Here is a 144,179-nt window from a genome sequence, read left to right as displayed (position 1 = left end):
TTGGTGCTCTTTGTTGTGCTTGCAGACATTTCATTGCCCAACTAGGGTAAGTGAATGTGGGGTTTGCTCCCTGTTTATATACAGTCATTTTGTAGTGGTGTGGTTAAGATGAGCAGGGATTAACACCAGACAAATCAACCAGAAAACAATTCCTAATCAAGGAACTACCAAGGGGAAAACCAAACACACCACACTCACAGACAAACCAACACTGGCAGGGCTCTATATAAACAGAGCTCAAATGCCACACCCACTGGCATTGATGATGTTGTCTATTAGGGTAATGAAAAGTCTGCCAGCAAACCATCAAACTAATAAGAGCACTAAGGAATCCACAGTTCAACCCTCAGCTACAGATATTCTCTTCTCTCGGTGTTTTCTTGCGACATTAAACAGATTAACAAAAGAACAAGTATAAATACCCACAACAGCTTTAAAGTGTCAATGCATCAACTTTCTAAGGATTTGCATTCTAAACATGTTAAAAATGCCTGCGAAACATGACTTCTGGAATTCTTCCTAAACGTTTTAGGAAGAACTGTGTACGGTTGTGTAGAAGTGTGTACTGCGAAGCACCAGATGAGCTGCCTGTGCTCTTTGGCCCGGGGGGGGGGGGGGGACTGGCAAAAGGAAAGGCCAAATTTTTTTAAAAATGGACCCAGCTCTGCCAGAGAAAGCTGGGTGGCTCAGAAAGCACCCCCAATTACTCCATTCTAATCACCCAAAGTCGTGTATGCAGCCAACATGCACCATAAGGAGAAAGCAAATTGCGCACACAGGCAGACATAGGAAAAAGCTATCCCTGCCCGCTGTGCCTGCTGGTGGCAAAGAAGTTGGAAGAAGCCCAAAAGCCATGCTCTGCCGCCTTTCTCTCCCTGGTCCTTCTTCCCGTCAGGTATGCTCAGCCTTTTATGTTTTTTCCCCTTCCTTTCATCTTGTCCTTCAGGCTTCCTGTCTCAGTTGGTCTACGAGCGGCCGTTGACAGAGTGTATCCGGGCCGGGCACTACGCTGCCAGTGTGATCGTCAAGCGTTCCGGTTGCACCTTCCCGGAGAAACCTGACTTCAAATGATACTGACAAGCTGACGGCTCAACAGGAAATGCTGCCTACTTCCTGCCCCCCAGTGACCCTGCACTGGCGTTTCTGTACTTCTGTTCATTTGGACCTTGGCCACATCTCTTAGATGCTCCATCATCATCATGTCGGACTGCAAGATCATCCAGGGTGCAGTTTCTGGTGCCCTGCACATCACACTCACACACACACACACACACACACACGCACAGAGTTCTCAAAGGAATGCCCAAATCCTTCTGGTATCTAGAAGTTTGGCCAACGCTGCTCACCTCGGCCAAAAAATAATTCAATTGGGAAATAAGTAGACTAACAATGTAAAAGCCTAAAAAAAGGGTTGGGCCTTGATCCCTGGTGTGGTTTACTTACCTTCCCAGCTGAATCCTGGTTCTCTTGCAGTAATGAGGAATACAATCATGATTTCTGGGGTGACTCAAGATTGTATGATTTGGTGTAGGAAATTGGATGCAGATTCCTCAGATGAGAGGTAGGACTTTCATTCTTCATGTTAACTTGGATTTTGGCTAGGAATCTCATTTTCCCAGAACAGGATCTGGTTGTTTTGATAACTAAAGGCCATAATAGGTATGGGCCACTTACGAACCCATGGCTGCATCTCAAAAAGTATAGACGTATTATGCGTAAACAGAGTACAGAAAATTCATGCAGGCTGTTTCTTTGGGACATGCCAAAATGTTTTATTTCAACGCACAGTTTTAAGACAATAAGGGGTACGTCAAATAATGGAAAGATCTTTTATTTGTATGACAGTATTCAAGAAACGCATTCTCCAAAGTAATTTACTATGTAATTTGATACTGATAAATAAAGGAATTGTGATACAGGCGTTCTCTGGGTTTTTAATGCTGCGATGAGGTTCTGTTGCAGTAAATAGACTCTTTATCAGAGCGAGTGAGAAGAATAACTGCACTGCAATTCATCAGTGATGCTGATAAAAATGCATAATTTAGAAAGGAGGAAAAATTATTTAATTAAGTAACCCAAACCTATAACTTTGCCACTATTAGTTTAATAGTTGGGGCATAAAAAATACTGGTGATACTGATCCAGTAATGAAAATCTAGTGGCTGTTCACAGGATATTGAAATAAAATTGACTTCATTTGGAAACCAGCAGAATTTCAGAATTTTCTATCTCCAAGACAGAACCTTAGAGAAACTGGATATGGATCATTAGGTAAAGCTAAAGGTTCCCCTTGCACATATTTGTTAGTCATTCCCAATTCTAGGGGGCGGTTTCAAAGCTGAAGAGCCAGAATTGTCCGAAGACATCCCTGTGGACATGTAGTCGGCATGACTCAATGCTGAAGGTGCATGAAATGCTGTTACCTTCCCACCAAAGGTGGTCCCTGTTTTTCTACTTGTATTTTTACATGCTTTCGAACTGCTAGGTTGGCAGAAACTGAGACGAGTAACGGGAGCTCACTCTGTTATGCGGCACTAAAAATTCGAACCACTGAACTGCTGACCTTTCTGATCGACAAGCTCAGCGTCTTAGCCACTGAGCCACCACGTCCCGTTACATTTATAGGTCATTATTTTGTGGCAAAAATTTTCCCATTGGCCAAGCTAGATAGCTCCATGTAGGCAAAAGCTGGTTATTTGAAATAAAATGTAAACCAGGGGTGGTTAATGTTAATAAAATGTATTTTCATAGCTTTGGACAGCCAAGCATCAGTGAGCCTGTCACACACATACACAAACACACCATTACATCTGTTCTCCTTTTTGTTCACCCAACCAGTTGAGTTCATCTCTCTTGTGCCGTGTGTAAAAAATACCCTCAGGATTTCAGTTTTGAAATGGAAAAATAATACTGCCTAACAGAGGTGTGTAACAGTTCACTGTGCAGGGAGAGCAATTAATGTAAGCACTCTCAGAAAGAAGCCAAAATAAAAGTTTGGCCTTGATTATTCACATGTCACTGACCTGACACAAAGGACAAGACGTCAGTTGTGGCAACGGAGATGGCCAATTTCTCAAGCTAAATGAAAAGTTGAGAAATCAGAATACCAATTGAGGGGGAGGGTCCTTCCAGCCCCTGGATCCCAAGTGGAAGGGCAGCTTCTCCAAACTCTGCAAATATTTAATGTCGCTCTTTCCCCCGGTTACTGGAGTGAGACGGTTAATAGCCATCGGCTGCCAATGCTGCTGAACAATCAAATTTCTCAGAGAGAAAATGAATAGGAAAAACAAAGCCATCTAAAGGTAAAGGTTCCCCTCGCACATATGTGCTAATGGTTCCCGACTCTAGGGGACGGTGCTCATCTCCGTTTCAAAGCCGAAGAGCCAGCACTCTCTAAATACGTCTCCGTGGTCATGTGGCCGGCATGATTAAACGCCGAAGGTGCACCGAATGCTGTAACCTTCCCACCATAGGTGGTCCCTATTTTTTTACTTGCATTTTTACATGCTTTCGAGCCGGTCAGGATCAAATTGCTGGCAGCGGCAGAATTAGCCTGCAATGCTGCATTTTAACCATTGGGAGGGAGGGAGGGAAGGAAGGAAGGAAAATAGTAATAGCACTTCAATTTTTATACTGCTTCTCAGTGCTTTACAGCCCTCTCTAAGAGGTTTACAGGTTCAGCCTCTTGCACACAACAATCTTGGTCCTCATTTTACTGACCTTGGAAAGATGGACAGCTAAGTCAACCTTGAGCCTGATGAGATTAGAACTTCCAAATTGCAGGCAGCCAGCAGTCAGCAGCAGTAGCCTTCAGTACTGCACTCTAACCACTACGCCACCATGGCTCATTGATTTCCTTCCCATCATTTAGCAGCTGTCTGTTTCCTCACGTCGGCATCTTTACCCTGAGGTAAAATATGTGCCATTTTTTTCCATTATTGGAGTAGAATAGCCACAAGACTAAGCGGAACGTGCCAAATTGGTGCGGGTTAAGAATTGCATTATCTTCCTGGAAAGTTGAAACCGGGACTTAGGATCATTGGACAGCAGTGGGTCTCCAGGTGCTGGACTTCAACTCTCGTAATCCTCATTTATTGCTCACCCTATCTGGGGAAGAAGGGAATATGGTCCAGTAACTACTGGGGGTTCAATGTAAGGAACCAGTGGTTTAGAAAATAGGATTAAATAAAGCAAAGAAAGATTAGTCCACCCGTGGCTAATAGTGATGACAACTATCTGTCTGCTCCAGAATCCTGCACTGAGGAGTAATTAGTAGCGAGCAGCAACAGAAAATAGCTGTTGCCTTTTTATCTCCCCGGCTGGGGACTCTGGGACGAGAAAGACGGATTAAATGAACCTTAGCCTGATCCTTCAGGGATCTTCTTTTATATGCATGGGTTTGTGGATTTTAGTCCTGAGGAAAGCTTTGAAATAAATTTGGGATGGGGCCATGCTGGCTTGCAGCAGTCAAAGTTCAGCCCTTGCCTTTTTCCTAACAAAACAAGACATTTTTCTCTTTCACCTAGACTTTCTGACCTTCAGAAGTCCTGAAAGGTTTTCAGCAGAGATCCACAAATTGCTACTAATTTTATTAAGACGGGTTAGGAAATGCACTCATTCCTAGTTATATGTAGCTGTAGATCTCCTTGGCAAGGATTCTTCCAATCCTTCGGTACTGCAGGACAAAAGCAGAAGATGCACCAACTTGTGGTCCGCCAGTGGCCAGCAGAGCTGGCAGCAGATTCGGAGAAGTGAGGTGGTTGGGGAGGAAGATGGACCAGTCCTGGAGTCTGGGGAAGGCTCTGATGAGGGCTCTACGTTAGAGGCAGAGATGGGGCCGGGGCTAACTGACAGCTATCAGCTGCCTTTGGAGTCAGACATCAGTGATGCAGATGAACAGCTGGAGCCTGTTTCCAGTGTGCACATGTGCAGAGTTGCCAGACAAATGGAACAGCTAAAGAACAGGGATCGGCTTGGGAGTGAGGCCATAGGTGGATGATGAATGGCCCCTCCCAGAGGAAATAAAAGAGGAGCGAAAGGGGAGTGGAGTTTGCAGGAGACAATTAGTTTGCTTAATTGCTGAGGCTCCTTGCCAAATTTTGTAGATATCAGCCTGGCAGCTCTCCAAGCCAGATACGGTCTGTGACTGTAAATCCTCCTTTGAAAGCTGGCTGTGAATGAGCAGAATTCACAGTAAATTAATAAAAGGTTTTTTTTGCAGGGGACAAGGAGTTTGCTTCATGCTCTTGGGAAGCCTCGGTCAGAACACAACCAACAAAGTTCAGGAAAAGCAGAATTCAAGAAATGGGGTGAGATGTTGAATCAGTGGCTATTCACTTGTTATTCAGAACTTCAGATATGAACATGGAAGGATGTCCGATCCTTCTGATCTTTTGCTTGGACGACATCATCCAGAAGTCTCATGTCAGGACTTCTCTACATTTTGATTCTGGGATGGAAGAACAGGGAGGGCAGGATAAAGCTCCAAAAATGATGGCATCGTACAAGATTTGTTTCGGTTTTAAACATAGAACCATAGGGCTGGAAGACACCTCAGAGGTCTTCTAGTCCAACCCTCCACACAAGGCAAGAGATCTTATACCATTCTGGTCAAATGGTTCTCTTTTGGAAAAAACCCTACTGATGGAACACCCACAATGCCAGGAGACAAGTGATTCCATTGATTAATTGCTTTCACTGTCAGAAAATTGCTCTCAGTGTGAGGAAAGTCACTATGCCATTCTATATCTTCCCCACATTACATTATATATCGGACGGGAGGGAGAAAGAGAGAAAAGAGTGCTGAAACCATAAAGGTGGTGATAGCAACAAGGCAATCAGATCCTTTAGAGATTCCTGGGTTAATGGGATTATGATTTAATCTTGAGAACAACAAAAAGTAGGACGGGCATGCATGCAACCAGAAGGATATGCAACAGTCATCTCTGCTCAAAATCTGGGGAGCATGGTAGCCTCAGAGCTACAGTCTGGTAGAGGTGCCACAATAATACTGTCCATCACATTCTTTAGTTGTTGTTTCCAGGGTTTTTTTTTTAATTGAGACGTACAGAAGCTCAGAAAAGCTTACATTTCAATCCCCTGCGGACCTGCCTGTCAGTTACTAAGCTTTTGATGTCTTTATCTGGAAACCTAAATGTATGTATGGTTCATTCCAGACAGCTGCTATCTGCTTTTGACCAGTCAAGGTCTCTGCTCCTTGTTTCTCTAACAGTAGGCTAAGAAATTGGGAAGGATCAGTCGCCTTACTGCCAAGAAAGAACCTTTTCAAACTGCTTTTTTCCTTGATAAAAGCATAAAATAGGGAGCTGGAGTCGAAAAGGTCAAGATGGCAGCCATAGTCCAGCTGAAGCCCCACCCCTTTTCCACATTCATGGCCTGGTCGGCCCATAAAAAGTGGGTGGGACTTTGATGGCACAGCCCCGCCCAACAAGGTGGTTTTGGGGAACTCTGCTTGATGTCTCTGAATAAAACTCTGTTCTAAACCAGGGGTGTCAAAGTGGCGGCCTGTGGGCTGGATGCCTCATGCACAGACCACACAAACCCCAGCTCTGCAAAGCAAAAAAATGTGATACGTCGTGATATGTCGCGTGACGCAATCGAGTTTTACAATCGTGTTCTAAACTGTCTTGGATCCATGTTATTTTAAGTTACTGATCTATTCTTTTTTCCTTGGTAAAAGAATAATTGTGAACTACAATTAAAAACATACTTCAGATTAATATTTAATAATTGCTGGGCATAAAGCCATTGTTAAGCAATCAATAATTTATTTTGATTCGTCCTTTAACAGTGTTTCATCCTAGTATATTCTACCTTAAAGATTTTAAAAAAGGATGATTTCATGTGCTTTATCCGAAACCTATTGAAGAAATACTGAGAAAGAAAGATCTAAGGTTATTAATCATTTGGGCCTTGCAAATATACCCTATAATATTCCTCATTATATTTTAGGTTGCAATGCTGCTCCTGGATACAGGTGATATGAAAAAGGGATAGGAAGAAAAAAGACAATATAAAATTTCCACACAGAGTTGTCCCATGCCAACTCATATATATACATATACATACATACATACATACATACATACATACATACATACATACATACACAATTTAAATCACATATATATGTGTGTGTGTGTGTGTGTGTGTGTGTATGTATGTATGTATGTATGTATGTATGTATGTAAAGGTAAAAGTTCCCCTCGTACATATGTGATAGTCCAATGATGTCTAACCTAACAGGTGCCCCACCCACATGCACGTGCACGTGTGGGACACCTCCACATGGGGGGGGGGAGTTTTTGCCCTCCCTTTCCTGAAGCCTGGAGAGGGCAAAAAACAGGCCCAACAGGTTAACCGGAAATTCTCTAGGCTCCAGAGACTTTTCTGAAGCCTGGGGAGAGCGAAAACGGCCTTTTCCGGCCCTCCGGAAGCTGAAAATCAGCTGGCTGCCGTACACAGGCCTGCTGGACCTAAGGGCTATTATGCCAGCAAATATGGTTTTGCACACTGAAGAGCCAGCGCTGTCCGAAGACATTGCCATGGTCATTTGGCCAGCATGACTAAGCATGATCAAAATTTGGACCCTTGGCAATCAGCATGTATTTATAATGGTTGCAGCATCCCTTGGCTGATGTGATCGCCATTGGTCACCTTCCCAGTCGGTTTCCAGCAAGCAAAGTCCAGGGGAGGGGGGGACAAAATTCGCTGAACAAATCCAAGGTTTCAAAACAACTGCAGTGATTCACTTAATGATTATGGAGAAAGAAGAAGCAAAAAGATAGTAAAACTGAGCGCGACTCATTAAACGATAGGCATCCCGCTCCCAATTGTGTTCGTTAAGTCAAGTGCCACCTGTACTGAATTTCTAATTATCCCATAAAAGTATAAATCTTGTTTTTTCGGCCCTCCCCTCTCAATGCCATGGTTGATTCAAACATTTGTCAATTTAAAAATAATTGAACATTCCCCAAAGGCAGAATCCTAGGAGGGGTAATTTGATGGACTTTCTCATTTTCCGCCAGGTAGCCACTGTTCCATTTAATCACTTGCCATCAGATGATTTCCCCTTCCAAATTGCTCCGTAAAAGCTCTGACGTTTTAGAGCTAAATAGGAAGCTGAAAGAGAGGGGGAAACCCCCAAGCAAACCGTGCCTTATTCCTAATGAAGATGCTTTGTAGATTTCCTTGTTAGACAATAAAAAGAAGAGCGAGTGAATAATTGGTTCAACAGGAGCTTCATTAGAGTCCAAGGGAGAAAAACAGGATCTTCCGTGTGAATAATTTGCGATGATTGGGGAAAGATTGAAGCATTTATTACAGGCTTGCCTTCTGTTCCATAGCTGGGAAAGTCAAGCTCGGCTGCTCTGAGGTGTGAAAAGACAGCAGAAGCAGTTCTTGGTGTCTCCAAAGGATCAACCAGCAAAGAAAGCTGCTTAGGAAAGTGAGTTTGAACCACAATGCTTTTCAGATTTAAAGTATTGAAGTATTGTTCTTTTCCCTGGCCATGGAAGTCCCCAAGGGGAGCCCGCGGGTTGTGACTGGGGCTTTGTCTGACAGCCCATTGTGGAAATGTTATACTTAGGATGATCTGAGCCTTTGAATGACCTACCCTGTGAAAGCTTCAATCCCGCCATTCCTCGTAAAATCAACAGAGTTTTTTTTATGAAGAACAGTCTGCTCACGCCTTGACAGCCTGTCAAAGGCTCCATTGGTGACACAGATGGCGGATTCCTCTCGGTGTCCTGCTGGCAGCTGGCTGGCCAGATTGACACTAAACCCAGATTGCAGCCCTTAGGGGTCATCATTCCAGCGAGGTGGATGATCCTCCGACTCTGAGTAGCGTTAGAATAGAATTGAGATGGAAGGGACCTTGGAGGTCTTCTAGTCCAGCCCCCTGTTGAAGCAGGAGAACCTATACCAGCGATGGCGAACCTTTTTTGGCTCGCGTACCATGTGGAGGGAGTGCAGGGGGGGGTCGTGTGCGGGCATTCTGTACCTATAATGCAATGTGTGACACCCCCCAGTGCGCATGTATGCACTATAGGTGCTCCCCCCCCCATTTTTGCATGCTTTTTTCACCCTCCCCAGGCTCCAGAGGCTTTATATGAGCTTGGAGAGGGCAAAAACAGCCTCCCCGCCCCCCCAACACCCTCCGGAGGCTTCAGGGACCTTCAGGAGGCTTCCCTGAAGCCTCTGGAGCAGTCAAAATGACCCTCTGAGCAAACCGGAAGTCCATTCCCGAACTTCCGGTTTGCCTGTAGGGCCATTTTTTTGTACTCTGGAGCCTTCAGGGAAGCTCATGAAGCCTTCAGAGGGCCTCCGGGGGGTGGGGAAGGCTCTTTTTGCCCTCCCGAGGCTCGTATAAAGCCTCTGGAGCCTGGAGAAGGCGAAAAATGGCTTTAAAAAAGAGTGAACTCAGCTGGGCAGCTTACAGGGCAGCGCCTTGCATGTCCTGACAAATGGCTCCACATGCCACCTGTGGCACACGTGCCATAGGTTCGCCATCACTGACCTATACCATTCCAGACAAGTGGCGGACCAGTCTCTTCTTAAAAACTTCCGGTGATGGAGCGTCCACGATTTCTGAAGTCAAGCCGTTCCACTGGTTAATTGTCCTCATTGTTAGGAAGTTTCTCCTTAATTCCAGGTTGCTTCTCTCTTTGATTAGTTTCCATCCATTGTTTCTTTTCTTACCCTCTGCTGCTTTGGAGAATAATTTGATCCAGCGGTGGGATTCAAAAATTTTAGCAACCAGTTCTTTGCCTGGTTGCTAGGTGGGTGTGGCCATGGTGGGCATGGCCTACTTGGCTTCCTGCAGCACAGTAGGGGGTGTGAGGGTGGCATTTTCACTCTCCCCGGGCTCCGGAGGCTTTCCTCAAGCCTCTGGGTGGGTGAAAACAGCCTTCCCCGGTCTCTGGAGGCACTCCAGAGTCCTGAAATGGGCCCATTTCCAGACTTCCAAAACTTCTGGGAGGTTTTTCGCCCTCCCAGAGCCTCCATGGCATCCAAAATGGGCCATGTGGAGACTCCTGGGAGGGGAGAGGAGGGGAGGGGAGGGGAAGGGTGGACAGGGCCAGCCAGTCCTTGCAACTTCCTGTTCAGTGAACCAGATGTAAAATTAGCATCCAGTTCACCCAAACCAGTCCAAACCGGCTGAATCCCACCCCTAATTTGACCTCCTCTTCTTTGTGGCAGCCCCTCAAATACTGGAAGACTGCTATCATGTCTCCCCTAGTCCTTCTTTTCTCTAGACTAGCCAAACCCAAATCCTTCAGCCGTTCTTCATATGGTTCCATCACCAGGCCTTTGATCATCATAGTTGGTCTTCTCTGCATTTTTTCCAAAGTCTCAACACCTTTTTTGTAGTACGGTGACCAAAATTGGATGCAGTACTCCAGGTGTGGTCTTAATAGGGTTTTATGATGCGGTACTAATACGTCATGTGATCTTGGTTCTATGCCTCTGTTTATACAACCCAGGATTGTATTAGCTTTTTTGGCGGCTGCTGCACTCGGGTGCATTAAAGTCTCCCAGAAGGAGTCAGTAAAGTTAGCCCTTGATTTTACGATCTCAACCGCAATTGGAATTTCTGTCCATAAGCAATGCAGTCCTTTAAGTGAGCTGCACCCCATTTTACGACTATTTTAAGCAAATCGCCATGGTCCTTAAGTGAAACATGTGGTCACTGAACAAATCCGGCTTTCCCCGTTAACTTTGCTTGTTGGAGGCAGCCTCCGGGAAGGTCACCAATGGTGTGTGACATGTCCTCGAAGATTCTGCAACCAATGTAAATACATCCCAGTTTCTAAATGCCCGAATGTCAAACACATGACCCTGGGGAGGCAGTGGCAGTCACTATGTTTGAGGACCAGCACCGCTGTAACTTTGAACTGTTGCAAAATGAATGGTTATAAGTCGAGGGCGAGCTGTATGCACCTGGGGACTGCTTCTCCACAGGATCTCTCTTTGATTTCCCAATTGAGGCAACAGAGATACCAATGCAGTATCATAACATTGTGGAGCAAGCCCCGCCCCTTTTCTCTGAGAAACCACACCCCAAAGAGGCGGAGCTTTTGGCAATTTGTCATTATTTTGATACCGCCAGCTCAGAAGTGGGTTGCTGCCAGTTTGGCCAAACCATTAGTGGAATTCAGGCCTGGGTCACAGAACCGGCCATTTTGGATTTTGGTTTACGTTTACGTTTATTAGGACTTGTATGCCGCCCACTCTCGAGAGACTCATGGCAGCTTACAGATAAAGTAGGGACTGGTAACATATAAAAATTAAAAAGTACAGACATTAAAATCGCACAACATTCATAACATAAAATGGGGCTGGATAAATCAACAGCCCCAGGCCTGCTGGAAGAGCCAGGTCTTAATCGCTTTGCGGAAGGCCGGGAGAGTAGTAAGGGTCCAGATCTCCACGGGGAGATCATTCCATAGGGCCGGAGCAGCTACAGAGAAGGCCCTCCCCCGGGGAGTCGCCAGCCAACATTGACCGGCAGATGGAATCCGGAGGAGGCCAAATCTGTGCGATTTTATAGGTCTCTGGGAGGTAAATGACAGGAGGCGGTCTCTCAGGTAACCAGGTCCTAAACCATGAAGGGCTTTAAAAGTAATGACTAGCACCTTGAAACGTGTCCGGAGACCAATAGGAAGCCAGTGCAGCTCGCGGAGGACAGGTGTAACGTGGGTGTACCTAGGTACACCCACAATCGCTCACGTGGCTGCATTCTGGACTAACTGAAGTCTTCGAACACTCTTCAAGGGCAGCCCCATGTAGAGCATGCGCAGTTCACTCTAATTGTTCATGTGTGCAGAACAATTTACATTGAAGAGCGCATGTACACGCATGAAGTGTGCGCGTAAACATTGTGCACGGGTTATGAACCAGCAGTAATGCCGGCAGCATCCCACCCCTGCTCCAGCTCCACTTAGGAGAGGGGTGTCAAACTCAAGGCCAGGAGCCTGGATCCGCCTTGCAGGTTGCTTAGATCTGGCCCACGGGGTTGCCCTAGAAACAGCAAAGGACTGGCCCGCGGTGCCTCTGCCAGTGAAAATGGAGCTCGGGAGAACTGCGGGTGGCCCTCCTCAGCTCCGTTTTTGCTGGAAGAGAGTTGCAGGAGCCCGTCACAGCTGAAAACAGAACTCAAGAGCCCATTTTCGCTGGCAGAGCACTTGGGCCCCCAACACAAGTGACGTTGAGCTGGCCACGCCCACTCCCCCCCCTGGTAAAGTCAAATACAACCCTGATGCAGCCCTCAATGAAATCGAGTTTGACACCCCTGACTTACGATAATGGAATCTACATGGAATGGTGCTCGGCTCTTACCTGGATACCTCAGTTGGTACAAAAGACAGTTTTAGAAAGCACCGTATCCAGTGGTGGGATTCAGCCAGTTCGCACCTATTCGGGAGAACCGGTTCTTAACTTTCTAAACAGTTCAGAGAACTGGTTGTTGGAAGAAATCTCATTTTGTTTTTTTCCCACCACTTTACAGAACTAATCCTGTAAAGAAGGCAGGAAGGAAACATTCTGGTGTTTCTAGTCTAATCTTTATTACCCTGCTTACAGAAACTGCCTCTCCAGTTGACCCTTGTTACATTGTAACAGCTAAGGCGAAGCGCCCATCGACCTGAGTGATGTTGAGTTGGCCACGCCCACCCAGTCACATGACCACTGATCCCCGCCTAGCCAGCTGGTCATCAGGGCAGAGAATCAGTTGTTAAATTATTTGAATCCCACCACTGACTGTATCACATCTCTGCTTAAAACCCCATCTTGGCTTCCAGCAGCAGGACAAAATGTCCTTATATCCATATTATCTTCAACCCCTACATAGCTTAGGTCCATCTTCTACATGACAACTTGAGGGTCTCCTTTGACCATCGGTAGCCCAATTCTCTCAAAATGCACCTTCTTGTATTTTCACTCTTACTTATACACAGGATTTTAACTTGGGGGCGTGTGTGTTAATTTTCGTTATTAATTCTATTTGTTTCATTGGCTTTAACGGCTACTTGAAACAGATTTTAATGCCCTAATTTTAAATCTGCTTTTATTGTAGAATACTGAAAGGCTTGAGGTTCAATGGCAGGCCAAGTGAGAAAATAAAACTGAGGGTAAAAGAAATAATATGCTAGAATTTACTGGAATGTCCCTGAAACGGCCTATACTTTAATCACCCAACCTGCAGAATTGCATAAATTTGGGACAGATCTTTTGCAAAATGGCTGAGATAACAGTTTTACATCTATCCTTCAGAGGCCTTTTTTTTTTACTGTAAACATGGCCTATTTTCAACAGATCACTATACATTTTTAAAAAAATCAGGTTAGTTAAGGCATACAGTACATGCTTATGTTCCTTTAATCTTTTTCATATTTCCTAACATATTGACAGCTTTTTTTATTTCCATAGAGATAATAACATGTATACAAATATTATACAATCTCTCAGGTTGCAATTAAAGCATCAGGGGCCTTCCTTTCTAGAGGTGGCACATTGAGAAGGAAGCAGATTACAGGAGCATAGAATCTAGAATAACAGGACTGGAAGGGACCTTGGAGGTCTTAAAGTCCAACCCCCTGCACAAGCAGGAGACCTTATGCCATTCCAGACAAATGGCTGTCCAGTCTCTTCTTGAAACATTAGCCTGCAGAGCCCCCCGCCCTCCAAAAAAAGTGGGGATTATACTGCAGGGCTCCATCCAAGCATCTTGCTGCTTGTGGCTGACTTAAAGCGGAGAGATGTGAAAAGGCAGGTGGGTTTTGAAAATGAGACAAATGGATTTTGAAATGGAAATCAGTGGAACTGAATCCCTGCATACCTCAAGCAGACCAACTCCGTTTGCCAACTGACGTCCTCCCATTTGTTTCCTTGTCATTTTTCTTGCTTCAAAACGTCTATATTTCGCTTTAGGGGAAAATGATTGTCATTCAGTTGATGGAACTGGTTAACTACTGAACGGGAATGTAATAGTAAAAAAAGAATAGAAGCTATTCTTCAAAGACTGTTTTTTTTTTAAAAAAACATTCTAAACATGATCTACTTTGAACAACTCTCTGTGAGGGAGATGGGCAGTTTCCTCATGAGATAATGATGGTGGTGGTGGTGGTGGTGATGGTGTGTGTGTATGTATGTGTGTGTGTGTGTGTGTGTGAGAGAGAGAGAGATGATAGAGAGAGAATGATAGATGGTAGAGAGAGAGAGAGTTATGATAAAAGATAGATAGATAGATAGATAGATAGATAGATAGATAGATAGATAGATAGATAGATAGATAGGATAAATGATGGATGGATGGACGGACGGACGGACAGCGCTTATGTCCCAACTGAAAATCAAGTCACGTGGTTCCTAATCAAGATTGGCTAAGAAGAGATATAGAGGGGCGGTGCTTTGGGGGCTAACTTAAATCATGGCTTACCAACCTGCTCAATGGGGATCATTTCCTGCTTCAGAACCCTGGAAATGGCTTGTCCTTCTCGTTGGCGACCTTGCGTGTCCCGTGTGCTTTTTTTTGAACAATGATTAGAAGCCCAGCCCCTTGGATGAAGGAACTTGCATCCTTCTCATCGATGCTCCTCTGACTACCTTGGGAATCCAAAGGAAGCCATCCATTCTTAGGATCGAGCAGAGGTGGTATTCTGCAGGTTCAGACCGGTTCTGGAGAACCAGTAGCAGAAATTTTGAGCAGTTCAGAGAACCAGTAAATAGCACCTCTGACTGGCCCTGCTCCCATCTATTCTCTGCCTCCCGAGTCCCACCTGATCAGGAGGAAATGGGGATTTTGCAGTATCCTTCCCCTGGAGTGGGGAGGGAATGGAGATTTTGCAGTATCCTTCCCCTGGAGTGGGGAGGGAATGGAGATTTTGCAGTATCCTTCCCCTGGAGTGGGGAGGGAATGGAGATTTTGCAGTATCCTTCCCCTGGAGTGGGGAGGGAATGGAGATTTTGCAGTATCCTTCCCCTGGAGTGGGGAGGGAATGGAGATTTTGCAGTATCCTTCCCCTGGAGTGGGGAGGGAATGGAGATTTTGCAGTATCCTTCCCCTGGAGTGGGGAGGGAATGGAGATTTTGCAGTATCCTTCCCCTGGAGTGGGGAGGGAATGGAGATTTTGCAGTATCCTTCCCCTGGAGTGGGGAGGGAATGGAGATTTTGCAGTATCCTTCCCCTGGAGTGGGGAGGGAATGGAGATTTTGCAGTATCCTTCTCCTGGAGTTGGGAGGGAATGGAGATTTTGCAGTATCCTTCCCCTGGAGTGGGGAGGGAATGGAGATTTTGCAGTATCCTTCCCCTGGAGTGGGGAGGGAATGGAGATTTTGCAGTATCCTTCCCCTGGAGTGGGGAGGGAATGGAGATTTTGCAGTATCCTTCCCCTGGAGTGGGGAGGGAATGGAGATTTTGCAGTATCCTTCTCCTGGAGTGGGGAGGGAATGGAGATTTTGCAGTATCCTTCCCCTGGAGTGGGGAGGGAATGGAGATTTTGCAGTATCCTTCCCCTGGAGTGGGGAGGAAATGGAGATTTTGCAGTATCCTTCCCCTGGAGTGGGGAGGGAATGGAGATTTTGCAGTATCCTTCCCCTGGAGTGGGGAGGGAATGGAGATTTTGCAGTATCCTTCCCCTGGAGTGGGGAGGGAATGGTGATTTTGCAGTATCCTTCCCCTGGAGTTGGGAGGGAATGGAGATTTTGCAGTATCCTTCTCCTGGAGTTGGGAGGGAATGGAGATTTTGCAGTATCCTTCCCCTGCCATGCCCATCAAGCCATGCCATGCCCACCAAGCCACACCCTCAGAACCGATCGTAAAAAATGTTGAATCCGACCACTGGGATCAAGGGCGCCTGAAGGAAAGTTGGCACATGGTGTTTGGGAATGGTTGCCATTGCTTTGCTTTTCCCTGGGTGGCCCAAGATGAAACGATGGCTGGCGCAGCACAAGAAGGAGCCCAGCCCTGAACGCCCAGGAGAATGGGAATGGGGGAGATTGGAGGCCAGGAGGGACAGGAGGGCTGTCTTCCCCTCTCACTTAATTAATGGAAAGAACTCTGTGCATCTGTCAGTGGGTCCATTGCCAGGCGATCTTTTTTTTTCTCCATAAAAGGCCCCCATTCATCAGTTGCCAGGAGATTCATGGCCTATTCTTCAATTCACACCAAATTCAAAAGAAAAAACAACAACCACCGGCCGGCTAATTGAGTAGCGTGTGGGGTGCAGCTGGTGCTACTGTTGGACGAGATGAGGCTTCCTCCATCTCTTCTCCCCCCTCCCTTCCCCTGAGATAATGGCCAACTTGGATGGAAGGGGGATTTGGGGAGGGGGGAGGGGGGTGAAGCATCATTGTCCTGCTGGCTCAGCTTTGGTCAGGAGAAAGATTAATCCCATCTTTATGAAGGAGGGAGAATATAAAAATGCCATTCATGCTAATCTAGTCTTAAAGGGTCTGGGGGGCGGGGGGGGGGAGGTTGTTATGGGGAATCAGCTCCCGGCTAAGCAAGGTGGGGTGAAACCAAGCCCAGATATCAGCCAGGATCTCAGAATGCTCCTTGTTCAGTGAACTCAGCAAATGGGTTTCCTGAATCCGGCTGTAAAATTTGGGGTGTGCCACTCCAGAAACTGTGATTAGATATCTCAAGGGCTTCTCATTGTTATTTGTCCAGTGGAAGATTATAAAGAGAAGAAAATATGTATGCAAAATCCAATCCTTGGGCTGTTCCATAAAGTACAGGTTTGTTGTTGTTAGTTGTGAAGTCGTGTCCAACCCATCGTGACCCCATGGACAACGTTCCTCCAGGCCTTCCTGTCCTCTATCATCCCCTGCAGTCCATTGAAACTTATGCCTACTGCTTCAGTGACTCCATCCAGCCACTCATTCTCTGTTGTCCCCTTCTTCTTTTGCCCTCAATCGATCCCAGCATGAGGCTCTTCTCCAGAGAATTCTTCCTTCTCATTAGGTGGCCAAACTCTCTGAGTTTCCTCTTCAGGACCTGGCCTACTAAAGAGCAGTCAGGGTTGATCTCCTCCAGGACTGACCACTTGGATTGCCTTGCAGCCTTAACAGGCCCAGAATTGAGCCAAGGGAAGATTACTGCAAAATCCCTATTCCTTCCCGATCAGCTGGGACTTGGGAGGCAGAAAACCACTCAAAATTTCTGCTAACAGTTCTTCAAAACTGATCCGAACCTGCTGAATCCCACCTCTGGTCTTGACACTTTTTATGTATCTTGGTGACCAGAATTGGACGAATTGGATACTGCACTGGATGTTTGTCTGCATTTCTTCATGGGGGTGGGGGGTGGGAGGAGTTGTCTTAAATTAGGACACACACACACACACACACACACACACGGTGTCCCACAGAAAGCAGAGCTGATGTTTCTGGCTGTACTTCCTTCCTTATGTTCTGTTGAAGAAGTGTGCAACCTGATGCCTTCCAGAGGTTTTACACTTTTATTCCCTTAAGTCCCGACAGCCAACAGCAGCCAGATGTTGGAAGTTGATCATCTGGAAGTAATGTGAAGTTTGCCCAGTCTGGCACCGGGCTAATTCAGAAGTATGTTAAGGCATACCTATTCTGTGGCTAGCTTTAATATGCTGATTATGGCAGCATGAGATTGTCTCAACTGGAATGTGGTTTTAAGTAGCCAAACAAAAACGTTGTGAGCCTCCTAAGTACAATGAAGCCATGTAAAAACTGAAAGACTCAGCACTATTTGTTCAGCAAAATTAATTTGGACCCGTTTCCCACAGAAAAGAAAACACCGGGAGCCACAAAACCTGGGTGGGTGTGGCCAACTCAACATCACTCCCACCCAGTCACATGACACACCCAGCCACGCCTACCCAGGTTTTCTGTTGGAAAGGGATCTCTCTCTCTCTCCCTCTCATTTCTGTTTTTCTTTTTTTTACTCTCCTTCTTTCTTTCTTTCTTTCTTTCTTTTCCTTCCTTCCTTCCTTCCTTCCTTTCTTTCATGTAATATAATAATTATTAAAAGCTGTGGTGGCACAATGGTAAGAATGCAGTACTGCAGGCTACTTCTGCTGACTGCCAGCTGCCTGCAATTTGGCAGTTCAAATCTTACCAGGCTCAAAGATGACTCATCCTTCCATCCTTCCGAGGGGGGTCAAATGAAGACCCAGATTGTTGGGGGCAAGAGGCTGACTCTGTAAATGGCTTAGAGGGGGCTGTAAAAAGCACTGTGTATATAAGTCTAAGTGCTATTGATATTGCTATATTATCATTATCATTACGTTGTTTTATTGTATTTTAGGACTACTTTGGCAAATATCTGTAATTGTGGGTGAATGCATTTCTATGTTGGGCTTTTTTGCTTAACAGCCATAATAAAAGTTTACTGTGTTATTGTCATTCTTTGGGAATAAGTTGCTTGCAGGAAAATTGCTGGGTCACTTGATTCTGACATGCAGCATCAATGTCACAGCTTCAGTGCGCAGCCATTCCCTCTGCTAACAATTAAAGCAAGTTCATCTGGGAAGTATATAAATGGAGCATTATCTGTAGGATTTCTGGCTTGACCCTGTGGCTCCCAAGATCCCACAATCCACAGCTTGGCCTTTAAGCCACAGCCTCCTATAGATGCCCCCTGCAGCCTCTTGGCACCTTCCCACAAGGCTCTTGCCAACCCAATGCCTTTAGACCAGGGATGTCAAACTCAATTTCATTGAGGGCCACATTAGGGTTGTTTGACCTGGGGGAAGGGGGGCATGGCCAAGTTGGGTGTGGCCAGCTTGACATTACTCCTGTCTGGAGCATGCAGCCCTCCTGAGCTCCATTTTCACTGGCAAAGGGTTGCAGGAGACTGAGGCAGGTGAAAACAGAGCTTGTGAGCCCGCTTTCACTGACAGAGCATTCAGGCCGCCACAGGCGCCCCCGACAGGAGTAATGTCAGGCTGGCCACACCCACCCTGGCCAGACCCACCCCGGCCCTCCAAGGTCAAACACAACCCTGATGCGGCTCTCAATTAAATTGAGTTTGACAACCCTGGTGTAGAAGTTAAGACAGAGAAGCCAGGAGACCCCGAGAACAGATTGGACAGCTATTCGTTTGGGATGGAATAAGGTCGTCTTCTGCCTTGGGTAGAAGGGTGGACTAGAAAACCCTGCAAGGGGCCTTCCAGCCCTAGGGTTCTATGACTCCAAACCAGAAGGGCTAACGTCTTTGTAGCCAGCTGGGTGACTTGGGCCAGTCAGTTTCTCTCAGCTCTCGGAAGGAGGCAATGGCAAGACACTTCTGAAAAAGCTTGCCAAGAAATCTGCAGGGACTTGATTAGGAAATTTCCAAGAATAGGACATGGTTGAATTGAAGTCTCTCCCTCCCCCCCCTCTCTCTCTCCACATACACACACACAAACATACATATATAATATACACATATATATACACCCACCCACATATATACACACACACATACACACACATATATACATACATACACAAACAGACACAGACATACACACACCTATAAATATATAAAATAGGCTCCAAAAAGTCTTTTCCTTGACCCACAGAGAATTTCTACTGTAGAATAAGATACACATGTAATAGATCGTTGGCAAACTTTTAAAATGAGAGTTTTGTCTCTTTCAAAAAGCTTGTGTCTTATAATGTCCCCGAGAAACTGAACAGAAGAGGATCGATTTAAGTATGTATTTTTTCATAACATTTTGTTTCATACCAATGTTGTAACAGCTCAGTCTTAACAACATTTGGCAAAATTGTGTCTGGTACTTCCCATCTTCACCTTCTCTTTCATCATACAGCCTCCATTTGGATGGTAGAAGATGGAAGAACAGTTGCAGGAACTGGGCATGGCTAGTCCAGGGAAGAGAAGTATCAGGGGAGACATGATAGCTCTCTTCTAGTATTTGAGGAGCTGCCACTGAGAAGAAGGGGGTCAAGCTGTTTTCCAAAGCACCTGAAGAGCAGACAAGGAACAATGGATGGAAACTGACCAAGGAGAGATTCAACTAGAAATAAGGAGGAACTTTCTGACAGTGGGAACAATTAACCCATGGAACAGAAGTTGCCTTCCGAAGTTGTGGGAGCTTCATCACTTGAGACTTTCAAGAAGAGATTGGACTGGCATTTGTCAGAAAGATTATAGGGTCTCCTGCTTGGGGGTGGGGTGGGCTAGATGATCTACAAAGTCTCTTCCAACTCTTTTAATCTAATCTGATCTGATCTAATCTAATCTATTTGGGAATTCATGTTGTAATTACGGTTTCCTCCTCCTCCTCCTCCTCCACCTCCTCCTCCTCCTCCTCCTCCTCATCATCATCATCCTAGCCATTGTCTGTCCATCCTCTTTCTCATGTTTCCAACCCATACAGTCCTTTCTTTTGCCAGCTGGGCCGGCCATACTTGCTGATGTTGTCACTCCATCTTTATTTTAGGTCTCTTTCATGGACACTTTGGATCAAGTGGGATCAATTCTATGATTGCCTTGGTCCACCTGCCCTCACTTCTTCTTGCTACATGACCAATCCATTTCCATTCTTTTACTCTCTTGATGATTTAAAGGGTTTGATTTTGAATATGAAGATCAGTCAATGCTGTCAGCTTCAGAACATAGAAGCAGTCAGCAATGGGGGTTGGGAAGGTCACCTCTGGTCCACAATCTGACTGGTGGGACGAGGATTCTTGGAGGGCTTTAAAAATCCCTTGCTGGCCAAGAGAATAGAGAGCAGCGTTATAAAAGCTGGAGATGACCCCAAAGCAAGATGAAGAACTAATAGAAAGCAGAGAATGGTGAGCATCATCTTGATAGATTAGAATTGCTGCGCCCCAATCAAAACCAGACCTGTCTGATTGAGATATCCTGTCAGCATGTTGATTGCTTCATTCACCAAGCCTACAACTCATGTTCTCTATGGCTTGAATGGCTGACATGCTTTCCTGTGAAAAGTTTGATTCCTCCCATCCTCCCTGACTATTTTTGATGACAGCCCTTCAAGCTTCCCACTTGCAGCTGAATGTTTCTGTTCTGACCGAGGCTTCACCAAATCCCGAAGCAGACTCCTTGTCCCAACAAAACCCCTTTTTATTAACGTGAATTCCTCTCATTCACATCCAGCAAAGTCCAGGCAAGCAGTCTTTCAACGGTGAATTTACCACCACAGACTTTATCAGGCTTGGAGAGCTGCCAGGACAAAAGTACTTGGCAAGGAGTTTCTGAGAGTCACGAACAAATCTTCACACTAATGTAGCGAACTAATTGTCTCCTGCAAATTCCACTCCTCTTTCGCTCCACTTTATTCCCTATGGGAGGGGCCGTTCACCATCCACCTGTGCCTTTACTCCCGAGTCTGCCCTTGTTCCTTAACTGTTCCCTTCTCCTGGCAGCTCTGTGCATCCGCACATTGGGAATAGGCTCCAGCTGTTCTTCTGTCACACTGATCTCCGACTCCGAAGGCAGCTGATAACTGTCAGATGGCCCTGGCCCCCTATTTGCCTCCAACACAGAGCCCTCATCAGAGCCTTCCCCAGACTCCAGGACTGGCCCAGGTTCCTCCCCAACCTCCTCATTGTATGTCACCAGTTCTGCTGGCGGGTCACAACAGTTACGCCGGGCGCTGACTGAAGCATCAGGCCTGACTTGAAAGGGCTCACGCTCAGTTCACGGGGTTCACCTGACTGTTTGTTAGGGAGCAGAGGAAGGACAGATGGGAGAGGGTCCCCTGATGTCCCTTTCTTCCTGGGAATTGGAATTATATTTGTTTTCATTCAAATCAGTTCAGAGTACCTCCGTACACCACACAGGACTCTTTGTGGCCCAAATCTGACAGATCCTTGGTCCACGTTGACAAAACTTGTGCGATTGTGAAGCATCACCATCTGGGGAAGCTCTGCTGTTTCCTTTGTGTTGCCCCCATCCACGCACCAGTGAACCAAACCCCCAACAAAATTCAGAAGAAACAACAATTACATTCTACTCCTGCCTCTCTGCATTGTACTTTGTCCTACAAAATTCTCCATTGAGCTCTCGTTCTCATAACAGAAATAAAATAAAACAATACAATGCATGCCATGGAAGAGTTAAGGGACAGATGCCCAACTTGGAGGTGTCCTCTCCATCTTGGCAAACATTTAAAATGTATTTCTCATATTCTTTAAAGAACGTCTTTACTGTTGTGGCCCGCCTGGTGTCTGGGGAAGGCTCTGATGAGAGCTCTGTGTCGGAGGCAGAGATGAGGCCAGGGCCATCTGACAGTTATCAGCTGCTTTCGGAGTCAGACATCATTGGGACAGAAGAACAGCTGGAGCCTGTTCCTAGTGTGCGCATGCGCAGAGTTGCCAGATGAAGGGAATAGCTAAAGAACAAGGGTTGACTTGGCAGTGAGGCCACAGGTAGACAGTGAATGACCCCTCCCAGAGGAAATAAAAGAGGAGCGAAAGGGGAGTGGAGTTTGCAGGAGACAATTAGTTTGCTTAATTGATTCGTGACTCTCCGAGATTCCTTGCCAAGTTTTGCAGATATCGGCCAGGCAGCTCTCCAAGCCAGATAAGGTCTGTGACTGTAAATCCCCCCCTTGAAAGATTTTGCTGGATGTAAATGAGCAGAATTCACAGTCAATTAATAAAAAGGTTTTTTGTCAGACCAGGAGTTTGCTTCATGCTCTTGGGAAGCCTCAGTCAGAACATTTCCAAAAAAAGAAGCACAAAAGACAATGGTTGGGAAACAGTCTAGTTGCTATGGACGTATCTAGTCAAAGTATATCAGTTGGCTTTAAACCAGAGGGGTGAAAGAGTGTAGCCCCATGGCACGTGGAGCCATTTGTTAGGGCACACTAGGCACTGCCTTGTCAGCTGGCCAGCGCGCATGCCGAATGCTGGGAACGATGGATTGCAAAAGAAGAAGGGGATGACAGAGAATGAGGTGGCTAGATGGAGTCACCGAAGCAGTAGGCATGAGCTACTGGGGGAATGGTAGAGGACAGGAAGGCCTGAAGGAACGTTGTCCATGGAGTCATGATGGGTCGGACATGACTTCGCAACTAACAACAATAACAATAAAAAGTGAATTGATTTTTTTTGCAGGATTGATGCACATTGTCCAGCAAAATTTAGCCTGCCATCCTCCTCCTCCTCCTCCTCCTCAAAATTAAATATGAAGACGTGTGATGTTAATCTTCCTCTTGGCAGTGGAAATCACAAGTAAAGGAGGAATCAGCAATTGCAGAAAAGGGCATTAACAGAAGCTCCGAGATCTCTGAACAGAAGTGTTAACTTCACTCTTGTCCATCTCCTTCCCCATCCTCCCAGTGGTGGGATTCAAATAATTTAACATGTTCTGGCACAGCAAAAGGCAGTTGAGCCCCGCCATGTCCACAAATAAATCCCCCCAAGATAACCCTTCAGCCTAGGGTGGTGGGCCCGGAGCGGATTTCCCTCCCTTGCCATTGGCCTTACCTTCCAGTTGCATCCCACTGGGCTCGCATCGCTCTGCTCACCGTGGCTGTCAGTAAAAGTAAAGCCTGCACTGGGCTGAAGGGCGGGGCGCGGCAGGTGGGCAGGTTCATGTGGTGGGGCAGCCTCATGGTGCCACGTGGGTCAGATTAATTGCTTCGGCAGGCTTTGAGGATCCCTGCTCTAAGGCACCAGCCAAGGCATGTGAGGCCCATAAATAGTGGCGGGGCGAGGCCAGCCAGAAATTTAACAACCGGTTCGGCCAAAGTGGTGTGAACCGGTTGAATCCCACCACTGCCCATAACCCCAAAATCTGAACTGCTGTTTCTGTGCCGATCATAGAGCATTAGGGAAAAAGCAATCCTGATCAGAATTGCTGAAAGGCAGGAAAGAGGATTTAATGTCACTTTTCACAGCAGGATTCTTATGGGGCAAAATGGACGTTTTCATCAAGGGAAGTAGAAATCAGCTTGTTCCTGTAGCTGCCAAAGCACATTTGACATTTTCTTGATCTCCACTCCTTTCCTCTCCATGGATGGCTCTACAGTTGTTGGGATCTAATGATTGCCAGTGATCTTTTTACTGCCAGGAGTGGGGAGGCACAGGGACTGATCTGAGGAGGTAGGATGGGAAGGAAACTATACCTTGACTCAGGGATGAAATTACTTAACTTCTCCACCGGTTCGCAAATGTGAGCACTCATACATGCACTCTCTCCACTCATACGCACCACCTCCTTGAATACCCAGGACCTTCCGTGTATGCGCAGAACGTCAAAAACGGACATGATGATGGCTGGGCAGGTGGGCGGAGCCTGCTACTGAGCACGCCTGCAAAGGTACATAGAACAACGAGGGGGGGAATCCGCTGTGCCACGCGATTTAGATTAGCTAAAGTAGGAAATCCTACTTTCTAGCTAATATAAATCGCACGTCACAGCTGATCGTCGGAAATACCGGTTCGCCCGAACCAGTAGCTTTGTTTTACTACCAGTTTGGGTGAAACAGTAGCTTTTTTTTTTACTACCATTTCAGGAGAACTGGTCTGAACTGGTAGCATTTCACCCTTGCCTTGGCTCCATTTAGTGCTTTTGATCACGGCTGCTTCGGGATCTTCTTCCTTGTATTTGACGGTCCCAGTACAATTGCAGCTTCTTCAATCAGGGCTCTCCAAACTTGGCAACTTTTAAGACTTGTGGACTTCAACTCCACAACCGACTGGGGAATTCTAGGAGTTGAAGTCCACAAGTCTTAAAAGTCGCCAAGTTTGGGGAATCCTGTCCTAAAGGATTGTTTGGTGGGCTGTCAAAAGCAGAATCCTGTGGCGGAAAAAGAGTTGCAAAGCCAATAATCCCTACAGTTTGTTTTCCCTTACATGGCAGCTTCAGTGCGCAGGGATGTTTTATAGGTGGAGCTGAGCAGGTTGCATTGTGATGCTTCATGCCATCTATAAGGTAGACAACATGGGAACAGCCTGGAGGAACCAGAAAACAGGAATCCAAGAGGAAACATTGCAAATATGGGGTAAGTTCTCCCACCAAGGGTTGACTGCTTTTACTGTAAGACTATGGTGGCTGGGAATTATGGGAAATGCATTCCCAATGGATCTAGAAAGCTCCAGGTGGGAAGACTAGTTCAAATCGAAGAGGACAAGATAAGAAGGGGCTGCAATCTAAAAGCATTATTTAGCCACATGAATGTCACGTCACATGAACTTTTTAGTCTCTGCTGCTTCAGAAGGCACAATTACATCTGACGGCTTAAGATGCAGGAATGAAGTTATGTTTTAAGAGAAATGTCTGGAATCATTTCTGTCATGCCTGGAAGCCATATTTTGCACTGGGGCCTTCTGGCCTGCCCTATTTAATGCTGTGGGGAAATGGGATAAGGGCAGTGGTGAAATCTAATTTTTTTTGCTACCGGTTCTGTGGACGTGGCTTGGTGGGCATGACAGGGGAAGAATACTGCAAAATCTCCATTCCCTTCCCACTCTGGGGCCAGCCAGAGGTGGCATTTGCCGGTTCTCTGAACTACTCAAAATTTCCACTACCTGTTCTCCAGAACCTGCTGGATTTCACCCGTGGATAAGGGGTTATATGGAGTATGAGAGATATATAGACTAAATAATATTCCTTTCCCAGAGAGTCAAGGACATCTTGCCCTGCACTTGGAGGGATGTGACTGGGAGCCATCTCCAGTTGGGACAGTGCCCGATTGGACCATGTGATGGACATGTGGGTACTGGACAGGGACTTGGAATTCTAGTTTGGGTGGGGAAAACCTGGAAGCTTTCTGATTTGGGTTCTCACAGATGTGCCAATATGACATCTCTAATAAAATGGAACTTTGAGGAACTTCAAGCCTCGGAGTCTTCTTTCGTTGGGGTGTTACTTGGAATCCTGAAAGTTTCACAATGAGTCCTTTACTTGAAGAGAACTTTCCTGAAAAGGAGCTTTTCAGGGTGACAGGATGCCCATCGGCTGGGCTGTTCTTCTGGATTGCTTGGGTGGTTGAATTAGATAGTCATTAAGGGCCAATGGACAACAAGATCATCATCATGAAGAGCTTTTCTGGTAGGGAAGGAGAAGGTGCATTAGAGCAGGGATCCCCAACCTTTTGGACTTCAGGGACCACTAAATTCATAATTTTAAATCCCATGGACCACTAATATGATCTGCCTAATGACTGGGTGGGTGGGCGTGGCTAGCTGGTCATGTGACTGGGTAGGCATGGCCAATTTGATGTTACTCACGTCGAGGGGTGCCTCGCCAACCTCTACTCCCCACCTCCCCTCCCAGCCTCTCCTTGCCTCCCTGCCTGGGCTCCTTAGGACCCCAACAGGAAGCAGTTTCTGGAGTTAAGCAGCCATCAGGAGAAAGAGTTGGCAAAACAGCCGGCTCAGTTCAAATTGGATCTGACCGAGAAGGAGGCTCAGCAGAAGCACCTCACTGAGGACTACGAGCATGGGCTTTCCAAGCAGAGGGAAGACCTGTGGGAGTGCAAGGCTAGATACCAGCACCTGGAGGCTCAGCGGGCTGAGATGAACAGCCACTTCCACATCATGATGCAGACCCACTGGAACAAGGCCCTCCGACTCTTCGCCACCAATGGTACTTTCCTTCAGCCTTCGCCCAAAGCCCCACACTCCTGAAGCAAACCCCAAGTTGGAATTTCTTCCCCCCTCCAACCTGAACAAAAAGACCCTGAAGGGGGAGACTCTCTGCAGCAACACAAGCGTTCATTACATGTATTCAGTCGAGGGGCTGCAGTTTGAAGACCCCTGATTTAGTGCAATATAAAAAATGCCAATAATTTTTCTGCGGACCATCAACATTTTCTCATGGATCACCAGTTGGATCGCTGCACTAGAGCAGCTGATATTCCTTGATCAACAGACTTGATCAGACTCTGATGCTTTCTATGACATTCTTCCTGAGAGTCAATGGTCTCTTATGTGCCCCTTTGTCTTGTAGCAAAGGCCAGACTGTGTTCTCCTTCATCCTGGAGGCTCAGGGTCTCCCTCAGTGACATTTAGGTATTATTATTATTATTATTATTATTATTATTATTATTATTATTATTATACTACAATTGTATCACAGCGGCCAGTTGTTTCGCCGGATTTGGCATTGGTTACTAGTCGGGCCCCACCCAGGGGCCTAGGACGTCGTAACGTATTTTCGTAATATGCGTGCAGATCCAAGCAGTGCGGCTTTTTGCATTTGACTGATGGTGATTTTGTCAATTTTTAACTGTTTTAAATGTAATTCCAGTGCTTTTGGAATAGCACCCAGTGTGCCAATTAGCACTGGAATTATCACTGCTGGTTTGTGCCATAGTCGTTGAATTTCAATTTTTAAGTCCTGGTATCTTGCGATTTTTTCATGTTCCTTCTCGGCGACCCTGCTATCACCTGGTATTGCGATGTCTATGATTGTGACCTTATTTTTCTCAACCAGTGTGATGTCTGGTGTATTATGCGCCAGTATTTTGTCGGTTTGTATACGGAAATCCCACAAGATCTTGACCATCTGATTTTCGGTGACTTTTTCAGGCTGATGTTCCCACCAGTTTGTTGCTGTTTTAATATTATAATTTTTGCACAAATTCCAATGGATCATTTGTGCTACTGAATTGTGCCGCAATTTATAATCAGTCTGCGCGATTTTTTTACAGCAGCTGAGTATGTGATCAACAGTTTCATCAGCTTCTTTGCAAAGTCTGCATTTGGCATCATCAGAGGATTTTTCGATTTTGGCCTTAATGGCATTTGTGCGGATAGCTTGTTCTTGCGCAGCCAGGATTAGTGACTCTGTTTCTTTCTTTAATGTACCTGTTGTTAACCATAACCAAGTTTGTTCACTGTCCACTTTATCTTTTATTTTTTCCAGAAATTGACCATGCAGTGCTTTGTTCTGCCAACTCTCCATTCTTGATTTTATCACATCTTTTCTGTATTCTTGTTTCGTCTGTTGGGCCTTCAGTAGTTTTTTGTTCTTTACTTCGATTAATAGATGTTCTTGATTTTCTTTTAAATAATCAGCCAGTGCATGTTTTTCTTCTTCAACCATTTGCTTCACTTGTAATAATCCTCTGCCACCTGATTTTCGGGGCAGGTAAAGTCTATCAGTATCACCACGTGGATGTAAACTGTAGTGCATTGTCATTAGTTTCCTGGTTTTTCGGTCCAAAATGTCCAAATCAGCTTGTGTCCAGTTAACTATATCAGCTGTGTATCTTATAACTGGTATTGCCCAGGTATTTATGGCCTTGATTGTATTTCCACCATTCAATTTAGATTTCAAAATTTTCCTAACTCTGTTGGTGTACTCTCGCCTGACAATAGTTTTTACTTCTCCATGCTTGATGTTATCCAACTGCAGAATGCCTAAGTATTTATAGGCTTAATTTTCTTTGCATTTAATTAATTGGCCATTGGGCATTTCAATTCCCTCACATGCAGTGATTTTGCCCCTTTTTATGGATACAGTGGCGCATTTTTCCATGCCAAACTGCATTGAAACATCGGTGCTGAATATTCGGACTGTGTTTGTCAATGATTGGATTTCTATTTCTGACTTTCCATAGAGTTTCAAATCATCCATATATAGTAAATGAGAAATTTTTTCAGCTTCTTTGGCTGTTTGGTAGCCTAATTTCATTTTTTTTAAGATTACTGATAGTGGGATTATTGCGATGATGAAGAGAAGAGGTGAAAGTGAATCACCCTGGAAAATTCCTCGTTTGATATTAAACATTCCGTAGATCTCATTCCCTACTGCCAACTCAGTTCTCCATTGTTTCATCACCTTTTCAGTAAAGGATGTAATATTTTTGCTAATGCCAGTTGTTTCTAAGCATTTTATGATCCAACTATGTGGCAGTGAGTCAAATGCCTTTTTGTAATCAATCCAGACCATATTCAAGTTCGTTTTTCTGTTCTTACAATTTTCTAATATCATTTTATCAATTAGGAGCTGATCTTTTGTGCCCCTGCTCCTTCTTTTGTTGCCTTTTTGTTCTACTGGCAAGATGTTGTTTGTTTCCAAATAATCCATCATGTTCTCTGCAATAATGCCTGTGAGTAATTTGAAGGTTATTGGCAAGCATGTTATTGGTCTGTAGTTTTCAGGTGTTGTTCCTTTAGTTGCATCTTTCTGAATCAAGTATGTTTTTCCAGTTGTCAACCATTCATCAATTTGGCCCTTTTGTAAAATTTCATTTAGTTGCCTGGCCAATATTGCATGTAAACTGGTCAGATATTTGAGCCAGAAACCATGTAATTGGTCCTTTCCAGGTGATGTCCAATTCTTTACCTTTTTTACTCGATTTTTGACCATCTCAGTTGTTATTTCTAATACTTGCATTTGTTTGTTGCCAATGCTTTTCTCAAAGTCATGTATCCACTTTGCTTCCTTGTTGTAGTCCTTTGCATTTTCCCACAATTCTTTCCAGAATTCAACTGTGGCCTGTTTTTCTGGTTTTTCACTTTTGGTGTCACCAAATTATTATTATTATTATTATTATTATTATTATTATTATTATTATTATTGTTGTTGTTGTTGTTGTTGTTGTACAATTGTATCACAGCGGCCAGTTGTTTCGCCGGATTTGGCATTGGTTACTAGTCGGGCCCCACCCAGGGGCCTAGGACGTCGTAACGTATTTTCGTAATATGCGTGCAGATCCAAGCAGTGCGGCTTTTTGCATTTGACTGATGGTGATTTTGTCAATTTTTAACTGTTTTAAATGTAATTCCAGTGCTTTTGGAATAGCACCCAGTGTGCCAATTACCACTGGAATTACCACTGCTGGTTTGTGCCATAGTCGTTGAATTTCAATTTTTAAGTCCTGGTATCTTGCGATTTTTTGATGTTCCTTCTCGGCGACCCTGCTATCACCTGGTATTGCGATGTCTATGATTGTGACCTTATTTTTCTCAACCAGTGTGATGTCTGGTGTATTATGCGCCAGTATTTTGTCGGTTTGTATACGGAAATCCCACAAGATCTTGACCATCTGATTTTCGGTGACTTTTTCAGGCTGATGTTCCCACCAGTTTGTTGCTGTTTTAATATTATAATTTTTGCACAAATTCCAATGGATCATTTGTGCTACTGAATTGTGCCGCAATTTATAATCAGTCTGCGCGATTTTTTTACAGCAGCTGAGTATGTGATCAACAGTTTCATCAGCTTCTTTGCAAAGTCTGCAATTGGCATCATCAGAGGATTTTTCAATTTTGGCCTTAATGGCATTTGTGCGGATAGCTTGTTCTTGCGCAGCCAGGATTAGTGACTCTGTTTCTTTCTTTAATGTACCTGTTTTTAACCATAACCAAGTTTGTTCACTGTCCACTTTATCTTTTCTTTTTTCCAGAAATTGGCCATGCAGTGCTTTGTTCTGCCAACTCTCCATTCTTGATTTTATCACATCTTTTCTGTATTCTTGTTTTGTCTGTTGGGCCTTCAGTAGATTTTTGTTCTTTACTTCGATTAATAGATGTTCTTGACTTTCTTTTAAATAATCAGCCAGTGCATGTTTTTCTTCTTCAACTGTTTGCTTCACTTGTAATAATCCTCTGCCACCTGATTTTCGGGGCAGGTAAAGTCTATCAGTATCACCACGTGGATGTAAACTGTAGTGCATTGTCATTAGTTTCCTGGTTTTTCGGTCCAAAAGGTCCAAATCAGCTTGTGTCCAGTTAACTATACCAGCTGTGTATCTTATAACTGGTATTGCCCAGGTATTTATGGCCTTGATTGTATTTCCACCATTCAATTTAGATTTCAAAATCTAAATAATTTAGATTATTATTATTATTATTATTGTTGTACAATTGTATCACAGCGGCCAGTTGTTTCGCCGGATTTGATTATTAGATTATAATAATTAGATTATTATTATTATTATTATTATTATTATTATTATTATTTTGTTAGTTATAGAAGAAGGTCTCTCCTATTGCTTTTTCACAGACCAGTGGAAGTGGCTGGTTTGGTTTTCCTGGGAATTAAGAAAACAAATCAGGTGGCACACAGAGCCCTCTCTACAGGCACGCCAGCCGTTGCCCCAGCCCAGCTCCACCACGCATCCCAGTGACCAGCTGGTCTTTGGGTCTCTGCCGCGCATGCACGGGAGGAGGGGCGCATGCGTGGGGTGGTGGTGCTTGCATTGCATTTTGGGGGCCCGTGCAGCCTGTGCCCCATTTTGGGCCTGGAATGCCTCCTGCACCAACCTAGAAGCAAAAAATGGGCAAAGGGGGGGGGCAGGGCAAATGTAGCAGGTGGCGCACATAGGGGTGGTGGGTATGGGCACTTGGATGTCCGCTTCCTGCAAGACAAAAAGATGAGCCATCCCTGTTCTAGGAATTGAAGTTCACACATGGTCAGGTAGCCAAGGCTGAGAAACACTAGCCAAGAGAAGGTCAGGAAGGACCAGGAAGAAGAACCTTGAGATGCCACCAAGAGGGAAGCCCAAGACCCAGGGCTGCTTCTCTGCTGAACTCGCGATACGAATTCAGCTGATCGCGCTGGCGGGATCGGAGGGGAAAAAAAACCAACGAAAAGGGTTTTCCTTGCGTGGAAAGTCTTGCGCCAAAACTGCGCCCCGAAAAGTTGGGAAGACCCCCTCCCCACCCCCTAAAGCCAAGCGGTCCCTGCGGGTTGGATGCCCGAAAAGACATCCACCCACCCCCGCCCAGTGGCTTCCAGGTTGCCCCGCCAGAAAGGACTCGGGTTCCACGCGGGACAGATCCACGGGGCGCTTTTATTTTTCCTTTGGGGAGGGCAAAGAAGGCAAGAAAGTGGCCGTGGCTCGCCACAAGCGAGTTTTCTGGTCTTGGGAACGCCGGGACGAAGCAAGGCATACTCGGGAGTTAAGAGGAGGGGTGAATGGGGAAGAGGACGGAGGCTGGATTTCCCCCTCGGGCATCCTCGCAGGCGCCGAATCGAGGCCGCCCTTCACCCAGACTGCAGGGGCGCCTATTGCAAACCCCTTCCTCCTCTTCCTCTGGCTTCTGATCCTCGGGGATCGCCCGGCCAGTCCGACGCCCGGGGGAAATCTCGGGCATCCCGGCACCGTCGTGGCTGCCTTCCCCTTCTTTCTCCCCCCTTTCCCCCAAAGCCCCTACGCCGCCCGAGCGTTTAACCCGGCTGGTGGGCTCTTCATCGGAGCAGCATCGCCCCCCGCTCGCCGCCCCCCTCTCCCCCCTTAAGCCGCTCCGTTTCCCGCTTGCCAATAGCAGATTATGAAAAAAGAGAGCGAGGGAGAGCGAGAGAAGGAGAGAGAGAAAGCCGGAACGGGGAGGGACCTCGGCTGTCAGCGCCCATGCAGATTAACCTTTCAATTAGCTCCTCTTATCAAGTCCCGTCTCGGAGCGCCGGTCCTGGCGGGTTGAGGCCGTTTTTAGCATCCGACAAACACACACACAATACGAAAAGGTTTGCCGGGGGGCGAGGTGGGGTTTTTTGGGGGGGACGCGGGCAGCGGGCAGGAGGGGAGGGCGAGACCCCCGTCCGTCCGTCCATCCATCCCTCCGTCCCTCCTTTCCCCTGGCAGCCCCAGAGATGAGCGAAAGGGAGAACCCCCCCCCTGTCTTCCTCTTCTTCTTCCTCCGGAGGGCTGCGGGGGGCTCCTCGCCACCCACGGGGGGCTCCTTCCCGCGCGGGGAAGCGGCGGGACGGCTTTGTGTGGAGCCGAGCGGGCGGGGAAACAAGGCATGCTGCCTTCCAGTCCTGGGAGGGAGAGAAGGCTTGCCAAATCCGTTCTTCGGGGCTCCGGGGCTCCCCTTTTGCTTCCCTCCCCGCTTGCTTGCCAGGGTCCCCCCACCCGGTTGCAGATCGCCTGTTCTGCGGCCCGGAGGAGACCCGTGTTTTTTTCCCCCTCCCCAGTGGGCTCCCCTCAGCGGGGGCGGGTGGGAGGAGAAACCGCAACAGAGGTCAGGGTGGCCGGAGCCGCTTCCACGCGTGGAAGGTGGGCGCGTGTGGACGGAGTGGAGGGCGTCGCTGGGTCGGGAGCTGCCTTGCAAAAGCCCCCCCCCGCGTGCGTGGGGTGGAAAGGTTGGAGTTGAGGCTCCACGCGTGGAGTGGGTGGGTGGGTGGGGACGCGGGTGGTCTGATTCTGCAACCTGAGGCCCCTTTGCACGTGTGTCTCCCCCCCCCCCCAGCCCGGCGGGGCTTTTGCATGGCGGGGACTGGGGGGGGGTCTCTTTGCATGCACTTTGCATGCACCCTGCTGCACGCGCGCTCACGCATACACACACACACACACGTGCAGCGGGCACGCCCGGGAGAGCGCTCCCCCCCCCCGCCTTTCCGCTTGCAAAGCGGGCAGAGGGAGACGCTTTCTCGTCAATCTCGCCCGACCGGACGGGGTTAGGAAGAGCGCCCCGGCACGTGGCGTGTAAAACTCAACGACTTATGAGTATGTGTCGCGCGCCCGCCCGCCCGCGGAAACAAACTTCCTCGGCGGGAGGGCGAGGAAAGGGGAACGAAAAGAAAAGGGTGGTGGTGGTGGTGATGAATAATGTTCGATTGACGCTTCGGGAGCCTATCCGGAGGCTCGGCTCGTCCCTTTACCCCCTTCTATTGTTTGCCAGATGTAATCGCCCGCCAATGAGGGGTCGAGGGCGGTGACGCTGGGCTGTCACAGCTTTGCCAGGAGAGGGTGAGGGAGAGGAGAGTAATTGACGTCTCTCGGCCTCCAATAGGCGGGTCGTGGTGTGCGTGTGGCAGAACGGAATGGCTGGTGGCGAGGGGACGGACAGGTCGTTGGGCCTATCGCTGTAGCTTGCCTAATCGGGAGGCGGGATGAAAGCGCCCGGATTGGGCTTTCGTCCAATGTCGCGTCTAGAGAGGAAGAAAGAAAATGGCGGCGTGGGTTGCCGAGGTGGGCTGGGTCGCGCAGTACCTGGCGCCGCTGCTGCTGCTGCTGCCGGAGAGGAATGGGCCGTGAGCGCCCCCCGCCGTTGAAGCCATGGTGCGGGAGCTCGCCATCAGCGCTTGCTCCGGGGAGCGTGGCTCTTCCGTCACCTGCGGTGCCAGGTGTGGCGCTGCCGTGATTTGCAGCAACCTTTCTCCACCTTGGCACTTTAAAATGGGCGGACTTCAACTCCCAGAATTCCCCAGGCAGCTTGGCTAGCTGGGGGAATTCTGGGAGTTAAAGTTCACCCATCTTATAGCTGTCAAAGATGCTTTAGAGATCTCGGAGGGCAGCCTGGGTTTAATGTAATTTTAAAAGCCAAAAATTGCAAGAGCTTTCTGTGTTTCTCAGTAGGTCCTCCCCTTGGTCATTAACCACTTCCAGAATTTTCTTTTCTTTTTCTTTTTGCAACCTCTTGGGCTACACTATGTGAATGGGTATTTCCTGGTGAACTCCCAGGTGAAGGCTTGCCTGGTCTATGGCCGCCTTAGCTTTTTGAGGTGGGCAAAATGCTGAGTTCCTCTTCCTCAAATGAAGCTGACTCCTGTCTTGGCCACAATATGGAAGAACTTACTTTCTGTGATCTCCTGGTGGTCTCTTGCCCAAAGTCTAAATCTTCCCGCTGAGACTTTCTAGAGCAAACAAATTTTGACTTGGTGCAACCGCTGGGCCTGGATTAATAAAATCCAAAATGCGAGGTTTGAGCTTCATGTCTTGTGGGTCCAAGGAGGTGTCTTCTCCCAGCTAGGAGCGCTTGAACCATCTGTAAAATAAACGCAAAGAAGGAGGGAAAAAAGTCACAAATGAAAAGCAAGCTAGTTTTCAAGTTGAAGCCTACTCCGGAGCTCATAAATAGGTCCCCTAGTTTCTAACTTACTTTCTGATCCATGAAAGTCTACAAATGTGAACAGAAAAAAAATGGGAGCCTTCCACTGACATCTCTGCCTCTCTTCCATAACTGAACTGTGACTTAGGATCAGGGAGCACTTACAGTGCTTGTTTAGTGACTGCTTTGTACAGTGACCATTCACAGTTGTAACAGTGATGAAAAAGTGATTTTGTGACCGACCACTCCTTGCCTTTGTGATCTTCACAGGTCTGTAAAGCAAAGGGAAGCTGCAGTAAATGTAAGCACAGTTGACTTAGCGATTGCTTTGCTTAATGACTAAGATGCTGGTCCCAGTTTTGTTCGCTAAACAAGGACTTATTTGTATTTTGTTTGAGCTAAAACTTCTCTCGGTCTTTCAGTGCATTGGTATGGACTGTCATAACTTTGGGATGAGCTTTTTGTGGTCTTCAGACTTAAAAGAGTTCTCCTTAGTATTGTTTTCAATCCTATCAGTTGTGATTTAGTCGTAGACCATGCTTAAGCCAACTCTGGTTTATTCATCATCAGAATAATAATAGAATGGCAGAAGAAGCTAAGCCCATCGCATATTTATTAATTATCAAATTTATCTCATCTCATGAGAATTGACTCTGCTCAGTGTATATGAATACAACAATAATGTGAAAGCCACAGCTTTGTGGCTTGTGTTTTAGCATGATCTGTAATATAATGCATCCGTTCTGCTAATGTAGTTTAGGCGACAACTTGAGATTAAGCAAACAGTGTTTTTTATATGTGAATCTAGCTCATTGAAATAGAAGAGTCCATGATCAGATGCTGGAAGTGAGAATGTTGTAGTTGCTTGGAGGTGAGATGGGAGGTAAATAAATTTAATTATTACTAAAATAATAATTAATTGGGAAACTTCACTGGAAATGCTATAGAAGTTTTACCATAGTGTCAAAATACTTGCAATTTATTTCTTGATGCTATTGCTATGTGCAGCAAGTCACTAGCAAATGTTTTTCATCTTCTTTTCTTTTGAAGTAATTTGAAATGTAAAGAGATATTTTGGGATGGTTTGGAAGCAAGGTTAAAACAACACACAAGAATCTGTTGTATGTGTCTTTTTTATAAAGTTCATAAAGAAGTGGAATGCAAAGTTTAAAAAAATGTTTTAAAATTGGAGTGTTATTATTTTAAACAAAAACTATTAATAAATTAGGTAGTGCAAATAATGGTTATGATTTTCCCTACAGTTAATGTGAAACAATCGATGCCAGTGAAAGAAGAGTGGGAACGGATGGTGCGTATCTAATGCTGTCCTTATTCTTGGTTTTTCTCTCACGATGAAGTCATGCACAGAAGAGAGAAAGTGGCTAGGAAGAACTTCTTGCTGCGCCCTCGGAAAAGTAATTATTTCTTTTCACAGCACGTATTAAATTACAGAATGTTCTACTATAAGTTGCATGATTTATAGAGCATTAAAAGGTGATTTAATAAATTAATGGAGGACATAACCGTATTATCCATATTATCTCCAGAAGAGAAACGCAACACCCCTTGATTTCTCTTGCTGGAGGATCCTGATGGGAGCATATAATTGTTCCTACGTCCTCTGAAAAGACATAGGCCCCGGGGAACAAAGTGCCCGATTTTAGAAGCCTTTTACCTGGTGGAGCTGGGTTTTCCTTTCTTACTGCTCCAATTTTTCACAAACTGTCTCAGAAGATTTCTTCCTTAAAGATTTCTTCATTAAAGAGAGATAGAATCATGATCATGTGAAGTGTTAATACCAATTTATAATGCCTTGGTAAGGCCACCCTTGGAATATCGCATCCAGTTTTGGTCGCCACGATGTAAAAATGATGATGAGACTCTAGAAAGAGTGCAGAGAAGAGCAACAAAGGGGATTAGGGGACTGGAGACTAAAACGTACGAAGAGAACGGTTGCAGGAACTGGGTATGTCTAGTGTGATGAAAAGAAGGACTAAGGGTGACATGATAGCAGTGTTCCTATAGTTCAGGGGTTGCCATAAAGAAGAGGCAGTCAAGCAATTCTCCAAAGCACCTGAGGGTAGAACAAGAAGCAATGGGTGGAAACTAATCAAGGAGAGAAGCAACTTAGAACTGAGGAGGAATTTCCTGACAGTGAGAACAATTAATCAGTGGAACAAGTTTCCTCCAGAAGTTGTAAATGCTCCAACACTGGAAGTTTTTAAGAAGATGTTGGATATCTATTTGTCTGAAGTGGTGTAGGGTTTCTTGCATAAGCAGGGGTTGGACTAGAAGACCTCCAAGGTCCCTTCCAATTCTGTTATTCTATTCTATTGTATTCTATTCTATTTGAGTCACATCTTGCAGCTGAAGGAAACTTACATCAGAAGGATTCAATCAGGTGCCACCAGAAGTATTCCTCTGTACATTGTGGTACAGGCCACAATGGAGTCCCAAATTTCTCTTGTTAAATGAGACATTTGTTAAGTGAGTTTTGCCACATTTAATGACATTTCTTGCCACGGTTATTAAGTGGATCACTTGATAAGTGAAGAACCTAGTGGTTAAGTGAATCTGGGTTTCCTCCATTGACTGCTTGTTGGAAGGTTGCAAAAGGGGATCACATGAACTTGTGACGCTGCAACGGTCATAAGTATGAACCCGTTGTCAAGCACCTGAATTTTGATCACATGATCATGAGGACGCCACAAAGGTGGTAGCTGTGAAAAAACGATCATAAGTCACTTTTTTCAGTGCCGTCATAACTTTGAACAGTCCCTAAATGAACTGTTATAAGTTGAGGACTACCTGTATTGCAATGCATCTTATCTTTTGTGATATAGATAGTCCTTGATTTACAGCCATTTGTTTAACGACTGTTCGAAGTTTCAAGAGCACCGAAAAAAGTGATGGCCACTTTTCATACTTAAACTTTGTTGCAGCGTCTCCATGGTTAAAATCCAGATGCTTGACATCTGGTTCATATTTAAGGATGATTGCAACCTTTTGCAACCTTCGGACAAGCAAATTTCATTTAACACCCAGGTTGCTAACTTAACAATTGGGAGTGATTCATTTAACAACTGGGGCAAAACCGTCTTGCTTAGCAAACATAATTTTAGGGCTCGCTCAGTTGCGGTGGTAAGTCAAGGACTACCTGTACAGTTTGATGTGAAGAGAAAATGAATGCTTGTGGACTGTAGATGTGGTTCTGAGTGTCCCTTTCAAGTTATGGAGTTTTTGAGAAGAAGAAAAATAGTAGTCAAAGTTGCTTAAAAGTTGCCATGAGTAACAACCTTTCCTGCTTGGTAGTCCAACATAGGGATTATTGACAAGGGATGCCACTTCTTTTAAATCTCTTGTCTTTTCCATCTGAATTTTATCAGAGGGCTCTCTGGATCCCTTTGCAAAATTCAAAGTGTTTCCAATCAAATAGCAAATTGCTCTCCTAGACTGAGATGATGAACACATTTTGGCATTAATCTCCCTCCCTCCCTTGATGCATTTGAAGCATACTGACATACGTGATGATGAGTTTAGTAATTATTGTGTTTATCATCGATAACCTTTAGACAAGGAGATTTTGCTTTTATGGCTGGTTATGTGGTCTAGCATCTTCCAGCTTCATGACATCTCCATGTCCAATAAGACTGCAGAGGCAGAGTGCTTAGAACATGGCGGGATTTAAAAATTACTACATTTAGATTACTAGTAATCTAGTAATTCTAATTACTAGAATTACTAGATTTGGGGATGTTGAGAAACTGGTAGCTTTCTTCTTCTTCTTGTGCCATATCCGTCATTGGCGATCATGTTGGCGATCCTATTTTTATCAACAGCCACATGAAAAAGTGCTGTTGAGTTTTATTCAAACCAATCCCTTAGGTTTTGAAGCCACGTTCTACTTTTGCCTAGATCTCTTTGCCTTCAATCTTTCCCTGGTGGATTGTGAAGTGTGCTTTATTTTTCCAGGTGTCGCCTCACATATCCAAAATATTCTAACTTTTGTTTTTTAATGGTTTTGATGATTTCCCTTGGTTTTCCTAGGTGGTTTATCATCTCATTTCTGATTTTGTCAACCCAACTTATACGTAACAGCTGTCTGTAAATCCACATTTCAAATGCTTTTACTGGTAGTTTTGTGTATCCAATTACTGTATGCTTTATTTCAGTTTGGGGTTTGAAAGGTAGCAGATATACTGTAATATTGGCTGGTAGTCTATCTTCTGAAAGACTGAACTATCATCCAATATGAATTTTGGAGTTTAATCCTATGAAGCCAGTAGGGTAACCTTTCCCCCCAGTCCAACTGGTGCTTCTAAATATTAGTTAATAATGAATGCATTTGCCAATTGAGGTGTAGCTTTTTAAATAAAACACTATATATTTACATTCTTAAATGATGATCTGAGTTTTGCTGCGAATGAAACTTAACCTGATTTGTATAAATATTCTTTAGAATTGATGAAGATCTGGAAAGATTTGTGCCGGTCAGAGAGAAAAGCCATCAAGTTGTAGAGATGTATGTTCCATCTGGTGTAAGAAGATGACTCCACTTTCCTATGTTGGTTGATGAAGGCATCTCCTTTAGAAGACCATGCCTGAGATCCCTCACCATCTTTGAACCTAAGGGATGCCTTCTTTAGATGGTTGTACCAGAAGGTAAAATGTGAAAGCGTAGGAGAAGAGTCATTGTTGGAAGAGAAAGGAACTCTATGGGTAACTCTTGTGGGTGGAAGATTATTGGTCAACCATGGTAAAGCTCGCCAATCCACTTTACACAGAGTGGATTCTTGAAGCCATCCACAAAGTGAAAAGGCAGAAGCAGAGGCCCTCAGAAGAGAGGATTTGCCATGCCGTTTGCGCATCCCACGGCTTAGATAAGAAGATCGTTTCCGAACAGTTGGAGCTAAGTGTCCAAGATGGCTCCGTTCTCAAAGTTACCAACAAAGGCCTTGCATCCTACAAGGACCCAGATAACCCTGGGCGTTTTTCCTCCCTTAAAATGGACGACGTTCCTAAACCCTCGAAAGGATCTAAGGGAACCTGTCACGAGCTTCGAAATGTGGATTGGAATAAGCTCCTACGCAGAGCCATTGAAGGGCTCCAAGAACCAAACGGATCTTCCCTCAGAAACATTGAGAAATACCTGAGGAGCCAACATGACCTGGCAGGCGTCTTCAACAACCCCATCTTTCAGCGGAGATTGCGCCTAGGGGCCAAACGGGCCGTCAATAATGGGAGGCTGTTGAAAGAAGGACCCCAGTACAGGGTGAACCAAGTTAGCTTGGAAAGCCGAGGGACATATAAATACAGTTCATTTCCAGCCTCCCTCCCACCCGTCAGCCTTTTGCCTCACGAAAAGGACCAGGTGAGTGTGTCTGGTTGTTTCCAAACAGTTGTTAGGATGCCTGTTGTGTTGGGATATTTGTTTTTGTTTTCTTTTTCAATACATAGCCGCACTGAGAGGAATTTTTACATACAACGGTTAAGGAGTTTCTCTAAGCGTCTAGTGCCATGATGGCAAACCTATGGCACACCTGCCAGGTGGCATGCAAAGCCCTCTCTGTGGGCACGTGTGCCATCGCCAGCTGCTCTTCTGGTTTCCGGTGTGCAAATGCGCGCCAGGCAGCTGGTCTTCACAGCCTCCAGAAGGCCAGAAAATGGCCTGAAAAATGCCCCCCAAACAGGTCATTTTTCGGGTTGTTTTCATACCGTTTTTGGGGCCATTTTGGGGACTTTGGGGGGCTGGGTTTTGGGCCATTTTCTGGCTGTTTTCAGCCTGAAAAACAGCCAAAAAAAACCAGTCCTGAAAAATGGCCTGTGTGTCGGCTGGGTAGCCTTCGGGTTTTCAGTGCTCCCGTGTGCATGAAGACCAGCTGGCTGGCGTTCACATGTGCGTGCACACATGTTTCGGTTTGGGCACTCAGTGCCGAAAAAGTTTGCCATCACTGGCCTAGTGGTTTCAAGATATATTAAAAACTCATGTCCTTGGGGAGCTTAAAAATATTTTAATATTTATTCTCCTTTTCCGAAATGAAACATGTGGATTTGAGGATTATGCATCCAAACTAATGCAACTGAAAGAGAGAAGAAGCTTATAAATGTAAAAAATATATGTGGTGTCATTTCTCCTTGCAGAGTCAGATATGGTGGACTGAGATATTTGGAGCTCAGATTCAGTCTGGGAAGATTTGATGATTTTTTTTTTTTTTTAAAGGATAATGCATTTTAACTTCAGATTATTGGTATTAAGAAATCTAAGAATAAATAATACAATTTTTATCTTTTGAAATGTTGAGGAATATACGATCAATCGGTCTAGAACACCTCTTTCTGTTTTCTCCACTATGAAACATGTTTCCCGCTGTGAAATTTAATGGGATTCTGAATCTCTTTATTATCAGTCAAATTTGCTATTTTGGTTGCTGTGGATAAGTATGCACTTGGGTAAAGCTGCAGTGCATGAAGAGACGCTTAATGGAAATTATTATTGGACCTCTTCCATGGTCTTTTGTGTTGCTTGCCAGTTGTTACCATCAACGGAATCATGGTTTTTTTATTCCATTTCTTCGCAGGGTAGATGGCTTTTCTCCATTCGCCTCAAATTGACTACTCAAGTCTGACTCATTAATTGAAATCTGCACTTGCCTCCCTATTGGTATTATCCCCCCATCCAATCCTTCAGCATCCTTAACGACATTCTATACTTTCATGACTAACACCCCCCCTCTAAAAAAAATACATGTTATCTCCAAATTTGGGGAGGGGTGGGTTCCACCACAAATGTAGACTCTGAGCCCCACATGTACCATATATTTTTCAATTATAAGAGGCACCTAAATTTAGAAGAGGGAAAGAATTAAAAAAAAGATTTTTGACCTCTGCGCTCTGCCCTTTTGGGAGGCCTTTTTCTACCCTTTTTCAGCCTTTTTTCTACCCTTTTCCAGCTTTTTTCTACCCTTTTTTGATGATTTTTTGGCCCATTTGGGGGGTGTTTTGGGACCATTTTTTAGGCTTTTCTTAGCCCCCTTTCAAGGCTTTTTTGGCCCATTCCCCCCCCCTCAAAAAAAGGCCTCCCAAAGCCTTAAAAAAGCCAAAAATAGGCCTGAAAACAGGGCATGCAGAGGCCAAAAAATGACTGGTGGGTGGGCAGGACTTTGGCAATATTTGCTCTATAAGACACACAGACATTTTCACCCTCTTTTGGGAGACAAAAAAGTGCATCTTATAGTCCGAAAAATATGGTAGTTGTTCGTGCCAGTTGTTCAATCACAAGGTTTTTAAAAAATTGTTCATCAAGCGTGATTTTACCTAGTTTTGATTATTTTTTAATACGTTCCCCAAATGCAGATAAGGATGAAAAATGAATGGTTTTCATCCTGCGCCAGCAGGCTTCTGAAAACAGAACGGGGAATGTTAGGGATATAAGAATATTTATTCCCTTATTGAAGTAGAAATGCTTTAAATTAATAAAAAGGGAGAGGGAGGAGGTCAGTGCAGCATTCACACTTTTGACACTGACTGCTTGGGAACTATATTTGAGAGTGAAATTTCATGGCTCAAAATCCTCTTGGCTTCTCTTCCCCAAGATCAAACAATTGTAGCGCCGCCTTTGATCTTCAGAACGTCGGCAAAATTCTTGGGCCAATTCAACATTTGGATTTATTGGTTTGTCGTGAGAGCCTGTGTGCGTTTACTGGCAATGCCTGCAAATTCTAAATGAGAACGGGGATCGCTTTGCCTTCTGAAGGGCTCCTTATAAGGCCCTGACCATACTTCACTAGATTCCTTAATATCACACCTTACATTTAAACGATGATCTAAAAACGAGCCATCTCAGCTTCTTCAAATGATTTTACTGCACATATATTTACAGAAAAGGAAGGATTTAGGATTCTCACTCACTTGTGTGATTACAATAGAGATGCTAGTATTATTTGTTGTAGAAATAGAAGTTAATTATCATATAAGAAATGTTGCAGTAGTACAGGTAGTCCTCAACTTAGATAAAGGTAACGGTTCCGCTCGCACATATCTGCTAGTCGTTCCCAACTCTAGGGGACGGTGCTCATTTCCGTTTCAAAGCCAAACAGCCAGCGCTATCCGAAGATGTCTCCATGGTCATGTGGCTGGCATCACTAAATGCCGAAGGTGCATGGAGCGTTGTTACCTTCGCACCAGAGGTGGTCTCTATTTTTCTACTTGCATTTTTACATTATTTTGAACTGCTAGGTTGGGAGAAGCTGGGACAAGTAACGGGAACTCACTCTGTTATGTGGCACTAGGGATTCGAACCGCTGAACTGCTGACCTTTCCGATCCCCAAGCTCAGCATCTTAGCTACTGAGCCACCGCATTCCTTACAGTCCTCGACTGATGAACACATGTTGTTAAGTGAGAAATTCTTTAAACGGATTTTGCCCCATTTTACAATTTTTCTTGCCATCTTTGTGAAGCAAATCGCTGCCGCTGTTGAATTGGTAACATGGTCGTGAAGGTTTCCCGCATTGACTTTGCTTGTCAGAAGGTCGCAAAAGGGGAATCACATGACTCCCGGGAACGCTGCGACCATCATAAATGTGAGACGGTTGTCAGGCATCCAAATGCAAATCCCACGACCCTGGGGAGGCTGCCATGGTTGTAAGTGTGAAAAACGATCATAAGTCACTTTTTCCAGTGCCGTTGTAACTTCCAATGGTCATTAGGCGGACTGTTGTAAGTCGAGGACTACCTGTAATGTATTAAAACTTAGATTGCATTGTTTATACTGGAGTATCAGACAGCTTGCTTCCATCACAAATGCGTGAACGACAAAAGTGCGCCTCACTAAACCGCGGTGAAAAAACGGCGCCGAAAAAACGGCGTGACAAAGGAGCAACGGATGAGCCCTGAAGCGCGCCGACAACAGCGCGCCGACAGAAGTGCGCTGTAACCTAACCCAAAACCTAACCCTAAACCTAACCCTAAACCTAACCCTAAACCTAACCCTAAACCTAACCCTAAACCTTACCTTAACTTAAATCGCGCTTCTGTCGGCGCGCTGTTGTCGACACGCTTTTGACATTGCGGTTTTAGCGCCGCGGTTTTGTTGGCGCGCTTATGACGTTCGCGCTTTTGTCGGGTCACGGACAGCCTACGTAGTTCTTACCTCTCTTCATATTTTTTCATGACAACAAAAGGGAGGATCTGATCCAAAATTGCCAACTGGGTTTCTGGGACTGAGGATATCTCCAGGGTTAGTCTAGCACAGGGGTCCAGCTGAGGAATTCTGGGAGTTGAAGTCCACAGGTGTTAAAGTTGCTAAGGTTGGAGACCTCTGGTCTAGCATCTTCTAAATCACACTGGCTTTGTGACATACAAACATTGAGACTTTTGGCTGAAGCGCTGGTGATTCTAGCGTCCAGTGTCTGTGTAGCACACAAACACAGCCCTGGGTATGTTTGAGTAATGACTTACCGTATTTTTCGGAGTATAAGACGCAACTTTTTCCTCAAAAAAGAGGCTGAAAATCTGTGTGCGTCTTATACACTGAATACAGCATTTTTTGCCTCCCAAAACTTTGTCCCCTTCACCAAAATGGCCGTGCATAGCCTTTAGGAGGCTTCCAGAGTGCTCCTGAAGGCCGGGGAGGGCAGAAATGAGCGAAAAACAGCCTGTTTTTTTGCCCTCCAGTCCCCAGCAGCACTCTATAAGCTTCATAAAGGCTAGCCATGCCCCTTTTTTTGGACAAAAACCGGGCTTGTTTTTCGTGAAAAACGGGCCGTTTTTTTGCTCGTTTTTGCGCCTCCCCAGGAGCACTCTACAAGCCTTCTAAGGGCTATTCATGCCCTTTTTTTGAAGAAAAAAAAGACGGGCCCATCATCACGAAAAACAGGCTGTTTTGGGGAGGTTTGCAAAGTGCAAAAACTTTTTAAAAATATTTTCTCTTCAAACCTTGCTGCGTCTTATACTCCAGTGCGTCTTTTACTCCCAAAATTACGGTATTCGTTTTTTCAAGGACTTTTCTGTGTTTTAGGTTGTGGGTTTGAGCGCCGAGCTTGGCAATTTTGGTCGCAAACGTTTCGTCCTCATTCGAGGAGGCATCATCAGTGCGCTTTGGATTGTGCTTGCCTGGGGGAGCCCCGGCCTTTAAATCCCTCGCTGAGTCCGGGTTTGATTTCGGGTTGTGTGATTGGCTGGCTCTCATTGCCGAGTTATAGTCCTTGAGTTTAAGTACTGTTTAAGTACCTTTTTTGTTAACAGAATGTTATATTACTGTCACAGACCAGAGACCAGAACAAATAAAAACACTCAATAAATATGCAGTTAAAAATTCTAGAATAACATAATTAATAACAGATAAAATCTATGAATAAAACCCAGTCTGTTTTTATCACACATGGCCTAACTATACTAAAATCATAATCCATAAACTGTGGGGCCAGTAGTCAGTTTAATACTAAAAGGGAAAGGAATAAGCAGTGCAAAGGGTTAGCCACATTTGTTGTTTAAAATAGCTATGGTGTGTTGGAAGAAATGTCCTTCTGGGTGCAGCTCCAAATGGGGAAAAAGACACTGGAAACATGGAGTCTGCTTGGAAAGATGGCTTAATGGTGGTCAGGACCACATGGTTTGAGGTCCTGAACACAAAAGGGGGATCACATGCTTCAAGATGTTGGGTGAAGAAGAAAAAAGAGAGAAGGAGGGGCTTGCTGCATTTTTTTATATTCTCTGTTCAACCCCACCTCTCTGTTTCCTGCTCCTGTGTAAGAAATGTATTCTGATTGGTTGTCAGACTCCCATGGGGCCATGCAGGGGCAACTCTCTAGGCTGTGTTTTGAGTCCAAGTTTGGTTGAGTTCCCAGATGCCATGTGGTGAGTTTCTGTAGGTTAATCCTATCTTTGTTATGTAGAGTAGACTAGCTCAGGGCCCTTAATGGCCCATTGAGAAAAGTGGGGACTATTAAGAGTGGGTCTGTTTCCTGCCTAAAAACATGTTTTCTCCATTTCTGATCCAGGGAAATATAATATTCTGTCTTTTCAATATTTCCCAGGATATTTCATTTTTCTAGGAGAGGGGTGGGTGCTAACTTCCTAAAGGTGGATTACACACGTGTGTAGAAAGCTAGCACCCACCCCTCTTCTGGAAGAATGAAATATTTTGGGAAACATTATAAAAAGCAGAATATTATATTTCCCTAAAGGAGCAACGTGCTCTTGGAAAGCAGCCCCCACCTTTCTTAATAACCCCAGCAGGACTGGGCCAGCCTATCTACAAAAGGACTTCAGCTCCAGGATGATGGGATTAGCCTTCAGGGCAGTCCCACAAAAGGGACTGCATTGCATCAGCCCAAATTTCAACCAAGCTTGACTCAGAAAACCTACAAAGTTAGCTATGACCCCTGCATAGCCCCATGGGAGTCTGACAGCAATGAATAGAATTGCCATAGGAACAGGAAGCTCAAGGACAAGGACCAAAAGAGGGTATAAATAACACACTTCTCTCCATGTGGTCAGCTGCCCAGGACTTCAAACCCATGTAATCCTGTTCCCCAACAAACCATATTTCCAATCAGCCTCCATGAATAAGGTGACCAGACGTCCCGATTTTGGTGGGACAGTCACGATTTATAACAATTTGTCCCGTGTCCCGGGGCGTTTTTAAAAAGTCCCGATTTTCTGGCTTCATGTTGAAAGCCCAGTGGATTTTCTTAAGAAATCCTAACCGGGGCAAGACAAAAGACACTCTGTCTAATCCCTCTCTATGTCTCAGTACCTTCATTGAAGATAAAATGTTAAAGCAAGAACCCCCCCCCCAGCCGCACATTTTACTTAGATGACCCAGTACCATAGAGCTGGGACTATTTCATCATTTTAATTTGCTCAGTTCTTTGTATTAACATCTACATCATTCTGGATTGACTTGGAGTGCCTGCCTATTGGTAAGTGAGCTGGGTTTTTTTCTTTTATTTTTTCTTTTATTTTTTCTTTTATTTTTTTAATGTATTTTAAAATACATTTAAAATACAATGTATTTTAAAATAATATTTTATTTATTGTGCATAGGATTTTTTAAAATAATTTTATTCTGTGTGGATTCTTTTTTTAAATTGTCTTAGACTATTTAAAAAAAGATTCTATCCAAAATAAATTGAAGTGAAACCATTTTTAAAAATTCTATGCACAATACTTTAGCACAATACTCCCCACTTGGAACTGAACGAGATGGATATTGTGCATAGAATTTTTAAAAATAGTTTTACTTCAATTTATTCTGTGTGGAATAGTTTGAAATGTTTTACTTCAATTTATTCTGTGTGGATTCTTTTTTTAAATGTCTTAGACTATTTAAAAAAGATTCTATCCAAAATACAAAATACCAACTGCAGTTATTCACTTAAGAACTGTGGCAAGAAAGGTGGTATAGTGACCAAAGTAACAATGGCATTGAAAAAGTGACTGACGAACATTTTTCACACTTAGCGACCATTTTCACACTTAGCGACTGTTGCAGCATCCTCATGCAGCATCCTCATGGTCACGTGATCAAAATGTTGACGTTTGGCAACAGTTACAATTTATGTTTGTAAATTGTAGTTATGTTGAAATAAAAAAATATTACAATACTATTTTTGCGTTGTATGAAAATTTTTGTTGCTCCGTATAAAATTTTTAATCAAGCCCCCCCCCCCACCCCTGGTCAAAGGTGTCCCTCTTTACCAATCTGAAAATCTGGTCACTTTATCCATGCAGTGTCTTTCTCCCCACTTGGAACTGAACGAGATGGACATTTTTCCAACGTGTGTTTCAGTGGTGGGATTCAAATAATTTAACAACCGGTCCTCTGCCCTAATGACCAGCTGGGTAGGCATGGCTTGGTGGTCTTGTGACTGGGTGGGTGCAGCCAACTCAATGTCACTCAGGTCAATGGGTGCTTTGCCTTAGCTGTTACAATGTAATAAGGGTTAACCGAAGAAGCAGTTTCTGTAAGCAGGGCAATAAAGATTAGGCTAGAAACAACATCAGAATGTTTCCTTCCTGCCTTCCTTACTGTAAGTGGAAAAAAAACAAAATGAGATTTCTTCCAACAACCGGTTCTCCGAACTGCTTAGAAAGTTAACAACTGGTTCTTCCGAATAGGTGCGAACTGGCTGAATCCCACCACTGGTGTGTTTCCAACGAATCAATGTTGCCGTGCAGAATCTAGCCACCAATTTTGATGCTTTATCAGAATCACAATTGTCTTCAGGCATGGAAAACCAAGGGTGCTTTTGAAGCCTTTCAAAAACTTCATGTTGAATTTTTAAGGATTTTTAAAAAGTTGAAGGATTTTTAAGAAGCTAGCAGGTGGGGAAAAATTACATGCCCAGCCAGTGGGGAAAAATTGTATGAACACTGTGCCTGTTTTAATCCACTCTTTGAGCAGATAAAATAATTGAGGGGAATTAAAGTTTAAAATAGCACTCGAGAGTTAGGCTCTTCTAATAAAAAATAATCACAAATTAAAAATGTAAAACCAATTAAACACAACCTGCAAATAATTAATTCTAATAACTGCTGAAGTTTACACATTGATTTCCATACATTTCCTAATGCAGTGGTGGAAAAATATCTTTAAAGGTAAAGGTTCCCATCTCACACATGTGCTAGTTGTTCCCGACTCTAGGGGTTGGTGCTCATCTCTGTTTCAAAGCCAAAGAGTCAGCACTGTCCGAAGATGTCTCTGTGGTCATGTGTCTGGTATGACTAAATGCCAAAGGCGCATGTAACGTTGTTACAGTCTCAACAAAGGTAGTTCCTATTTTTCTACTTGCACTTTTTACATGCTTTCGAAATGCTAGGTTGGCAGAAGCTGGGACAAGTAATGGGAGCTCACTCCGTTATGTGGCGCTAGGGATTCGAACCGCCGAACTGCCAACCTTTCTGATCGACAAGCTCAGCGTCTTAGCCACTGAGCCCCTCGCGTCCCATAAAATATCTTTAGCTGTTGATAAAAGGGAAACGCTTCCTCTGAGCCAGGTATAACTTTTACCCAGTGGAGCAGGCCAAGTGTGAGTTGATCATGTGCGCTTACAAGTCACTCTTACTCCATCCAAGGCATACCCTGCTTTTGAATGTTTGGATGTCATAATAAATAGCCTGGATTGCATATCTGTATGTTTTGTTTTTTTCCAAGGATTTAAGTCTTTTCTTCAGTTGTCCCTCCCAAAGCCCATTCCAACTGTGTTAAGGTCAGAGATATGATTCAATTTCCACTTAACACTTTCCCTTTTCCTCTTTCACTGTATTCATTTTTCGGGGGGGGGTCTTCCTACATTTGGAACCAAGCTGACCTTTTTACACCAGTCCTCCAAACCCTCTACCTCCTCCTGTAAGCACCCTGGTTGTCATCCTGAATAAGGCCCACAGTTGTATCATCTGCATACTTCAGGGTAGAAAACCATGCACAACAGTCATGGGTCAACAGGGACCCATGTAGACTTGGGACACAGCCCTGAGGAGAACCTGTGCTCATGAAAATGGTATTGAAATATTAGTCCCACCTCATACATATTGGCACCCTTCTTCTTCTTCTTCTTCTTCTTTCTTCTTCTTTCTTCTTCTTCTTCTTCTTCTCTTCTTCTTCTTCTCCTCCTCCTCCTCCCCCCCCCCTCCTCCTCCACCTTCTTCTCTTCCCCCTCTACCCCCTTCCCAGTTGGGGTGGGGGAAAACAAACCACCTTTGAGATGCTGTCCTTCTTTGAGTTAAGCTTGATTCCCGGTGATTTCACAACATGAAGTCTGATTGGCCACAATATCGGAATGTCTTCCCCTCTTCCAGAGGATGTTTACATTTCCTAGCCTCCTGTCCCTTCTTCATTAGTTGTTTTCTCCTTTTTTCTTCTTAATTTGCCCTCTCTCTTCGTACCAGTATTGGTTTTTTTTCTTGCCTGTTTTTTTAGCAATTATTTATTTGGACTTAAATCTTTAAAATGTACCTTCCCCCACCCCCCTTCTAGCATCCACTTTTTTGCCCCTTTTCCTTCCTACATGACAAATTTGTGGCCAGACATGATCTATTTCTTCTGAACATAATTTTACAACACGCTGGTTTTTTAAAATTTATTTTAAAAAGTGGTGGGATTCAGCCACCTTGCACCTATTTGGGAGAACCGGTTGTTAACTTTCTAAGCAGTTCGGAGAACTGGTTGTTGGAAGAAATCTCCTTTTGTTTTTACCCCACTTTACAGGGCTAATCCTGTAAGGAAGGCAGGAAGGAGACATTCTGGTGTTATTTCTAGCCCAATCTTTATTGCCCTGCTTACAGAAACTGCCTCTCGCGTTAACCCTTATTATATTGTAACAGCTAAGGCGAAGCACCCATCGACCTGAGTGATGTTGAGTTGGCCATGCCCACCCAGTTCCATGACCACTGAGCCCCGCCTACCCAGCTGGTCATTACGGCAGAGAACTAGTAGTTATATTATTTGAATCCCACCACTGGATGGATGCATTGTAAAACATTCATTGTTCTATGCTATGAAGGAGTCATAATTTTGATTCATGCTTTTAGAACATAAAGTATCTCTCTGTGTGTATTAAATTAGGATAATTTAATTCTTGCAAGAATGTATTGAGAAAATCTCTTGTATCAGTTAGTGATGGCAATTAGTTGTCATTGGCAGAAAAGCCGAATTGATGCATCTGTTCATATAGATTGTTATCACAAGGGCTAAGTGTATTAATTTCTGATCCTGGAAGGTAAATAGTGCTTTTCCTCCAAAGCTATTGCTGGAAGATCTCTTTACCACTCAGTGTGTTGCTTTCAGTAATTTTGCCACTCAAATCCAATTACTGTGCAGTGTTTTTGAAATCCAGCTTGTCTTGGCTGCGGGGCGAAACATTTTAAGGTTTATCAAGGCTCACTTATACTCAATGATGTAGATTATGTAGATCGTTTTAAAACTGATTACTGTGATTCTAGGATTCTTGGTGTATTATTTATTTTAAAGAACAACGGAATGGAGTGGATTGCTTTGAGAGCAGTGGTGGGATATGACTGATACACTCCGGTGCCTGCTGGGAGCACCAGGTACCGTTCTGGTACAGTGCTCCGGAGGCCCCACCCGCCCACCCGCTCTCCTTATTGCTATTTGAGCCGATTGGGGCATTTGCGTACGCACATGGGGCATATGGCGCCTGCACAATGCTCCGCTGAGCAGCTGGAGCGTCATAAGCGGTGGGTATGCATGCATGCACTGTGCATGTAGTGGACTCCCAGCCCTGTTGCAGCGTACCGGTTGCAACGGGAGCCGGACCCACCACTGTTTGAGCGGCAAGAATATTCTCTCATTAGCTGAATAGAAGAACAACATTTCATTATTCTGTGATATCACTAAAGATATCTGCAGAGCCATCTGCATAATATAGAAAGATAAATGCCTAAAAAACGATCAGAAGAAAGTGAAGGTGTGACATTCTCCCATTTATTATAAAATCTTCTCACCTCTTTCTCTTTCCCTAATATTTTTAAAAGACATGCACCAAATAAAACAAATAAGCATGCAGGTGAATGAATACAGAGAACGAGGACCTCATTTTAAATCTGTGAAAAGAAAATATCTAGGTTCAGAATTGGGAATGTCTTCCAGAAATCGATTCTGATCAGAGTAAGAACTACATTCTAAGTTCAAAAGCAGATAGCATTGTCCAGAATAAACTTTGGCTAATGGTTTCATGTGTCTAATTTTACTTAGCATTACTTAGATTTGTGGTAATATTCCATAAAAAAAAATCTGGTGCTATAATTAAGCACATATTTTAGGTTTCTGGGGGTTATCATAAAAGATTACCTGGGGCCACTCACATTGTAGCCCTGGTCAAAAGGGCCCAGCAGAGATTATACTACCCGAGACTTCTCAGGAAACAACTGAATGAAAAACTCCTGGTGACCTTCTACTGCTGCACCATAGAGAGTATTTTAACTTATTGCATCTGTGTATGGTTTGCCAGTTGCACAGTGGCAGATAGGAGAGCACTCCAGAGGGTCAACATCATTGCCCAGAGGATCATTGGTTGCCCTCTCCCCTCTTTGGAAGAGATTTATAGCTCCCGCTGCCTTAAGAATGTTCAAAATGTTCTTAAAGATCCATCTCATCCTAGGCAGCTTTTTTTGAACTATTGCCATCTGGCAGACAGTACAGGGCAATAAAAATAAGAATAAGGTTGAAAAAACAGCTTCTATCCCTGGGCAGTAACTATATTGAATTCTAATGTATGGTGCAATATTAATGCAATATCAGGGGTTTTCAGTTCAATTGTATAGAATGTGAAGGATGTGCATTTGTGTTTTATTTATTTTTATAGTTTTCTTATGCATGATGTACATTGAAGAGGGCATTTAATTTCATTATACGAGGTGCAATGACGGTAAAGTAAACATACACTTAAAAACTTAAATATTGGCACCAGTTCTTCTGATGTTCTTTTTGCATCAAAAGAAGCACATCTGCCTTTCTGGGCAGGTGGCTCTTCAGCTTGGAAAGACAACGTTCATTCCTCTGCATTAACCTTATAAAGTCCAGTAAGCTTGACAGGATTGTTAGAGAAAGGAAAGCAAGGAATGTAATGGTGTTTGTGGTTTCTTGGCTATTATCCATGAAACATGGACTGATGTTCCCGTGGAGGAAGCGACACCAATTGCTTTCTTTCTGGCAGGCCAGTCCCTTGGTCCACCTGACACAGGTACGCTCAGCTCAGAAATCAGTTGCTTGGCTTCTTGGTACAGAGAACTATTAGGAGAACGTGGAGAAATCAGATCAGGACTTTGCTTGAGTTGTTGTAGATTTATCTGTTCCTATCTTCGATAGGCCTTTGGGTATTACAGCATTAATCAATCAATCAACAGAATAGAGCTGGAACGATCCTTAGAAGCCTTCTGCTCAAGCAGGAGATCCTATACCAGGGGTCGGCAAACTTAAACACTCAAAGAACCACAAAGATCCTCCAATTCTGGAGATGTCTTTCCCTCACCATAGAGGCAGCGTCCTTTTTCCTCTACCCGTCCTAACTGAAAGCCCTATCAATTGTGGAGCCAAACGGCGAAAAGGAGCCACAGCAGAGGGATGAAAAGAGCCATATGCGGCTCCAGATCCGCAGGTTGCCAACCCCTGTCCTATACCATTTGAGACAAGTGGCTGTCCAGTCTCTTCTTAAAAACCTCCAGTGATGGAGCACCGACAAGTTCTGAAAGCAAACCCTTCCACTGGTTAATTGTCCTCACTGTTAAGAAGTTTCTCCTTAATTCCAGGTTGCTGTCAGGTTTCCTAAAAATGCCCTAGTTGATTCATGAGTCTCGAGCCAAGTTTCAAAACAAAACTAGCCATTTATTAGGAGCACCTTTAGGCAGGACTTTTTTGCAGTCAGGTCTGAGCTTCGTTTGAATTATAGCTGAACTTTAGCCCTGTTCCTTCCCTCCCCTCAGTCTGGGTCATAAATCACATTCCCCAGTGAGGTGCACCCCTCCCAAGCTTGTTACAGTAATCTGAGATCCAACTCTAGCCAAAAGTATGCGTGGCATGCTCTCCCCCCCCCCCCCCCCCCGCTTTAGGAGTTGACAGTTGCTTCTCTCCTTCGGTTAGTTTCCTTCAATTATTTCTTGTTCTGCCTTCTGGTGCTTTGGAAACAAGCCCCCCCCTCTTCTTGAAGCAACCCCTCAAATACTGGAAGACTGCTATCATGTCCTGCCCAGTCCTTCTTTTTTCTAGACTAGACATACCTAATTCCTGCAACCATTCTTCATATGTTTTAGTCTCCAGGCCTTTAATCATCCTAGTTGCTCTTCTTCGCACCTTTTCCAAAGTTTCAACACCTTTTTTGTAAAGTGGCGACAAAACCATTTGGAGAGGAATATTTACATAACTACACATAATTACGTGGAGAGGAATTTATGTCCAGATTGTATTGCTTGATGGATAGATGGATTGATTTAAATGTAGTATTGCGGGTTCCACTTTTCTCACCTGCTAACGCTTGTGCCCTTTGCACAAAAAAGAACAGACATTTCTGACAGTGATTGAATTAATCATTGGAAGGAAGATGCATAAAAACTTAACAGCTAAATAGGCAGTAGTTTGGGGAATATAATTCAGGGAAGAAGACAGGTAGATGTAAATGTGATTTGATGAGCACAACGATCAGTGGATCCCTGAACGGGTTTAGGAAAAATGGTCTAGAAATGAATTACTACTATATAAATATTTATGTTGTTCCAATTTGAATGGAGAATGGTGCAGGAGTAATGTTGCTCCTAGTATGCAACAACAATACCAAACATGCATTGGACAATTGTGTAGATAATATTTCTAATGTCAGAGAGGGTAGTAAAATCATTACATAAAGGATTTTATTTAGGATACTTGTTTGTTTTGGAATAAACTTTGAGATGTGCTTAAACAAGAAAGGTAGTGATAACATCTACATTCAACTTTCTTGCAATGTCCAAGCCAGTGATATAACACATACTTTAATTCATTGTCTTGATGCTATTTTTTAAAAGTATATTATTTGTTAGATCTCTTTTATGATGACTTTTGGGTTGATGAGTTCAATAATAGTTGGATTGTGTATATTCTAATTTAACGCTCCTAACGTACCTTCAAAGCTGTAAAGCAGGGGTCCTCAAACTGCGGCCCACGGGCCAGATATGACCACCCGAAGCCATTAATCCTGCCCAGTGGGACCACAAGGCTGCCCTGCTCACATTGCCCCTCCCATCCAATGCCCCCCACCCTTTGGCCGAACACAAGACTGATCTTCGCGAGCCCCGAGGGCTGAAACTGGAAGGTAAAGGTGCTAGTACATTACTTATAAAGCCCTGCATGGCATCGGACCTGGGTACCTGAGAGACCGCCTCCTGCCAATTACCTCCCAAAGACCGATTCGATCGCACAGGCTTGGCCTTCTCCGGATTCCATCTGCCAGCCAATGTTGGCTGGCGACCCCCCGGGGGAGGGCCTTCTCTGTTGCTGCTCCGGCCCTCTGGAATGAGCTCCCCGTGGAGATCCGGACCCTTACTACCCTCCCGGCCTTCCGTAAAGCTACTAAGTCCTGGCTGTTCCGGCAGGCTGGGGGCTGTTGAAGTATCAGGCCCCACTTCAATTGTGAATGTTGCTGTATTTTTAAATTGTTGTATTGTCTTATTTATCCCCTCTCCCTGTTTTATTGTAAGCCGCCTGGAGTCCTTCGGGAGTGGGCAGCATACAAAACCAATAAAACTCTAACTCTAAAGGCCAATGTTTTGGCTGCAGTGTGCTTCTGGAGGCAGGGGAGGCCTCCCGGGGCATCTACACGGCCAGCAAAGTGTTGCAGGAGGATTGGATTGGAGGAGGAGGGCCACCCACCACCCAGACTAGTCTTCAGGTTTCAAGCGACAAGAGATGCGTTACTTTCGGAGAGACCGCGGGATTGCCCTGCCTCCCCGCCAGTCATCTGGTCTTCGGCGCACCACTCGTCAACCTCCAGACGTCAGATTCCCACCACCCAGCACCAGTTCATGTGTTCTCCCCACCAGGGACAGAGGAAAGACACACAGACAGACAGACAGAGAGAGAAGGAGATACAGAGACACCAAACAGAGAAAGACAGAGAGACAGAGAGAGAAAGAGAGAGAGGGAAAGAGAAAGAAAGACAGAGAGAGAAAGGAGGCAGGGAGGGAGGGTGAGAGAGAGCGAGAGAGACAGACAGAGAGAGAGAGGAAAAAAGGACATAAGAGACACATAGAAGAGAAAGAAATACAGTGAGAGAAGAGAGGGAGGCAGGGAGAAGGAGAGAGAGAGAGAGAGAGAGAGACTTGTTTATTGTAAGCTCCTCGGGGCCTGAGAAGGATTTACTGCAAAAACTGAGTTTCCTGAAGTGGACCACTAGACTCCTAAACAACGTAAAAAACGATCTAGTAAAAAGAAAAGTCAAAAAGAGCAACATGCAAAGAAAAGCAAATAAAACACCCCCAGGAGCAAAACAAATTAAAGTTTAATTTGTGTGTATTATTTAATGGACTGCTAAATTGGCCACACCCACTCAGACACATGAGCACCCAGCCACGCCTACCCAGCCGATCTGCCCCCCCCCCCAACAGTCTGAGGGACCGTGAATTGGTCCCCTGTTTAAAAGGTTTGAGGGCCCCTGCTGTAAAGCAACATTTTCTCTCCCTGTTGACCCGACTGGTAGAAAAGAAATTGTACTTGGGAATTCTGTGATTTATCCTCCAGGGATGAGGATGATTGATAACCAACCTATTCTTATTAAATTTTCAAGGAACTTCTGTGCAGCTGTGTAACGCAAATTATAATGCACCTACAATGTTTGAAGGGCTTCTTCTGGTTTTCTCGCAATTATATACTATGCTGTCAAGGCATTGTCAGGGTTCCAAGTAACACCCCCAACGCTTGAGTTTCCTCAAAGTTCCATTTTATTAGAGATGTCATATTGGTACCTCTGGGAAAACCCGAATCTGAAAGTTTCCAGGCTTTCCCCACCCAAGTGAAAGTCCAAGTCCCTGCCCAACACCCACAGATCCATCACATGGCCCAATCAGGCACCATCCAAAACTGGAGATGCCTCCCAGTCACGTCACTCCAGGTGTAGGGCAAGATGTCCTTGACTCTCTCGAGAAAGGAATGCTTTTTAGACTATATATCTCTATTTTTTTTAACTACTGGTTCTGTGGGCATGGCTTGGTGGGCGTGGTGTGGCTTGGTGGGCATAGCTTGGTGGACGTGGCAGGGAAAATACTGCAAAATCTCCATTCCCTGGAGCCAGCCAGAGGTGGCATTTGCCGGTTCTCTGAACTACTCAAAATTTCCGCTACCAGTTCTCCAAAACCTATCAGAACCTGCTGTATTTCACCCTTCTCCCATTTTCCCACAGCAGAAAATGTGGCAGGCTTGAAGGCCCAATGTAAAAGATGGCTTCCAGGCCTCACAGGCTGCCCCCCTTTCAGCAGAAGATCGTGTCCTGTAACCAGAGTAACACAGGGGGTTAAAATCATACACCTAACCACCAGGTGTGGGATTGTTTGTATCATTGGGCATTCTGACATGAATTCAGCTTCATACTATGTATTTGTGTATAACATTTCATAATGTCATAAACACACAGTGGATATTCAATGCTTTAATTAACAAATAAATAGCAAGCAAGAAGTCTCTGCGAATGTATGGGGACATTGCAGTTCCTAATAGTCTCCCATTGAGGTCTTAATGAGGTTTGATCCCGCTTAGTTTATTATTTAACAATAAACTGATTGCCTGCTGACGTATACAGTACTTGGACCGTATACTCCCAAATTGGTTTATTATTTTTCTTATTTTTATTTTATTATATCTCCGATGCTTTGATTGTGAGTGGTAATACCGTATTAAGAATAAAAACTAAAGTAGCTTTATGCAAATGTTATCATTATTATTTATACTATGTTTCCTTTCCAGTTGTATAGTTTTGCCTTCTCATTAATGCGATGAGAGAATCATTAAAATGCCTGGTGTTCAAATATTTGATCAAACTTCAATTAAAAACCATGTATTTCAAGTTAAAGGAGAAAAACTCTACAGATTTGTAATTGAACATGACAGCTGTTCAGTTTAATTAAGAGCGGATAACATTTTTTGGGGGGGGAGGACACTTGTTATCAAGTGAGCCACCTAAAGAGATGAGATGAATGCTGCTATAGGCTGATATCAAAATAATTGGTTATTTTCATTTAAAGTTCCATTCTTTCAGCTCAGATTAAATAAGGGTTGATTATTTCATGAGTCGATAAAGGAAAGAAGTATGCATGTCTAGCTGTGCTGTTTAGATCTTATGACGGATGCTTCTGAAATTATTGGCATTCCTATAACCTCTGAAAGATGTGGAGGGGATATTAATGAGCTGCTTCAAATGATGTACAATAACTTGGATGAAAACAGATGTGAGTGACTCTGGTTTAAATATTAAACGATTCCAGGCCTCTCTGCTGGCTTGTTTTAAGGTGACCTAACAGTATTATATTAAAAAAAAAAACTTAACAGATTAAATGCTGAGTGCTAGTCCTTGTTTAAATAATTGTAATTGATTACGGTTAAAGTGTTAGTGAAAGTACTACTGGTAGCAACTACCTGTCTTCCTGAGGCATGTTCATTGACCTGGACAAGGAATTTACACACCTTTTTATAATGCATAAACCAAGCGATAGTGTAAAATAAAAATGGTTTAAGAGTTGGATAAGCATGATAAAATGGCAAGGCAGCTAAATGCTATATTAAGAATATTCCAGGGGTGGTATCAGCAGGGTTAGTGAAAGATCATAGAATGTAAGAGACATTAGAGATCATCTAGACAACCCCCACCCTTCCCAGTGTTGGAATCTGCAATACTGCTGCATCCCCGCCTAAATACTTTCAGCAGACTTCCGAAGGTGTCTGTTCCATTTTGTAGAGCTCTTACCATTAGGAAATTCCTCCTGATATCAATAATTTGATTCCTATAAAAACTGTTGTTTTATTTCTTTTGTCTTTCCTTTCGCCTTAGCACTGCAAACCGTGACCAAATCCAGCCCATCACCCGTATTATAAAACTCTTTAGATAGGAAACACTCTATTGTGTTCCTCCCCATCTTTGTCATCTGCAAATTTGATAATTATATTTTCAAATCCCCATTCAAGTCAAGCTACTCTCAGACTTGTGAGGGAGCTTAGAGATCTTCTAGTCCAACCCTCTGCTATACCATTCCAGACAAGTGGCTGTCTAGTCTCTTCTTAAAGCCTCCAGTGATGAATCACTCACAACCTCTGAAGGCATGCCGTAGCAAGGATGAATTGTTTTCATTGTCAGAAAATTGTTCTTTGTTCCAAGTTGCTTCTTTCCTTGTTTAGTCTCCATCCATTGCTTCTTGACTTGTCTTCAGGTGCTTTGGGAATAGGTTGCTCCCCTCTTCTTTGCGGCACCCTTCAAATATTGGAAGACTGATATCTTGTCTCCCTTATTCCTTCGTTTCACTAGACTAGACAAACCCATTCCTGCAACTGTTCTTCATATGTTTTGGTCTCCTTTCCCTTAATTATATTTGTCGGTCTTCTCTGCACTCTTGATAGCCTCCTCAGAATCTCTGAACAGGTCGACATAACAGAACAGATAACAGAGTTGGAAGGGACCTTGGAGGGTCTTCTAGTCCAGCCCTCTGCTCAAGCAGGAGACCCTCTATCATTCCAGACAATGGTTTACAGTCTCTCTCTCTCTCTCTCTCGGAACAGCCACAACTGTCGCACAACATGAAATTGTGCAAAGACCGTCCTACCCAGGGCTGCTGTATTGATTTTTTGCTTCTCTTTGTTCTAACCTTTCTCAGCAGCACGAAGCCTCGTCCTCGTCCCAATAAACCCCTTTTATTTAATTTACAGTGAATTCCTCCCCAGCAAAGTCTTGCCCCACAGTCTTTCAGATAGTTCACAATTACCGACCTTTATCAGGCTTGGAGAGTGGCCAGGCCGATATCTTTCAGATGCCGCAATACTTGGCAAGAATGCAGGAATGAACTAATTGTCTCCTGAAAACACCCCTCTCCTTTCACTCCTCTTTTTCCCTGTGGGAGGACCAAGAAAGTCTTTCGAGGGAGGATTTACAGTCACAGACCTTATCTGGTTTGGAGAGCTGACAGGCCGATATCTGCAAAACTTGGCAAAGAGTCTCGAAACATCGAACCAATGAAGTGAACTAATTGTCTCCTTCAAACTCCACTCCCCTTTCACTCCTCTTTTATTTCCTCTGGGAGGGGCCATTCATGGTCTACCTGTGGCTTTACTCCCAAAGTCGACCCCTGTTTTTTTAGCTGTTTCCTTTCGTCTGGCAACTCTGTTCATGCGCACACTGAGAACAGGCTCTAGCTGTTCATCTGCCTCACTGATGTCTGATTCCGAAGGCAGCTGATAACTGTTAGACAGCCCTGTCCCCATCTCTGCCTCCAACACAGAGCCCTCATCAGAGCCTTCTCTATACTCCAAGAGTGGCCCATGTTGCTCCCCAACCTCCTCACTATCCGAATCTGCTATCATCTGTGCTGGCTGCTGTCGGACCACAACACTCTTCCTTTTAGTACTTAACCTGTCAGGGAAGGAAAATGATGCAAATTATATAAATAATGTCAAGATGTAGATGACATCCTCATGGCTTGTACCAGATGCCTCTATTCCCTATTTTTGATAGTATCTTTTGGTGAAGATTTATACCTGGAATAAATTGCTATCCGTGGCAGAGGCTTGAAATAAATCTGTAAAATTAGGTAGTAATAGTTAATACCTAATGTTCATGAATAATTATCGTAAGCTATCAAAGCATTTTCTTTGTGTCATCTGTTTAATATATGTGGCTGCATATTAAAGTTTTTAATCCAATCTAGTTATTCTAGAGAATTTTCCAACGGTAACTGTGAGTCTTCTTGAAATCTTCTTAGAACCTAGTGTTCCATAAATTACTTTTAATAGTTTCAATGGATTCAATTGAAATAATACATTAATAAATGGTGAATAAGGGACTTTTAAGAAGTTCTTTGAGATATACAGTAATTTCCTGATTGCTGTGTTTTAAGGTAGCACTGCAATTGCAGTATTATTTGAACTGTATGGTTTTGTGAGATGCTGTGAACCTAATAATGTTGTCTGTATTTTCATTTCTTATTAATTATGATCCAAAATAAGATGATTGCCTGTATCATAGTACTGGTATTTTTTTTAACTCTAACTTTTACGGATTTTTGGACAGCTATTAAAGTTAGTAAGAGGTCCTACTAAATATTAGGATAATAACATATCTTGAAAACAGGAAAATTCAGAACTTCTTAGAACATGTGTAAAAAAGAGCAACTTTTAACTCACATGATCCAAAGTTTAAAAATCCAGTTTGGCTTTGGCAGCCCATAATGATTATATTTTATTACTGAATTGTGACATTTTAATTCCACTATAAATTAGACTTCCTAGTGGACTATAGCGTACTGTCTATATAGACATACTGGAGCTAGTTATGAAACTATGCAAAAGTTATTTTCAAAACTGTCAGCCCTTTGAGTTAGGCTTGGAACAAGAAACAGGACCAAAGCCTATCAGAATTTCTTAGGCAATTTATATCAAACAAGATAAAGGCAGGATTATTTTGAGGCTCTCTCTCTCCCTTCCCCTTCCCTCCCTCCCCCCCCTTTGCTCCCTCTCTCCCCCTCCCCCCTCTCATTTCTTTCTCCCTCCCTCTCTCTTCCCCACACTCTCTCTCTCCTTCCCTTCCCTCCTCTCCCTCTCCTCTTCACTCCCTCTCTCACCCTCCCCTCCCCCCTCTCATTCTCTCCCTCCCTCCCCTTCCCTCCCCCTCATTCTCTCACTCCCCTCCCTCTCCCCCCTCTCATCTCCCTCCCTCTCCCTCTCTCTCCCCCTCTCTCCCCCTTTCATCTCTCTCTTCTTCTCTTTCTCCCCTCTCTCTCTCTTGCTCCCCACTCTGCCTCTACTTCCCTGTTCCCTTCCCCCTCCCTCTCCCTCTCTCAGTTTCTCATTCTCTTATTCTTTCCTTGTTTTCGGGACTAAGTAATCTATTCTCTCTTAACAGTTCCTTGTCTCTTTTCTCTTCCCAGAGCCAGGTCTACATTTGTTCCACGGATAACGTTCTTTATTTATAACTCAGAGTTTACATCAGGGGTGTCCAACCTTGGCATCTTTTAAGACTTGTGGACTTCCTTTAGAGGCGAGGAGTTCTGTATATGAAAAATTGAACTGAAAAATTAAATGTATCCGCACAATTTGAATGTAGATTATTTCATACAATTCAGGCTTTGGCAAAGTTCAAATGTTTCAAATTCTTCTTGTTCCCAAATTCAACTTTGAACAAATTTCAAGAGTGTCAACTCCAGTGATTCAAATAAGATTCACTCCCAGGTAAATGTATGTTGAATTGTGACCTATGCATACTCCAGCATTAATACATGTACCTGTTCTAGTGAGTCTGGATATGATAGAAATTGAGCGTTTCATCCGTAGCTCTTGATAACCATGAAGTTTTCTTATTCATTGATTTTCTGTTTTAGTTGCGGAAGAGTGGAGTTGGTTTTTCATGCATCTAAGATACTCCCTTTCATAAGCTGGAAATACCTAATCCTGTTTCCTAAGACCCATGAGGTCTAGATCATACAAAAGATAATTCTAAATTTTGGCAAATTTATTTCTAGTTGTTAGGAATGAATAATGTTCTGGAAACAAGAATTAAAGTATTTAAACTTACAAAATTATCGTGTTTCTTTTAACCCCGAATTAAGCACTTGGCCTTATTTCGGGGAGGTCTTATTATTTTTGAGGTGCAGGAGGCAGCAAGCGTGATCACCTCATGGCTGCTGCTGCATTGGAATATTTTCGGGGAGAGCTTATTTTCGGGGGAGGGCTTATTTGAGCGCATGCGCTCAAAAGCCGATTGGGCTTATTATCCAGGGAGGTCTTATTTCAGGGAAACAAGGTATAAAAGGGAAAATGTTTGTTTTCTGCTAATAAAACGGCATCCAGACCAACATCTTAATACACTGAGGCCAAGAAAAAGGAAAAATTTCTTTGAAAGAGAACTAACTATTAATTTGACCATTCTTTCCATAGCCCCGGGCTGATCCCATTCCCATATGTAGCTTCTGTTTGGGGACAAAAGAATCAAACCGTGAGAAAAAGCCAGAAGAACTTCTCTCCTGCGCAGACTGCGGGAGCAGCGGTAAGTCATTCAGTCTGGTCAAATGAGAATCGTCAAGGTATGTTTTATATTTGCAAACTGAGGTGCTCCGTCAATGGATGGAGAACTCCATTCCCAGGAGGGTGTAGGTTAGAAAGCTTTCTTCCAGGAGTGTAATTCTCTCTGAAGTTCTTTTCATCCACAGAACAAAAAAGGTAGCATTTTGGAATGTCTGCTTTCATTTCAATCTTTTAAAATAAAAAGTTGACTGTGGCAGCTACCCACTGTTCTGATCAAGGCTTCCTAAGATCATAATGCAAAATCCTTGTCCCAACAAAACCCCTTTTATTAATTTACTGTGAATTCTTCTCATTCACATCCAGCAAAGTCTTTCAAGGGGGATTTATAGTCACAGACCTTATCTGGCTTGGAGAGCTGACAGCCAATTCCTGCAAAACTTGGCAAGGAATCTCAGAGAATCACAAACCAATTAAGCGAATTAATTGTCTCCTGCAAACTCCACTTCCCCTTCCCTCTTTTATTTTCTCTGGGAGGGGCCATTCAACATCCACCTGTGGCCTCACTCCCAAATCAACCCCTGTTCTTTAGCTGTTCCCTTCATCTGGGAACTCTGTGCATGCGCACACTGGGAGCAGGCTCCAGCTGTTTGTCTGCCTCATTGATGTCTGACTCCGAAGGCAGCTGATAACTGTCAGATGGCCCTGGCCTCCTCTCCGTCTCCAACACAGAGCCCTCATCAGAGCCCTCATCAGAGCCCTCATCAGAGCCTTCCCCAGACTCCAAGAGTGGCCCATGTTCCTCCCCAACCTCCTCACTGTCCGAATCTGCTGCTAGCTCCGTTGGCCGCTAGCAGGCCACAACACCCATCTAAACTGATACAAGTAGTGGAGTAGCCGTGTGAGTTGAATGTGATGAAAAGTTTGTGGCGCATTCAAGGCTAAGAAATGGGTTATTGTAGTGTTGGCGAACCTTTTTGGCATCGAGTGCCAAAAGGGAGCGCGCACAAACATTTTTGGCCCCACGTGCCAATATGGGTGCACGTATGCGCACACACTAAAAACTAGGTGATCATCTGGTTTTTGGTGTGTGCATGCGCACCAGCCATGTAGTCTGCCGATTTCTGGCCCGCATGCGCACACAAAGAATAGCTGCCTGGTGCGCATGCAGCAGTTCCAGATTTTGGGGGTCCTTGTGCTTCCCTACCCACCCACTTGATCCCCGTCGGGGTGGCGGGACATCCCCACTGATGATCCGGTTCTGCAGCCCTAGACAGGGAGAGAAAGTTGGGTGGGAAATGCCATCTCCCTCCACTGGAAAGCCAGAATCCCTTCCTGGCCTTGGAACAAGCCAGCACAGCCCCCCCTCTTCTGCCACTTCATCCAACGGAGTGCGACCGCTTCCCAGATGGCACGTCTCCATGTGTGAGGAGCTGCAGAGATGGGGGCTGGTGGATTGGGTTTGATGGTCCCAATGGACTAAGGACCCAGCAGGACCAGCCTTTGGGAGGAATTTGCAGGGGAACTGCCCTGCTGTATAAGGAAAGGGTTATAAGTTGAGGACTTCTTGTCCTAGAGTTTCTGTCGTAACAGAATGCTAAAATAAATGTTTTAATTCTTGGTTATTTCATAGGGCATCCATCCTGTCTTAAATTTTGTTTGGAGTTAACAACAAACGTAAAGGCCTTAAGATGGCAGTGTATCGAGTGCAAGACATGCAGTGCCTGCAGAATCCAAGGCAAAAATGCAGTAAGTAATACGGTGGCGCAGTGGTTAGAGTGCAGTACTGCAGGCTACTTCTGCTGACTGCCGGCTGCCAGCAGTTCAGCAGTTCAGCAGTTTGATTCTCACTTCTCAAGGTTGACTCAGCCTTCCATCCTTTTGAGGTCGATAAAATGAGGACCCAGATTGTTGGGGACAATAGGCTGACTCTATAAACTGCTTAGAGAGAGCTGTAAAGCATTGTGAAGTGGTATATCAGTCTAAGCTCTATTGCTGTTGCTATTTTATAGCACACAACCAGAAGTGGGTTTTACATAATTTTACCACCAGTTCGCCGCACACCGAAACTGTGAGAACATGCAGGCTCACTTTGTGAGTGTGTGCACATATGCTTTGCTCGCGCGCGTGGCAGAGGTGGTATTCAACAGGTTCTGACCAGTTCTAGAGAACTGGTAGCGAACATTTTGAGTGGTTCGGAGAACCGGCAAATACCACCTCTGACTGGCCCTGTCCCCATCTAGTCTCTGCCTCCAGAGTCCCAGCTGATTGGGAGGAAATAAGGATTTTGCAGTAACATTTCCCTGTAGTAGGGAGGGAATGGAGATTTTACAGTATCCTTCCCCTGCCATGCCCACTAAACCATACCCATTAAGCCACTCCCACAGAACCAGTAGTAAAAAAATTTGAATCCCACCACTGGCACGCAGCTTGCATGCATGCGCCCGGTTTAGAAAATGTGGCTAAATAGGACGGCATAGCGCCTGGGTCGACACTAGCAGAACTGGTCCGAAACGGCTGAATACCACCACTGCCCACAACACACATTTGGTGTGTATAGGACTAATTAAAATACTAATTATTAGTATTTTCTACTAATATTAGAATATATACTAATTGTATTTCAGATATTTATCTATCACCCTTCCTATAACTATTATCAGGATTTCCCCCTGTATTAATTTATCATAAAACTGTGACATCATTAAATCTTTATCTAAATATTCTGTGCATCGGAGACAAATTCCTTGCATGTCCCATCATGCTTGACCAATGAAGAATACCCTATATTGTATTCTAAAATATTTACATGAAGAGAATGATAGGAATGAGCGCTAGCCAGGTAGCCCAACTGATAATTTAATAAGAGCCTTTCGTCATGAAAATACCAACTTTTTTTTTTGAGATTCCTTTATTATTTTTTCTCCCCTCCCCCCTTTCTCTCTTTCAGGATAATATGCTTTTCTGTGACTCTTGTGACAGAGGTTTCCACATGGAGTGCTGTGACCCTCCACTTTCTCGAATGCCAAAAGGTGAGCTTTGCCCCTGTACACCGCATAGTTTACTTCACTTATGCCAGTGGTTCCCAAACTTGGCAACTTTAAGACTTGTGGACTTCAACTCCCAGAATTCTCCAGCCAGCAGAACCACTGACTTATGCCATCACTAAGTGATTCTGTGAGCTCTTCATGGAAAACCCAATAGGGTAGAATCCAATGCCTGCTTATGGTTGAGCATTCTGGACATATGAAGTAGCTTATTTTACTAATTGCATTCATAACACTTTTAACATTTAAGTGTCACAAGAAAACTTCCTTTTTAAGGGTCTTGTTAATGTTTTGATGATATGCTAAATAATGCTCAATGAGACATGAATGAGGCTAACCCTCCTCAGCTTTGCTGCACGATTCTTTCTTCCTTATTCTGCCTGGAATCAAAAATTGGGCTTCAAAAATTGCAGCAACAGGCTTCGCTGCATCATTGCTGGGTGGGCGTGGCCATGGTAGGCGTAGTTTAGTCAGCCTCCTGCACCACAGCCGGGGGTGGGGGTGGGGGTGTTTTTTGCCCTCTCCAGGCTCCGTAGGCTTTTCTTGAGCCTCCGGGAGGGTGCAAACTGCTTCCCGAGGGCTCCAGAGGTCAGAAACAGATCCATTTCCAGTACTTCCGGTAAGCCTGTTTTTCACCCTCCCCGGGCTCTGGAGGATTTCTTCGATCTTCCGGGAGGGTGAAAACTGCTTCTCCTGGACTCTGGAGGCCTTTTGGAGGCCAGAAACAGGCCCATTTCTGGACTTCCGGAATCTCTGGTAGGCCTGTTTTCCCTCCTCCCCGAGCCTCCGTGTGGGCTCTGCATTTACCTGCTGAACGGGCCACGTGGAGACACCTGGGAGGGGTGGGCGCAGGGGTGGGTTTCAACCGGTTTGCGGCGGTCCCTGCGAACTGGTTGGTCAGCAAACCCGGAAGTAAGTAACTTCTGGGAATGGCGAAGGGCCCACCTGCCCGCCCACGTTCCTTACCCGGTTTTGACGAGTTCTGCACTTCCACGCATGCGCAGGACGCATACAGCGCCTGCGCGATCCTCCAGGAGCAGCTGGAGCATCGCACAGACGCTAGTACGCATGCGTGCGCTGAGCGCGTGCACGAGGACGCCGCCGGCCCCGTTCCAACCGAACCGGTTGGAACGGGGCGAGAAACCCACCCCTGGGTGGGCGGTAGGGGCATGGCCAGCCAGGGGTGGTATTTGGGGTTTCACCGAACTGGGCAGAATCCTAGCTAGAGGCTCGCTCAAATCCGTGCAAACCCGCACCCGCCCACCCTGCCTGGAATACAATCTGGAAACTTTTGCTTCCTGTCTGTTTCTAGAATTATGATGAATCTTCAGTATGGTTAATTAAGGAAATATCCATTGCACCACCCAGAACTGACCTGCTAAAGATAAGCTTGATTAATTATAGTTGAAGAATTGCTTGCCTGATGAAGGAGGGAGGCTCTTTGCCACAGTTTCTATTCTCTACTTGTTTTATAAAATAAACGGTACTCGGAATAAGTTTGCAAAGAATACTTTCCATTTCACAAAAGAAGAAAAATGTGTTATAATTTGCTCATTCTACCTTTAAACTTAACATGATAATCAATAATCTACTCAGCCTTTTACTGCTGACAGAGTGGGTTATACTTTGATTTCATGCTGTTTATTTCTGCACTGGGAATGACTTTTTTTAATGCCAAAGTCTCCTTTGCTGCTCCTTTTATAATACTTCCAGCTGAATAATTAATCAAAAGCTTAGAATAAAAGTAGCTTTTAAAAATGAACCGCTATTCCTGCCCAGGAGGATTTATTGCACGTATAAACATCTGATTAAAGATTTCTCTATCACACAGACCATGAGTGGTATGTATCATCTTTATATGAGCTCTCCAACTAGGGCTGTTATGCCATATTTTCAAACTACACTGTACATTAAATAAATATATTTAGCTTTTTTCTCATTCACAAGAGCTAACCTTATTTGTTATGCTGTTTTATTCTGCTTTCTATCCAGTTCTTGACATGTTGATTGAGTTGGGTAGCTATAAAAATACAACAAATAAATAAATAAATAAAAGCTATTAGTTTATTTTTCTATAGTCTACACTCGTGATGGCGAACCTATGGCACACGTGCCCAAAGTGGCATGCGGAGCCATGTCGCCTGGCACGCATGGCGTCTCCCGTTCCTCTTCCGGGTTTCTGGCACACACAGGCATGCAATGATCAGCTGGCCTTTGTGGTTGTGGTGGTGGCAGAAACCGGAAGAGCCGGACTTCCATTTTCTGGCGGGAGCACACACGCCAGCAGCTGATCGGCGCATGCGAATGCACAGCAGTAACCAGAAGACTTGCTGGCCAGTGTTCATGTGCACACCGGAAACCAGGAGTTCATTTTCCAGTGCATGCATGCCTCCTGGGCAGCTCCTCTTCCTGGGTGTTGCCCAGACAAGCGCATGCGCGCAAAGCGCTCCCTTTTTGGCACTTGGTGTCAAAAAGTTTCTTCGTCACTGGTCTACACTCTGGGTCTATATTCAACTACAGTGTACTCTCATCTTATCACTTATGTCACTATAGGTAGTTCTGAACCTACGACTGCAACTGAGTCCAAAATTTACGTTGCTAAGCAAGACAATTGTTAAGTGAGCTGTGTCCCATTTGTGACCTTTTCCCCCCACAATTGTTAGACAAGTCACTGCCGTTGTGTGCAGTGAATCATGAGTGTTAGGTTTCGCTCCCCGTAGGGAGAGTGAGTACATTCAGCGAAGCGTTGTGAGAGTTGTGTTGGAGAACACACAAACCAGCATACAGAGACACTGCAGTTTAAATAGGCTTTTACTTTCATGGAAATAGAGGTATCAGAGTCCATCAAACAGTCCAAGTCATATACGGATAAGACAGTCAGTCATCAATGTCTTTCAGTTAAGGGATAATCCAAATAACATAGTCCAGTATCATATAATCAGTTCAGTACTCAAAGTTTGCTAGCAGTTCAAAACTTACAATAGCTCACGGCACTTTCTAACAGCCAGCTTCCAAAACACTCAGATCAGATCAGCCCAGCATCTAACCAACAGAGAGCTAACAGTCATTCTGGCTCCCTCTTATGGCCGATTGAGGAAAACAGCAACCAATCACATTTTACAGTATGATTTAAAGAAACAGGTATAGCATTGCTATATGATTTATATATTGCCAACCCAACCATTAGATTATATTCCTAACAATGAGGGTGTTAAGCGAATTTGGCTTTTCCTGTTGAAGCCAGCTGGGAAGATTATAAAGGGCGATGATATGACTTTGGGGTAGTCATGAGTTAGGGCACTTGTCATAAATACGAACCAGTTGCCCAGCGCCTGAATTTTGATCATGTCACCATGGGGAAGCTGCAACGGTCATAAGTGTGAGAAACAGTCATAAGTCACTTTTTTCAGAGCCATTGTAACTTTGAATGGTCACTAAATGAGTGGTTGTAAGTTGAGCAGTACCTGCAAATAACGTTTTCTCTTTTAAAAGTATCTAAGCTTGTTCTAATTTTCTTACTGAAGCTCGAGATTTGGAAAAGGAAAACTGAAATGAAAATAAGAAAATGCGTAGAATGGGAGAGCTTGATTAGAAGCAATCAGGCTAAGCTTTAAGATGAGAGAACAAAAGTTGTTCTAGACAAAACAACTACTCGAAAAGAAGGATAAAAGACACTTTAAAATTGGGCATCAAGCATATCAGCCCAAAGAGTAACAGCTGGTATTTAAAGAATATTTCTTAGCTGAGGGACAAACTTATCGTCAACAAAATTCCCATCAATGTTACCAGTATATTACATAATTATATCCAAAACATCCTAAGTAAACTGAAAAAACCAGCAGCCCCAGAAGGAAAATAACAAACAGGAGTCTTCTACAGAATACCATGCATGGATTGTACCAGCCACCCTGTAGGACAAAACAGGCAGAAGACATGATGAAGACATCTTAATTCTCCATAGTTGGTGGAGATAGCATCCAGGAATGGGTTACTCTGTCCAGCATCCAATCAGACTGAGTCTACAATCTGTGATGTCATGTCTCCTTTGGTAGCTCTTCCCAGCTTTTAGACCCTGTCTTTCCTAGGACTGGAATCCAAATTCTTGGAAGTTGGGCACTCCATACAAATCAGACATTCCCCTTCCCCTTTTTAGCGCTGTGATGTTACCTAATTTGGGTAATGAAACATCTCTTAAGAAAACAACCAATTTCAGAGAGCACCAAGGACCCCACAGTTCAGCCCCAAGCTACAAATATTGAAATCTGTAAACAGAACTTTAAAAAAGTTTTTCTTTTGAGAAAAAAGTCATCTCTGCTGTCTTTTTTCATTTCTGAAAAGAAATCTAGATACCTGCCAGCATATCTTTGTATACGGAGATTGAAACACACAGATAACCCATTGACTTGCATGGTATGAATAGGCGAACTAGTACATTGCTGTCCAATGTTCATCTTTATGTCAAGACAATGGCATGACATTTGGGACATATTTCCCTGAAAATAAGACCTCCCTGGATAATAAGCCTAATAGGGCTTTTGAGCGCATGTGCTAAAAATAAGTCCTCCCCCCAAAATAAGCCCTCCCCAAAAATATTGTAACACAGCAGTAGCCATGGGGTGACCATGCTCACTGCCTCCTGCACCTCAAAAATAATAAGACCTCCCCAAAAATAAGGCCAAGCACTTATTTCGTGGGGATCAAAAGAAAACAAGACCCTGTCTTATTTTCGTGGAAACATGGTACTTGATACAAGAGGCTCATGGAACTGTCTATTGTCTCTCAACAATCAGTGGACTTGGAAGCCTGTGATATAGGCAAAGGGGTAGCAAAATTAATCAGCTCTGTTTCATATTGAATACAGGTATGTGGGTTTGTCAAGTCTGCACACCAAAGAAAAAGGGAGGGAAGTTGCTTCAGGAGCGAGCTTCCCAGATAAGGCGACGCTACACAAAACCTATTGGACGGCCAAAAAACAAACTAAAGCAACAAATGTTGTAAGTATTCTGCCTCATTCTTCTCTCCATTAAGGAAATCTCTTCCTTATGATCCTTTTAAAATGAGATTAATAATAATTTTACCCGTTCTGCTATAAGCTGATTGATGGATGACATTCCTCCCATTAAACCTCATGGTATTTGTTTATTGTTTGCTTTTTATGGATAGCGATGTGCAGACCTATGAGTTGATTAAAACCAAGTTATTTTAAGAAGTGCACTGGAATAGTATTTGTTTTATTTGGGTGTTTTTCCCCTCTTTGCTTTTTATGTACAGAACTAGAGATTAAAATCAATGTATTTTAAAATGTGCATTGGAATGTCTTGATGCATGTCTTGTTTGGCAGAACAGTTTGCATAGTTACTCAAGCAGCTTACCTGGTCTCCACTCCGACCTCTAGAGCAAGAGCAAATGAGTACAGTATGCCCCAGTGCAACGGGCATCATAGTTTCTTACCTGTGAGGCAGAGGTGAGTTCTTATCAGTTTGGACAGGTTTGGCTGAATAGGTAGTAACTTGGCCGGCCACGCCCCCAAATCAGTTCTCTTGGTGGCGCCTATCTTGTTTTTGGCTTCTGCATATGCGCAAAAGCATTTTTGTAACTACTGCGCATGAGCACATAATGCGTATTGAGTGTGTGTGCACAGAGCATCTCTGAACAAATTGGCAGTAGCAGCAGTCGGAACCCACCCCTGCTGTGGGGGGGGGGAGCGTATTTTTCAGAGTATAAGACGCACCTTTTTCCCTCAAAAAAGAGGCTGAAAATCTGGGTGCGTCTTATACACTTAATACAGCATTTTTTTGGCCCCTGGAAACCCGCCCCTTCACCAAAATGGCCATGCATAGAGCTTGTAGGAGGCTTTCAGAGAGCTCTTTGGGGCTGGGGAGGGCAGAAATGCGCAAAAAAATGGACCGTTCTTTGCTCAATTTTGCCCCCCCCCCCAGCCCCCAGGAGTACTCTATAAGCTTCCTAATGCTGATTTTTGACAAAAAATATGCCTGTTTTGGCAAAAAATTGGCCTTTTTAAAACTCATTTTTGCCCCATCCCCCGGAACACTCTACAAGCCTCCTAAGGGTTATTCATGCCCCCCTTTTTGGTGGGGGGAAACGGGTCTGTTTTTGCAAAAAACTTTGCGGATTTTTGCAGAGTGCAAAACCTTTTTTTTATTAATTTGCCTCTTCAAAACTTTGGTGCGTCTTATACTCTGAAAAATACGGCAATTGCTTTTCATCCTAAAGAAGTCGGTGTTCTGTATGAAAATTCTCAGTCATCCAGGTTATAGTTGTCCCAAAGGTGCTTTTTCAAGAGGCAGCAGGACTTTCTGGTGTGTTGTTGTTTTAAAAGTTGTTTCACTTCTCATCTAGGAAACTTCTTCAGCTCTGGCTGGATGGCGGGGAATGGAAAGATTTATACCCAGATTTATGGTCTGTATGCTTGTGCTTTGAATGCCCAGCTTCCAAGAATTACCTAGCAATTCTCTGAGTTTGGTTGTTTTCTTACAGATGTTTCATTACCCAAATTAAGTAACATCACAGTGCTAAAAAGGAGAAGCGCTCTCTGCTCTCCACTCACCTGGGTGTTGCTTGTGAGGAAGCCTTTTGGTTTCCTTTTTGACTCTTTGGAATGATATCTAGATGTTGTTTATCTTATGTTCTCGCTGATGTCTGATTTGTATTGAGTGCCCAACTTCCAAGAATTCCCTAGCAATTTTGGACTTGGTTTGGTCTAGGATGCTCACAATTTCCCAGTTGAAATTATGTGTAAACTATGGTCTGTTCATGTGTTGTGCACCGTGTAACGGAGAGAGCTACCATTACTTGTGCCAGCTTCTGCCAATCTAGCAGTTCGAAAGCATGTAAAACCCTGTTAGACGGAAAGATACTGGCAAGTCAACCAGACATTGTGGTAATAGATAAGGGCCAGAAGTCAGTGGTGGTGATGGACAGCACTGCCAAGTGACAACAAAATCAAGAAATAAGGGGGGAAAAATGAGAAAAGTATCAGGGTCTGAAGGAAGTGGATAGGATGAGGAAGGCCAAAGTGGTCCCAGTGCAGTAGTATTCTGCAGGTTCTGACCAGTTCTGGAGAACGGGTAGTGGAAATTTTAAATAGTTTGGAGAATCGTTAAATACCACCTCTGACTGGCCTTGCTCCCATCTATTTTCTGCCTCCTGTGTCCCAGCTGATTGGGAAGGAACAGGGATTTTGCAGTATCCTTCCTCTGACACGCCCACCAAGCCAGCCACGGCCTACAGAACTGGTAGTATAAGCTAGTGCTGCGTAATAGAGTGAGCTCCCATTACTTGTCCCAGCTTCTGCCAATCTAGCAGTTTGAAAGCATGTAAAAATGCAAGTAGAAAAATAGGAACCACTTTTGGTGGGAAGGTAACAGTGTTCCATACACCTTTGGCATTTAGTCATGCCAGCCACATGATCATGGAGATGTCTTCGGACAGCGCTGGCTCTTCGGCTTTGAAACGGAGATGAGCACCGCCCCCTAGAGCCGGGAACAACTAGCACATATGTGCTAGGGGAACCTTTATCTATAGTGTTAAAAGAGACAAGATTTAGCAGATGAGGCAAAAATAGCTTGCGAGCTTTAGCCTTCGCTATTTTTTTTTAAAGCGATATCTAATGCAAATTGTATTCAAGTACTGTATGTACGGTATATTTTTCTCATACATTAATACCACTATCATATTTAGAAACCTACTCTATTCTATTCCTGTTTAAATGAGTTCCAGATTTCAATACACTTGCTGATGCAAAGTTTATATCTGTAGGCAGTTTGCTTGTAAATGACCAGCACAGTCTGATTTTTGATCTATTTAAGTTTCCTCTGCTTCAACCTCCTTCTTTCAGCCATAGGAAGGGCATGGAGTATCTATTCACATTGTCCAGTTGTCAAAATCCATGAACTACTTTCTTCTAACACTTAGTAGGCATAGGACATTGTAGAAACATTTGTTTTATAAAAGCACAATCCTTATTACATCTCCCATAAAATGCTGTTTTTGAATTGTAGCTTTTTATTGTGACAATGACATGTCATACTATGGTTTTATCTTTGTCGTATTTTTTTGTACTTTTCTTAAAACACTATTTTATGCGGGGGGGGGGCGGGTTTCTTTTCTTTTTGACGACCTATCTGTCTCCATCATTATTTTTGTGATTTGCTTTTCTTTCTCCTTTTTATTATTAATAGGGAAACATCATAAAAACTATATATAGATAAATTAAATTGACCCACATCATTGAGGGAATAATACAGAAATGATACTGCTTAATTTACCTTTGTGGCTTGAACAATAATATGAAAATATATGGCTTCTGGTGTCTGTTAGCATCTACTACTTATACTTATTAGCTAGTTTTGTGTAGCGGTGAAACCACCAGACTAGAAACCAGGAGATGGTGTTCTGCCTATGGATAAAAACCAGCTGGGTGACTTTGGACCTTCTTCTCTCAACCCAACCCAATCTAACCCAACCCAACAGAGTTGATATTATTGTTGGGAAAAGAGGAGTAAGCGATATTAGTTATGTTCACTACCTTGAGTTATTTATAAAAATAATAAAGACAGAGTTTTTAAAAAAATCTAAAGGAGAGAGAAATCAATCACAACTGTAGCTTCATAGCTAATGCCAGGGTTTGAAATATTCAAATGGCTACGTGGAAAGATTAGAGGAGTAATCACATTGCCAATGGCCAGTAGCTAATAAACTTAGCAGTACATGAGAATGAACACTCAATGATGGACCGAATGGAATGATGTCACTTTCTTTAAACGAAATGGCTACCTTAGGTTGACCTTTCTTTTCATGTTAATGTTACTTATAGTTCTTCCATTAAGTGTGTGTGTGCAGTGGGGGAGATGCCTTCTATAGAATATTTAATATTCAGTGAGTTGTAGGAAGGGATTAAATTGATTTGAAGTCACTACACTATTTTCTGTTGACTTTCACTTGGATAACTCTTCCTGTCTGTGGATAGTCACTTTCTCATTCATTCTCGTAAAATGAACGAGAAAGTGAAATATCCTCATTTTAATCTCTAATACCATTGAGATGGGCCTGACATTTACTATTTTAAAAAGTGCTTTCTTCAATCTTTCAGTGCTTCCTTAAGCGAACTGTATGTTCTTTCTCACTAAATTTCAGTACTACTCACTCATTCCTTCCCCAGTGTGTTTTCCTTTTAATTTTATTTACGCCTCTGTAACTTTTTGCTAGGCTTGCACACTTTTTTTTTGCAGTTAAAGAAAAATAAATTACTGTGTTTGCATTTTGTTTCTTAATGGTATGCAGAACCACATTCTTCTTTAGAAACTAATTTACTTTAAGTGGCATTTTATGGCCGATATAAAAGTGGTGTTTTTATAAGTAATCATCTATGTATGTGTTATATGAGCGCATGCCACATTTGGGGGATCGCCTTCCTCTATATTGTCTGAATTTTGTTTTTATTGTTGTTGCCTTAATAGAATAAATTGCCTTGAAGCTTATCTGTGGTGACCCACTGGATGTGTATTGTAGTTGTAACTATGCTCCTGAGGCAAGCATTTTATTTGCCAGATGCCACCTCACATACAATCAATGAAACAAACCATTCTTATAAGTAGGGTTAAACTGTCCTAATTGTATATTATGCTGGGTGAAGTGTATTAACTTTATATTGCATTAGGTCTTTAAATTGCTACCATGGTTATCAGATCAGCCTGTAGCCTCAGGGTTCCATTCCCGCAAGGTTCTTTAATTCAGAATTTGGCAATATACGCTGTGACCTTCTTCAAGGAAGAACATGTTTTACTGGAAGCGATTGACTTCTTGTCACATAGGTTTGACATCTGTGCAGAATTTATTAGAGAACATACCGTCACTCTGTTAAGAAGAACTGACTTCTGGCTATCTAAGCTTTCACAGGACTGGCTGAAAATCAATGGGCTCAGCTTTTTACATAAATGGCTATAGCAGACAAGGCAGGTTTTTTTTTTCTTATTTTCAAGGAAGTTTCTCTTTACAAAACATTAGGCGTTGGACCTATTAATCACTTTTAAAATTGTTTCTTATTAGTTTTCTTGCTATGAAATGGCTCGGGTGCAGAGGTGGGACACTGCCGGTTCAGACAGGTTTGGGCGTACCGGTTGTTACACCCACCTCTACTCGAGTGCAATTCTAGGACTGTTTCAGAAACCTCCATTGGAGGGGTATGGTTAATGTTAAAGTGTAGTCTGAATTTAATGTAATTAACTATGATTAATGCCTATTCCTAAGGGGACGTGGTGGCTCAGTGGCTAAGATGCTGAGCTTGTCAATCAGAAAGGTCAACGGTTCGAATCCCTAGTGCCGCATAACGGAGTGAGCTTCCGTTACTTGTCCCAGCTTCTGCCAAACTAGCAGTTTGAAAGCACGTAACAGTGCAAATAGAAAAATAGGGACCACTTTGGTAGGAAGGTAACAACGTTCTGTGTGCCAGCCACATGACCACGGAGGCAGCTTTGGATAGCGCTGGCTCTTCGGCTTTGAAACAGAGATGAGTGCCGCCTCCTAGAGTTGGGAACGACTAGCACATATCTGAGATGGGAATCTTTACCTTTAATGTCTATTCTGGGAAAGTGCTTAACCGTTTTTAAGAAGCGTGGAAAATATGGGAATGGAAGGGATCTTGTGTTTGTGTGAGTGACTCTCAATTTATGCTTAGTAAAAGTGCATTATGCTTCTTTGCAGATTTACAACACCCTTAATGCACAGAATGCTTCACAATCATTGCATTTTCTATTTCAGGTGGCTAACAATATTTCCTTCCAAGGTTGAAAATTATTACATATTATCATCATCAGAATAAATAAAAATCAAGCAGCTTTAAAAATAAAGTTAGAGCTATGAAGGTTCCTATTCTGAAATAGAATGGGAACTATCTTAATAAGGTTTTACCAGGACATTTATTGAAACAGAGTATGTAAATGAAGTACCTCAGTTTTTTCTCAAGCATGGCAACTTTAAGATGGATGGACTTCACCTTCCAGAATTCCTCAGCCAACAAAGCAAAGCTGACTGGGGAATTCTGGGAGTTGAAGTCCACCCATCGAAAAGTTGCCAAGGTTGAAAAACACGGAAGTGCATGATTTAAGTCTACATGCAGGTGGCACCTGTAAAACGATGAAAACTATATTTATACAAGTAGTCCTCGCCTTAAGACCACAATTGAGCCCAACTTTCTGTTGGTAAGTAAGCCAGTTGTTAAGTCAGTTTTGCCCCATTTTATCATCTTTCTTCTACAGTTTGTAAGCGAATTGCTTCAGTTGTTAAGTTAGTAACACGATCTTAAGAGTATCTGACTTTCCTCATTGACTTTGCTTGTCAGAAGGTCGCAAAAGGGGATTGCATGACCCCGGGACACAGCGACCGTCATACATACACGCCAACTGACAAGCATCCAAATTTTGATCATGTGCCTGTGAAGACGCTGCAACAGTCATTAAGTGTGAGAAACTGTCTCCAGTCACTTTTTACAGTGCTGTTTTAACTTTGAACGGTCACTAAATGAATGTTTATTAAGTCGAGGACTACCTGTGCTTGGCAGTACAAGCTGCTCCCCTTAAATAGGTCTGCTGTGAACACCCAAAAGGAGTGAGCTTATACCCTAGGCCTGTTTTCTTGTTGTGAGGAAAGCAGGTTGAGGTTGTGACCCATCGGTTTCCAGCAGACCTAGCAGCAGAGGAGGAGGAGGAGGAGGAGGGGGGGGGGAGTCTGGGCTGGCTTCTGAGCCTTTGGAAGGCTCTGAGTGAGGAAGCAGAATCAAAGGCAGATGCAGAGCCAGGGCCTTCTGTTCGCCCCAGGTGGAAACGCAGCTGTCTTTGGGATGCACGTATGGGTAGAGAGGAGAGGAGAGCAACAGAAAACAATAAGCCGGCTCTCAGGGAAAATAACTCATAGACGCTAGCCAGCTTCACCCTGGCTGGGAAATAAATAGTAGGGGTTTGGGAGTGGCTTGTTGTCGCAGACAACCATTTATTTTCTAGTGTACATCAATCAACTTGAATAACCAGGTTTGTTGGAACTAATTGCTCTATATTTGAAGTGCCATCTGAGTCTCTTGCTAGGAAATACCCTGTTTCCCCGAAAATAAGATTTCCCTGGATAATAAGCCCAATTGGGCTTTTGAGCGCGCACACTAAAATAAGCCCTCCCAGAAAATATTGCAACACAGCAGCAGCCGTGAGTTGACCACGCTGGCTGCCTCCTGCACCTCAAAAATAATAAGACCTCCCCAAAAATAAGGCCTCACGCTTATTTTCAGGGTCAAAAGAAAATAAGACCCTGTCTTATTTTCAGGGAAACACGGTAATAGGTAGTGAATTTGCCCAAGCCAATGTAAACAGGGGCTGTTTCTACTTGGCTCAATCATTGAAGGACATTTTTAATCTGGAGTATTCATGTGAACAGAGACTGTTCGTGCCCTGTTTTACAAGGGGAAAAGACGCTCCTTTGTGACTAATTCTTTTTGGTTCTGTCTATCCAATGTGCATAATAAAGTCTGTTTCTGCCCTGTTTTAAAATGGGGGTTGTTTTAGTTGTGAGTAAGCAGTTTCTCATTGCTTGCAAAGGCTGGGTCAGAACAGTTGATTCTCTGGGCACCCAGATACGGCATGTTGTTTCTCTCCTCTGACCGTTCTCCTTTTCCTTCACTTTTCTCTGCTAGGTCTGTTCCCAGTGCGGAAGGATCCAAGAATGCATTCCCAGGAAGGGGGTCACCTGGTAGGGGTCAAAAGACTAAAGTCTGTACCACACCTTCATCTGGTCATGCTGCATCTGTGAAGGATTCAAGCAGCAGATTGGCTGTTACAGACCTCACCTGGCCTGGTGCCACCGCCACCAAAATCACCACCATCACCTCCACCTACATACCTGCCGCTACACTTAACGTTAACAAGAAAACCCAGGGGCTCATTGATGGCCTCACTAAGTTTTTCACACCATCACCCGATGGTCGCAGATCACGAGGTGAAATAATTGACTTTTCAAAGCATTATCGTCCAAGGAAAATGGCCTCCCAGAAACCCTCCTGTACTTCTCATGTGTTGGCTACAGGTACCACACAAAAGCTAAAACCTTCTTCACTTCCGCCCCCGGCCCCCACCTCTGCTCACAGCCCCAGTTCACAAAAATCCGGCACTTCCATCTCTTCTGGTTCTCCCCAGAGTTCCTCCGGTCAGCCGTTCGCGCTCTCCTTTAGCGGCCTTCCTAATCACAGCCAGCTTTTTGATGGACTTTCTCATATTTACGCTGCTCAGGGACAGTCGCGCCCGAAGGGGCAGCCATGTTATGCCCCTCCCAAGCGTTGGCATCGTAAAGCAGCATTCTCGCCCGCGCCCGCGCCCAATCCTGCTTTCTGTGAAAAGGAAGAGATTAGCGATAGGTTGGTTTCTCCTCCCACCACCACCACTGGGTGGGCTGTGTCTAGAGGACATGCTTTCAAAGCAGTTGCTGGCTTCGAGCAGACAACCTTCCTTAAAAAGCACGTGGTTCTAGGCAGATTAAAGTATAAAGTGACCCCTCAGATGGGGACCCCCTCGCCACCAGGGAAGGGGAGCTTGGCAGCCGGAAGAATTAAGCCTGATCAGGATGATGGTAAGCAACAGGTCCAAGCGCCCAATTAAACCTGCATCCCTCCCAGACCCAAATTCTTATTTTGTCACCCAGGTTGTTCTTACTTCACTCTTATATCGGAAGCAGTGAGCATATTGACCTTGTAACTAATGCTGACTAACCCTGCCAAAGCGCTTTCCCAACTAATGCTGCCTCATCTCATTTGTCGTCATGTGCCTGCTGTGGCTTTCACATTCTCATCTCTCCATGGTTTTGCTGGCGCTTTTTTCTGGTTGCATATCGGTAGCCACTTCATCGCGTTCGACGCCCTTTCTGTGCTTACGGTCCTATTTTGGCATATGGTTAGGATCCCCCATTTCGGCATTTCATCTTCCTTCTCCTCCATTTGCTTTTCTTCCATGAAAAACGCCATCCTGCTACACAACGCTGAATCTGTACGATTGTGAAATTTATTTCTTCTGGTTTGTTTTTTTTAAAACATATCTTTATGAAGTAAAAATACCCATATATTCCTCTATTTCTAATCTGCTTTTGATATTCTTTTTAAGATTAGGTTAATGCAACTGTATGATACATTTTTATATGTAGGATTTCACAGCAGTAGAAGCATGAAAAGTGTAATAAGCATTTTAACAGATGTAAAATATTTAAACATCTTTTAAATATTTGCCCAGAGTTTTTTTAATGGTCAAGGTACTTAAAATTGATAGATGTATTATCTCAATGGAAAATTCAAGGGTTTGAAAGCAGGAAAACTGTCCAGAAAGAGAAACAGAAGTTCCATTTTGTTAGTTTAAGATACTTTTTGCCCTCATGTTGGTGAAGAAATTCTCTGCTGATTTTAAACAACAGGTACAGAAATCAAAATAAGCATCAAACAAGAAAATTCAGATCTGTTTGTGGTGGGAAGCAAGAACTTTGTTACAGAAGAAGATTTGAACATGTTTAAACAGGCCCAGGAACTGGCAATGGAGGTAAGCAGGAGGGCAGGTGTCAGACATAATCTTCTACTCAACAGTGGTAGTAATTTTAATTGTATTTAATTTAATTTAATTGTTTGATTCTCCTTGAAATTTAACATTGGGTGTGTATTTCTTCTATTCAAAACAAACATAATTTTAAAAATGTCTTAGAAGTGGTTACGTTTATTCTTTAAATGTTGGCCTTCTGCATTCTGATTTTAGAAATGTAAACTTGAAACATATAATTATGTAATATAACATTGACAGGAATTTTGTTGATGATGAGTTTGTCTCCCAGCTAAGAAATAATCTCTTCTTTGGGCTGATATGCTCTATGCCCAATTTTTAAGTGTTTTCTTTTTTTTTCTTCGTTTCTAGTAGTTGCTTTGTCTAGAACAACTTTTTATGTATATAAAGTTTTTTATTTTTTCATTTTCATAACATATAATCACATGTATACTATTACATAGCCAACATTGTATTGTATTATTAAATGTTTACATCAATTCATTTTACCATCAACTCCCAAATACGATTATTGGCTCTTCTGCTCTCCATACACCATATTTGTACCTTATCCATCACTTTCTTCTCCCTCTCTCCTCCCCCTCCCTACCTTTCTTCCCTCTGTCATCCTTCTCTTCACTACTTCCCCTTCCTCTCCTCCTCTCTCCCCTTTCCACTCCTTTCTCTCCTCCTCTTTCCCCCCCTCTCTCCTATCCCTCTCTTCTTCCCTTACCTCTCTCCTCTACTTCCCACTCTTCATCTCATTTACTTGGTGTATTTCAGTTTCTGAGTGAGCTCCATTTTATGTTGATGGTATTTATAATTCCTTTTCAGTATACATATTTAATTTTAACATATATCTTCCTTTTTAAAAAAAGAGAGAATAAAAAAGTATACATATATAGTCATTATACTTTTAAACCCAACCACCCCTGCCTAATTTTGGCTGAAATGTAGACCTGGTTACATTTCCCAGCTATTCTCAGCATTATATACATCCTTACATGCCCGCAATTTGTGATTCTGTCTTTAAATCTCAATAGTTTCCCCATATTTCATGTTCCCTCTCCATTTTTCCATATCTTGGTTTAGTTTACCCTTAATTGTCTATAAATGGCAATCCTTACTGTTCAATGTTCATTACAATTCCCTTAATCTACTATATAGAATAACAAGCAGTAAACATCTCACTTTGTTCATCATCTTAAAAGTTCGATATATGTCCATGTTTCGTATATTTTAACCCATGCTTACCGTAATTGTCCTTCTATTTTAAGTTCAGTTCAGTTTTCTTTTTCCAAATCTGAGTTTGAGTACGAAAATTAGAACAAACTTAGATGCTTTTAAAAGAGAAAAAATTATTTGCAGGTAGTCCTTGACTTACAACTATTCATTTAGTGACCGTTCAAAGTTACAGCGGCTCTGAAAAAAGTGACTTATGACTGTTTCTCGCACTTACGGCTGCTGCAGCTTCCCCATGGTGGTCCCATGATCAAAATTCAGGGGCTTGGCAGCTGGCTCGTATTTATGACAAGTGTCATATCACTTTGACACATAGAAAAGATACCTTTTTATGCTTTTAGAGGGAAACCACTTATTGTATTAAAGATTAAGAAAGTCCAGTGTTTTAAATAAAAATAAAATGTTTAAAAATAAAGGAACTGAGCTTTCTTCAACTTCAAAGCAAAATTTAGTTCTGGTTTCAGCTGAGGATTTACTTAATAGTTTATCCAAAGCCGATGTTCGTTCCAAGGTCACGTGATCTCCATCTTTATGGGTCACATGACCTCCATCTTTATGGGTCACGTGATCTCTATCTTTATGGGTCATTGATCTCCATCTTTATGGGTCATATGATCTCCATCTTTATAATCTTCCCAATTGGCTTTCAACAGGGAAAGTCAACGAGGAAAGCCCAATTCGCTTAACATCCTCATGCACACAACTCCAGTGACCTGTTTAACAATTGTGGAGAATAAAGGTCATAAATGGGACACAGCAGTGGTGGGATTCAAATAATTTAACAACTGGTTCTCTGCTCTAATGAATTCTTCCAACAACCAGTTCACCAAATTGCTCAGAAAGCTAACAATCGGTTCTCCCGAATTGGTGCAAACTGGCTGAATCCTACCACTGGAACACAGCTCTCTTAACTTAGCAATGTAAATTTTGGATTCAGTTGTGGTTGTAGGTCGAGGACTATTTGTAGTAGGGCTAAGTAGCCTTCCTACACAGCTGTCCTTAAGCTATTTGGCTGGACTACACATTTGCTCTCAATGCTTAAATACCAAGGAGACTTCATGTTTCTGTTGGAGTGACCACTGCCATTTTTAAGTTGCTACCTGTAGCCAGGTATCTCCTAACCTCTAGAAGCAAATAATCATCGGGGAGGGAGGGAGGGTGGGGAAAGTATTTGAAATTGAAATATAGTGGGAGAAAAGGAATAGCCATTCTACACTGATACATTTTCTTAAAAACTGTCATTAATAGAAGATAGGTTGTAAAAACGGTGGAGAAGTAAATGGACGTTACCCTTCGGTGATAGAATTTGGAAAATATGAGATCCAGACCTGGTACTCCTCACCTTATCCACATGAATATGCAAGGTAAGAGAACTGTCCCTTTACATACTGTAGGTATGCCATGTATACATTTGCAGAGAATGGGAAGAAAATGTGATCCATATTATGATGCATTCAATCCAGAGCTGGGTTCCTACTGGTTTGCACTGGTTCAGTGGAACCGGTAGTGGAAATGGTGACTGGGTCGCTGAACCGGTAGGGACGGCATGCTCGCCATGTCCTTGAACCGGCAGTAATGCCGTCAGAAACCCCTGGTTCAATCCCAGCCCATTGCATCAATTATAGCTGCTACCATTTACAAGACGCCTCAGATTCAAAGGCTAGGTGAAAGTTGAATTCTGTAGTATAGAACTCTGTTCCTGAAACCATATATAGAAATGTTAGTTTTTAACCCCAAATGAAGATGAAATAATAAGAAAGATTATGGACTGTGCCGAAATGGATAAACTAACGAAAGAAATACAGGGAAAGGAAGAATCAGAATTCTACCAGATATGGGATAAATGGTATAGGTGGATGGAGGAAAGAAACAAAAATCAATGAAAGAATATAACAACACTCAAAAATAATAGTTATGAGTAAAATAAGAGGGTTAAGAATGGTGAAATCTAAATGAAATACGATAGAAGGGGAAATAATATAATGTGAGCGATATCAATTGATGATTGCTAAGATAAAAAACAGGAAATTCCTGTTCGCACTGTATTGTATAAATGTGGTATACGTCTAATTTTTGTGTGTGTGTATTTTACATGTTTGTTAATAAAAATCTTTAAAAAAAAAGAAATGTTAGTTTTTAGTTTATTTATTATCATTGAAATAATTTTTAAAATGAGCTCGATTCTCCCCCCCCTCCCAAAAAAATACTGTAGGTATCAAATTATGGTTCTGCTTCTTTTAGCTTACAAAATATTCACCGATAGTTATTCAGTAGGGACGATGGGCTCCAACTGAACTAATGCAATATTTACAGGGAGTTGTGCAGTTGTTGCATTCCTTTGGGATCTATATTATTAAACAGGTATTTGATTATTATCAATGTAAGCAGCTCGTTTAATTCCAGGTATGGCAGAATATCTGTTTTGACCTATTCTTCCTGTCTCTTTAATTCATCTGGAAGAAATAAAGGATAACTGTAATTTGTTCAAAAGCATTTCATACTGATACTCTGATTTTAAACTTCAACAGACTATCAAAGCTTTTCTTGTGTGAATTCTGTCTTAAATACATGAAAAGTAAAAATATCTTGCTAAGGCATGGGAAGAAGTGTGGCTGGTTTCATCCTCCAGCCAATGAGATCTACAGGAGGAAGGACCTTTCCGTGTTTGAGGTAGGTGATACTCCATTGCCCTCAGTAAGTACTGTGTGTGGTTGAAGATTATAGATACCTAGGCAATATTTTTGAGCTGTGTTTTCCTTGGTTTATTAGAGTCCATCCTAATAGGTCAGTGATGGCTAACTTTTTTGTTATCGCGTGCCAAAAGAATGCACCATTGCATCTATAATGCAATGTGTGTGCAACATCCCCCTGCTCCCCCATCCCCTGTGCATGCACGTGTGACTCCCCACCTCCCCTTTTGGACCTAGTAGGCCTTCCTGCAGCATCCCGGGCCAAAAACAGGCTGTGGAGCACGTCCCTGCACTCCCCCACGCCTGCCCGTGCAACACCCCCTCCCCCACACATGGACACATGTCTCCCGCATGTGCCCTGCACATGCGCAGCAGCGACTTAAAAACCAGCTGGCCGGCGGGAGGCGTGGGTGCATGCAGAGTGGACCTGAGCTTGGGCAACGGCTCACATGCCCACGGAGAGAACTCTGTATGCCACCTGTGGCACGTATGCCATCTCGGTAATAGGTTTATTGTACAGCGAAATATAATTCTTAATCTTACCAAATGTTCTGATACTTCACATTGACTGTTTCCAGCAGAAAGTCTTTTTGCTGCTGTTACTGTTTCCTAGTTCCTTCCTTGGCTTCCTGGTTGGTTCATTAATATGAGTGGTGAAGAGTTCATTGTTTATTTATAAATAACTTATCCCCTGTTGAGGAATGGATTGATAATGAATGTAAAGGTCATTGTTTAGACTGGCATCAGCCTACACATATCATTGGCATTCTTTGTACAATTGATGGGGTAATTTTTCAATTAAATAAAACAATGATTAAAAAAAATTGAAAAAAATAGTTGAAAAAAAATAAAACAATGAAAAATGAGCTCCAGGTGGAATGGGCAACCTTAATTTATTTCAAGTAATTTATTTAAACTCAATAACTCAATAAAACTCAAAAAACTCAAACTCAAATCTATAATCCTTATTTATTCAGTGACCAGTAAAAATTGAAAAGAACAAAAAGTGAAGCAAATAAATATAATAGTATATTAACAATGGAGACTAAATCACAAAATATAACATTAACTGTGACTGTGTTATTTACTTGGGTGGAAAATCTGAAACAGTAGGTATAAAATAAAAACAAAAACTATATGCCTCTACAATTTATTAGTTAAGATGTATCAGACCAAAATAATATTTAAAACAAAGATAGATATGTCAATTATATCTTGATTTCATCACAAGACAAAATGGATCTGTTGCACATATAATGAATAATTTTAAATCCTGAAGGAGAAGGTTCATATAAAATTTATCTCAATAAATTTAAATTTAAATACAAGTTCATCTTGTTTACATCCTGATGAACAGTATTCAAAGCGTAAGTATTTTTCAGAATTTCTTAGACAATTACTCAGATCTGAAAGTCATGTATGTTGCTTTGACAGTTTAACGAACGGAAATGGAAAATTAAATCTCAAAAAAGTGGAGATAAAGCTTTATCTCATCTTCTTCTTTCCTGAGGTAATTAAGCTAGAAACATGGCATTTGAAGTGTATAATTAAGATGCATTTAGACCTCTGAAAAAGCTCTGTGTTTTATAATAAGAAGTTTACCCCATGTCTGCATTAGAAAGATTGCTGTTCTGTGAATGATTATAACTTAATTTACATTACACAGTGAGAAATACAGTGATATATAGTCTAACGTATCCTGGATCCCCATTTACTGTATTGGCCTTACAATGTTTTTTGGGTGAAATTTTAGGAAGTGGGAAAAAAGAATGGGCACTTGTTATTCAATCCCATGTTATTCAATCCCCTTGTCCCAATAAAGCCCCTTTTATTTAGGTTAAAGGGAATTCCTCCAGCAAAATCCCGGCGAACAGTCTTTCATGAGATTTCACAACTACACACCTTTATCAGGCTTGGAGAGCTGCCAGGCAGATATCTTCCAAACGCCACTCTGTAGCAGACATACTTGGCAAGAAGTCAGGAACAGATCTATTCTATCTGAAAGCTACTCCAAAACATGACAAATTAGATTCTTATTTGCAGATGTGATAGTACAGACAGTGAGAGCAATGTTACTCTCTACTTTTTTGCATCACCCCTCATGGCTGTTAAGCTTATTAAAGCTTAACATAGTTGATGTCTAATTAGAGAAAATGAACCAAAAATAGAAAAAAATGGATTACCTTGTGTACATTTCACTGGAAGAATAAATGGCACAGACAGATCCTTGTAGAGTTGCGTTGAGCTGCTGCTATGCTAAGATACTGATGTGAAAATTCTCTTCTCTCTAGGTTGATGGGAATATCAGCAAGATTTATTGCCAAAACCTTTGCTTGTTAGCAAAGCTCTTTCTTGACCATAAAACCTTATACTATGACGTTGAGCCATTCCTTTTCTATGTTCTCACCAAGAATGATGAGAAAGGGTGCCACTTAGTTGGATACTTCTCCAAGGTAAAAGTTTGATCTTACCGTTACCAGAGTGTCTTGCTTTTATGCAGAATGTTTGTTGGGAAACGGCATTTCAAATGGGAAAGAACACATTTTTTTTACTGTTTGAAAATGCCATTATCTTTTTAAAAAGTGTTCTGAGGACATTGGATTTAGGTAACAAATACAGTGCACAGATCAGTGGTGGAATTCACTTAGGTTTACCACTGGTTCACAACTGTGAGCGAGCGCATGTGTGCTTTCCGTACATGCATGCAACTTTCCACGCATGTGCTTTGCTCGTACGCAGTAGTGGTTTGGTGGTCTTGGTCGCTGGAACTGGCAGTGACCCAGGCCTGCCACTCCCCTGAACCAGTTCTTCGGGCAGGGCCATAGGCTCCGCCATCTTCTTTTTTGTTTCTGTGCATGCTCAAAGTAATTTTTATTGCACTGTGCATGCGCCCGCAGCGCCCACGAGCAAACCAGCAGTAGTGCCTGCCAGAACCCACCTCTGGTGTGCACATATGTACGAACTGGTCCAAATTGGCTGAGTACCACTTCTGGCACAGATCCTTTAAAGCACCCATGTTTGAAGCAAAACCTAACAGTATAATAATGGTTGTTCAGAGGAGATGCTGCCTTTGGCCATTTAATTCTCCCTCACTTTATTGAGTTGCATATTTCATATAATTTGTCACCTGCATATAGTATGTTCAATCTGTACTTCCCTCATTAGTACCTGGAAGAAATGGCATAATATTATTTTTAAAAATAAAATAACTGGGCTTTGCAACCCTAGAATCTCAGACCAGATTAAAGGCTACGTTTTGTGGAAATCTAACTCTTCAAAACCCAAGAACCAGGACTGAAATCCAGCAGGTTCTGACAGGTTCTGGAGAACCGGCTGGGTCGAGAGTGGTGTGGGAATGGAGATTTTGCAGTATCCTTCCCCTGCCACGCACACCAAGCCACACCATGCCCATCAAGCCATGCCCACAGAACTGGTAGTAAAAAAATTTCATCACTGCCAAGAACTGCTATGGATCCATGATCAGAAATGATAATTTTGCCACCGTCTGCCTATTTACGCCTCCCTTTCCAGCCTCCCACCCTTGTTTTTCTTTCTTTCAGGCTCAGATGAAGAGGATGCAGTGTGTGGGACCAACAAAGTTGCCTCAGATTATCCCTGGTCTGGCATTGCCTTACGAAGTGTCTGAGCCTTACTCTATTGCTAAAGGAGTCCTGCTGTGAGTTGATCCATAGCTGTTTGTTGCTTAGATTTGTAGTTAGCAGGATGGGTTAAACAGAGGGAGGGAGTTCTCTTCTAGCACTCTTCTTCATCTGTTTGCTGTTTGGCCAGGAGTGACCATAGGGGGAGGGCCCAAAAAGTCAAGATGTCAGCCATAACGATGTGGTTGAAGTACGTAGAAAAGGTGGGACTTTGATCGCACGCCATCGCGCTTCTTGACTTCCTTGGTCTCTTCCCATATGGACGCCCCTGTCAAAGATTATTTCTTTTTCCTTTTTTAATTTCCTAAAGTGTTTGCGCTCCCTTGATCTACCTGAAAGCATTCCAGGGTGTTTTATAGAATAGTACAAAGAGATACATGTTTACGTGGCAGAATAGCAATACTGAATTATGTGAGTTTCAAGGATTTCTGAATCGAGAAGTGCAAAAATAAAGAATAAGTCACCACAATATTAGATTCCTGCCAGCAGTCAGGTTGAAAGATATCAGCAGTTGCTTAGCAGGACATGCTCGGTGAGAATAAATCAGACCAAATCTTACAAAAATGATGAGGGCATAATACTTGGCCCAAAATTGTGTCTTCTCCATAGCAGAAAAGGCACGTGGACCAAGGTGGTTAAACATAAACATTTTATGTGATATTTTCTATCAAGTCCCTGATATAAAGAGAGGACTTCAAGAGAGGACCAGCTGTTGGTGTACGAAGGTACAGAAACATGAATACAGGTAGTCCTTTACTTACGACCATTCATTTAGTGACCTCTCAAAGTTACAGCAGCACTGAAAAAAGTGACTGGTCCTCGCACTTTGCAACTGTTGCACCATCCGCATGGTCACGCGATCAAAAATTGGGCACCTGGTAGATGGCATGTAAAGGTCGCAGTGTCCCAGGTCATGTGACTGCAATTTGAGACCACCTTAGTTGTCTTCTGGCAAGCAAACTCAATGCGGGAAGCAGGATTTACCTAACCGCCACTCCCGTTCATTTAACAATTGCTATGATTCATTTACAAGGAATGTGGTGGCTCAGTGACTAAGACGCTGAGCTTGTCAATCAGAAAGGTTGGCAGTTCGGTGGTTCAAATCCCTAGCGCCGCGTAACGGAGTGAGCTCCTGTTACTCGTCCCAGCTTCTGCCAATCTAGCAGTTCCAAAGCATATAAAAACTGCAAGTAGAAAAATAGGAACCACCTTTGGTGGGAAGGTAACAGCGTTCCGTGCACCTTCGGCGTTTAGTCATTCTGGCCACATGACCACAGAGACGTCTTCAGACAGCGTTGGCTCTTCGGCTTTGGAACAGAAATGAGCACCGCCCCCTAGAGTCGGGAACGACTAGCACATGTGCGAAGGGAACCTTTACCTTTATGATTCACTTAACAGCCATGGCAAAACAGATCATAACACGGGGTGCAACTCGCTTAACCAACTGCCTTGCTCATGTCTCAGTTTTGGTCCTAGGTCCAGGACTACCTGTAATAAAACCAGCCATTCTTGCTGAAAATCAGTGGTGATCCTCACAGCCTAGAATGCACTGCAGCTAGGTGCCTCTTAATGCTTTCCAAAGAAAATATTAGAAAAGAAAATATTCCAAATAAATGAATGATTTCAAACCTTGCTTTTTTCACATATATATATATATATTTTTGAAGACCGGACAGTTACCTGTCTGAAATGATATAGGATCTCCTGCTTGAGCAGGGTGCTGGACTTGAAGACCTCCAAGGTCCCTTCCAGCTCTATTCGGAGTCATTGTGGACACCTTCATGGTGGTGCTAAGAGATCGGGCTACGTATTGTAGCCCTGTGAAAAGCGGCAGTACGAGTCTCAACTCTGCTGCACTGGACGAGTCTCTGCAGGTATAACCCATCTTGCTGGCTACTGATTTAAGCAACAGCTCTATAGGATTCAGGGCATCGTAGGCTTCTCTGCTTGTCCCAGGCACTCCAACCTTCCATCTGGATTTGCCCCTAAAAGGAGAGGGAAAAATGTGGCTTATATGAAGGGTAAGTTGTAAGTAAGCACAGATGATGACATTGTACATAAAATTGTTCCTCATTGTAGGATGTACCTATTAAGACCCTGGCCGCAGATGACATTTTTCTGCCTTTGTGGAACTTGGCTCAATTTAGCTTTGTATCTGGTCTAAACTTGGTCCGTTTCTTAAAACTTTTCATTTTGGAATGGAAATGTAACCTGGCCATGATGGCATTCTCCCACCATGTTTTTTATATTTGCTTTCCACATGAAGCATGGGATAACTGATTCACCATCACTTTGATTGCCTTTCAATATGTGCACATCACTTTTTCCTCTTTCAGTGAAAATACTTGAGTACTGTCGTACTGTATTTGCTAATAAACACAAATGCAAATATTACTACTAATAATAATGGTGCAAATTAATAATTTTTTCTTCTTATAAATTGTATATAATATAATGTATGTATAAATTTTTTTCCTATTTTTTATTTATTTATAAAAAAAGGATGTATGTATGTATGTATGTTCCAGCATAACTCTGGAGCACCTCGAGCAATTTTAACCAAACTTGATACACAGATGACTTACCCTCTGGAAATAAATACTGGGTGGGTAAGACACCCCTGGTGGGTATGTGTGTGTGTGTGTTCCAGCATAACTCTGGAATGCCTGGGCCATTAAGGAGAGTTAAGTATGGCGTTTGTGATGTTAGTCCTTCTCAGCTTCCTCTGGAAAGCCAGCCGTGACATTCACCCTCCAGTGGGCCAATGGGGAAGCGTCTTATGATTTGGGGCAAAGTACCAGGATCGTAGACAGGGTGGAAAAGAGGAGTGCATGGGAGAGGGAAGGGAGAGGGCAGGGATGATGGGCATGGGAGTAGGGGGAATAAAGGCCCCTTTCAATGGCTCTCTCTCAGACAAACAGTTCAACGTCTATAAATACCTGGGCAACGCCGGTTTATCAGCTAGTTGATAATAAATGATAAGGATACAAATTAAAGATTGGGTTTTTAAATTATGCAGAAGGTTCCTTTTTCCTATGTGTGAAAACCCCCTGCCACAATTTCTCATGAAAGATGTCAATCACAGGAGGAAACTTTGATAGTGTTCCAATATGCACTAAAAAAAATTTGCACTGGTATGAAAAAAAAAAGCACTATGGGTAGGTAAAAGTGCCCATGGTGCCAGTGTGCCTTCAGATGTTCTTGGTATGCAAAGCATCGCCTGGCATTCCTCTTTTCTTTCTTTTTAAATAATATTTCAATTGAAAACTTGAAGCTGGCATACCTCTCTAACTATTTTTATTTACATAAATGCCTCTGGGCCTCCAAGATAGACTCTCAAGATTTGCTTGAAAAAGAAGTATTAGAAAACTGCAGCTCATTGGTTTAGGAGTTTATCCATTTGATCCACTGAGATTAAGAGCCGCCGTGGCGCAGCGGTTAGAGTGCAGTACTGCAAGCTACTTCTGCTGATTTCCGGCTGCCTGCAATTTGGCAGTTGGAATCTCACCAGGCTCAAGGTTGACTCAGCCTTCCATCCTTCTGAGGTGGGTAAAATGAGAACCCAGACTATTGTGGGCAAGAGGCTGACTCTGTAAACCACTTAGAGAAAGCTGTAAAGCACTGCAAAGCGGTATATAAGTCTAAGAGCTATTGCTATTGCTATCCAGGATTGGGGGGAAGACACTGATAAGCAAGATAGCAGAAGAGCTGGGGCCAAGAGGCTCCAACCTTGGCAACTTCACAACTTGTGGATTTCAACTCCCAGAATTGCTCAACCAGAAATGCTGGGAGTTGAAGTCTTGAAGTTGCCATTTTGAAAGCCCCCTTCGTAAGCCAAAAATGTCCTTTTCCCTCAAAAATATGGGAGGGATTGGGAATTTAGCCTACCCATAGCTATAATGTCCTCCTGGCTGACCTACATGAGACGACGAGCAGCTGCAATTCCAAAACATGCATTTCGTTTCAACATAAGGAGGTTTTAGTTAGGAGTAAGGTGTTCTTTTCCTGTCTTCCAATGAGTGGTTCATCTCTGAGATGATGCCCCATCCAGCTCTGAAAGCCCAACACCAAGAGCCCATCATCACAGTGAGGGGGCAAAAGCTGCAAGCAATGGACCAATTTACATACCATGGCAGCACCCTCTCCCGCAGGTGACAATTGACATCGAGGTCAACTGCAGAATCACCAAGGCAAGCTCTGCATTTGGCGGACTACTGACAGCTGTGGAATAAGCTTTGCTACAAAGCTCAAAGTCTACCGAGCAGTAGTGCTAACTCCCCTGATGTATGGCAGTGAGACTTGGACTGTATACAGGAGGCACGCTAGGCAATTGAACCACTTCCATGCTACCTACCTCCCCAGACGTCTGAGGATCCGGTGGCAGGACAAGGTGCCAGACACGGACGTCCCCTCCAGAGCAGGCCTGCCATCCATTCACACCCTGCTGATGAAAGCCCAGACACGCTGGGCAGGCCATGTTGCAAGGATGCCAGACCACCGTATCCCTAAACAGTTCCTCTATGGTGAGCTGCCTCAAGGAAAGCGATCGCACGGGGGACAGGAAGGAACTGATACAAAGACACGCTGAAAGCCTCCTTCAAGTCCCTGGATATCGACACCACCTCCTGGGAAACCCTGGCACAAGATCGATCCACATGGCGCATGCTGATCCACCAAGGCTGCCAGACATCTGAGGACAGAAGGACAACCACAGCACAAGAGGCGCGAACACTCTGCAAAGCCAGAGCTGCAAATGCTGCAACAATGATGCCCACACATGTCTGCCTGACATGTGGCAGAACATTCTGTGCCCATATAGGCCTTACCAGCCACCTGCGGACACACCATGGACAGTCCACAATCCATTAGATGTCAAAGTCCTCTTCGAACACGAACATCATCATTATCTCTTGGAAACAAAAATGGTGTTTGGGCCATTTCTCTTTCTTGCAAAACCCACGACCCACCCAATTTTGCACAACTTCCTGAGTCCTGAGTAGGATCACCCAAACACATTAGAATCTCTTTGAGGTTACCTAGTGTCCCCCCCACCCCCCATTGCTTTTGGAACCAAGATCTGCAGCCTTGCATTAGAATTAGAATTAGAATTATTTATAAGCCAAGGGACGCTGTAGCTCAGTGGCTAAAATGCTGAGCTTGTCGATCAGAAAGGTCGGCGGTTCGAATCCCTAGCGCCGCGTAACAGAGTGAGCCTTTACTTGTCCCAGCTCCTGCCAACCTAACAGTTCGAAAGCATGTAAAAATGCAAGTAGAAAAAATAGGAACCATCTTTGGTGGGAAGGTAACAGGGTTCCGTGCACCTTCGGTGTTCAGTCATGCCAGCCACATAACCACGGAGACGTCTTTGGACAGCGCTGGCTCTTTGGTTTTGAAATGGAGATGAGCACCGCCCCCTAGAGTCGGGAATGACTAGTACATATGTGTGTGGGGAACATTTACTTTTACTTTATTGACCAAGTGTCAAAGGAATTTGTCTCGTGTGCATAAGCTCCCAGTGTACATACAATAACAATGATGGATCATTATCATAGTCATTTTAAAAATACATTCATACATCATCCCTCACACATGAATGAAATGACATAAAGTAAAAGAAGGCACAGACCAGAAGGTACTGAATGTCTTCTTTGCTTTTTCTCCATTTCTCAACCTCAACCACTGGGGAGTTCTGGGAATTGAAGTCCACCTACTGAGAGATTCTGGATTTGATCACTGTTCTGCTTTCCAAATTCCTCCCCTCTTCTTTTGCTTGGCTGCTTCCAGCTTCTTCTCCCAATCGTTAGAGGTCTGACAGAAGGAACATCTGTTCACTAGAATAAATAGATTCTTAACATCTGATTAAAAAAAACAATCCTGAGCAAATCTTAATGAAATACAGTTTGGTTGTTATCTATTCACAACCACCAGTTTATTCAACGGATTTCTAATTTGCATTTTGTCTTCTTCGGAGTACACCAAATAGATCCTCTGGGCACCTTTGTTCCCTCATTTACATTAATCAATTTCTTTCTTTACTATTTTCATTCCTTTTAAAATCTGAGACTCTAATGGCCAGTTTCTTTCACTGATTTTGAATATTTTAGTTGCATTATATATAGATCTACATATACAAGGAAGCCTCGACTTACAACAGTTCATTTAGTGACTGTTCACAATTACAAAGGCACCAAAATGTGGCTTATGACCATTTTTCACACTTATGACCATTGCAACATTCCCATGGTCACATGATCAAAATTCGGACCCTTTGGAAATGATTCATATTTATGACGGTTGCAGAGTCCTGGGAGTCATGTGATCAACTTTTGTACCTTCTTACAAGCAAAATCAATAGGGAAGCCAGATTCATTTAATAACTATTACTAACAATAATTCACTTAAGAACTGGCTTGAAAGGTCGTAAAATGGGGCAAAATTCACTTAACAAATGTTTCACTTAGCAACAGAAATATTGGGCTCAATCGTAAATCAACGACTGACTATCTATCTATCTATCTATCTATCTATCTATCTATCTATCTATCTATCTATACCTACCTACCTACCTACCTACCTACCTACCTACCTACCTACCTATCTACCTACCTATACCTATACCTATACCTACTTACCTGCCTACCTCTGTCTATCTACCTGTATATTTTGGAGTATAAGATGCACATCTTTCCCTCAAAAAAGAGGCTGAAAATCTGGGTGCATCTTATACATTGAATACAGCATTTTTTGCCTCCCGAAGCTCTGCCCTCTTCACCAAAATGTATAGCTTTTAGGAGGCTTTCAGAGTGCTCCTGGGGGTTGGGAAGGGCAAAAATGAGCAAAAAATGGGCCCTTTTTTGCTCAATTTGCCCCCCCCCCCCCGGAGCACTTTACAAGCCTCCTAAAGACTATTCATGCCCTTTTTTTAAAAAAACAATGGGCCCGTTTTTGCAAAAAAACGGGCCGTTTTTGGGAGGTTTGCAGAGTGCAAAAACTTTTTTTAATTTATTTCTTCAAAACCTTGGTGTATCTTATACTCCGAAAAATACGGTAGGTATCTCTCTCTATGTGTCTCCCTCTCTCTCTCCCTCCCTCCCTCCCTCCCTCCCTCTCTTCTCTTTCTCTTTCTCTCTCTAATTAAATGGATAATGAACAATAACGAAGCGAATGTCCATTTATGGATAAGATATTGGGTGTGTGTGTGAGAATAAAATATTATCTCAAGTGTAATATAAAGTGTAATTCCCTCTGAATTGAACTCAGCTATACTCCAAGTGACCCTGACCTCTTCGTGTAGCTTTTCTTGGTGACAATGCAGAAGGACTCCACTGGTCTTCATGGGTAGTTTTACAATTTCCTATTCTTACTCTGCAGCCCTGGGATTTCTTTCATTCAACTATTCACCAAAATTGTTTGTTTGTAAGTAGGAGCCCATAGCCTTTGTGCTTTCCTTTCAAGAAATTTTGGTCTATTTCCCCAAGAGCCAATTTTTGCCTTACTGCTCTCATTGTTCAATTAAAACAACACCATGTCCTATAATGAGCACCAACCAGCCATTTACCTCAAGTTAACTCACTCAAAATTCCCCACTTTGTAGAAATAATTGGGCTATTTCCCATTGATGGGGAAAAACAGACATATGAGGTATCAGTTATGCACACTGGCCAAATACTGGTGTGTGTGTGTGTGTGTGTGTGTGTGTGTGTGTAAAATCAAGATGACTGTTCTGCCTGCCATCTTGGTTATTTTGATTACACTGTAGATGCCTTTATGAGAGCAAGTCTCATGGATGGTGTCATTCTCTTAATTCCCCCATTCACTGTTCGATCTCTCTTGCTGTATTTCAGCTGCTGCATGGTATGACTGACACAGCAGGATGAAAAATAGGTTAGAAGGCCTCCCTACTTGGTTGGCATGGTTGACTCTTGGGTCTATTTATTTTATTAGGTGGGCCAATTAGAAAACCTTGTTGACACTGTTTAGATTTTCTCATTATTTTTCACCAGTGGTGGGCTGCTGCCAGTTCGGACCGGTTCAAGTGAACCGGTAGTTCCTATTTTGTCCTAAATCGCCATGGTTTTGGAGCTGTGCACATGGATGGCGTGTGCGTGAGCAAAGCACACATTTTCCAGTGCTGGGCGAACTGGTTGTTACATTATGTGATGCTCACCTCTGCCCTTCACAATATTTTCAGCCATCTCCCTTGCTTTCCTCTTTTCCAGGAAAAGCTGTGCCAGCAGAAGTATAACGTCTCCTGCATCATGATCATGCCCCAGTACCAAAGGCAAGGATTTGGGAGGTTCCTCATCGATTTCAGTAAGTGAAGGGCTGCCTTTGCCTTCGTGAATTTGGGAAGTGGATATTGCAGTGAAAAACCAGCAAGAGCAACGGTGCTTTTCTGCACCTAGACAATGGGCTTTCTGTGTCTAGTTGCACCCAGGCAGAATAAGTCCATTAAAAGAAACATTTAATCCTGTGATATACCTGAAGAAGCAGAGTCTCTCTCTCTCTCTCTCTCTCTCCTTCCCTCCCTTCCTCCCCCCCCCCTTTTCTCTTCGCAGGGATATTAGCTCTCGATGCTGTTAGGTTGAATGAATTGTCTAAATTGCATTCCTTTCACGTTATTGTTCATTAATACAGAGAGAAGCCGTGATTTGTCATTAAAGTAAGAAGGTAATTTAAGGCCTTCTCCAGTTCCTAGATTTCTTTTTAGCGCAGTGTATTTTAGATGAGCAGTACCTAAAATGGAGCATAACGTTTTAGACTTTTGTTCCTTTCAAAAACGTAATTGCCTCAAGTCTGAAAGAGACAATACTTCTTGGAGCACGCTGTGAAAAACGGTATATCCTGATTTTATTTTATTTTTAAATAAATCATGCACTTAGGCGGACGGCGTATTTTGAACAGCTCAAAATATTACCTCCACTGCTTCTTTATAGTTTTTATTAAAAGGCAAGAGAACAAAACGTAACCTCTAAACCCTGGGTGGGTTGCTGCCGGCGTTACTGCCAGTTCGCAACCTGCGCGCAAGACATGTGCTGCACGCACATGAGCTATTCAATGTAAATTGTTCTTCGGGCATGCGCAGAACAATTTACAGTGAACTGCACATGTGCAGTCACTAAAATCCAAACTGGCAGCAGCCAAGCAGCAGCGAGGGAACTGGTTTGGGAGCGTGGCAGGCCTGGATCACCTCCGGTTCTGCGACCCAAGCCTGTATTCCACTACTGGTTCAGCCGAACCAAGCTGAACCGGCAGCAACCCACCTCTGCAGTAAACGGACTAAATGTTTAACCAGGGTGTCAAACTTGATTTCATTGAGGGCCACATCAGGGTTGTGTTTGACCTCAGGGGGACAGGGTGGGCGTGGCCAGCTCAATGTCACTCATGTCGAGGGTGCCTATGATGGCCCAAGTGCTCTGCCAGTGAAACCGGGCTCCCAAGCTCTGTTTGTGGCTGCTACGGCTTCCTGCAACCCTCTGCCAGTGAATGTGTCTCACTTAACGCCCATGTTGGTGAGCAACAGATTGGCTGGCCTCTATTGCAGTCAACGATTACCTGTTGCAGTTGATATTAACTTATTACTTGGACTTTGACAATGATTTGTAGACTTTAACATTGTGTTTAATTGTTTTAAACCCAGTAATAAATATTGAAAACTCTAGCCCTCTCTGCTGCTTGGAAATTCCCTGTTCACTTCATGTTTTATCTTTCTGAATTTTTTTTCTCCTTTTTTCTTTCATCTATCTTGTTTTCACCCCCATCCCCCACTCCCAAAATGCTTAATTCAAGTCACATTTAATCACATTTTTTTTAAAAAAAAACCTTGACATTTCTGGCACTTTAGAGTTTCTTCTCCATGATCGGTGTTGTCAAAATTGAAATTGGGAAGAAGATGGATATAAGTAGGAAGATTTTGTTTTGCATTAGCAGTGGTCATGAAAAAGAGATACTGCTAATCATTTTCTTTCAGAATATTCATGTTTGACATTTTAGAAATTACAGAAGGGACTTGAGTGCTGCTAGAAAACTTTAAAAAAAATATTTTTCAAAAGCCTGCCTCCTCCTTCTAAATTGGATCCCAGCAGGGAGCATCATCAGAGAGTATTCAGGAACTGAATCAAAACGACGGCTGACATTTCCCTTCTGATGAAAAAGGTGATGTTTGAAATGCAAAATATAAATTGGGAGAATGCTTAATACGGCGTTTAATTCCGATGAACCGGCTTACCTGTTGCTTCATCAAACTCAAGGTGAAGCAACAGCTGCTGCCAGATCTCAGGAATGTTTTTATGAAGAGAAACATATTTTTCTTGATTTCTTAACATGAAGGATGGGCTTTCAGATGTAGGAGGTGAGCAGGTGGTGTTAAACACATCATCAGTTTGGAGTCTCTGCACCCCCTTAAGAGACCTAAGTCCAGTTCTCCTCAAAGTCCGTTGATAATTCAAAAGTACTACAAGTTTATTTATCAGCACAAATACTACACACACACACACACACACACACACACACACACACACACACACACTCATATATATACATATATATATATATATATACACACACGTGTATACACACACACACACACACACATACAGATATATATATATATATACACACACACACACACACAAGTTGCATTTAGCTAAACGTGTTTTGTGAGAAAATGGGTTTCAAAAAAGACATTTGATTTTACACATGCACAGGAAACCCATGAAATTTATTTTAAAATGTCACACTTTATTCAGAGGTGAAACAGAACACAGGAATGAATTGTAATATGTGTTGTGGCCAGACTCTGACAGTGGGCTCTGCGTTGGAGGCAGAGATGGGGCCAGGGCTGTCTGACAGTTATTAGTTGCCTTCGGAGTCGGACATCAGTGGGGCAGAAGAACAGTTGGAACCCATTCCCAGTGTGCATGCACAGAACTGCCAGGAGAAGGGAACAGCTAAGGAACAAGGGCCGACTCAGGAGTAAAGCCACAGGAGGACGGTGAATGGCCCCTCCCATAGGGAATAAAGAAGAGCGAAAGGGGAGGGGAGTTTGCAGGAGACAATGAGTTTGATTAATTAGGGTGAAGATCTGTTCCTGACTTCTTGCCAAGTAATTGCTGCTACAGCTTGGCGTTTGGAAGATATCACCCTGGCAGCTCTCCAAGCCTGCTAAAGGTCTGTAGTTGTGAAATCTCATGAAAGACTGTTGGCTGGGACTTTGCTGGAGAGGCATTCCCTTTAATTTAAATGAAAGAGGTTTTATCGGGACGAGGAGTCGGCTTCATGATCTTGGGAAGCTTAGGTCAGAACAATATGCACAATTGTTGTGCTCTGGAGACAGCTGTTTTGTTTTTCTCTGTTGCTTGTTTCTGCATTTCTTTCCCATTCTTTTTGAATACAGTGATCAGAACTGTACACAGAAAACCAACTGCAATTGCACATCATTGATTTAAGCACGTTGTTTTACTGTCTATCCTCTTCCTAACGATACCTTGGATAGAATTTGCCTTTTCCTTTTTTCAACACCCACACAACGGATTGTCACTTTCATTCAGCTGTAATTCCCTCTGAGAGCTTTGGCAGAAGGACAAAGCAAAGCTGCGTGCTGCACTATATTCCCCTGGCACAGGAAATGGGGTGACCTTCTCTGTGAGTCTGGAGTTTTGAGGCTGCTGGAGCTGATTAATGTTTCTTCATGGGAGGATGTAGCTCCCCTCTTTCTTAAAGGACATAACAGTATGGTCCCTTGTGGTGACATCTTCTCGTGAACTAGAATATTCCAATAATTATGGTTCATTCTTGAATACAATCTTCTTGCAAAATTAGAATCGTTGCAATTCCAAATGCAGACCAATGGCATTGAACATTTGGAGAGTTGAACATTTGGTTGGGATTGGTTGCTGCTTTGATCATTCCAATATATGACCTGTCAAAAAAAGGCTTGAAATCAACTTCTTGGTCATATATGCAATAAATCATAGACAGGGGTGGGTTACTGCCAGTTCAGCATACAAGTTTTTTTGCGCATGCTCACTTTGCTCATACACATGCCAAACATGTGCTCTGCGTGCGTGCACATTTGCAACTAAAAAGGTCTGTGCATGCGCAAAATGTTAGAAAAGGGGAAAAAAGTAATTTCTGCAGTGAAAATTGTTCTGTGCATGCGCAGAACTAAAAACAAGATGGTGGGTCTGTAGGAGAACCAGTTCAGGAGCTTGGCAGGTCTGGGTCACTGCAAGTTCCAGTGACCCAGGCCACCAAGTTACTACCGGTTCAGCCGAACCAGTCCGAACTGGTAGAAACACACCTCTGATCATATAGCATATGATTATTACCTCATGCTAGTATAATTGTATGATATATCAGCTATAGGAGAAGAGCAGGCTGAGCTGGAAGGTGGAGTTAAATGTGTCATCAGTTTAGAGTCATTGTCTCGCCACAAGAGGCCTAGGCCCGGCTCCCTGTGAATTCCATTGACCCCTTCTAGCGCTAATTTAGCTGTGACAATTAGTTGACTAGATTTTAGTTTATAAGTACCAATAATAAACTCTTCTGTGCTTTGGACTCAATGAATACTCCCGGCTATTTGTACTTGACATCAGCTGCCGCAATAGTTTCATCCTTGATGCTGTGTTCTTGCAAATATTTCCTTAAATTCTTGTATTATATGTTGTGTTTGTAAATTGTCTATAGAAGACAATAGGTAAATAATAGTTATGGCCAAGTTTTGGAATTTAAGCAATTAATATAACTGATCATACTACCAAATAAAGGACAGGTAAGTAATTGAATACTTTAAATTTATTTAAATCATCAGTGTTTGCTGGAAATATTGAAAAGCTTGCTTGCTAAAATATTTTTAACCACTTCAGCATTTCCAATTGTGAAAAAACCACTATACATACATACATACATACATACATACATACATACATACATACATTCATTCATTCATTCATTCATTCATTCATTCTAGGCTTTCATTGCTGTGCAACCAACTAACATGGTCATTTAATATCTAGGATGGCGTTTCTTAACCTTGGCAGCTTTATGATTCATGGACTTCAACTCCCAGAATTCCCCAGAGCAGAGTGGCTGGGGAATTCTGGGAGTTGAAATCCACACATCTTAAAGCTTTCAAGGTTGAGAAACATTGATCTAGGAGATCCTGCAAGATCACGTTGTTTTGTGATTTCTTTCTACCAGGGGTCAAGGATGGAAGAAGACATGGATGGCTAATCTTTTTGTCGTGTGCCGAAAGCTCGTGCCATTGCACCCATATTGCCATGTGCTCACGACACCCCCCCTCCATGTGCCCATCTCCCTGCAGATGCACACCACCCCCCACTCCCTCTGTCCCCCATGCATGCATGCATGATCCCCCACACTCTGTTTTGGGCTTAGTAGGTTTCCCTGCAGCCTCCTGGCACTAAAAATGGACCATGGGGGGGCACCCCCTGCGCTCCCCCCACCCTCACATGCCCAGCAGACACCCAAAAATCAGCTGGCCAGTGGGTGGCGCATGAGCATGCGCGGGGGAGCTGAGCTGGGGCGACGGCTAGCATGCCCACAGAGAGGGCTCTGCGTGCCACAGGTTCACCATCACAGGAATAAGAGAACTCCCAAAGCTCATATTCTTTGCTGCCTAGATAGAATTTAGGAGAAAAGAAGTTGGAATTAATAGCCAGCTTTTTAACGTTTTCATTTTTACTATATTTTTTCCAATGAAAATATTTATATTTCCAAGACTATTGCCACAGAAAAGATTGGATTTTGGCTTCTGCTTTTCATTTTGGGAACTTCCAACTTCACCGAGACAGAAACCAACCCCTGTAGGGCATCATTGCAAATCATTAGGCTGCATAATGAGGCAAAGCAAAGCAGCCTGGCCAGCTTAACAGTGGCCTGTGCACGTTGCCTAGTAACTCAGTTTCCAGCTCTACATGGTCCCCTTTGCCATCCTGCAAGCCTGATTCTGTTTAAGATATGCGAACTGCTTTCATTACGATATGAACAACATTGGCATTCTCAGAATGCGTAGGGAACATGTGGGGACATGGGAAGAAGTCAGAAGGAAAAAGACCAAAAAAATCACTTGACTGACATTTTCAAAACTTACATAGAATTTACACCACCAAGTACCAAGTCATATTTCCTCCTGGCTGACTGGGACTTGAAATTTACATGTCCTATTGCTAAAGTGCAGAAACTCGGTCTTAGGGACATGGTGTCAAGAGCATTCACAAATCATGTGTAATTTTGTCTTGAACATTTTACTTTTTCTGAGAAGTAGTGCTGGTTTATTGGAAAATTAAGAAAATAAGCTCTTGAGAGACCCTTGAACTGAAGGGAATAATAGGGCTATTCAATTAAGTTCTCCATAATTGCTGTTTTGAAGATATTTAGGGGAGACAAAAGTATGAAATGTGTATTTCTCTATATTAGTTTTGAAATTGTAAGGATGCATGTGGAATTATACTTGGGTAATTTGAATTTTTTTAAAAAATGGAAAATTTTAAAAAATGGAAAATGGAATTTTTCTTATGCCACAAACTCCTTAGTACGTTCATTATACATTTATATTTCTGTGGTGAATGTGACCTTTAAAAACAAAACATATGTCATCTTCTGAACTGAAATGGATGAAATCTTGATAATCTGTTGTTCGTTGTGTTGCGTAAAATGGGTTTGCCGTACAGAGGGATCAGAAGAACCATCCCAAAACTGCTTTTGAATCTTGCATGTAAACGTCAAGATCAAGATCCATAGGGTTTCCTAATCAAAATGATTCAGGGCACAATACAATGAGTTAAAAACATCATTAAACACCCTAAAATTAAAACAACAAAGGGCCAAATATTAAAAAAAAAACCCAGTGCAACTGGGCAGAATAGACCAAAATTCAAATAACCACTATTCAAACAGTTCACAGATTTTCTGATGGGAAAAATTAAGATGTTAATGCAGAGATGTCAAACCCAAGCCCCAGGGGCCAGATGTGGCCCATGGGGTGCTTACATCTGTCCAGTGCCCCCCCCCGGGAAACAACCAAGGATTGGCCCGTGATGCGTCTGCCAGCAAAAATGGAGCTCGGAAGGGCTGCATGCGGCCCTCATGAGCTCCATTTTCACTGGCAGAGGGTTGCAGGAGGCCGTTGCAGCCGAAAATGGAGCTCAGGAGCCTGTTTTCACTGGCAGAGCGCTTGGGGCACCACAGGCACCCCCGACACAAGGAATGTCGAACTGGCAACAACCCCTGGCCATGCCTCCTCATGAGGTCAAATACAACCTTGATTCAGTCCTCAATGAAATTGAGTTTAACACCCCTAGGTTAATGTTTTCCTGAATGACAGAAAGTTTGAAGTAAAAAAAAACCACTAATATTCAGTAAGATAGGAGTTTAAAGTAGCATATCTTCTAACTCAAATGTGATTTCATTGTCTGCCCTGAATTTGGTTTGAAATCTGCCCCTATTTAATTTGCTTTCCCCATCAATTTATCATCAGAGCAAGAGATACTGAAATGAGAGAGTAATATGCTTGGTGTTGAAGGTCTTCATCTCCTAAACTGCCTTAGTTTTCTGCGAGTGGCAAAATGTGGTACTAATACTACTCTGTAAAGCCCTAGTAAGACTACACCTAGAATATTGCATTCAGTTTCGGTCACCACACTATAAAAAAGATGTGGAGACTCTAGAAACAGTGCAGAGAAGAGCAACCAGGATGATGAGGGGACTGGAGACTAAAACATACGAAGAAGGGTTGCAGGAACTGGGCATGGCTAGTCTAGTGAAGAGAAGGTCCGGGGAGACATGATAGCAGTCTTCCAATATTTGAGGGGCTGCCACAGAGAGGAGGGGGTCAAGCTATTTTCCAAGGCACTGGAAGGCCAGATAAGGAATAATGGATGGAAACTGAACAAGGAGAGATTCAACGTAGAAATAAAAAGAAATTTTCTGACAGTGAGAGCAATCAACCAATGGAACAGAAGTTGCCTTTGGAGGGTGTGGGAGCTTCATCACTGGAGGCTTTCAAGAAGAGATTGGACTGCCATTTGTCAGAAATGGTGTAGGGTCTCCTGCTTGAGCGGGGGGTTGGACTAGATGACCTATAAAGTCCCTTCCAACTCTGTTAATCTGTATTGTGATTCTTCCCCTTGTTCTTTTCTCTTAGGTTACCTACTTTCTCGAAAAGAGGGACAGGCTGGATCGCCTGAAAAGCCACTGTCTGATCTCGGCCGTGTCTCGTACTTGGCTTATTGGAAAAGCGTCATCTGGGAATATCTTCACTGCCATCCTGAGAAAAAGATCAGCATCAAGGCGATGAGCCGAGCCACCGGGATGTGTCCCCATGATATCGCTACCATTCTCCAGCATCACAGCATGATTGACAGGCGAGAGGAAAAGTCAGTAACAGCTCCTGAGTTGCACTTGCTTTCTCTCTTGTTTGCTTTCATTAAGCGCAGATGCCTAGTGTTTAAGGTCATCCACATGTGGTTCTTGCTTAACGACCACATGTTCAGCAACCATTCAAACTTGCAACAGTGCAAAATAGTAAAGCAGAGTAGAATGGAATGGAATAGAATAAAGAATGGAGTGGAATAGAGTAGAATAGAATAAAAGATGGAATGGAATATAGTATGGAATGAGATAGAATAAAGAATGGAATGGGGTAGAATAAAGAATGGAATGGGATAGAATAAAGAATGGAATGGGATAGAATAGAATAAAGAATGGAATGGAATAGAATAGAATAAAGAATGAAATGGAATGGAATAGAATATGGAATGGAATGGAATAGAATATGGAATGGAATAGAATAGAATAAAGAATGGAATAGAATAAAGGATGGAATGGAATGGAATAGAATAGAGTAAAGAATGGAATGGGATAATGAATGGAATGGAATAGAATAAAGAATGGAATGGAATATGGAATGCAATAGAATAGAATAAAGAATAGAATAAAGAATGGAATTGAATAAAGAATGGAATTGAATAGAATAAAGAATGGAATCGAATTAAATTGAATTAAATTCTTTATTGGCAAAGTGTGATTGGCACACAAGGAATTTGTATTCAGTGCATAAACTCCTAGGGAACTTGCAAAGAGTTCTTGGAGTTCCAGCTATTGCAGCAACCCATTGTCACATGATTGCAATCCGGGCAGTTGATGCCCCACTTGGGATTATGTTACAGGGTTCCATGCTCGCCACTGTAACCTTCTAGCAATCCACTTGAGGGCAAATCTCTTTTCTTCAACTAATGATTATTTGCTTCCCTCTGCGGCAGTAGCTGCATGCACCAGAATGCAGCTCTCACAAGTTCTAACAGCTTCCCCATCCATCACTGTTAGCTGATCTCCTAATCCCCCGGCCCTTCTTTGCTCACGAGTTTGAGAATAATGAACTAGCTTTGGTCTAGATTGCAAACATGTGTGGGCTACCACTTGATAAGAACAAAAAGATAAAACTCTTAATTCTTTGCCCCAGGAGCTGGACTTCTAGCAATAGCACTTAGACTTATATATCACTTCATAGTGCTTTTACAGCCCCTCTATAAGTGGTGTACAGAGTCAGCCTATTGCCCCCAACAATCTGGGTCCTCATTTGACCCACCTCGGAAGGTTGGAAGGCTGAGTCAACCTTGAGCCTGGTGAGATTTGAACTGCCAAATTGTAGGCAGCTGGCAGTCAGCAGAAGTAGCCTGCAGCACTGCACTCTAACCACTGCACCACCTTGGCTCTAAGAATTTATGCCTTGTGTGTGGCAGCTTTTTACCTCTGGATAGTGGTCCGATTACAAGAATAGGGGAAATGCTCTGGCAGGAGTGGTCTCTCCATAAAGGAGGGCTGTAAATGTATTAAAGAAAAAATAACTGCAATTCCAGACCCACTATCCCTACAGCAAATAGATACATTCCCATCTGCTTATTTGTATTGCTCTCTTCTAACTTCAGGTTTATTTCCATTATAGATTTACGGTAATTAGAAGAGAGAAATTGATCTCCCGTTATATGGAGAAACTGAAAAGCCATCCACGCGTCAATGAAGTGGACCCAGAAAGTTTGAGGTGGAGTCCTCTCCTGGTTCCGAATGCAGCGGTTTCTGAAGAAGAGAGGGAAGCTGAAAAAGAGGTAAGGGCAAACCAGGGGTGGGATTGAAAAAATTTAGCAACTGGTTCTCTGACCGATTGCTGGGTGGGTGTAGCCATGGAGGGGCATGGCCTACTTGGCCTCCTGCACCACAGTTTTTGCCCTCCCCAGGCTCTGGAGGCTTCCCTCGAGCTTCCAGGAGGGCAAAAACGGCCTCCCCCAAATTTGGAGGCCCTGCCGGGGGCCGACTTCCAAACTTCCAAAAGGCCCATTTTTCGCCCTCCCAGAGCATCCACACGGGCTCTGCACTTACCTGGCATAATTAATGTCCACGTGGAAACTCCTGAGAGGGGAGGGGCAGGGTGGGCGGGGCCAGCCAGTCCTTCCAACTACCAGCTTGGCGAACCGGATGTAAAATTATCATCTGGTTCACCCAACTGGTCCGAACCGGCTGAATCTCATCCCTGGGGCAAACACATCACTTGATAACCATCTCCTGAACATAAGTAAAAATAAATAAGTGAAGATGATGGGCAGAACAAAAAAAAAAGCTATGTTATGCTGCCCTGACGGTTCTCCCAGCGGAATGGGACAATTCACGGCAGCCAATTCGCCATGGCCAGTCCGCATATGGCCAACTTGTCGTGGCAAACTCTCGGCAGAAAACGGGACAAATCATCACGTCGCCATGGGACAACTTGCTGCTGGACAATTCAACTTAATTTAATTATTTAAAATAATTTTTAAAATGTTATGTTTTTGTCATTCTTATTTCATTTTCTCTCTCCTCTGGCATCCTTTCTTTTCATGATTCTATTCCACTATTTCTTCGATCTTAGTGCCAAGTGGTCCCCTGGCGAGTTGGCCATGGCAAGTTGGCCACGGCGAGTTGTCATAAACCAGGGGTGTCAAACTCAATTTCATTGAGAGATGCATCAAAGTTGTGTTTGACCTGGGGGGTTGGGGGCGTGGCTAGGGGCAAGGCCAGCGCGGGTTCATGTGGTGGCCTGAGCTTTCTACCAGCAAAAACAGGCTTCCGAGGACTGCGTGCAGCCCTCCCGAGCTCTGTTTTTGCTGGCAGAGTTACCACAGGCGAGTCATGCACTGTTTTCAGGGTGGCCCCACAGGCCACCTCTAAGCACCCCGCGGGCCAAATCAGGCCCCTGGGCCTTGAGTTTGACACCCCTGTCATAAACCCTCTCCCAACAGGTTCCATGTGGTTGATTTGTTTCTATAGTTCTGTACATATAGCACAGCTGCAATTGTAACATAAAAGCAGTGTGCTTTAAACCTGGGTGCGGTGAGAAGAGAAGCAGTGAAAACACATGGGTGGAGAAGATCTTTCATGTCCTAAAATCATAGAATTATATGGCTGGAAAGGAGCCCGGAGGTCTTCTAGTCTAGCTCCCCTGCCCACGGCAGGTTTCTCCAAACTTTCCTTGAAAATATCCAGTGATGCACTACCCACTACTTTGGGAGGCAACTTGTCCCCCAATTAATCATTCTATTGTAAGAGAATTTCTTCTTATTTCAAGATTGGATCTCCCTCTCCGATGCTTCTAGCCATTTCTTCTTGTCCTGCCTTCTGGTGTTTCGGAGCAATACCCTTTTCTCTTGACGGCCCTTAAAGTATGGGAAGACTGCTATCAGGCCTCCCCTAAGCCTTCTCTTTGCTAGGGCTCAACATATCTAGTTTCCTGTTCATCTCACGGTTTAGCCACCAGAATCCTTAATAACGGCATCAATTCATTTAACAAATTTTATAGCTGCTCTCCTTGTGGATCATGAGGCAACATTCTTGCTCCTAAAGGCTAATTTCAAATAGGGGTGAAGATTTAAGAGCGTTTTTACACCGGAGTTTGTCGGGAAACAGGCAAGCATCATATCATTTAAGAAGGACTTCTGAGCAGAAGTTAGCTCCAAGAAATATGGGTCAGTTTAAGTGAGCAGAGTGTTGAGAAACAAAGAACAATGTGTTGTCTCTCAGCTTTGACAAGTTTAAGATATGTGCAGGCGTGGGATTCAACCGGTTCTCTGCCCTAATGATTGACTGGGTGGGTGTGTCCATAGTGGGCGTGTCCGTAGTGTGTGACAGGCAGCAGGACAAACAGGAACAATTTGTTTGCTTTGTGTTTTCACTGCTTCTTCCCAAATGCTATGAAACGCACAGGCTTCAGCACAACTGGACGCAGAGTTCAAAAAGTTTTAATTATCTGTTTCTGTGCCTTTTCTGAGATGCTTGAAATCGCATATCCAAGAGCATGATGCTGACAAAAGAACTACAATTACTGTTGCTTTATTAAGGAGCAGTAGTTTTCATAAAATGCAAATTCAATTTGTTTCCTTATTTTGGAGTGGGGTGGGGGAGGAACCTACTTAGAGGAACCTTTTCCGAGAATGCAGCTTTGACAACATTTGGTGCTGATCAGAGCTAACCTATAGCTTATTTCTAAGGCGAAGCAATGCATGAATGAATGACAGCTCAGTGTTGTTTCTGTGCCCTGTTATTTTAACCCTTTTTGTTGCTCAGGCTGAGTGGTTGATGGAGCAAGCAAGTTGTTGGGAGAAAGAAGAGCAGGAGCTGTTCTCCACGAGAGGTAGTAGACAATTGCCTGAAAAAGCCCAGTCTAAAAGCAAGTATTTGCGACCTCAAGAAAATGCAACCGTAGTAATGGAAAAAGAGAAGTCTGCAGACCTGCCAAAAGAAAGCAGTGGAGAAGAGGAGGAGGTGGAGGAGGAAGAGGAAGAGGAGGAAGAGGAGGAAAAGGAAGAAGGGGAGGAGGAGGAGGAGATGGATGGACATCATCAGAATTCTCCTCCGAGGCTGGCAAAACCCCAATGGCTTGCGATGAAGAGAAAGGTCAGTTCCAAACACTGATTCAGAATCTCTTGATTTTTAATGCTAGGCTAACTGCATTTAGGAGCTAAAGCACTTAGATGCCTACCTTTATCTTACAAACAGGTGGATTTTGAAATACCACTAACGTCTTACAGACTTTGGCAATTTAAATATTATTTTCGTGTCAGTCTAAAGTTGAGTCGCCTTACGCATTGTACAGTCTCTTTCCTTTGCAAAAAAAAAAAGTAATTGTGTAGCTTTTTACTGCGCAACGACCTGTTCTGACTTAGGCTTCCCAAGAGCATGAAGCAAACAAAACCCAACATTAATAAAAGTGGTTTTTGTCCCGACCAAAAACTCCTTTTATTAATTTACTGTGAATTCTTCTCATTCACATCCAACAAAGTCTTTCGAGGGAGGATTTACAGTTACAGACCTTATCTGGCTTGGAGAGCTGACAGGCTGATATCTGCAAAACTTGGCAAGGAGTCTCGGAAACATCAAACTAATGAAGTGAACTAATTGTCTCCTTCAAACTCCACTCCCCTTTCACTCCTCTTTTATATCCTCTGGGAGGAGCCATTCGTGGTCTATCTGTGGCTTTACTCCCAAATCGACCCCTGTTCTTTACCTTTTCCCTTTGTCTGGCAACTCTGCGCATGCATACACTGGGTAGAGGCTCCTGCTGTTCGTCTGCCTCACTGATGTCTGACTTTGAAGGCAGCTGGTAACTGGCATACGGCTCTGGTCCCCTCTCTGCCTCCAACACAGAGCCCTTATCAGACTCCAGGACTGGCCCATGTTCCTCCTCATCCTCCTCAATGTCCAAATTTTCTGCCAGCTCTGCTGGCCGCTGGCAAGCTACACCAGGACCCAAAAAAGAATTTAAAAACTAGTGGTGACACTTCCCCCACTCCAGTGCTAAGTTAGATCTGTTCAGGTATCATCTCCTCACTTCATTTCCAGATTGTTGCCTCTTGTGCTTGCTAGATAAAACATCAGATTGTATATCTGTCACAGGTTTAGACCTGATATTAACACAGTGGTACATAATTCTCTAGTTCCTTGTTCACAGTTTACCATGGGATCTCTGCTTCTCTCATTCATGTGCATCCAACAACCCACCATATCCTGTGCAGTGGTGGGTTGTTCTTACTGTCGTTACCGGTGCGCTGATCGCAGTCTGTCTGTGCACGAGGCTGACGTGCCTTGTACCCACACCTGACATGCACTGTGCATGCATGCACAATCCACTGCCTCTCTGACACCCAGCTGCTTGTCGGGGCGCGTGCAGGCTCCACACGTGCGCATGTGCACAGTGTGCCTTTTGGCATAAATACAGCTATAGAGCATGTGCATGCGGGCGGGTGGGCCAAATGAGTCTCCGTACCGGTACGCTCTCAGCTGCTCCAGGCCACTACCGATACAGTTGTACCGGTCAGGACTGGCAGCAACCCACCACTGATCTTGTGGAATAATTGGGACATCGTCACCGTCCTGTCTCCAGTTTGTTATTTTATTGGATTGCATTTTAATAGCCAGAAGATCTCCTGTGTTGCAGGATTATTCTTGTTACAAAGACATGATTTCCCTTTTTTCCCCCTTCCTCTTTGAATACTTTCTTGATGTGATAAGAAAAATATAAATATATTCAATATTTTTAAATTCTTTGTTATTGCCAAACATGATGATTACTTTTTAATTTTTAGTTGTGCTTTGATTGCTAATAACACTTTTGAAATCTTTGTCTGAGGCCATGTGAAAATTGTTTGGAGGTAATCCTTTTTCCTCCCTCCTATATTTTTAAAAGAAAAATTACCGTATTTTTGGGAGTATAAGGTGCACCTTTTCCCTTAAAAAAAGAGGGTGAAAATCTGGGTGTGTCTTATACACTGAATACATCATTTTTTGCCTACTGAAACCCCGTTCCTTTTGCAAAAATGGATTTCCAGAGGGTTTGGGAGGCTTGCAAAGTGCTCCTGAAGGCTGGGGAGGGCCATTTTAGCTTGTTTTTGCCCCCCCAGCCCCCAGGAGCACTCTACAAGCCTCACAAAGCTCTGCATGCCCCTCCTTTAAAAAAAAAAAAAACGAGGCGCGCAGAGGGTTTGGGAGACCTGCAGAGTGCAAAAACTTTTTTTAAAAAAGTGTACCTCTTCAAAATCATGGTGCGTCTTATATATACTCCAGTGCATCTTATAGTCCGAAAAATACGGTAATAGCTTTAATGTTATCCTCAAAACCAATGTGATAATTTGTAATGTTGGATTTTGCCCCTTACCAGAGGGAGCCCCCTTGTGGAGTACTGTGAAGCAGTTACTGTGGCAACTCTATAGCGCTGTACAATAGAATCCATTTTAAGGCACAACAGGCTGTATCTTAACAGAACACACACCCCGAAGGGTGTTGGGGTTGTCTTATCCCCACAGTATTTGTTTCCAGAGAATAAGTAATCTGTACCAAGTTTAGTTGAAGTTGCTCGAGGTGTTGCAGGGTTATGCTGGAACATACACAAACACAGTAATTAATACACAACAAATAATTTAATGTATATTTAAGTTTATACACCATTGCACGCCACCCAAAGTCAGTGATGGGCAGCTACATATATTAGTTAAATAGATAATGGATATTAATTGTATGTTAATATAATAATAATGATGATGATGATGATGATTGTATGTTAATATAATAATGATGATGATGATGATGATAATAATAATAATAATAATAATAATAATAATAATAATAATGGGAATTTGAACAAACATTCCACTTCTGGTCTCTTGAAAAGCTCTTGTAATCCAGTGGTCATTAAAGTTTCAGTAGATGTTGCGTATTTTTAAATTATATTATTGGAAAGGTTATATAAAGCACTTTGAATTCCAATGGTCTCAAATTTGGAATGCCTCAATCTCGGTTGAAAACATTTGTTTGACTTAATAGTAGTTGTAAGTTGTTTTGAGTTGGAAATGTTTCCAATATGATTGAGATGACCCATTTCAGATGCAAAACAATTCTCTCTAGTTTGAAACAATTATTTCAAACTCAAAAGGAGTGTGAATTGTTAACAGTTTAAATTTGAAACATTTTTTTAATGCTATTACCCTGTTTCCCCCAAAATAAGACCCAACTGGAAAATAAGTCCTAGCATGATTTTTCAGGATGCTCGTAATATAAGCCCTACCCCCAAAATAAGCTCCAGTTAAGATCGTCAACCAGATGGATGCATTCAGTACCATATTTCCCCCAAAACAAGATTTAAACAGAAAATAAACCCTAATGCATCTTTTGGAGCAAAAATTAATATAAGACCCAGTCTTATTTTCAGGGAAAACATGGTACTTCCCAGACTTTTTCAGGATGCTGTATAGCTTTAGCTTGAAAATTCTGATCAAAACTCCAAATCTGAGCCTTTGTTGTAAGATTTTTTTAGAAGTATCTTTACAGATTTAGCCAATTTTATTTATACGATATAGACGTATTTCATTCTTCATTAAATTAAATAAGTCAGAAAGAAAAATGCAGCCTAGCAGTAGTCACTTATTTTGCTTTTTAAAGTCTAGTTGAAGCCTTGATGATGTTCTGTTGACTTAAGGTTGCCTTAGTTTGGATTTTGCCAAAGAGGGATGTTAATTATTCCACCCAACTTTAACATATTTCACATTATTTTTAGAGGCCTTTCATATTGAAAAAGAAAAGGGGTCGTAAACGCCGAAAGATTAATAGCAGTGTTACAACGGAGACCATTTCTGAAACCACCGAAGTTTTAAATGAGCCTTTCAACAACTCCGAAGAAGAGCAGCCCGTGGCACAACTGGAGCCAAATTGTGAGACGGATGGAGAACATGACCAAGTGAAGACTGGGGGGCCAACCATGTTGCAACACGGGGAAGAGGAAGAACAAGAGGAAGAGGAGCAGAAGAAAGACAATCAATGTAACCCGAAAGAGAGTCCATGCAGAGGTGAGTCTCAAAGGTTTGAGAATATCAGGGGTGGGCTGCTGGGAGTTCGCATAGATTCGGGCGATCCTCTAGCTAGGGTTCTTCCCACTTCGGCGAACTCCCAAATGCCACCCTGGGCTGGCTTTGCCCACCCTGCCCTTCCCACCGTGCCCTTCCCAGGAGTCTCCACGTGGCCTGTTCATCATGCAAGGTAAGCTCATGGAGGCTCAGGGAGGGCAAAAAACGGGGCCTCCTGGAGGTTCCGGAAGTCCAGAAACGGGCCTGTTTCTGGCCTTCAGAGGGCCTCCAGAGTCCTGGGGAATCAGTTTTCACCCTCCCGGAGGCTCAAGAAAAACCTCCGGAGCCTGGGGAGGGCAAAGAACGCCCGCCCCTACTGTGATGCTGGAGGCTGACTAGGCCACACCCACTATGGTCACGCCCACCCAGCAACAGGGCAGCGAACCCGTTACTGGAATTTTTGAAGCCCACCCCTGTTTGAGATAGATGGAGAGCAGTTTTCAACATGTGGAACTGAGTATAAATTGCATTAAACTTAGCTGGACACTTTGCAGAGGCTTCTTGGATGGAAGTGAGTGCCTTAAATTACCGTTCGTGAGTTGCTGATTCCTTGATATGAAAGGTCAGCGCTTGCGGTAAAAATAGCTATGTTTCTAACATCATCATATAAATGAAATGCAAATTTTGAATAATTTTTGCTGCTGCTTTTTGTCTTTGTGTAAAGTTGGAGAGGGTATCCCCTCCCCCATTTCTTTCTTTCTTTCTGTTTGTTAAAGTTTAATTTTTAATCAGATCACTCCACTTTTTGTTGTCCCATAGCAGAGTTTTAATACTTTTATTTCTTTTACTGACAATTTTCAATAATGCAGTTCGAAACACTTAATCCCAGAACAATATTCTGGAATGCATAATTTATTCCTCTGTTCATTGTCAGTAGTATTGATCCAGGGAAAATCAGGAAGGCATGTTTTATGTTCCTGTTGTTTCTTTCTTTTTAATGCTGTGCTTCTAATTGGATGAATAAGCTCCTCTCTATCTTTTCCTTCCTTCCTTCCTTCCTTCCTTCCTTCCTTCCTTCCTTCCTTCCTTCCTTCCTTCCTTCCTTCCTTCCCCTTGCTTACTCTTCTACATCTTTCTTAGATTAATTATTTGGCAGAAAGGGATTTGGGCAACAGAGTAGAAGCTCTCTAGCAAAGCCAAAAGCAAGTTGTGTGTATGATTGTTGCAAGACAGGTCATGGTTGTTTGTAGCAGTTGGCCAGAAAGACGATGAGGGAATTGTTTCCAATTTAGAGGAGCATGACCCAGCCGTTCTGAAATGCTCCCTCAGAAGACCCAATGAATCCAAAAATAGTGACTGAAAACTTCATCAGCCAGACTAGATTTAACCATAAAATCCAGCAGCTCCACCTCTTTGTACATATTCTTCCACCGGTGTTAAAAAGAATTTCATCCACTCAGGCAGAGAGTGGATGTTCTTGCCAGAGCAGGGGTGTCAAACTGGATTTCTTCGATGCAGGATCCGCATTGTAGTTCTCCTTTGCCCCATTGTCGGCCTAAACGGCCTCCTGCAGCATTTTACAGCCAAAGCGGGAGTGGGGGGGGAGGTGCAGGCATTCTGCCGGCCGAAAACTGGCAAAAAACGGATGGGGCCTAAGGAGGAATCCCGCATGACCCATTTTCAGCATCCCTGGCCGCCAGCAAATGGGCCATGCGGAGGGCTCCCGAGCAGTGGTGAGATCCAATTTTTTTACTACCAGTTCTGTGGCCGTGGCTTGGTCAGCATGTCTTGGTGGGGTCATGTGACTATGTAGTCATGTAACTGGGGGATCAAAAGACAGAAACTCACTTTAACAATGTCCTGCCGGAGCAGGGTTGGAGTAGGTGACCTCGAGGTCCCTTCCAGCCCTGGATTATCCTCTGAAGCTGCATCTAATGCCAGGTTTGTAGATCTTCCTTCCTCTTCTTTTTCCCTCCCTCCCTTTCTTTCTTTCTCTTTCTCTCTCCCTTCTCTGTCTCTCTCTCTGTCTCTCTCTCTCTCTCTGTCTCTCTCTCTCTCTTTCTCAGCACCCCCACCCTCCCTTTTTGGCCTAGCAAGCTTCAGGGAAGCCTGCTGGAAGCAAATCCCCCCCCCCCCGTTTCCTGAGTACCTGTAATAAAAAAAAATGCTTAAAAAGGAAAAAAAAGTTCCGAAGATCCACTGTGTGCTGTACGATTGTTGGAACAATCGTACAGCACACAGAACAAACTTGCCCAAACTGGTAGCATTTCGCCCCTGCTCCCAAGCCTCATTCTCAGCCAGAAAAGTGCTGTTGGAGGCTGGGTAGGCTGAAAACAGGCTGCTGAGGGGGAGAGGCTGTACGTGGCCCGTTTTAGCTGGCAGAGGCACCACGGGACGGTCCTTTGATAATTCCAGGTGAGCCCCACGGGCTAGATTCAGCTGCAGGCCTTGAGTTTGCTACCTCTACTCTAGAGATAACTGAGGCAAGTTCTTTGCACTTGTTTCTTTGCATGTGAACTCGGAACAAGCCTAGCAAAATAATCACTCACCCTTTGAGTTTCTTCTCCTTATAGGAATTGTCAGAAGACAGTTTTCTGCTCAGCTCTATTCAACATGAATTTTGGGAAGCAAATTTTGGGGGGCGACAGGTTGTTTCTCCAAATATGTTCCCCTGTCTCTCTGGAAATTAGGTTTCTATTTGAAAAATGTCACTCCTTCAATAGTTAGATCTAATAAGACAGTATTTAATTCTACTGCCTTTGGTATTAGTAAAAGTCATGTTCAAACAGAAGGAGGTGATTTACTTACTTAATTAGGTTTTATAGTATCCTCAAATTGTATTTGGTTACTTAACTTTTAAGACCTGGTCTCAGACTGCCATAAAACATTAGTTCATATGTTTGCTTGGGGCTTATTCTTTAGCACTCACAGTTCCTTTTCAACTAGTCCAATCAAGCCTGTTATGGTTTGCCAATTGCACGGGGACAGATAAGACAGCACTCCGGAGCATTAATATCATTTCCCAGAGGATCATTGGTTGCCCTCTTTCCTCTTTGGAAGAGCTTTATAGCTCCTGTTACCATAAGAAAGTTCAAAGCATTATTTAAGATCCATCTCATTCTGGGCACACTTTTTTTTTGAACTATTACCATCTGGCACACGGTACAGGTTAATAAAACCAAGGAAAAATAGGATGAAAAACAGCTTCTATCCCAGGGCAGTAACTATATTGAATTCTACGGTATAGTGCAATATTAATGCAATATCGGGGATTTTCAGTTCAATTGTATAGAATGCGAAGAATGTGTGTTTGTGTTTTATTTTTATAGTTATAATGTACAGTGAATATGGCTTTTCATTTCGTTTTATGATGTGTAATTACAATAAAGTAAACTGTTAGCTTATTATTTTGATGCATGATTTAGGTGCAACATATACTTTTTAAAAAGAAAGGCAGGTAAATTGGGCACTAATAATGATTACTTTCCTATAGCTTTTTAACCTATAAAAATAATCCTCATTCTGCAATGTTTGGATGTCACATGAAGGTAAATGTTTATCTAAAAAAGTTTTATGTAGTAATATTCTTCTCCTTTCCCCCCCTGAACAATATATTTAGTAAATAAGGCAGAATTCTATAGAGCCTTAGTTTAGGATAGTTTGCTTCCTTTGGTAATTGATCAACAGAATGGAAATCTGGAATGCTTTTGGTATTCTGGAGTTTGGATCAAACAAAATCTAGACACACACAGAGGGAGAGAGAATGGCAGTAATAAATGTAGATTGTCCCTTCTACTTCTCAGTAGAGATTCCCAAACTTTCCAGCATTATTCCACCTTGTCCCTCAGCCTTTTCCTCCTCCTCTCCCTGCGTGCAGTATGAAAAGGATCCAGTTTCATTCTGCGCACAGATAAGAATACCTGAAATGTACATCTCACAGCAGGGACCTCCCCAAACCAGCCGTTCTGATGCACGTCCCTACAACTTACTAATATGCAAGAAAATTGCAGTGATGTTATATTTCTCTGCCCGAAAAATTGAAATCGTTCTTTTGCCTCAGGGGTCTATGGGTCACAAAAAGGTCAAGGTGTGGTTATGGTATGGTCAAAAGTCCACATATGTCGTAATGACCTCCACCCTTGATTTGCTTTACCAAACTTTCTTGGCATTTGTGCTTCGGCTGTTTGGTGTCAGGTTTCCGAAAGATGCCCTAATTAATTCATGAGCCTCGAGCCAAGTTTCAAAAGAAATCCAGTCACTTCTTAGGAACACCATTTTGGCAATAACCCATCGCAGTCAGATCTGACCTCATTTTAATTTTGACTGAACTTTGCCCCTGTTTCTTTCCTCCCCTCAGTCTGTGTCATATGAGTTGACATTTGGTTTAATTGATTATTTAACTAAACCCTTGGTGTGAGAATATATCAGAACAAGAATATACCGGTATACATAATCTAGTTATAATCATTTTGAATTTGACTAACTTGGCTTCCCCCCACCCCCTTTCTTCCCCATTCCTCACAGTTATGGCCGAAGATGATGTGGATGTCCTCAAAGAAAGCACTAGAGACAATCTCGAACCCGTAATGCACAAGCAGGGATGGCCTAAAAGCATGAAGCAGTCTTCATCCAGGCGGAGGCAAAATAAAGAGAGAAAACCAGGGTTTAAGCTTAATTTGTACACACCACCTGAGACCCCTATGGAGCCCGACTGTCAGGGGAAGGGAGAGGAGGCAGAGGAGGTGGCTGAAAAAGATCCATCATCGGCTTCTTCTCTGCCAGAAAAAGGGGAAAACTCTGAAGCCGTTTTCTCAAACGAGGACGAAGGGAGAGATCTGGTGTCTGAGTATCTAGAACTTCCCCGGATGGAAAAGACAGATGTCGTGGATGAAAGCAACATCGAAACGGAAGGTATGAGTAGTCAAGAGAAGGACCGGCAAGAGGAGAAGATCCTGGAGAAAGATGAGCCTGAGCCTAGAGAAGAACACGAGGGAAAGAAGCAGCCTTGTAATGAGGAGGGACATGAGGACGAAGACGAGGCTGGAAGCCACCCGGGTTCAAAGGAAACAGAGGAGGTCGTATCAGGCGAAGCTTTCAAAGAAGCGCCTGAGAATCAAGAAGCTTTTGTAGAAGCCGAAGAACTGAGTGGCAGGCCAAATGAAATGGATTTGATGGACCGTAAAGTTGACTTTTCGCCCAAGTGTAACAGTGATCTTAAAGAGCTTCCTGCTCTTCTGGAACCTGAGCCTGACCCAAGAGAGGAAAGCGCAGAAAATTCCAGCGAAGCCAGTAGCCATGAACTCAACTGTGTGTTCAAGGAGACGAATCCAGAAACTCTGGAAATAGACTCCGAGACCATCCAGGCAGTCAATTCTTTAACCCAGGAATCAGCAGAGCAGGAAGACGCGTTCCAGGATTGTGTGGAGACCCAAGAGGCATGCCAGAACCTGCAGAATTATTCCAACACGGCCCAAAGCCCACCAGCAGCTCCCTTAGAGGATTGTCAGCCGTCAGATCACAGCAGCCCCGTTTCGTCTGTCCAGTCTCACCCAAGCCAGTCGGTTCGTTCGGTGAGCAGCCCAAATGTGCCTGCCCTAGAAAGCACTTACACCCAGATGAGCTCAGATCAGAGCGGCATCTCGGTGTCATCCCTGCAGAACATGGAAACCAGCCCCATGATGGACGTCCCGTCGGTGTCGGACCATTCCCAGCAGGTGGTCGATAGCGGGTTCAGCGATCTGGGTAGTATCGAGAGCACAACGGAGAACTATGAGAACCCGAGCAGCTATGACTCCACCATGGGCAATAGCATCTGCGGGAACAATGCGTCGCAAAACAGCTGCTCGTACAACACTCTCACCTCGAGCAACCTGACCCAGAGCAGCTGCGCTGTAACCCAGCAGATGTCGGGAATGAACAGCAGCTGCAGCATGATGCAGAGCGCCAGCATCAACTCGCCCCCTCCTTGCAGTGTCAAATCCCCCCAAGCCTGCGGGGTCGAGAGGCCTCCCAGCAGCAGCCAGCAGCTCTCCCAGTGCAGCCTGGCCACCAACTTCAGCCCTCCTCTCCAACTGAGCGAAATCGCCGAGGCCGGCAGTGCCAACGTCGGCTTGTACGAACGGGTGGGCCAGGGGGAGTTTGCAGCAGGGCATTACCCGCAGCCTTCCGCCACCTTCAGCCTGGCTAAACTGCAGCAGCTGACCAATACCCTGATGGACCATTCGTTGCCTTACAGCCATTCAGCGGCCGTGACTTCCTATGCAAACGGTGCCTCTCTAACCACTGCGCTCAGCAGCTCAGGCCTGGTCCAGCTCTCTCAGCCTTCCCACCCGGTTCCAGGAGGGGGCCAAGTCCAGGCGACCATGACTCCTCCCCCTAACCTCACTCCTCCCCCCATGAATCTACCACCTCCCCTTCTGCAGCGCAACTTGGCTACATCTAACGTTGGCTTGTCCCATACCCAAAGACTTCAAACACAGATGGCCGGCAAAGGCCATGTTTCTGTTAGGACTAAGTCATCTTCTCTGCCACCATCAGCAGCCGCCACCGCCCATCAGCCACAGCTTTATGGGCGCACGTCACAGTCTGTGGCCATGCAAGGGCCGGCCCGCACCTTAACCATGCAGCGTGGCATGAACATGAGTGTGAACCTAATGCCAGCTCCCGCGTACAACGTCAATTCGGTGAATATGAACATGAACACATTGAACGCCATGAACGGTTACAGCATGTCTCAGCCGATGATGAATGGAGGCTACCACGCCAACCCCGGTTACATGAATCAAACCGCTCAGTACCCCATGCAGATGCAGATGGGGATGATGGGCACCCAGGCTTATGCTCAGCAACCCATGCAGACTACCCCGCACAGCAACATGATGTATTCCCCTCCTGCGCATCATGGCTACATAAACCCCAAGCAGTCTTTGAACAGCTCCTACATGCGGAGGTAGGAGCCTGGGTCCCAATGCGCGCGGGGGGGGGAGATGTTCCCCCCCTCCCTGCCAAGCAAGCCTGCAAGGGGTGGACCTGCCTCAATGCGTTGCTGTTTCGGAGCGTGTGATTCAAAACCAGCAATTGGTGTAAATGCAAAAAAAAAACAAAAACACTGGTTTGTGGCACCACGAAAAACGTGTATGCAGAGAAAGCCTTACATAACGTCCTTTTAGTTTTTGTTCTGTTTGCAATTTTGCTTTGTTTGCAAAGTTTTTTTGTTTTTTTTTAAATACAATTGGTGTGGGAAAACATGTGTTGCGAACGTGCAAACTCAGCCGAGGGTTCGCGTGCCATTTTGAATGTGCCTCTTCCTCTTTGACTCCAGCTCTTCTGGAGCCTATCTGACTGTGCTGGCTGTCAGCTTTCCTCCCTCGTCTCCACCATGTAAATGCCTTTTCGCATTGCATTCGTTGGATTATTTTGTTCCTCAAAGTGGACACTTCTGCATGCCGCTGTCTTTGTTAGTGACAGTGCGTTTTGTAGTACTGTACAAGTGTTGTGCTTAACAGTAAGCCATTTCCTTAATTGGTGAGTCTTTTGCCTTGATTAGGTTGTTCCTCTTTAAGAGGTATTAATATATATATATATATATACATGCATACATAACATATATATTTTTGCTAATTAGATTTTTTTAAAAAAGCATTGAAAATGATTCCAATTTTGATTTGATCAGTTTCTGGGTACTGTTCATTGGGAAATTCCTCTCTGTGATTGCACAAATCTGATTCCCCCCCCCCCCCCTTGGAGCTGATCCAGAAGACTATCATGGTGAATTGAACCTTTGAATGGCAAATATTTCATGAAAGATTATTCTCCTTTTTTGTTCAGATAACAGATCAATTTTGGTTAAGAAGTGGGGGGGGGAGGCAGCTTACTGTTACACAGGTTTTTTTTAAAATTAAGACACAGGCATCTATTGTTTAAAGGAAGCATTATCTGTGTGTAAACAAGTTTTTGAAACATTTTCATACGCAGATAAATTTGCAGGAATTTTTTTTTTAAAAAAAAATTGTGAATTTGGTGTAAAGTTGCTATTTTAAGGAAATGCCTCTAAACTTTACATTTTCATTCCATCTGTAGATTTTTCTACCTTTATAAAATACGGGAGTTATTTTTTAAGAAAAGTAAATAGAACAGTAGCGTGTGAATAGGTCAAATGAAGTTTAAAGAACGCATGTAAAAAAAAAAAAGCAAATGGTATTTGTGTCTGTTTATATGGTTTCCTTTTCTCCCCCTGCCCCCTTTGATAGCCTTTGTACCTGTTCAGAGTGACAGTACGAGCCAAAAGTGGTTCCATCCATGTATAAAAAATACACACGGTGAAACTTCTTGTATTTATGTTAACTTTTTAGTCAGTCACTTAAATAAAACAAAAACAAGCTGTACATTTTGACATAAAAATAAATTATGAGCCACTTTAGCCTACTGTCTTGAGATAACTGATGCAGTTGGAAATAATGATGATTTTTGCCATCGGTTCTAGTTCACAGGACCTGATTCAGAATAGCCATAGCACTTAGACTTATATACCATTTCATAGTCCTTCTGCTGCCCTCTCTAAGCGGTTTACAGAGTCAGTTGAGTGAGCGAAAATGAAAAAAATAAAGCCTAATCCAGATAAAATAATTGCAGTTCTAAAATCAAGATGTCTTGTTGTTGTTAGTTGCAAAGTTGTGTCCGACCCATTGTGACCCCATGGACAACGTTCCTCAAGGCCTTCCTGTCTTCTATCATCCTCTGGAGTCCATTTAAGCTCACACCGACTGCTTCAGTGAATCCATCCAGCCACCTCATTCTCTGTCATCCCCTTCTTCTTTTGCCCACAATCATTCCCAGCATGAAGCTCTTCTCCAGTGAGTCCTTCCTTCTCATTAGGTGGCCAAAGTCTCTTGAGTTTCCTCTTCAGGATATGGCCTTCTAAAGAGCAGTCAGGGTTGATCTCCTCTAGGACTGACCAGTTGGGTCGCCTTGCAGTCCAAGGGACTCACAGGAATCTTCTCCAGCCCCATAGTGTAAAGGGTTAAAGATGCCTTGAGTTGAGATAAACTCCTGGTAACTCTACTCAGTGGCCTTGGTGCTCATTTGGTTTTATTTTGATATTTCATCACATTTTCCCATCATGTTTTTGCATCTTGCTCACAGAGGCATTAGAATTAGATCAATGAATCTGCCTCCCCTTACAGTACACTTTAAGCAAATAGCTGTTCAACCTTTCTGTTTAAGTCAGGGGTGTCAAACTCAAGGACCGGGGGCCGTATCCAGCCCATGGGGTGCTTAGATCTGGCCCATGGAGTCGTCCTGGAAACCATGAAGGACTGGCCTGCGGTGCCTCTGCCAGGGAAAATGGAGCTTGGGAGGGCCGCATGCAGCTTTTCCAAGCTCTGTTTTCCCTGGCAGAGGGTTGCAGGAGAACATCGCAGCTGAAAATTGAGCTCATGAGGGCTGCATGTTGCCCTCCTGGGCTGTTTTCGCTGGTAGATGGTTGCAGGAGGGGGTCGCAGCTGGAAACGGAGCTCGAGAGCCTGTTTTCCCTGGTAGAGCACTCTGGCCACCAAAGGCACCCCTGACACAAAAGATGTCGAGCTGGCCACGCCCATCCTGGACCCCTGAAGTCAAGCACAACCCTGATATGGCTCTCAATGAAATTGAGTTTGACACTTCTGGTGTAAGTGATTGTAATCCCATAAACCACCATGATAAGTTGCTCCATGGTTGCTGAAATGCTCTTCCTAACATTAAACCATGATCTGCCTCTCCACGTTTTGCTCAACAGGGTACTCTCCCTTTGATATCCCTTCAAATACTTGAAGATCGACCCCTGTCCAGGCTCTAGGAACCAAGCGTGCCCAAATCTATCAAACTCTTCCATTTCACGAAGGTGAAATTTTCACAGATGGAAGGAATGACGGAACATAGTTTAAGGGAGCTGGGTGTAGGTGAATACCTCACTTCTAGGTTCATCTGCTGCGGCTTTAGATGTCCAGAAGTGATGTCTGGAAGACATGATGATAAATAAATAACTGAAATTAAATCTGAACAAGAAAAATGGGTTCAGTGTTGAAAACTGCTCATGCTCATAGCATTTAATAGCAATAGCAATAGCCGTTAGACTTATATACTGCTTCATAGGGCTTTCAGCCCTCTCTAAGCGGTTTACAGAGTCAGCATATTGCCCCCAACAACAATCCGGGTCCTCATTTTACCCACCTCGGAAGGATGGAAGGCTGAGTCAACCCTGAGCCGGTGAGATTTGAACTGCAGAACTGCAGTCAGCTGAAGTAGCCTGCAGTGCTGCATTTAACCACTGCGCCACCTCGGCTCCTAAGAATTTGAAATCTCCATATCTCCAGGAAAAGTGTCCGCCATTGATTAAACAGTTATGGGTTTTGTCGTCTCAACAAACACTATCGTGTTAAAAGGGGCAAATCCAAAACATTTCCAAATGATATTGAGGGAAAGTTAAATATAGTTCATTTGTGGAGATGGGTGACAAAATAATATAAAATAATTCTGCTCAGAAACTTGGTGGGAACAAATGTGAGCACCTGACCACCAGTGGTGGGATTCCAAATCTTTTCCTACCAGTTCTATGAGAGAGCGCTTTGCGCATGCAGCACTCAAAGACCGGCCTCAGTGTCAGCACTGGTGCGTTGAGCTGTTTTTTTAAGCTCAGCTGAGGAGCGGCAATCCACTCTACTGCGCGAATCAGCTGAGTGAAAAAAAAAAACAAGGGAATATAGGACAGGGGCAGGGCCAGCCAGTATTTGCTGATTCTCTGAACTCAAAATTTCCACTACTGCTTTGGCCGAACCAGTCCAAACCGGCTGAATACCACCTCTGCTGACCACCATCTATGCCAAGAACTTCACAAGTGCTCAACTGCTCTCTCTTAACAAAACTCCCACAAAAATATTTGTGGGCAACTTATCTAGTCCTGCTAATTTGCATCTGGAGGTGATTATTTGTGCTTCACTGGTGTTCTTTAAAAACAAAAGGACCCCCAGTGAAGCGCAAGTCACCATCCCTCCCGAAGAAAATAATTATGTGTGTTAACCTCGATTTGTTGGTGGTGTTAGTGATGATGATGATAATGATGATGATGATGATGATAATAATAATAATAATAATAATAATAATAATAATAATCCCAAATTGATCCACTACAAAATTAAGATTTCTTTATTCAAGTTTATGGATTATAATCTAACATGCTGCTCTGATGTGGTTAGTAAGTAGTTAATGACCCAAAGGATTACATCCCGCAGTGGAGTGATTTAAGATAACAATGACGATGACGACAACAACAACGATGACGATGATCTGTTTTAGGTGCTATTTGGTTCTCCAAGTAAGTTGCTCTTCTTTTTTTGCACACTCTGGAGTCCTTGGTGCTCTCTGGGGTTGGTGCTTTGCATGCAGATTTGCTTCAATGCATCCGTGCCCTGTTGATGTTGCCTAGCTGGGTAATAAAACATCTGTGAAGCAACAACCAAGTTCAGAAAGTCCTCAGGACTCCACAGTTCGACCCAGACTTACACACTGTGTGTATTCTCTTTCTGCACACTGTACACCGTTAAATACAGTGTCATCGCCAGACTTGGTTGCAGGAGTTCCTTTCTTCTTTTCTGCAGAAGAGCTGCTTTCCTCATCTTCTGCAAGCTCCCTATTAAAAGGCTGCCCTCCGTCGCTCCTTCTCTGCATATAATCAAGCTGAAAATAACTTAAAAGACATGTGAAGGGCTTTCGATTGCAGCCACCTCCCCGCTCCTACCTCATTCCTTTCTTAGTTGGTAACAAATGACTCTCTCTACCTAATGGTTTTTCACACTCCTTGATTATTTTGTAGCTACTTATTTCCCAAGAAACGGAATGTTAAATCTCTGCGTGGGCCTTCTCCTCTTTGCTTGTGTTGAGCCTGTTGGTGGCATTTTTCCTTTCCAAGGCCAGCTTTATGTCCAGTTCCCGGAGCTGTTTCAGGAACCCGCGGTTCGGAAGGATGCATCTGTGCTGGAGCACCTGGCCAATGGCATCCACCACAGTCATGTGCTTGTAAATCATCAGATAGGCTAAGACCAAGGCTGCTGAGCGGCTACGCCCCATGGCACAGTGGACCAAGATCTTGTCTGCAAAGATCAAGAAACCAAAACAGAGAGACAGAGAAAACACTGAGATTTGGCATCAGCGACTTAGACTTTTGACCTTGTGCTCTTGGATAATGCACAGATCCACAGGGGACACAGCGGGTGCAAGGATCTTGAAACTTAGGATCCAGTGGTGACTGTCTTTTAAAGAATCCACTACAGTGCTCCTTGTGGGCTTTAAGGTTCATGAGAACAAGAGCTCTTGAAATCCGTGAAAATGGACGAAAACAGGGATAGAGTCAAGCCACATTTCAGTGGTGTAAACAGTAGTTTAGATGTAGCTCATGCTTGGGGGAGAAAGAGATGGGGGGGAGAAAGAGATGGAGAAAGGGAGAGGGAGGGAAAGAGATGGAAAGAGAAGGAGAGGGAGAGAGGGAAAGAGATGGAAAGAGAAGGAGAGAGAGAAAGGGAGAAAGATGGAGAAAAGAAGAGAAGAAGAAAGGGACAGAGGGAGAGAGAAGGAGAAAGGGACAGAGGGAGAAAGGGAGAGAAGAAGAAAGGGACAGAAGGACAGAGAGAGGGGGGACAGAGAGAAGAAAGGGACAGAGGGAGAAAGGTCACATGCTTTTCTTTTAAGCAGAATAGAAAAAATGCCCTTCAAATCTTAGCACCAAAGGTCTATTTTCTCACAAATTAGGGATACACTTCTAATTTGACTTGTACTGTTCAATGTAAAAGACCACTCTAAGTCATTTTCTAATCGCAAAAATCAAACAGAACAATGGCAAAGAGTTTACTGACCATCACCCAAAAATCAGGTGCGAGTTGAGCTCAACCTGCAGGGGACTTTATTTTTAAGAAGGAATAAACAGTGTCACCTGTGACTTATCTTCCTGATAGTAATACCATAACTTCACATAGAAAGATGCAGGTCATCTTGACTTTTTTTTTTGACCTCCTGCAGAAGCCTCTGATCCTCCTATAGGCTTGGAAGGTGGAATGTAGGTGAAAAACAAGTGATACAATCCAACACAAGATACTTGTGCCTGTTATAGTTTTTTCACCCCGCAGATGTCTACAGTGGACAGTTACGTGGGAGAGAATTTTGACACCTATTTAACTGAAAGCCTAGCAAGGCCTTTAGTTCTCAGGATGCTAAAGAGTTTTCCAGAGTTTTGAGTGTAGGGACTCTCTGAATATTCTTATCCTGATTCATATTTGAATTGATCATTTAAAACGGGTGTCAAACTCAAGGCCTACAGGCCAGATTAGGCCTACAATATGGTTGGATCCAGCCTGCGGGGCCGTCCTGGTCTATACAATGTCGAGGAAAGATCAGGTCAGGTCTACCCAGAGCGAGGAGGAAAGATGCCAGCAGTTTGGGGAGTGGCATCAAGCTGGCTATGCCTACCCAATCAGCCATGCCCAGCCACCATTGGTGGGATTCAAACATTTTTACTAATGGTTCTGTGGGTGTTTGTTTATGGGCGTGACGGGAAGGATACTGCAAAATCTCCACTCCCTCCCCACTCCAGGGGAAGGATACTGCAAAATCCCCATTTCCTCCTGATCAGCTGTGACTCTGGAGGCAGAGACTAGATGGGGGCGGGTCCAGTCAGAGGTGTCATTTACTGGTTCTCCAAACTACTCAAAATTTCCACTACCAGTTCTCCAGAACTGGTCAGAACCTGCAGAATACCACCTTTGCCACACCCCCGAGGTTAACCACAGCCCTTATGCAGCCCTCAATGAAGTTGAGTTTGACACCCCTGTTTTAAAGAGATGAATAGGAACTATATGGTTGTGGCATTCGAAGAATCTGGGGCAAAATATTTTCCCCTTAAGGATTCCTCAACCCAAGATATAAGAAACTATGGGTGTGGAGTGAACCCGCGCATCAGTCGCTTGCAAGCTTTAGGTGTGCTTACTGGTCTCATCCTGGAGTGCTTCATGGATGAACTCGGCAGCAGAGTAGAAGAACTGGCTCAGGTTGAAGGTGGGAAGATCGTCTGCCTCCACTCCATGGTACTGGATGGCCATGTCTTCGTAGTAGTTGGGCCCCGTATCCACATTCCATCGTCCATGGGCTGCGTTGAGCACATGGGTGAAGCCAGCTTTCTCCAGGCTGTACCGATCAAGTGCCGTTTTCCTGGGCCAAAGCAGAAGGGGCTTCTTTTATTTGACAAAAATCCAAATGGGTGGCCATAACCATACGAGCCCCATCTTTTTTCCCTTTGAATGACATGTTTCAAAGCGACTAGGGCTCTGATCCCACACTCACAGTGGCCATCTAGATTTTTGCACCCCTCCCTGCTTCGGATACAGGTGTCAGGTTCCAAATAGCATCCAAAAGTAAATCAGAGTCCGAGGCAAAAGATTCCTCAAAGTTCCCATTTATTAAGAGAGCCATATTGGCACATCTGGGAAAACCCGAATCCGAAAGCTTCCCAGTTTTCCCCACCCAGTTGAAAGTTCAAGATCCTGCCTCCATACCCACAAGTCCATCACATGGTCCAATCTTCCACTGCCATACTGGCAGTTCCACCCATCCAGTTCTGGCCAGGTGCAGAGTCAAAGGATGACCTTGGCTTTCTAGAAAGAATTTTGTTATGGCTACATATCATCCAACTCCGTATAATCCTCCCTCCCATTTTCCCACAATAGATAATGCATAGTAGAATAATAGAAAGTATGGCAAGCCTGAGGTCCAAAAGAAAAGTTGGCCGCAGGTCTGACACAGGTGGGAATGGGACAACTTGCCACAGCCAACTTGCTGCAGTAAACTCACCATGACCAACTCGGCAAGACCAACTCTCCACAGCCAACTCATTATGGCCAGCTTGCTGTGGGACAACACAGCATGGCCAATTCTCCACAACTAACTCATCATGGCCAACTCACTGGGACAACTCTCCACAGCCAACTCATGGCCAAGTTACTGTGGAACAACTTGCCATGGTCAACTCACCATGGGACAACCTGCTACAGGACAATTTAACAATTCTATTTAATTATTTAAAACAAATAAAAATTATTTTAATTTTTGCCATTCACATTTCATTCTTTTCCTCCTTTCTTTAAGGATTCTGTCCCATCATTTCCTTGATGTTAGTGTAACTCTTGTCCCGTAGCGAGTTGGCTGTGGCAAGTTGACTGTGGTGAGGTAGCCATGATGAGTTGGCCATGGAGAATTGGCCATGGAGAATTGTCATAGACCAGGGGTGTCAAACTCAATTTCATTGAGGATTGCATTAGGGTTGCATTTGACCTCAGTGGGCCAAGTGGGCGTGGCTGGGGTGGGCATGGCCATGGTAGGCATGGGTAGCTTGATGTCCAACAGCCCTCCTCAAGTGAAAACGGAGCCCAGGAGGGCCGTTTGCAACCCTCACAGGCTCTGATTTTGCTGGCAGAGGCACTGCGGGCTGGTCCTCCTCTGTTTCTAGGGCAGTCCTGTGGTCCAGATTTAAGCCCTCCATAGGCCAGATCTGGCACATGGGCCTTCAGTTTGACACCCCTGTCATAGACTCATACAGGTAGTCTCAACTTATAACTATTTGTTTACAATTGTTTGAAGTTACAACGGGACTGAAAAAAGTTACTTGTGACTGTTTTTCACACTTATAACCATTGCAGCATCTTGAGGGTCACATGATTACAACTTGGATGCTTGACAAATGGTTTATATTTGTGACACTTTTGCAGGGTCCCGGGGGGGCGGGTTTCACGTGATCAGTTTTTGCGCTCTTCTGACAAGCGAAGTTGATCGGGAATCCAGATTCATTTCATAACCCGACTATTAGTGTAGCAGTTGTTGTGATTCACTGTGGCAAGAAGGATCATAAGTGGTATGACCTAGGCTCTAGGACTGGCCCATGTTCCTTTCCAACCTCCTCACTGTCCGAATCTGCCACTAGCTCTGCTAGCTGCTGGTGGGCCACAACAATAAGATGGAGCAGAACTCACTTAACAACTGTGTCCAAAAGAAATGTTGGGCTCAACTTGGGGTCATAAGTCAAGGATTACCTGGAATGAAAATCTCTTGGCTTTTTGACAAAACTTACTCATCTCCTATGTAGAGGTTTGGCCAGACTTCATTGACATGCGTGTATTTGGGGCTTCCTTTCCAAAAGAGTCTCTCCAAATCAAACGCTCCAGGTGTACAATAGTCACTCTCTGGGTCTACTTTAACCGGTGCGTAAGCACTTCTTTTTCCAGATTTCACAGCAGATGAAGACATTTGGTCTCAAGAGTCCAAAGCAGGCACATAGAAAGCTCGGATCCTGGAATAAACAACAAGGAAAAAGTGAGATGGGTGGGAAATATACAGGCAGGTAGACCTTCTGAATCCCTGGATTACCTTAGAGCAGTGGTTGGAAAAGTAATTTTTATGGAACCAGAGAAAAGAAATTCTTCTAATGAGGAAAAGGTCGAGGGCCTTCATTATGAAGGCTGATAGATGACACAGGCAGTGGTGAGATTCAATTTTTTTTACTACCGGTTCTGTGGGCATGGCATGGTTTGGTGGGCATGGCAGGGGAAGGATACTGTAAAATCTTCATTCCCTCCCGATCAGCTGGGACTCGGGAGGCAGAGAATAGATGGGGGTGAATAGTCAGAGGGGGTATTTACCAGTTCTCCGAACTACTCAAAATTTCTGCTACTGGTTCTCCAGAACTAGTCAGAACCTGCTGAGTACCACCTCTGGACACAGGGCTCGATTACTTGAGATATCTTCTATAGCGTCTTCGTAGCTGAATTTAATCTTGCAGGTCTGGTGCACTTCAGCTTCCTTTGATGAAACCATTAAACATTTGTTGGGACCTTGGAAATGTGCCTTCTCTGTAGCAGCACCTGTCCCTGGAATGAGGTTCGCCTTGAGATGTAGATGGGTCCATTCTGCTGTCCCAAAGGTGCAACTGGACTTTCTGGTTTTTCTTTGAAGAAGTTTCGCTTCTCATCCAAGACGCTTCTTCAGCTCTGACTGGATGATGGGGAATAAATAGAAGGATTTATACAGCTGGTCATTTGCATTCTTTTAACGAGTCATAAGACCACCTGGAGTTTTATTGGAAGGATGGTGTTGTAGACTGGAGATAGATGATGTCGTATCCCTCCCCCTCTGTTGAGAGAGAGCTGTTCAATTTTGACATAGATGACCTCTTTGACCCCTCTTTCATACCAGCAGTCCCCTCTGTCCGAAATGTGGACTTTGCTGTCTTCAAAAGAATGGCCTTTGTCTTTTTACACAGTCCTTTCAACAGTTCCTGTGGAGGTCCGATAGGTCCGAGTCGAACCGAGCACTCTTGACAGCATGCACCAAGGAGTACATTCGGGCTCTAAGAACAGCCAAAAGATCACACATTGCCTCCTTGGTAGCGTCCGCCGAGTCCCGCCCAGCCGCCCTGTTTAGGATAACCCGCTCCCTCCTAAATAGGAGGGAGACGGGGAACCCCCTACAGGGTAAGGCTGAGGAGTATGTTCAGTTCTTGGCGGACAAAGTTGCTCGGTTTCGATCGGACCTGGACTCCACTCCTGCAGATCCAGCCGAGACACAAGGGAATGATTTGGCAGACCATCTCTGGGTTGAGTTTCAGGATGTTGCCTCCGGGGATGTGGACAAGGCTATGCGAGCTGTGAGCGCCTCCACCTGTATACTGGACCCGTGTCCCTCCTGGCTGGTTGCCAACAGCAGTGAGGTGACACGAGGCTGGATCCAGGCGGTTGTTACCGCCTCTCTTCGGGAGGGGTACTTCCCCACCGCGCTTAAGGCGGCGGTGGTGAGACCCCTCCTGAAGAAACCGTCTTTGGATCCAGCAGTTCTTAATAACTACCGTCCAGTCTCCAACCTCCCCTTTGTGGGGAAGGTTGTTGAGAAGGTGGTGGCCTTCCAGCTTCAGCGTACCTTGGAGGAAGCTAACTATCTTGACCCCTTCCAGTCCGGCTTCAGGCCCGGTTACAGCACAGAAACCGCTTTGGTCACATTGACCGATGATCTCTGGAGAGCCAGAGATGGAGGCCATGCGTCCATCCTGGTTCTCCTTGACCTCTCAGCGGCTTTCGATACCATCGACCATGGTATCCTTCTGTGACGACTGCGGGAGGTGGGGGTGGGCGGCACTGTTCTGCAGTGGTTCTCCTCCTACCTCTCGGACAGGTCGCAGTCGGTGTTGGTGGGGGGGCAGAGATCGTCCCCGAGGCCCCTAACTTATGGGGTGCCACAGGGCTCGGTCTTATCCCCCCTACTATTCAACATATACATGAAACCGCTGGGCGAGATCATTCGGAGGCACGGGATAAAATACCATCAATACGCGGACGATACACAGTTTTATCTGTCCGCCCCGTGCCAACTCAATGAAGCGGTGGACGTGATGAACCGGGGCCTTGAGGCTGTTAAAGACTGGATGAGAGCTAACAAACTGGTACTCAACCCGGAAAAGACCGAGTGGCTGTTGTGTTTTCCTCCCAACAATTTGGCTAATGTCCCATCAATCAGGCTGGGGGGGCAAAATTTATACCCCTCAGACAGGGTCCGCAACTTGGGAGTCCTCCTGGACCCACAGCTGAGTTTCGACCATCACTTGTCAGCTGTGACCAGGGGGGCATTTGCCCAGGTTCGCCTGGTGCGCCAGTTGCGGCCCTACCTGAACCGGGAGGCCCTCACAACAGTCACTCGAGCCCTTGTGATCTCTAGGCTGGAATACTGCAATGTGCTCTACATGGGGCTGCCCTTGAAGAGCATCCGGCGACTTCAGCTAGTCCAGAATGCGGCCGCACGAGTGATCGTGGGCGCACCGCGGTTCGCCCACATAACACCGATCCTCCGTGAGCTGCGCTGGCTACCTGTTGATCTCCGGGTGCACTTCAAGGTCCTACTTACCATCCACAAAGCGCTCCATGGTAGTGGATCTGGCTATTTGAGAGACCGCCTTCTGCCAATTACCTCCCTGCTTCCCATCAGATCGCACAGGGTAGGCCTCCTCCGAATTCCATCTGCCAGTCAGTGCCGACTGGCGACTACGCGGAGGAGAGCCTTCTCAGTTGCAGCTCCGACGCTATGGAACAATCTCCCCGTGGAGATCCGCACCCTCACCACCGTCCAGGCCTTCCGCACGGCCCTCAAGATCTGGCTATCCCGTCAGGCCTGGGGATAGGACTTTACTCTCTCCCCGCCCGAATGCTGAGTGAATGTTGTGCTTTTATTGTTCATTATTTTTTACTCACATTTTCTTTTATGTCTTGTCTTGCACTCCCCTCCCTCATTATTGTAAGCCGCCCTGAGTCCCCTCAGGGAAAAGGGCGGCCTATAAGTGTTCAATAAAACTAAAAAACTAAACTAAAAACTAGTTCCAAGCTACACATCCATTTGCACTACTCAGGTGACCCTGAGGGTGCAGATAAACCTCCAAGGTGGCCTCTCTAAAAAGAATGCAAATGACCAGCTCCCTGCAAAGAGTATAAATCCTTCTGTTCCCCACCATCCTGTCAGAGCAGAAGCAGCTTCTTGGATGAGAAGCAAAACGTCTTCAAAGAAAAAACAAGAAAGTCCAGTTGCCTCTTGAAAAAGCATCCTTTGGGACAACCATGACCTGGATGACTGAGAATCTCCATAGACATCCATTCTGGGACCATAAAACCTAGCTCTTCACTCAGGCCTTTAGAGAAGAAGACTGAGGCCTTTGCTTCATCGGGCTATCTATCTTTTATTTTTAACTTTTATATTTCACTGATCTGATCGTAATTTGTTTGGTGTGAGCCACCCAGAGTTGTTGAGAGATGGAGACCATACCTGTTTCATAAATATTATTATTACTATGGTTGGTTGCACACTGTTGTGGCCCGCCAGTGGCCAGCAGAGCTAGTGGCAGACTCAGACAGTGAGGAGGTTGGGGAGGAACATGGGCCAGTCCTGGGTAGTCTGGGGAAGGCTCTGATGAGGGGGTCTGTGTCAGAGGCAGAGATGGGGCCAGGGCCACATGACAGTTATCAGCTGCCTTGGGAGTCAGAGATCAGTGCGGCAGAAGAACAGCTGGAGCCTGTTCCCAGTGTGCGCATGTGCTGCCAGGAGAAGGGAACAGTTAAGGAACAAGGGCCGACTCAGGAGTAAAGGCACAGGTGGACAGTGAATGCCCCCCCCCACAGGGAATAAAGAGAAGCGAAAGGGGCGTGGAGTTTGCAGGAGACAATTAGTTCGCTTCATTAGAGTGAAGATTTGTTCGTGACTCTCAGAGGCTCCTTGCCAAGTATTTTCTTGTACAGCGTTGCGTTTGGAAGCTATCGGCCTGGCAGCTCTCCAAGCCTGATAAGGTCTGTGGTTGTAAATTCACCCTTGAAAGACTGTTTGCTGGGACTTTGCTGGATGTGAATGTTAGGAATTCACATTAGCTTAACAAAAAGAAGTTTTGTCAAGACAAGGAGTCTGCTTCGTGATTTTGTGAAGCCTCGGTCAGAACACAGTCAGCCAGACGTTCAGACTGGATTTGACATTCATCACTATTGGAGCTTATTCTGTCCAGCTGAAATCCCTTTTAAGATTCATCTCCAAGCAAAAATGGGCTCTAATGCCAAGAAAGAAGGGTCTCCCTCAATTTCAGACCCTAATCTTTGAAAGACCATCTTTATTTCTCCTTGCCTCCTAAGATATCTGGCTAGGACTTACCAAACCTGCCTGTTTAATTCTGCCAGAAGATTCAACTCAGAGATTGCTGGATAGAATGTCCATTGTTAGACAGTTCAACTGGCAAAGAGATTCTGAACTTCCACAACAATGTACAGTACAAGGCTATTAATACTACTCAAAAACAGTTAATGGAATAGAATTGGCAGACCAGTTACCTTTGGTAAATTTGACAGACTGTGATGATGAAGAAGAGAAATTGCCTCCTAAATTTCTCTGGATCAGAAATTTGGCTGACTCTCCCCAACTCTCAGGCAGGAATGAACAGGGTTTCCCAGGCAAAGTCCAGGGCTCTGAGGTTCTCCAGATGTTTTTTTTTTTTTTTTTTTACAGTTGGCTTGAAAAGGCATCAATTCAAAGCCCAACAGCAGATCTGGGAATCTGGAGGAGAGCCTTGGAGATGGACTGGATTTTAGGGATGGGAAGCAGAGTTGTATCCTTGAGTGGCCTCTATTCATTTCAAGGGGGTATGATAAGGACAGCTCTGCTGGTGGATGGTTTCCCTGATGCCCTGCAACAGAGATGGCGGGCCTTTTTCTTATGGTGTGCCAAAATTGAGAATGTGGGCACATGCCCACTCAATCTTCCCGCCCACCGGTGCTTGTGTGCACAATCCCCCCCCCCCATGCTTTCCTGAAGCTTGGAGAGGGCGAAAGACGGCCCCAACAGCCCAACCGGAAGTTCGGGAATGAACTTCCGGTTGTCCCATTGGGGCCGTTTCCTGCCCTCCCCAGTGTTTGGAGGTTTTCCTAAAGCCTGGGGAGGGCAAACACAGCCTCCCCTGGCCCTCCGAAAAGAGCTGAGGGCTGGTATGCTACTAAATATGGCTCCGCATGCCACCTGCGGCATGCGTGCCATAGGTTTGCCATCACGGGCCTACAATCTAGAAAAAATGGCAATAGCACTTAGACTTATATACCGCTTCATAGCCTTTTTGCTGCCTTCTCTAAGAGATTTATGGAGTCAGCATGTTGCGCCAACAATCTGGACCCTCATTTTACCAACCTTGGAAGTATGGAAGGCTGAGTCAACCTTGAGCCGGTCAGGATTGAACTGCTGGCAAATGGGCGGAGTCAGCTTGCAATTCTGTATTTTAACCACTGTGCCACTATGGCTCTATTTGCCAGGTAGACACAGCCATACAGCATAGCGCAGTGGTTAGAGTGTTGTACTGGAAGCATACGTCTGCTGACTGTCTGCAATTTGGCAGTTCGAATCTTACCTCATTCAAGGTTGACTCAGCCCTCCATCCTTCTTCGGTTGGTAAAATGAGGACCCAGATTGTTGGGGGCAAGAGGCTGACTCTGTAAACTGCTTAGAGAGGACTATAAGGCACTATGAAATGGTATATAAATCTAAGTGCTGTTGTTATTGCTATAGACAGACAGACAGACAGACAGACACACACACACACACACACACACAGAAAGACCGTCTTGGTTTTCGTGAACCACTGTAGTTGGACCTACAATCTGTTATACAGGCAGTCCTTGACTTACGACCACAGCCGAGTCCAAAATTTCTGCTGCTAAGTTGCTAAGACATTTGTTAAGTGAGTTTTGTCCCATTTTTGTGACCATTCTTGCCATGGTTGTGAAGTGAATCACTGCAGATATTAGCTTAGTAACATCGTTATTAAATGAATCTGGCTTCCTCATTGACTTTGCTTGTCAGAAGGTCACAAAAGGGGATCGTGTGACCCCCGGGATACTGAGATCCCATCATAAATATGAGTCAGTTGCCAAGAATCTGAATCTTGATCATGTGATCATGGAGATGCTGCAATGGTCATAGGTGTGAAAAATAGTCATAAGTCACCTTTTTTCAAAGCTGTTGTAACTTTGAACGGTCACTAAATGAACTGTTGTAAGTTTAGGACTACCTGTATTGCAATAGAAATAATCATTATAATAGCAATAGCAAACAAAGATCTTAACAGAAGTTACATATCCTATGCCCGTGATGGCGAACCTATGGCACACTTGCTACAGGTGGCACACCTAGCCATATCTGCCAGCACATGAACTTTTGGCTCCAGCATGCATGCGTGTGCCGGCCAGCTGATTTTGGCCTTCTGGAGGGCCGGGAGAGGCTGTTTTCGCCCTCCCCAGGCTTCAGAAAAGCCTCCAGAGTTTGGGCAGGGCATAAAACGGGCCCAATGGACCTACCGGAAGTTTGCTTTTTGCCCTCCCCAGGCTCCGAAGGCTTTCCGAGAGCCTTGGGAAGGCAAAAATTGCCTCCCCTTCCCCCCCCCGGAGGAAATACCAAGCTCAGCTTGGAGGTGAGTAGTGCAGCATGCATGGGGGGGAGCATGGGGGGCGGTTGTGCGTGCATGCGCGTGTGGGGGCACATTTTGCATTATGGGGGCACGCTTTGCATTATAGGTGCTGACATGCATGCACGCTATTGCATGCGCACCCATCGCATTTTCGGCACTCAGCAACAAAAAGCAATTTCTAACTGCCGCGCAGTGATTTCTGTCACAGGCTCCGGAAGCTGAGGGGCCTCAGAAAATCTAGGATTAACACGGGCGTGGGGACGGCGGCAGGAGCTTACATGGCACAGCCAATCTCCTAGGTCCTCCTAGGCGCCGGCTGCGCCACTCATTACCGTCAGTCGTCCCGTGTTCAGCAAAGAAAACGCGGGGAAGTCCTTTGCAGGTGGCTAGAACTGGCCACCCGCAAAGGACCTCCCCAGACTTGTTTTGATGAGCACGGAGCAACTGATGGTAGTTTGCACCAGCCGCGGCCTCTCAAACTAGTGTCAGTCGCCCCATGTTCAGCAAAGCAAGCCCGGGGAGGTCCTTTGTGAGCGGCCAATCCTAACCATTTGTGTCCGGTGCTGCGGCTGAAGTCAACCCCCAAAGTCCCCGCTGCCACCGAAATATCTGTTGCCACCTCCTCCTCCTCCTCCTCCTCCTCCTCCTCCAACAGCACTGCCGGATTTGCCACCTGACACTGCAGCTGAGGTGAAGCCGCCAAAGCTCCTGGCACCCCCACCCATGGCAGTGGTGCCTCCCCTTCCACGTGGAGCACCTGAGTTGGGCCCTGCATTATCCCTCCCCCTCCTCCTCCGCCGTGTTTTTGAGGCCGCGGGAGCCAGTAGGAAGGCGGCGGAGGGGGCGGGAGCAGGAAAAAAAGGCCTCATGGCTTCTCAAAAGCATGGTGGAGGAGGAGGAGGAGGCGGCAGGGGTAACACAGAGCCCAGCTCAGGTGCTCCCCGGGGAGGGGGAGGCACCGCCGCCGCTGCCATGGGCGGGGGCATCAGTGGGAGCTTTGGCGGCTTCACCTCAGCCACAGCGCCAGGCAGCAAATGTGGTGGTGCTGTTGGAGGAGGAGGAGGAGATGGCAGCAGTTATTCTGGTAGTGGCGGGGGCTCGTCGGCATCTTCAGTGGCAGCCATGCCCCCAGTGAAAAAAACGAAGATGGAGCAGATCCACGCAGATGACGTTGCTGCAACATGACTGGAGGAGGAATTCTGGGAGTTGAAGTCCACAAGTCTTAAAGTTGTCAGGTTTGAAGACCCCTGGGGGGTTTTTTTCTAAAGGGTTAGGGGTGCAAGGGTCTTGTAACAACAGCTTTAAGACTTGCGTGCTTCAAATGCCAGACTTTCTGAGCCAACATTTTGGTTGCTAAGCAGGAGCGTTGTTAAGTGATACTGATATTTTATAACACTTTTAATTAAGCGGGTACCTTGAATAAACATAACTTTGAGTTTCAAATAATACTGATTTCGTTGTTGTGACATCTGTGAAAAAAATTCAGATGCTCAGGTATGAAAATGTGCCGCTCAAACACTATACTTTTCTGCTCATACTGAAAAGAAATTAGAGGGAACAAAACCGAGTTTGACCCCTTGATTTAAAGCATTTCAAAATGCTGTTAGTTACTAATTGTTTCAAACGCCTTGTCAGAAAGGAGGAATAACTCCAGATAAAAAATAACCATTATTATGGCTATTTGTTACTGTTATTTCATTTTCATACTTCTGTTCTTTCCGAGAGGAACAAGAAAATTTTACAGATGAACTGTACAAAAAGAATAAAAACACCTGAGCAGAGATAAAATCCTCTATCTTCCAATAAAATATGGAAAATGCAAAAAGTGTGATAAAGTTGATTTTTAAAAGATGTTCCTTCCTGTAAATGTTTGGGAAGGAAAGACAGAATTAAAAAAAGGAGAAATTAATTGGCAGAGAAGAAACGCCCAGCAGTGAAAGAGCACAAAGGACACACTTTGAAAACTTTTCAAAAAGGATATAACGTAATATATGCAGTTAATTTATACAAAATTAGCTGATAACCCGGCGTTGCCCATGTATTTATCTAATCCTGTATTAGACAGGAAAAGCTCTGATTTCGGGGACAATTAAATTAGTTACAAATGTTTTCCCCATGCCCCAGGAATGTTTTATTGATCATGGTCATACATTTGTTCTCAAAGATAATCAAAGCCTTGTTGAAAATGTCCAGACCAAACGTAATTTCTAATGTTGGATTTCCCCCCTTACTAGAGGGAGCCCCCTTGTGGAGTACTGTGAAACCGTTACCATGGCAACTCAATTGTACTGTGCAGTAGAAGCCATTTTAAGGCACAACAGGTTGAATCTTAAGAGAACACATAACCCGAGGGGTGTTAGGAGTGTCTTACCTGCACAGTATTTCATTTCATTTCATTTTTTTTCATTTTATTAGAATTTATAGGCCGCCCTTTTCCCTGAGGGGACTCAGGGCGGCTTACAATCATAGGGAAGGGGGTGCAATGCAAAAATAAACAATATGTGAACAAAATAAATTGATAAAAAACACAACATGCATTCAACACTCAACACTCGGGCGGGGTGAAATTCAAAACCTATCCCCAGGCCTGTTGGGATAGCCAGGTCTTGAGGGCTGTGCGGAAGGTCTGGACGGTGGTGAGGGTGCGTATCTCGACGGGGAGGTCATTCCACAGAGTCGGAGCTGCAACAGAAAAGGCTCTCCTCCGTGTAGTCGCCAGTCGGCATTGACTGGCGGATGGGATTGGGAGGAGGCCCAGTCTGTGCGATCTAATCGGTCGGAGGGAGGTAATCGGCAGGAGGCGGTCTCTCAAGTACTCAGACCCACTACCATGGAGTGCTTTGAAGGTGGTCATCAACACCCTGAAGCGCACCCGGAGATCAACAGGTAGCCAGTGCAGCTCGCGGAGGATGGGTGTTATGTGGGCGAACCGCGGTGCGCCCACTATCACTCGCGCGACCGCATTCTGAACTAACTGCAGTCGCCGGATGCACTTCAGGGGCAGCCCCATGTAGAGCACATTGCAGCATTCCAGCCTAGAGATCACAAAGGCTCGAGTGACTGCTGCGAGAGCCTCCCGTTCCAGGTAGGGTCGCAACTGGCGGACCAGGCGAACCTGGGCAAAAGCCCCCCTGGTCACAGCCGACAAATGATGGTCAAAACTCAGCTGTGGGTCCAGGAGGACTCCTAAGTTACGAACCCTATCTGAGGGGTATAGAATTTGACCCCCCAGCCTGAGAGATGGAATATTAGCCAAATTGTTGGGAGGGAAACACAGCAGCCACTCGGTCTTGTCTGGGTTGAGTACCAGTTTGTTAGCACTCATCCAGTTCTTAACGGCCTCAAGACCCCGGTTCATCACGTCCACCGCTTCATTGAGTTGGCACGGGGCGGACAGATACAATTGCGTATCGTCCGCATATTGATGGTATTTTATCCCGTGCCTCCGAATGATCTCGCCCAGCGGTTTCATGTATATGTTAAATAGTAGAGGGGATAAGACCGAACCCTGCGGCACCCCATATGTTAGGGGCCTCAGGGACGATCTCTGCCCCCCGACCAACACCGACTGCGACCTGTCCGAGAGGTAGGAGGAGAACCACTGTAAGACAGTGCCTCCCACCCCCACCTCCCGCAGTCGTCGCAGAAGGATACCATGGTCGATGGTATCGAAAGCCGCTGAGAGGTCAAGGAGAACCAGGATGGACGCATGGCCTCCATCTCTGGCCCTCCAGAGATCATCGGTCAATGCGACCAAAGCGGTTTCTGTGCTGTAACCAGGTCTGAAGCCAGACTGGAAGGGGTCAAGATAACTAGCTTCCTCCAAGGCCCGTTGAAGCTGGAAGGCCACCACCTTCTCAACAACCTTCCCCACAAAGGGGAGGTTGGAGACAGGACGATAGTTGTTTAAGATAGCTGGATCCAAGGATGGTTTCTTCAGGAGGGGTCTCACCACCGCTGTTTTAAGTGCGGCGGGGAAGTGCCCCTCCCGAAGAGAGGCGGTCACGACCGCCTGGATCCAGCCACGTGTCACCTCACTGCTGTTGGCAACCAGCCAGGAGGGACACGGGTCCAAAATACAGGTGGAGGCACTCACAGCTCGAATGGCCTTGTCCACATCCCCAGAGGCAACATCCTGAAACTCAACCCAGAGATGGTTTGCCAAGTAACCCTCCTGTGTCTCGGCTGGATCTACAGCGGTGGAGTCCAAGTCCGACCGAAACCGAGCAACTTTGTCCGCCAAGAACTGGGCATAGTCCTCAGCCCTACCCTGTAAGGGGTCTCCCGCATCCCTCCTATTTAGGAGGGAGTGGGTAATCCTAAACAGGGTGGCTGGGCGTGACTTGGCGGACGCAACCAAGGTGGCAATATGTGTTCTTTTGGCAGCCCTCAATGCCCTGATGTAATCCTTGGTGCAGGTTGTCAAGAGTGCTCGGTTCGACTCGGACTTATCGGACCTCCACAAGTGCTCTAGGCGTCTCCTCCGGCGCTTCTTCTCCCGGAGCTCCTCGGTAAACCAAGGGGGCCTCCGGGATCTGCCGACCCGGAGGGGCCGTAGTGGCGCAATCCGGTCAAGAGACTCCGATGCCGCCGAGTACCAGGCAGCAACCAGAGTCTCCACCGAACTGTGGGCGAGAGTATCAGGAATACTTGTTTCCAGAGAGTATCAGGAGTATTTGTTTCCAGAGAGTAAGTAATCTGTACCAAGTTTGGTTGAAATTGCTCGAGGCGTTCCAGACAGAGGTAAGTTGCTGCCGGTTTGGCCTGGATCAAGCGAACCAGTAATAGTGGTGGTGGGAAGCTCCGCCCACCCTTCCGGATGTTTCTGCTCATCTACAGAAGTATTGCGCGTGCGCATGAGTGTATCCGAACCAGTAGCAACAAAATTAATAACCCACCACTGGTTCCAGAGTTATGCTGGAACACACACACACACACACACACACACACACAGACACACACACATTTATATATAGATAGATAACATATCCCTGCTCAGTTTATGCATGAATGGCAAAATATATTTACGTATTTAAAATCTGTTGAAATGGCAGCGTAGGTTGTATTAAACATTGCTGCAATTGTCATGGAGCATGGAGTACAATACTTTATTTTCAAAAATAGCAATGTAACCATAGAATCTTTTTAGCGAGGCAAAAACCAAACTCTGATGTGAGAAAAATGCATTCTCCTTCAATTACTTCATACAGTAGGTCCTAAAATTAAAGAGCAAGCCAAAAGAGAAAAGAAAATGAATGAATGGGTTACTCCAGCCATCCTCAACTGAATCATTCAACCTAAATTACGTTGTAATATGTGTAACGTATTCTTCCTACCAGGGATCGGTTCTAGCAGGCACTACTACTGGTTGGCTCGTGTGTGTGCCCCGCGCGCATGCGCAGTACAATTAAAATTGTTCTGTGCACGTACAGAACTGAAAAACAAGATGGCGGAGCCTATGGCGCCACCCGGAGAACCGGTATGGGGGCGTGCCAGGCCTGGGTTGCTTCCGGTTCCAGAGACCCAGGCAGCCAAACCACTACTGGTTCGGCTGAACTGGTCCGAACCGGTAGGAAGCCACCACTTCTTCCTACTGAAAAAGAGGACAAAGATTTGAACAATTTTTGATCCAAGTTGTAAGTGGATGGAAAATTTTCAAAAGCTTCAATATTGTCCTTTTTTCTTTCAGACAAGGTTTTTTTTTTTCAAAATAGGAAGATTAACTTAAAAGCTGAAAGTCTGAAGATTGAATTCCATTAGGAAACCTATTTATTTCAAACTATTATAGACTTTTAGACAGGATTCCAATGTAAAAAAAAAAAAAAAAACCTCAGTATAGTTAAACTGCAGAGCCATAAATTATATGACAGACTAGGAGACCATTGAAAATCAAAACCAGTGTTTACATTGAAATATATTAAATTCAGGAAACTAATAAGAGACATCTGCTGAAGGATTTGGTATCGTAAAATATTAAAGAAAAGCTGGGGTTGAAAATTAATTCCTTTTCATTGCAGGAGATATTGCATGGAGTAATGTTCTCAAACCATTGTTTGTTTTATTTTGGGGGGCAAGCTTCTTATATCCTGCCTTTATTTTGGGTGATCTAAAGGTGGCACACATCCTTAATGCTCTTACCTCCTATTTTCCCCATGCGAATAGTTTGTTGGATTTTTTTTAACCTGCCTTAATTATTTTTATAAACGACTCAAAATGGTAAACATACTGATATTACTTCCTCCTCCTCTGTTTCGATTTCCATGATTAATTCCTTCCTTGTTTAAAAAATGTACAGTAATGCGTTTTTAAAGAGAAATGAAACAACTACCCCCCCCCCAATTAATTAATGCTTAAAACCAATATGTGCAGATCTGCTGATGACTTCTATGGGAAAGAGACAATGAAGGTAGAAGCTAGAAAGGATTCAACAACTGCACAACAGCTTTGCACAGTGTGATGTTTTATGCACACATCACAATAAGCAATTAAAACCTATCATTGCTTTAATTGCAACAAACGCTTCGGCTACTATCTGAGGTACTAATGGAAGATGAGCTGCTCCCTTCAGTGGTCCTCTCCTTCCTAAATTCGTCTTTGTACCAGGAATGAAAGTATAATTAGCACTGACACAATTTCTTTCCCATGGGAGTCAAGGCATCTGTGGAGTTCCAAACGGTGTCCATGACAATATGATCACAATTCCACCACTCACATGGGCAGAAGGAGTGGGGCTTTTGACCACCTGGATGTGACCACTCTATTGGCTCTTCCAATCCTTTCCTGTGGATGGATTGAAAGAAATAAATTGGGGATGGGGGAGGTGATAGCAAGGAACTCCCCACTTCCATCATGTCTTGACATGGGAGAGAAACATGAATCAAGCCATGTATTTCGTAGCAAACGTACTGTATTTTTCAGAGTATAAGACGCTCCAAAGTATAAGATGCACCTAGCTTTTGGGGAGGAAAACAAGGGGGGAAAATCTGCTTCTGCCTCCCAGCAATTTGCCTCCTTGCAACAAACAGCAAACAGTACAGACAATATACACTGTTTGTAGTGTTACATTTCAGACTATACAAATGCTGTTAAAATGGATGTGGCTTTCTGGAAGTATAGTTATTCTCTGCTATTTAAAAGAAGATATAATAGCACTGGGCCTTTTTAGATCAAGCATTTATTTTAAAAAGCTTCTTCACTTTGTTAAGCTGTCTAGAACTATAATAAAGCAGTCTTTTAAAAATAAGTCTAAAAATTTGAACACTCTATAGGCATTTATAGTTATTGACTTACCTTCTTGCAGCAAACAGCCTGATTAGCACAAGAAAAAAAAATCTGCTTTTGCCTCCCAGCAATTTGCCTGGTGGAGCAAACAGCAAGTTTCACTTTCAGTTTAAGCACCTCTGGATCATCAGCTGTTTCAGGCTTCAGGGATTGCTATAGCCTATTGCAGCCTCTGCAAGTCCCATTTTCCCTGTTTGCTGCAAGGAGGTAAATTGCTGGGAAGCAGAGGCCAAAGGGTGGGGGACGGTGGGTGGGGCTACATTTAGTGTATAAGGTGCACCTAAATTTTCACCCTCTTTTAGGGGGGGGGAAATGTGCGTCTTATACTCCAAAACATACAGTAGCTCTGATCATCTACCCATTCTCCAATTTCCTTTGAGTCCAGGATGATGAGGACAGTGTAATCGGTAGTGTTTGATTGATAAATGCTTGATCAGACCTGCAGGGATGGCTAAAACTGTACAGATGATCCATCCTAGGGCACCATTTGAATATCTGCTCTGTTACCCATTTTCTTCTCAGATAATTGTCTCGGCCCAGCTTAGCCTTTTCTGGGGCCTCGGAGAAGACCAGAGGTGATATTCTACCAGTTCGGACCAGTTCACTTGAACTGGTAGCAGAAATCGCAGGTGGCCTCACCCACCCGCCCTGGCTCTACGGCATCCCATTTAAGCACTTTTTTTTTGCCAAAAGCACATGCACGGAAGGTTATGCACATGCGTGGAGGTGGCACACTCGCATTTGCGAACCGATAGGAAGGTAAGTGAATACTGCCCCTGGAGAAGACTTTTGGTTCTCATAAACAATAAAAAAGAGCAAATAAGGAAAGCTACAGGGACAATTTGAGTCTTGTCCTCTACTGAAAACCCAAACCAGAAGGCATTTTTACCCAAAAGGAAATTGACAATGTGTCAATTTCTAGTGTGTCAATTTCCAGCTGGTGCAAATACAGTATTGTATCTTATTGTGGATTTAACCATGAATTCAGAGGTAGTATTCAGCCGGTTCTGATGAACCGGTAGCGGAAATTTTGAGTAGTTCGGAGAACCGGTAAATACCACCTCTGACTAGCCCACCTCATCTATTCTCTGCCTCCCAAATCCCATCTGATCAGCATCCTAGCTGATCGGCTGGGTCTTCTTTTGTTGCCCTGCACAGGAGAACGGACCTGGAAGGCAGGTTAATGGAGGTGGGGAGGGAATGGAGATTTTGCAGTATCCTTCCCCCAGGAGTGGGGAGAAAATGGGGCTTTTGCAGTATCCTTCTCCCAGGAGTGGGGAGGAAATGCGGATTTTGCAGCATCCTTCCCCAGGAGTGGGGAATGAATGGGGATTTTGCAGTAACCTTCCCCCAGGAGTGCGGAGGGAA

At 44.0% G+C, this 144,179-nt stretch overlaps 3 protein-coding genes across 13 annotated transcripts in view; 2 read left to right on the top strand and 1 right to left on the bottom strand.

Moving 5' to 3' along the window:
* The window catches only part of ADK (adenosine kinase), a 280,019-nt gene extending 278,103 nt beyond the window's left edge, over positions 1-1,916 (top strand). Inside the window, exon 11 of one of the 2 annotated variants that reach the window (XM_032231651.1) lies at positions 947-1,916. In XM_032231651.1, the coding sequence (XP_032087542.1) occupies positions 947-1,071 (125 nt within the window). In that variant the 3' untranslated portion in view covers positions 1,072-1,916. The remainder of the gene's footprint in view (positions 1-946) is intronic. The other variant, XM_032231652.1, reaches the window with a different exon arrangement.
* Positions 1,917-32,311: 30,395 nt separating this feature from the next.
* KAT6B (lysine acetyltransferase 6B) lies at positions 32,312-120,914 on the top strand. 10 transcript variants are annotated; one of them, XM_032231832.1, is made up of 18 exons: positions 32,312-32,398; positions 35,967-36,013; positions 39,164-40,075; positions 62,320-62,428; positions 64,037-64,152; positions 65,354-65,435; positions 70,312-70,444; positions 78,148-79,076; positions 79,908-80,029; positions 82,514-82,629; positions 83,794-83,935; positions 86,247-86,408; positions 95,834-95,927; positions 103,780-104,011; positions 105,580-105,739; positions 108,228-108,557; positions 112,210-112,498; positions 117,020-120,914. In XM_032231832.1, exons 3-18 carry the CDS (start codon positions 39,458-39,460, stop codon positions 119,446-119,448), a joined length of 6,063 nt encoding a protein of 2,020 aa, XP_032087723.1. In that variant the 5' UTR covers positions 32,312-32,398; positions 35,967-36,013; positions 39,164-39,457; the 3' UTR covers positions 119,449-120,914. The 10 variants fall into 10 exon arrangements, with proteins under 10 accessions (XP_032087723.1, XP_032087718.1, XP_032087724.1 ...); XM_032231827.1 differs by having other exon boundaries at positions 35,967-36,119; XM_032231833.1 differs by lacking the exon at positions 32,312-32,398 and adding an exon at positions 33,785-33,935.
* Positions 120,915-124,366: 3,452 nt separating this feature from the next.
* On the bottom strand, positions 124,367-128,812 carry LOC116518770 (dual specificity phosphatase DUPD1-like). Its single transcript, XM_032232293.1, has 3 exons — positions 128,637-128,812; positions 126,504-126,724; positions 124,367-124,617 (listed from the first exon to the last, which is right to left on the bottom strand). The coding sequence occupies exons 1-3, from the start codon at positions 128,810-128,812 to the stop codon at positions 124,367-124,369; spliced, it is 648 nt and encodes a 215-aa protein (XP_032088184.1).
* Positions 128,813-144,179: the final 15,367 nt, after the last annotated feature.

The sequence above is a fragment of the Thamnophis elegans genome, chromosome 15 (assembly GCF_009769535.1).
Source record: "Thamnophis elegans isolate rThaEle1 chromosome 15, rThaEle1.pri, whole genome shotgun sequence".
Lineage (NCBI taxonomy): Eukaryota > Metazoa > Chordata > Lepidosauria > Squamata > Colubridae > Thamnophis > Thamnophis elegans.
Note: the sequence above shows the minus strand (reverse complement) of the source record. Positions and strands in the feature narration are given on the sequence as shown.

What these genes read in the sequence shown, in the direction of transcription:
- KAT6B (XM_032231832.1), top strand. Translation starts at nt 39,458, where the DNA reads ATGGTAAAGCTCGCCAATCCACTTTACACAGAGTGGATTCTTGAAGCC. An exon ending in GAGGTTCCTCATCGATTTCA is followed by an intron (nt 95,928 to 103,779) that starts GTAAGTGAAGGG and finishes CTTTTCTCTTAG; the next exon opens with GTTACCTACTTTCTCGAAAA. An exon ending in ATTGACAGGCGAGAGGAAAA is followed by an intron (nt 104,012 to 105,579) that starts GTCAGTAACAGC and finishes TTTCCATTATAG; the next exon opens with ATTTACGGTAATTAGAAGAG.
- LOC116518770 (XM_032232293.1), bottom strand. Translation starts at nt 128,812, where the DNA reads ATGTCTTCATCTGCTGTGAAATCTGGAAAAAGAAGTGCTTACGCACCG. An exon ending in AACCTCTACATAGGAGATGA is followed by an intron (nt 126,725 to 128,636) that starts GTAAGTTTTGTC and finishes GCTTTGGCCCAG; the next exon opens with GAAAACGGCACTTGATCGGT. An exon ending in AGCACTCCAGGATGAGACCA is followed by an intron (nt 124,618 to 126,503) that starts GTAAGCACACCT and finishes TGATCTTTGCAG; the next exon opens with ACAAGATCTTGGTCCACTGT.